This window comes from Parambassis ranga, chromosome 21 (genome assembly GCF_900634625.1).
Source record: "Parambassis ranga chromosome 21, fParRan2.1, whole genome shotgun sequence".
In the NCBI taxonomy this organism is placed as follows: Eukaryota; Metazoa; Chordata; class Actinopteri; family Ambassidae; genus Parambassis; species Parambassis ranga.
In genome coordinates this window covers 9,822,369-9,945,496 of record NC_041041.1, presented here as the reverse complement: position 1 = coordinate 9,945,496, position 123,128 = coordinate 9,822,369, and the positions used below count along the sequence as shown (strand labels likewise).

General features: G+C 41.5%; 9 protein-coding genes across 18 annotated transcripts in view; 6 read left to right on the top strand and 3 right to left on the bottom strand.

The window, feature by feature from the left end:
• Nucleotides 1–6,177: 6,177 nt before the first annotated feature.
• Nucleotides 6,178–17,702, bottom strand: LOC114426192 (zwei Ig domain protein zig-1-like). 2 transcript variants are annotated; one of them, XM_028393435.1, is made up of 6 exons: nucleotides 17,586–17,702; nucleotides 8,945–9,188; nucleotides 8,554–8,871; nucleotides 8,383–8,473; nucleotides 6,801–6,873; nucleotides 6,178–6,706 (listed from the first exon to the last, which is right to left on the bottom strand). In XM_028393435.1, the coding sequence occupies exons 2-6, from the start codon at nucleotides 9,018–9,020 to the stop codon at nucleotides 6,608–6,610; spliced, it is 657 nt and encodes a 218-aa protein (XP_028249236.1). In that variant the 5' UTR covers nucleotides 9,021–9,188; nucleotides 17,586–17,702; the 3' UTR covers nucleotides 6,178–6,607. The 2 variants fall into 2 exon arrangements, with proteins under 2 accessions (XP_028249236.1, XP_028249237.1); XM_028393436.1 differs by having other exon boundaries at nucleotides 8,554–8,849.
• On the top strand, nucleotides 17,654–37,180 carry LOC114426191 (follistatin-related protein 1-like). Its single transcript, XM_028393433.1, has 11 exons — nucleotides 17,654–17,840; nucleotides 17,967–18,023; nucleotides 29,469–29,570; nucleotides 29,663–29,792; nucleotides 31,573–31,605; nucleotides 31,860–31,990; nucleotides 33,038–33,156; nucleotides 33,485–33,597; nucleotides 34,625–34,735; nucleotides 34,855–34,943; nucleotides 35,943–37,180. The coding sequence occupies exons 1-11, from the start codon at nucleotides 17,838–17,840 to the stop codon at nucleotides 35,982–35,984; spliced, it is 930 nt and encodes a 309-aa protein (XP_028249234.1). The 5' UTR covers nucleotides 17,654–17,837; the 3' UTR covers nucleotides 35,985–37,180.
• A 1,086-nt stretch (nucleotides 37,181–38,266) lies between these two features.
• On the top strand, nucleotides 38,267–45,243 carry LOC114426736 (leucine-rich repeat-containing protein 58-like). The gene is made up of 4 exons (XM_028394321.1): nucleotides 38,267–38,960; nucleotides 43,317–43,445; nucleotides 43,534–43,811; nucleotides 43,912–45,243. The coding sequence occupies exons 1-4, from the start codon at nucleotides 38,503–38,505 to the stop codon at nucleotides 44,103–44,105; spliced, it is 1,059 nt and encodes a 352-aa protein (XP_028250122.1). The 5' UTR covers nucleotides 38,267–38,502; the 3' UTR covers nucleotides 44,106–45,243.
• Nucleotides 45,244–50,840: 5,597 nt separating this feature from the next.
• Nucleotides 50,841–60,996, top strand: gpr156 (G protein-coupled receptor 156). 3 transcript variants are annotated; one of them, XM_028394416.1, is made up of 10 exons: nucleotides 50,841–51,043; nucleotides 53,039–53,191; nucleotides 56,527–56,654; nucleotides 56,732–56,861; nucleotides 56,935–57,045; nucleotides 57,188–57,313; nucleotides 57,409–57,504; nucleotides 57,623–57,799; nucleotides 58,259–58,417; nucleotides 59,219–60,996. In XM_028394416.1, the coding sequence occupies exons 2-10, from the start codon at nucleotides 53,075–53,077 to the stop codon at nucleotides 60,491–60,493; spliced, it is 2,319 nt and encodes a 772-aa protein (XP_028250217.1). In that variant the 5' UTR covers nucleotides 50,841–51,043; nucleotides 53,039–53,074; the 3' UTR covers nucleotides 60,494–60,996. The 3 variants fall into 3 exon arrangements, with proteins under 3 accessions (XP_028250217.1, XP_028250216.1, XP_028250218.1); XM_028394415.1 differs by having other exon boundaries at nucleotides 57,623–57,859; XM_028394417.1 differs by lacking the exons at nucleotides 50,841–51,043; nucleotides 53,039–53,191 and adding exons at nucleotides 54,079–54,209; nucleotides 54,618–55,819 and having other exon boundaries at nucleotides 57,623–57,859.
• Nucleotides 60,997–62,779: 1,783 nt separating this feature from the next.
• Nucleotides 62,780–87,635, top strand: gsk3ba (glycogen synthase kinase 3 beta, genome duplicate a). Of its 3 annotated transcripts, none has more exons than XM_028393215.1 (11): nucleotides 62,780–63,653; nucleotides 70,190–70,383; nucleotides 76,167–76,250; nucleotides 81,142–81,252; nucleotides 81,385–81,515; nucleotides 81,696–81,802; nucleotides 81,942–82,039; nucleotides 82,158–82,265; nucleotides 83,440–83,626; nucleotides 83,765–83,863; nucleotides 84,584–87,635. In XM_028393215.1, the coding sequence occupies exons 1-11, from the start codon at nucleotides 63,566–63,568 to the stop codon at nucleotides 84,652–84,654; spliced, it is 1,278 nt and encodes a 425-aa protein (XP_028249016.1). In that variant the 5' UTR covers nucleotides 62,780–63,565; the 3' UTR covers nucleotides 84,655–87,635. The 3 variants fall into 3 exon arrangements, with proteins under 3 accessions (XP_028249016.1, XP_028249017.1, XP_028249018.1); XM_028393216.1 differs by having other exon boundaries at nucleotides 62,781–63,653; nucleotides 82,158–82,253; XM_028393217.1 differs by lacking the exon at nucleotides 62,780–63,653 and adding an exon at nucleotides 64,239–64,375.
• Nucleotides 87,636–88,566: 931 nt separating this feature from the next.
• On the bottom strand, nucleotides 88,567–97,135 carry nr1i2 (nuclear receptor subfamily 1, group I, member 2). Of its 2 annotated transcripts, none has more exons than XM_028393564.1 (9): nucleotides 96,892–97,135; nucleotides 95,856–96,003; nucleotides 94,246–94,376; nucleotides 93,069–93,238; nucleotides 92,700–92,992; nucleotides 92,479–92,624; nucleotides 89,458–89,574; nucleotides 89,237–89,342; nucleotides 88,567–89,161 (listed from the first exon to the last, which is right to left on the bottom strand). In XM_028393564.1, the coding sequence occupies exons 2-9, from the start codon at nucleotides 95,969–95,971 to the stop codon at nucleotides 89,005–89,007; spliced, it is 1,236 nt and encodes a 411-aa protein (XP_028249365.1). In that variant the 5' UTR covers nucleotides 95,972–96,003; nucleotides 96,892–97,135; the 3' UTR covers nucleotides 88,567–89,004. The 2 variants fall into 2 exon arrangements, 1 of the variants encoding a protein (XP_028249365.1); XR_003669349.1 differs by having other exon boundaries at nucleotides 89,023–89,161; nucleotides 89,433–89,574.
• A 351-nt stretch (nucleotides 97,136–97,486) lies between these two features.
• Nucleotides 97,487–103,443, bottom strand: cfap91 (cilia and flagella associated protein 91). 2 transcript variants are annotated; one of them, XM_028393562.1, is made up of 17 exons: nucleotides 103,320–103,443; nucleotides 102,288–102,364; nucleotides 101,235–101,383; nucleotides 101,060–101,131; nucleotides 100,895–100,951; nucleotides 100,634–100,812; nucleotides 100,368–100,545; nucleotides 99,635–99,792; nucleotides 99,377–99,532; nucleotides 99,141–99,274; nucleotides 98,951–99,064; nucleotides 98,794–98,865; nucleotides 98,561–98,707; nucleotides 98,247–98,468; nucleotides 98,017–98,165; nucleotides 97,850–97,941; nucleotides 97,487–97,749 (listed from the first exon to the last, which is right to left on the bottom strand). In XM_028393562.1, exons 1-17 carry the CDS (start codon nucleotides 103,426–103,428, stop codon nucleotides 97,544–97,546), a joined length of 2,271 nt encoding a protein of 756 aa, XP_028249363.1. In that variant the 5' UTR covers nucleotides 103,429–103,443; the 3' UTR covers nucleotides 97,487–97,543. The 2 variants fall into 2 exon arrangements, with proteins under 2 accessions (XP_028249363.1, XP_028249364.1); XM_028393563.1 differs by lacking the exon at nucleotides 103,320–103,443 and adding an exon at nucleotides 102,443–102,572.
• A 1,029-nt stretch (nucleotides 103,444–104,472) lies between these two features.
• Nucleotides 104,473–107,372, top strand: si:ch211-214p13.9 (cell surface glycoprotein CD200 receptor 1-A). 3 transcript variants are annotated; one of them, XM_028393568.1, is made up of 7 exons: nucleotides 104,473–104,713; nucleotides 105,295–105,354; nucleotides 105,713–106,015; nucleotides 106,484–106,756; nucleotides 106,858–106,954; nucleotides 107,052–107,094; nucleotides 107,180–107,372. In XM_028393568.1, exons 1-7 carry the CDS (start codon nucleotides 104,656–104,658, stop codon nucleotides 107,267–107,269), a joined length of 924 nt encoding a protein of 307 aa, XP_028249369.1. In that variant the 5' UTR covers nucleotides 104,473–104,655; the 3' UTR covers nucleotides 107,270–107,372. The 3 variants fall into 3 exon arrangements, with proteins under 3 accessions (XP_028249369.1, XP_028249368.1, XP_028249370.1); XM_028393567.1 differs by having other exon boundaries at nucleotides 106,484–106,780; XM_028393569.1 differs by lacking the exon at nucleotides 105,295–105,354 and having other exon boundaries at nucleotides 106,484–106,780.
• A 6,733-nt stretch (nucleotides 107,373–114,105) lies between these two features.
• ankrd10b (ankyrin repeat domain 10b) overlaps nucleotides 114,106–123,128 on the top strand; it is a 12,956-nt gene continuing 3,933 nt past the window's right edge. Inside the window, exons 1-3 of the mRNA XM_028393565.1 lie at nucleotides 114,106–114,452; nucleotides 115,159–115,311; nucleotides 116,522–116,613. Coding sequence (XP_028249366.1) covers nucleotides 114,255–114,452; nucleotides 115,159–115,311; nucleotides 116,522–116,613 — 443 coding nt within the window. The 5' untranslated portion in view covers nucleotides 114,106–114,254. The remainder of the gene's footprint in view (nucleotides 114,453–115,158; nucleotides 115,312–116,521; nucleotides 116,614–123,128) is intronic.

Below are 123,128 nucleotides of genomic sequence, written 5' to 3'. Positions count from 1 at the left end.
TTCATATTTAGGCTACATGCAGGTAGGTGTTAGACTTTTATAAAAGTATATTAGTCATGCTGTTTCACCTACATGATTCACAAAGAGCCATGGCTGTCATAAGGAGCATTGCTGACATGATTGTGAGGTTAAAAAAACTTATACAGTTCTGCACTTTTGTTTGCAGCTTGATTTACTTAACAAATGTTTCTTGTGTATTATTATTCTGCTAATCATGATCAACTATTTAAAGGCAAAAAAGAATATTAAATATAAATATAAATAAAGGCAAAAAAATATTTTTTTATGATCATGAAACTTCAAAGTAAAAGTATCGGTATCGGTATTGGTATCGGCGATACTGGTCCTGTATTTACTTGGTATCGGATCGATACTGAAATCTTCAGTATCGCCCACCCCTACAGGACACAGGAGTTATGATTGTCTCTGTCCGTGATGAATGCACTTAAAACCACCAACAGTAAACTGGCTGGGTTACAGAGTGATGACTGGACGCTGCCACAACCCTGAGATGTGATCTGCTAGCTGATAGTGCTAATAGGAGGTTACCCACTGACTTTTCCTTTAAGTGCATGTTGTCCACTGTTCTTCAAGTAAAGTCATGTGATCGTCCCATTGAGTCCCTCGACATTCTGTGAACTGTGGTATTTGTCACTTCCACACTCATCCAAGCCTCATCTTAGAGGCGGCCATTTGTGGTTGGGTAGTTCCTGTCATGATCCCTTGATTGGCTGGGTTTGTTTTCATTTTTAAACCTTGGTTTTTAGTTCTATTTCTAGTTAGTATTTCTGTTTTCCTAGGTTTTGGTTCTTGTTTTATTTTGAAAGTCCTGTTCTCCTTGTGTATCCTTTACTTCCTAGGGTTTTCCCTCCTTTTTGATTACCTGCCCCTCCCTGATTGTGTTCACCGGTGTCTTGTTACCCTTGTGTATTTGAGATTTGTGCTCTCCTTTGTCTGTTATGCTGCCCTGTTTTACTTTCTGTGATACTCTGCTGCATTAATCCTGTGTTCACCGTGTCATGCTACCCCTGTGTTTGTTCCTGCTGCTAACCCATGAATTAGTTCCTCATTTCTGGTTGGTCTTTGGTTCTATTTTTGGATGTTTTATTTGAACTTTATTCAGCTCTTCTTGGTGCTCAGGCACTTCTCCACTCTCCTCCGGAGGGGGGAGCTGGAGCTCTGATGTAGTAGTCTGGCAGAGAGGAAAAGAAGCGCTGTTTAGGGTTATTTCACAGCGATAGACGAAGGAGAAGAACTGCTTGTGATTTGTGCAGGAAAAGCGACATGCCACTGTGGCAACACAACTAATTAGTTATTTGGTGTATTGGGAACATTGTGAAGTTGTTTGAGTAGGAGCTGCACCAGAGGTCGGATCTTTCTTGTGTTTGTTTGTTTGTTGCTTCACTCTTCACTGTTTAATTCCCTGCTGATGCTGGAGCTGCTCCTTTTGAGCCCAGTAGTTTTGCTTTGTGACTTTTGATCTTTTTTTTCTGGAGCCTGTGTGGCCAGAATGGCTTTTGATTTAAATTACAAAATAACCGAATAAATTACTTACCCAACCTATTCCATCTGGTTTTGTGTCCCTTTTCCCTTGATGAGATGGGTCATTTTTGTGTGCTCCAGTGCAGCACAAGGTGTGAGGATTTCAGGCCAAATTTAGCTAAACTTTTTTTTTCTAGTGTGCACGTACATTACCTGGCAATGTGTGCTCAACACACATAGACTTTAAAAGGTTATGTTGTCATTCAAATTTAATGGCGCACTCTCAGGACACAGAATGTGATGATGCACAGAACACATCTGTTATTGAGACATTAGGACAAAATTAGTTTTGAGATAAAGCTGCATGTTTGAGTATTTACGTGATAACACCAACACAAGGTGTACAAATAGCCAAAAGATAAAGAGAGATGTAAAAGATAATAAGAAAAGAAAAATGTCTATGTAACGATGACTCCATCTGCTGGAAGGACAGGCAACCTACATGATACGTCAGTTACACCTTATTTTTTCAAAGACATGCTTACATGTCTTTTCATGCTCTATCTTGAAATGTTAAGGTTTAGATGTAAAATAATGTAGGAATTGTCTGTAAGTGTGATGTCATTTTATGTCCTTGGGTTTGTCAGCTGGCTGTGATGGGCTCCACTCGCCCTCTACTGGATAAAGCCTGTATATCTGATGAATACAACGGCACCTTCTCATTAAAAAAATACAAGAGCTACACTGAACATTACACAAACAGTTATTCTCTGGTTATGTGGATTGTTTGTTCACTCAGCTTATAAAAAATATGATATTTATATATATGTAATATTTTTAAAATACAAAATAAGTATAATAAATTAAATTTTTAAATTAAAAGTAACAAAAACAGAAACTATACAAAACAAAAATTATAAAACTAATGACATTCTTACTGTCATCATTTTTTCATGAAGAAGTCATTATTTTTTTCATTTCCTCATTTAGTTTTTTGGCCCAAAATTCTGTCAAATAATCCAAGACTTTAAAAGTACAAACTTGGTGAGACATGTTGGTTTGAAGAAAAACCCTGAAGAATATATCGCCTAACTAAATTCAATTCTTTTGGATTATTTGAATGATGCAATAACCTTATATAATGGTAATAATACAAATCAAATATGAAATATTAAAAAATGTCTTACTTTGTACCATAAGGTAACATTTAATATGATGTATTACAAGGGTATAAAGTTTCATTTTAAAGTTGTTATCTCTGTGTATTGACTAGTCAAATTCAAAATTTTCATTTTTGAAATTTTTCTTCTAGACGTTTGTAGTGTTGATTTCTTCCACCTCCCTTCTCATGTAGCATGTACCCTTCAGACAACGACCTCTTCTCAAAAACAGATGTGACCTCCCTGGAGGAGGTCTATGACAGTGACTTATACAAAGCAGGGACCATGTGTAAATGTAGGAGAGCAGTACGCTCTATTTCTTAAATTGAACTTTTTTATTTTTAAAGTACAAATATATGCTGAAATCAGTCCATATCTTGTCAAAGATAGCCATCACATTGGGCTAATAAATGTTTGAGTTGAATGACTGTGTGCATCACTTCCCTGACTTCACCTTTTTGCATGCTGCATAGCATACATGCTGAAATGAGCCTGTATCTTGTCAAAGTCATATGATGTATGAACCTGTCTATGACAGTAACTTATACAAAGGAAGGACCATGTGTAAATGTAGGTGAGCAGTATGCTATATTTTCTAACTTTAATATTTTTATTTTTAAAGTACAAATGCTGAAATGAGCCTGTATCTTGTCAAAGTCGTATGATGTATGAACCTGTGTCCTCTGTCTGTTTCACCATTACCCTATCGCAGCGCTTCATCGTCATTTCTTCCTAACTGTACTGTACTGTTCTTCCTAACAGGATGCAGGAGTTATGATTGTCTCTGTCCTATGATGAATGCACTTAAAACCACAAGCAGTAAACTGGCTGGGTTACAGAGTGATGACTGGACGCTGCCACAACCCTGAGATGTGAGTTATCTGCTAGCTGATAGTGCTAATAGGAGGTTACCCACTGACTTTTCCTTTAAGTGCATGTTGTCCACTGTTCTTTGAGAAAAGTCATGTGATCGTCCCATTGAGTCCCTCGACATTTTGTGAACTGTGGTATTTGTCACTTCCACACTTATCTAAGCCCAAGTCCATTTGTGGTTGGGTAGTTCCTGTCATGATCCCTTGCTTGGCTGGGTTTGTTTTTTAAACCTTGGTTTTCAGTTGTATTTCTAGTTGTTTTGGGTTATTCTGTTTTCCTGGGTTTTGGTCATTTTGGTTCTTATTTTATTTTGAAAGTCATGTTCTCCTTGTGTATCCTTTTACTTCCTAGGGTTTTCCCTCCTTTGTGATTACCTGCCCCGTCCTGATTGTGTTCACCTGTGTCTTGTGTATTTGAGTTTTACTTTCTGTGATACTCCCCTGCATTAATCCTGGTTTAACCTGTCATGCTACCCTGTGTTTATTCCTGTGCCGCTAACCCATGAATTAGTTCCTCATTTCTGGTTGGTCTTTGGTTCTATTTTTGGATGTTTTGTTTGAATTTTGTTCTTGAAGGTTGTAGAACTTATGGTTGCATCGTTGAGTTGTCGGCTTTTTGTAAGATACAAAAAAGTTACCTTGCTCTCTCCTCACTCGAACACTAGAGGGCACACATAATCATATCTGTGCATTGGTATCTGAAGTCTCTCAGGTTAGTAAACTTTATTACAACAAACCTTGTCAGCAGATTTAATTGTTGAGTGCCAAACAAATTAACATTCAAGACAGCAAGCTGAACTTCACATACATTAGAACACACTGAAACACTAAGAGCACTGTGTATGACAGATTTGTTAATTACAAGGCAGACAGTATCCCTTCAATCACCTGCTTTGAAACCAAAAAATAAAACATACATTATGTTTATCTTATATTAAACTGGTTGTGAGCTCAGAGGTATCCATAGATTAACTTCAGTCCTCTGCTTGTTAGTTGTGCTGCCATCCAGTGGTTGTGGGGTCATCCCCTGTAAGACAGGAAGTCAATGAAAGAAACTCAATAGAAGCAAAATGAAGTGCAGGTGCATTTTCCAAAGAATGTGTCAAACCTCTGCTCCTAAGGGCTGAAAGTGAAACTGGTGCTGGACTGGATCCTGATTTGTCTTCAGTTTTCTGCACAAATAAAAAATATAGATAAAAACTATATCATCACATGTCATTTTGGGTAAACTGACATTTTCCAACAGACAGGATTTGTCAGTTTGGTTGAGCTCTATCTATCAAAGCGACCTGAAAAATGTATTAGTTTTAATCCATGCTAATCTGAAGCTAAAAGCTAACTCACCTGCAGACACAGACAGCTAACATGACACACAGAATACATCCAAATTCAGGCAGGAGTAGAGATGCTGAGTTCCACAGTGAACTTTTCTCTGCTGAAAATCAGATGTGAATTAGATTAAATAGCATCCAACTTGAGCTTTAAGCTTTATTATGTCTTGTCTACTAATGAGTAGCTCTGCTGTACTTACCTCCATGATTCTCAGACACAGTCAAATTCCACTGGACGCTGTGTGGCCCACCTTGATCAGTTACTTCACATATATAAAGGCCTGCATCCTCAGGCTGGACATTAGTAATAATTAACTTTGAAGGTAAGTCGACATCTATTCTCAGTCTAAGAGATGAGAAATTTGAAAAAGTCTGATTCAGTAACCTAGAATGTACAAAAAGAGATCGGCCTCTTGTCCATTTGATTAACACTGTATTTTTCCTGGTCATGTTGGAGGTCAGTGTGACCGACTCTCCTCTGAGCACCACCTCAGTCCTCTGGTCGCCTGTAGAAATCTCTAAAGTTGAAAAGGAAACAATCAGTCAATAACAAATGTGTCTGAAAAAAAGAAACAGAAGTCTGCTCTGTACCTGCAAGGACCTGCCATATCACAAACGGCTGAATGAAAAGCAGAGCTGCTTGATTTAGGCTGAACATGATGAGAGTCACACAGACTGGAGCTTTACTATCAGCTTTTAAATAGTCAGCAGGAGGAGCCAAGAAAAGGAAGTTATCTAAAGAGAAATCAGACAGTTACAGTAAACTTGTCATTTAAAATGAAGCTGAAATATAAAGTGAAACATATTCTTCACTCTGCTGCCACAGTATGTCCAATACTAGGTAATATATGAGGTCCTGAGAACAGCTTGGACACAGGAAAGACACTTTTTACAAACAAGAAAAATAAGGCCTATCTCTCTGCTGGAGACATAAATATGAATCGTACAGTGGCTGAAAATGAACTAAATGCTTGATTAAGAGTTACTCATTCACTGATATTAAACCATGGCATCCTAAAAAGTGGTTTGTAGCTCTAGATGTCTTCTTCTTGGCAAGCCTGACTCTCCTTTACACCAATTTCCTCTGTAAAGGTTGGTTCTAATGAGACTGACTCCCTTTGGAGCATGACTCAAGTGGATATTTGATGAATGGCACTTTTGGCCAGTATACACATCATGTTTTTATCCCTATATGATGCTGTTTGTGGTAGAAGTTAATTCCTCATTTATTTACTGGCAGCTATTCAATAAGAGCTGCACTCATGAAGCACAGAAAAAAGTAAGCATGTTATGCCTTCACTGAACACACCACCTGCACAACAGGAGGTGAGTATTTAGTCAACTTTATTAAAAAAAACACACAAGTGAGTGTGGAACAAATGTGACAACATTCAAGATATTAATATTAAATATTAATATCTTGCACATGCAATAGAACATACTTAAGCATCTTAAATAGTGAAGAACACATTAAATATATAACCATAACATACAAAAAAATGATGTGTTAATGGTAAAGCAGACATATGAGTAACTTTTGAAGGTAATGTTTTACCAATAAAACTGCACTCAGAAAGCACATTTTATAACCCTGTTATGCCCTCTTTGAACACCAGGGGGCAAACATATCACAGTTTAAGTCAGGAAGTCTTGGGTTTGTTCTAAAGCAGATGCATACATCAGTACTCTTCAACCATCTGCTTTAGAACTGAAATACAAAACATCCATCTAGGTTTGTCTCTCTTTTAAACTGGCTGTGAGCTCAGAGGTGTCCATAGATTGAATTCAGCCTCTCCATGTACTGACTCTGCTTGTTATTTGTCCTGTAGTCCGTGGCATTCCGTGGACCCTGGGGGATCCCCTGTAAAAAAAAAAATAAAAACAAAACAAAAGTAAAAATTAAGTGCAACCAAACTGAAACAAAGAACCTTTAAAGATGACAAAGTTCTTCAAACCTCTGCTTCTCCTGACTGTGAATAAAACTGAGGCTGCGCTGCATCTTGATTTGATGGCACCGTCCTGTGTTTCCTGCAAATACAGTGATGACAAAAAAAAGACATCTTAGCTGTTTTCCTCCGTCTACTCTTGCTAATAATGAAAGCATGGTTACAGTAGTTTTAGCCCTACTTGGCTACTATCACATGTGAGTGTGTGTCAGGTCATTTTCTAAATTATAACTAAAACTGACAGACTACATGTTAATCAAAGAGCAAAGTATGTGCATTTTCAAAGTCAGTTTATATATGTATCAGCACATTACTGCTTGTTGAAGTGCAGTTACTGACTCCTCAGATAACCACAATCTATCAGATCCATGAGATCAATGAGCGCATTGCTGCAAAGCCGGGTGACAGTCAGCAACATGTCCATGCAGTCACAAACACTACAAGCTGTCAGTTCGCTGTGCTTTAAGACACTTTGGGTCTGATGAGAAGCTGATTCAGCCTGTCCAGAGACACTCTTCTATTGCTCAGATGGATCCTGAGAGAATTGTTTTTTGCAATTTGTAAATTAAATGTAATGTAAATTAGACTTAAGTCCAGCACTTTCAACAAGAATTGAACTGTAGAAACAGAGAGCTCTTTCCAAGCAAACCGCAATCTGTGATTCAAATAGAGCGCTGCTGCTGGTCTACTACCATCACACAGGCCTGTTACACTGGTGTCTGAGCCCATCATTAATAATCAAGATTCAGTGTGGCTGAACAAGCTGACAAGATGTGTGCACTTTAGACGTTTGTAGTGTTGATTTCTTCCACCTCCCTTTTCATGTTATGTGTAACCTTCAGACAACGACCTCTTCTCAAAAACAGAGAGGCAACTCAGTGGTTGACATTGTGACAATGGTGATGATGCAATCAACCACATTCTGGAGGAGGTCTATGACAGTAACTTATACAAAGGAAGGACCATGTGTAAATGTAGGAGAGCAGTATGCTCTATTTTCTAACTTTAATATTTTTATTTCTAAAGTACACATACATGCTGAAATCAGCCTGTATCTTGTCAAAGTCGTATGATGTATGAACCTTTGTGTCCTCTGTCTGTTTCACCATTACCCTATCACAGCGCTTCATCGCCATTTCCTCCTAATTGTACCATGTAATGTGTACAAAACCACCACAAGAGAGCCGTCACATCGGGCTAATACATGTTTCAGTAGAATGACTGTGCATCACGTCTCTAACTTTAACTTCACCTTTTTTGCATCTCTGCTTATTTTAAACATTAGATGTTATCTTTCAGCAACAGAGGCCAATTTGTGTAACATCGTACTAGAGACAGCAAACAAGGTTAATATATCTTCACATCTTTTGCTACAAATTTTAATGTTGTAAAACTATATTTAGAATTAATGCCTATTATAAAACACAGAGTGAAAACAACATTACATGACAGGTTATTATTATTGGTACTGAAATTCAGACACACACAGTTTTGCAGTTGATCAGTCTTTACAGTCAAAGCGGTCTTATCTACACTGCACCTCAACAGAACACAGCAAAGTGCAAACCTGAAGCTAAAAGGTATCACTCACCTGCAGAGGCAGACAGCTGACATGATGACACACAGAAGAAATGCACTTGCAGATGGGAGAAGGTAAACAAAATACCATGGAAAGCTCTCTTCTGCATAAAATCAGATGTGAATTACATTTAAGTAGCATTCAGTTTGAAATACTGTAATATGCTTTGTGTAGAAACCTTACCTTCAGGGTTCTCAGACACAGTTAAATTCCAGGTGACATTGTGTGTGCCAATTCGGTCCGTTGCTTCACATGAATAAATTCCTGCATCCTCAAGTTGAACATTAGTAATATTCAGTGTTGAAGGGAAGTCAACATCTATTTTCAGTCTGTCAGATGAAAAATTTGAAAAAGTCTGATTGGACAACATGGAATAGGTAAAAAGAGGTCTGCCTCTGGTCCATTTGATAAATGTTACATTTTCCATGGATATGTTGCAGGTGAGTGTGACCGACTCTCCTCTGAACACCGCCTCAGTCCTGTGTTTATTTAAAGTAATCCCTAGTGTTTGAAAGAAAGGAACAGTCAACATAAACATTACTGAAATGTGCACACACAGAATTCTGCTCTGTACCTGCAAAGACGTGCCATGTCACTAACAGTGGGCTGAGAAGCAGAGCTGCTCGGGTAATGCTGAACATGTTCACCATCCAACAGACAGACTGGAACTTCACCTCTTCAGCCTCGCAGTGAGATAGTCATGGAGGCGCAGAGAAAAGGAAGTGGTTAGTTGCTGTTTTGCTAACCTAAGATCACTGTCACACCTTTTGGAACATGAAGTCTCCTCCTGTCATGTCATATGAAGCACTGATAAGCCTCTGTGAAGATAAACAAGAAATAAGAGTATGTGGTAAATCATTTTAACACTTTATTTAGTCATAGATGTCCAGTCATGGAAAAACATCTGCACAACTTTACACTCATGGTGTGCACATGGTTACGGTAACTGTTGAGCAAGACTTCACCACTGCTGCAGCTTCTGCATGATATCTAATGTAACAGTGAGTCTTCACAAGTTTGACCAGACTCTGCCCCTGTGGGTGAAGACGCCATTCAGACTGTGAAAACCCCAGATTTCCTCCCAGACAGGTGTAAAAAAACAACTTTGTTACTAATGCTTCCCTTTCTCTGGTCTCTCAACAGGCTAACATCATTATTGATTATGTAGCTACGCACTGATATTAAACATGCAGGGCTGTGTGGGTTTAAAATGCAGTGCTTCACTGACACATTTCTGACCTTTCTGTTAGCTGTTGTGCACTTTTTACTGTGGTGATGGGAATGTGGGTGTTTTAAGAAGACCTTTAAGAATTGCATCATTGAAATGAATGTGTGTGATTGTATCTAAATCACATGCATGTGCCCAAAACTGTCACACACTCCTTACTCCCTAAAAGAATCACATCAATTTCCAATATTCCCTCCCTCTCTCTCTCTCTCTCCCTCTCTCTCTCTCTCTTCCTCTCCAGCAGTTCTAACCATGTAACAGCAACAACCAGCAACACAATGTAAACATTAACATTAATCATAAAGCTAATGTAAAAGTTGAATAAAGGTTAGAGAGTAAAGGTAGAGAGTTTTTTTTAGAACCGATTTTTGTGTGAAGTTTGTTTTCACTCAGTGTGCATCACTAGCTAATATTAGTACAGGTATACAAGGACCCTTATATAGACACGTGTATCCTGGCATGAACACCCAGTGCTGATCTGGTTGTTAAAATAAGCTTTTAAAATAAGCAGTTTACAGCATGCTATCACAGTGAGGTAACCAAACACCCTGGGCTGATCTGACACTAACCCTTCTATAACTTTCAGATCACTTCCTCAGATGCCAAGGTGCAACACCGAAAGCCAGCTGGCAAAGTTAGCTGAACTGCTTCGATCAGGCATTTTTTGCTTTGAAACATTTAATTCCATGTTTGTCATCATAATAACCAGATAAACAAAATATATAAAGTGTTATGAAGAATGAAGAAAGCCTGGAAGATGGTCCTTATCTTGGAAGGCCACTAATGTCACAATGTTGACAAGGTGCTATAAGGATTCATCAAGTAAGAAATGGAAAATGTTGTTAGCTGACCTAGTTCATAATTCATGTGTCCACATGCACATGACACGCTCACCCACCCACACACACAGGGGCTTCAATTGAAAAGAGAAAACAGAAACAGGAAGTTCACACTTCAGTTCACACACAGAGACAAACGGTCTATCTGATTGACCCTGATTGTCCTTCACATGCTGGAAGCAGCCTCAGAATGCAGTGTGCTGTGAGTTAGCCCAGCAGGTCAGTGCAAACCAGATGTGTGAGTGCATGCAAGTGTGTGAGAGGAGGACAATGATTTTTTGACTCTGTGACAATGCATATGCATGCGTGTGTGTGTGTGTGTGCATTTAGGAGTTTTTGTTTGTCGAAATGAAAGGTTAATGAAAGAGAACTGTGGTCACTGGGCCCCTTCGATCACATTATAAGAAGAGCTAACCAGCAGAGAAAAGAGATGATTGTTTTTCACCAACAATACGTGAATTCTTTTAATATCTTCCTCTCATTTTTCACATTAAAGACGTAAAAGCCTTTAAAAACTTCCCATCTTGACACAGCCATGATTAACCATGATTAGCGGTTTTGATTGCAACCATTATCTGCTCTCTTCAATTTGCAATTAATCTGACAGGAAAGTATTGTGCACATTAAAGTGGCACAGGAGTCATTCGCACATAACATTTTGAGCCTAATATAGGAAGTCTCAAGCCTCAACTCCTAACCACAAAGGTATACACACACACACACACACATGCTATTAGAGTAGAGGCCACATCGTTTCCTGGAACATAAGTCTAACCTAAATGTATAGTGCCTGTCTCTAGGAGTGTTTCTATCAAATAGATATCTAAGAGTCAATCCACTTCCCCATCACTGATAAGAAGGAACTAGAAACAAGCACTGACCATCACTGTGAGTTTTACACAAGGAGCTGCGTCATTGTCAACATGCAATGCCTCATTTCATGGCGGCTGCTTTTGCCCCACCAAGTGGTGGCCCTCCGGGGCTGAGACATGAAGGGGCTCTAGGGGCTGCCAGGTACAAAAAAACAGTTTGGTCTATAGCTGAGGGTGAATCTTTTTTCTCATTTAATTGTATTAGGACTTAAAATTACGCATAATTATTGGTAACAGGCTGGTGCCAAATGACAAGCTGCCTTCTGGAGTGTTTGTGGACTGTGACGCTGCCAACATGGTGACAGTTGGAAGCTCCCACAGAGACTTAAACTAGTTTTTCAGAAACCTACAAGGTGATGTCATGGAAGGTTTGTACACACTGTCGTAGGTCTTGATATAGACCCTACAACGTGGTGCCAGTCTTCTGCTTCCTCACATGCAGACATGTTTCTCACCAGCAACAGGTAAAAAGTGCTAATACATGCTAACACTAATGGAGCTCTTTGGAGCATTAAATATTGTTTCATACACTGATAATAACCTGGATTCTATTGCAACATCTTTTTACTAATTACTCCTTTACATCAGAAAGCTTTTCTGCTTTTTTGCGCACACACACACACACACACACACACACACACACACACCCAGGCTGCTTCTGAATCACACTCACACTTTTTGTCTGCAGGCGTCAGAAAGAGATGATACAAATCCTGTGATTAAAGAGAGCTCCAGCAGCAAAAGAGAAACTAATTGAATGTGCATGCTGCATGTGTGTGTGTGTGTCAGTGTGTGTATTTGTGGAATTCTCTTTGGCGAGTCTCTGACCCTTTCAGGCATTGATGGATGTTTGTGAATATTTGAGATGCCTCTTGGAAAGCCCCTGGCAGAACACAGAGAGACACGAGAGGAGCTAATACCTCTGTTCTCTGTTCTGAACACTGCACACGGTCTCTGTATGTATGTGCATGAATATAAAACAGTGGTAGAAGAACACAGGTTTATACAGTGATTGCACGGAGAGAGAGAGAGAGAGAGAGAGAGCTCCGTTGGACATGAAAGTGGTTTGTGTGCATCTTCACCAAGCTGCCTGCAGAACAAATGTGTGGCCTTTTTTGAGTCAGTGTGTTTAGATTTTCACACAATGGCCTGTGTGTAGGTGATACAGGAAGAACTGGCAACCAGCATTCACATAACCAATCAATCAAGCTGCTCCTGGGGACATTCAGTTTGCATTTATTCTAGTCTTTTATATGTTTTATTGTGTGTTCTATGAGGTAGAAAGGTCTGTACCGTGTGTGTGTGTGTGTTGTCAAAACAACAATGTTGAAAGAGATCGGGGTGCCGTTTTCAGACATTGTGCTTGGCTGTGGCTAATTTCTTCTAAACAGGATTGTGTATTAGCTAATTGTCGTTCACAACCGCAGTGTTTCACACTTTGGTCCGCTTTTCTTCCCCCGTTTATCGTGTTCTGAGAGGATGTAAACAAAATGAGACGAGCCCCCGGCATCGGACCGGGGACTCGTCTCTGTACTCGTTCTACTGGATCTCAGTGCTGCCTTCGACACCGTAGATCATCGCATCCTGCTACACAGATTAGAACACGAGATCAGGATTACAGGAACAGCACTGCGCTGGTTTAAATAATATTTATATGACAGATTTCACTTTGTTCATGCTAACGATGTGTCTTCCACAGGTACAAGGGTTAATCACGGTGTTCCACAGGGTTCTGTGCTCGGACCGATCCTGTTCACCCTCTACATGCTCCCTCTAGGAAACATCATCCAGAAGCACAGCATAAACTTTCATTGTTATGCTGATGATACCCAGCTGTATTTATCCATGAAGCCTGAAGAAACGGAGCCGCTAGTCAGACTACAGGCGTGTCTAAAGGACATAAAGGACTGGATGTCCTCCAACTTTTTACTATTAAACTCGGACAAGACTGAGGTCATTGTTTTTGGACCTAAACATCTCAGAACTAGTTTATCAGATAATACTTTCTCTCTGGATGGAATTACTCTGGCCTCCAGTACGACTGTGAGGAACCTTGGCCTTATCTTTGATCAAGACATGTCGTTTGTCTCTCATATTAAGCAGGTCTCCAAGACCGCTTTCTTTCACCTGCGTAATATTACTAAGATCAGGAGCATCCTCTCTCAGAGTGATGCTGAAAAGCTCATCCATGCTTTTGTCACTTCAAGACTGGACTACTGCAACTCTTTATTGTCAGGATGTCCACATTACTCCATCAACAGTCTGCAGCTGATCCAGAACGCAGCAGCTAGAGTTCTGACAAGAAGCAGCAAAAGGGATCATATCTCTCCTGTTCTAGCGTCTCTTCACTGGCTCCCAGTGGACTCAAGAATACACTTCAAGATCCTTCTTCTAACCTACAAGGCTCTTCATGGACTTGCTCCATTGTATCTGCAGGACCTGATTGTACCATATGTTCCTAATAGGACACTCAGATCTCTGAGTGCAGGTTTACTTGTAGTTCCTAGGATTCATAAAAGTAGAATGGGAGGACGAGCTTTCAGCTATCAGGCACCGCTATTATGGAACCAGTTACCAATCTGGGTCCGAGAGGCAGACACTGCCTCCACCTTTAAGACTAGACTTAAAACTTTTCTGTTTAGTAAGGTGTACAGTTAGACCTTAGGCCTTAGACCTAGTGTGTAGCACAGCTATGCTGCTCTAGGCCTATGCTGTCAGGGGCACAAACATGATCCACTGAGCAGTTTCCCTCTCACCCTCTAACCTCTCCTTTTCTCTCCTTAGTCTGGCTCACACTGGTCTCAAGACCTGCACGCTGACCTGCAGTCCGGCCCGTGAAGTCTCTCTTGCTCTACGTTGTCGGGGGGCACAAACACGATCCTCTGAGCAGTTTCCCCATCACCCTCTGACCTCTCCTCTACTCTCCTTAGTCTGGATCATACTGGGTAATATCGTCTCATAATCTGTGTTTATTGTCTTCCTCTCTCCGCTCTCTCTCTTTGCAGGTCTCAGACCTGCATACTGACCTGCAGTCTGGCCCCTGATCTCTCCTGTGCTCATCGACTTCACTAGCCCCTGCTGCTCATCTTTGCTACCAAATTACTATTCCTACTTATGGACTAACGATATATATAGATATCTATTACAATATAATCACTGTTTCATCTCGCTGTCATGTTTGCTCTGTACTGTATCATGTTTGTATCATGTTTGCTCCTCTCTCTCTCTCTCTCTCTCTCTCCTTCATCCTCTCTCTCTCTCTTTCCTCTCTCTCTCTCCTTCATCCTCTCTCTCTCTCTCTCTCTCTCTCTCCTTCATCCTCTCTCTCTCTCCTTCATCCTCTCTCTCTCTCTCTCTCTCTCTCTCTCTCTCTCCTTCATCCTCTCTGACTAGCGGCAGGACTGGTTCCCCCTTAAGCTGACGGGTCCTGCTCAAGGTTTCTTCCTCTTAAAGGGAGTTTTTCCTTGCCACAGTGCTCTTAGGGGGGTTCCTGTGAAGCGCTTTGAGACAATGTCTGATTGTAATATGCGCTATATAAATAAAACTGAATTGAATTGAATTGAATTAAACAGAAAATGGTAGATTTAGATGTGCCAGAAAATCTTGTACAAAGGTCTGTTTTTTACCCAATCAGAACACAAGTAGAAATCTGCCTTGTAAGACATGTTTATCATTGTCAGGGAGGTTGGTTTAAACCACACAGTGACTGAAAACGAAAGGTACGTGACAAAGAAACAGTACAACACTTTGTGGAAGCATCCTTTGTCCCTTTCAGTTCTAGTTTCAGTTTCCTGGCTACTACAGTAGATTTTAAAAGATCATGTATAGACCCAAAAGGACAGAATAGACTGCCCTGTACTGTCACTACCTGTGTCCCCATTGAGGGGCTGCCTCCTCTGAAGGATGCTGTCTATGGCATGATCCATGAAGAGCGTGCTGGCAGCTGTTAAATGGGAGGTCTAGTGTGTAAGTAAGACTTCCTGTTCACCGTGATGTGCTAGTTCTGTACCCTGGAACCCTGCAAGTTGATATTTATATTTAAAAGTGTACTCTTCAGCTGTTAGGGTTAGAATTAGAATTGGAAAAGCCTTACAGGCACAGAGTACATGCAACCTCCTCACAGAAAGGCCCCAGCCAGATTCAAATAAGGAACTGCCCTGCTAACCACAAAACCACAAATCCCAGAAAAACTGCAAACAAATAAACATTAGGGACAAGTGAAAGCAGTGGGAAGTTAATTTGAGTGTCCACATGTGATGGTAAAATCTACCAGTCAAGCTTGGACACAACAGCAGGTTTGTTGCAGGAGCAGCTTCTTTTACAAGCCATGACGTGTTGCTGATTGTGAACCTCTTCTGTTGTTTATGTGTTTGACATTTTAGTGGGAATTATCAGTGTAGCATTAAAGGCTGTGAGCCATGTTGGCCCAAATAGCAGCAGAGGTTTACAGGCTTCTTTTTAACTTCACACCCCATGTGTACATCGTATTTTTCTTCAGACTCAGGTTTTTCATCACCACCTGCCGTCGACTCAGGTATTCTCTTGAGACACCTTATCAGACGACACACGGCTCCCTGTGAAGCCACAAAGGGCTTTGAACCCCACGCAGCCATCCTCCCCAAGGACCCAAACACACTTTGTCAAACTTGTTTTTTTTTCTGCATAAACACGTTTTAGGAGTCAGAATTGGTCGCTAACAAATTACCACAAAAACTCAACAGTTCAGTCATCCCTCTACAATGCTGCAACCCTGTTGCTTTGTTGCCTTCACACAACTCCCAATGGGAAGCACAAAGAGAAAAAGCCTTTTCACACAGCTTCCTGCACAGCAAAGGTCACAGAATGAGTTAGACAATATAGAAAAATACATCATATCCGTCCATAGTGAAATGCCATCTAAGTCATCTAAGAGGTCTAAATACAGCAAACAAAAACTCATACACAGTCAGAGAACCATAACAACACACACACATTGCTACAGAAACATAATAATCACAGTATCTATGTAAATACTGAAAGGGGATGAGGTATAATTGATGGCTTGCAGTGCGGGGAAAGTCTTTCATCCTCGTCTTTCTGTTCAGAATTCAGTGAGCTGCTGTGTTCGGTGCCTCAGACTGTCCTTCCTAACCACGCTTTAATTACTTCACGGTGGAGCCTGCTCACCAGAGGTGATGTATAATCCTGAAACTATGATATCACAGGAACCTTTGAACATAAATCTGTCACTCCATGAGGTAAAAAGGTCATTCTGTTCATGGGCATCAGGGTCTGAGTGAAGGATGCTGCTGGAGGAGGACATGTCTTTTGCTTGAATGGTCTCTTAGATCAATGATGTGACAGACTATTCACAGCTGAAAGAGAACAACAGACTGATATGATAAGAAATGTGAAGGACCTGCAGCCAAAGACTGAAACCAGAACCATCTGGTCTTCCTGACACTTTGGTTGATAATATTCACATGTTTATATCACATGAATATGTGTTCAGTAACTCCTAAATAGTTTTGTTAAAAGGAGACTAAACGGCATTAAAAAGATTGTTTCTGAGGTGGCTCGTTACAATCCATTGTATTGTTGTTGTTCAGGGACAGTGCCCTCTAGTGGCCAGAGGAACTATGACAGTTTGATATGGAGGGGACCAGGATAAGTTATATTTTTCCATCTGTGACAAATTCTGTCCTCAGAGGTAGACAGTGTGAGGTGCTGCTATCAGTTTTTTTGTAAAGTGCACACTCACTCCACACAGACAAACATATCAGGAACTATAATGCCTTCAGCTGCCACAAGAAAGCAGAATTTAAGTTCACCAAACTGAGGTATTGTCCACAGTGTCCACCCATTTCCACGCTTCCTATTCTTTGTCTATAGCGTTGAGAGACAGGATGTTAGTTTGGAGAGTTATGCATAAATTTCTTGTTATGATTTCTGGAAACTGGTTTGATTTGATTGGACAGACTAATGGAACAAACCATCTAACAGGGTCAGAATCACACTTATTAACCGCCTTTCCATGTCCAGATAGAAACCTGATTCTTTTCATCTCACATGATGGGTTTTTTTCTTCTTACCGTAACTGTCATAATAGCTGATTTACCGTTTAGTAAAATCATCCCAGTAAAAATTTTATTTTCTGAGACATTAAAACACTGAACTACTAGAGCTATGCAGCCAGGCAAACTCTCCGAAGTATTGATAGACAGTCATCAGTAATCAGTACCTTTCTGTTTAAAATGCATTTTATAAAACCATCATATTTACACACAAAACACGCACCGACACACACTTTCTCCGGTTCCTCCCCATCCTGTGCTCCTCTGTAAACGTCCTCGGAGGACTCCAGACGTTTTCATTGGCCGCGGTGCGGAGAGAGGAGGAGGAGAGACTGACGGGCTGGCAGGAATTTCTCAGCGCTCCTCAAATTTCTTGAAATCACGGACCCTCTGCTCGACTGCGTCCCGACAAATATCCGGACCAGCACCCCCTTTTTTCCGGAGCACATTCCCGAACGAAGCCGCTCGTACAAAAATGGTAACGTTGTAGAGTGAAATTCGGCTGTTTATCCACAAGTTTGATGTCTTCAGTGGAAACCGAGCATTCGCGCATTTGTTAATTCTTTCTCCGACTAATCCGTACTTTCTCTTTTTGTCTGTCCAGATGTTGAGGAGTGTCTCTGTGCTCCTGCTGCTGGCCGCGGCTGTCTGTAATGCAGAGGTAAGTTTGACTGTTTTTTAAGTTAACATCATGATATTTGTCGTTGTTGGGCTTCAAATGTTGTCTTCTGTCTGTGCCAAACACTTTATTACCATTACGCACGAAAGTGTCCTTCTGGAGTAACACGCAGCAGCTTTTGTTCGTGAAGCTAAAGCGGCTTGAACACATCTGGAAAATAATCAGTGTGTCATCCGAGACAACCCGGTGCCGAGGTGAAAATGAGCCATGCACAGACCCCCCAGAGTCTGGCATTGTTAGGGGGTTTTTCGATTTTAGATCAACCATCACTTTACAGTTATGCGCAATGAGCTCATTATTGGCACAGGGGAGGGGACATTCTCCTCCTAAACATTACACATATGAGGCACAGGAAAAGTGTGTGTGAACTGAAACCTTCACATTTTCCATCTTGGACCACACACACACAGTGACACTCCTATATTTGTGTGGAGTTGTGAAGTTAACAGCATGGCAAAAGCTCCCATAAGTGGACAAGAGTGACACCAGAGTGACAGACAGCTGTCAAAAGGAGAGGACATCAGGCGTGTGTTTGTGTGTATCCCACAGCCCAATGCTGGGGGTTTGATGGCTCTCTTCATCAATATTGTAAGATGTTGTGGTGCCAAGTGGCAGCTGCTCTAATGGCATACAAACACGGTGTTTGGGTGGTCATTCAGAGAGCATGTGTGTTCGTCAGAGTGTGCTCAGAGGTTGTGAAAATACTCACCTTTTAGGTCTCGCACTGCAGCGCTAAGTAGTCCAGCCTCTGAGTACACATGAGTTAATGTGCTGTTAGATTAGCTGGCCTGATGGCACAAACAGCACGGGGTTAATAAAAGCTCAACACATGCACAGAGTGACCACAGGTGTTTGGTTGTGTTCAATTCATATTCAAATTCAAAAGCTTAGTTTGATTTGTACCACTTTCATGATGCTCCTTTTACACTTGACTGGAATTTGTCTGCAGTGTGTAAGGCCACTAATTGTATCTGTTTCAAGCTCACACACTGTTCATTCAGTCACTGAATTTACTAGAGAAATGCAATTTCCCCATTGTGACCTAATAAAGGTTTCTTAATCTTAATGTTGAACCACTGTACTGGCTTCTATGCAGAAAAGCATGAAGACTTTTGCGATAAAATGCTGCATATACCCACTCATTTCAGTGTTAAATGGGTTGAAAGCCTGTTAGCTTAGGTTAGCATGGATAGAAGAGTGAGCTTGGCTTACTCTTAAAAGCAACAGAATCAGACTAGCAGCTCCTCTGAAGCCCTCAGATGATAGCAGGAGCCCTTGTGTAGGTCTCCACTAAGTTGCCTGGCAACTATAACGTTGTGTCTAATTTCAAGGGCTTTCATTTGCACACCGCCTGGTTGTAGGCCATACACTGCATGCACTCTGGTAGTGCATGAGTGTTGATAAGATTTCCAACCTGATAACATTGTATCGGTTAATCATACTGTAGCCACTGTATGTTACAGTAATAAACCGTTAAAGGTTGCTATATTGACCTAGTAAACAGTATGGTAGAAGGCCACGTGTGGTGGGGCGACATCTTCAGCATTTTCTCTAGCATTCTGTTATGAAGCTAAAATCACTGAAGGCAGGAAGTTTCTATCACGTCACACATTTGGACCATTGTTAGTTGACGATCCAGGTTCTTCTAGGCTATTGCATGCCACTAAATAGCGAGTATGAATATAGAAGAATATAATCTGAGATTAGATATGCTAACCAGCTGCTTGTTGTTGCTGTGATGATCTGTGATGATTTGTGTGCTCAAAGTGTTACTTAGAAACACACACACACACACACACACAGCAGGTGGTACTCCTTAACCTCAGTGGACACAGCTGTTGAACACCTGGCTTTGTGCTGCCTGCTCTGTTGACCTGCACAACAATTACAGGACAAAGAAATAAACAGGGCAATAACTGTAGCCTAAATACAGTCTAGGTCATTCAATAGCTTACAGCTTTCCAAAATGCGAAACACAAGATAACCTAATTGTCTGCTCCCCTGTTCTATCTTTACGGCTAAATGCAGACGGCCATTAGTGCTGAGCAACATTGCTCACAGCCTGACATGTGGGCCTTCCCTGCTGACCCTCCACTGCTGCTCTTATCTCTGCCTGCTGGCTGCAAAAATGTGTCATTGTGCGTGCATCTTTTATTGAATTGCCATTGCCATGATATGTGAGGTATGACGTGGCGGAGACTGAATGCACCCACTGAGTAAATGGGGAGGCATTAGAAAGGCATCTATTCTCCGAAGGTAATTACCCTGATAATATACGGCCTGTTGACTGACCGTGGGAAGGACCTGAGCTGGAAGACCATTATACTGTCTGAAGGAGGTCGAGAAGCTGGAGCAGATGCATGTGATGTGTTCAGGTTATGTTAAATTTACTGTACATGCAAGATGGATGAAAACAGGACGGATGTTTTTAGGCTACTAAAATCTGGACACTAACTCCTGATTTATTATGTAGGAGAAAGCCTGCATGCCTCCTGAGGTGAGAAATTGCTGTGTTTGAAGATAAGCTGCTCAGTGTGGTGGGGTGGCTGAGGTCGAGACCCGAGGAATATTCAGTGTGTGTGTGTGTGTGTCTGCAGGCTGGAAACCAGATATGCATCTTGTGAATAAAACTGTTTTACTCAAACACACCGCGAGCTTGATATGCAAAGGGGGTCGGGTGCATGCGTATAGTGAAAGTCATAAGAGTTTGCAGCCCCCAGGAGACGTGTGTGTGTGTGTGCACACACACCTGCATATAAACAGTGAGAGACAGAGGAGCCTTTCTGTTTTCATGGCATGCACGGTTATTGTATTATCCTGCATTAGCTGTTGTGACGGTGGTGGAATGACACAGTGCTTAATTTAGTTATCTTGTGTTTGGAAAAAACAGATGTCAAAAGGGAAGCCGGACGAGCAGCATGCTGCTTCTCTAGACAAGAGGATAAAAAAAAACAATCAGAAGCTGGCTGATTGTGGCCCTGGATCTGATCGAGCCGCGGCCTCTCAGGCACCCTGCCATGTTGCCATGTTGATGCTTGTTCTTTCTCATTCAAGGTGGGCTAAAAATATCCGCCCAGGTGGAGAGAACATGAGCATGAAGGGACGCTGTGTCCTCTGTCTGTATCAGCCTGCTCTAATTACTGTAGCTCAACATCCAGTCATGGATCCTGCGCAGGGATTGTGGAGGGGCGGTGAGATAGGGTGATGTAAAACAGAGAGGAGATGGAGCCACAGTCATGCAATTATAGCCGGGGAGATTGGGAGTGAGGTAAGGCTTGGCTGTGCATTGAGGGGGTAGAGAGGGGGGAAAAAAAAGAAAGACAGAGGGGGTGTGCTGTGTTTCATGTCCCTGCAGTGTGTTCACTTCACTCTTGGCTTGGCTTAAAAGGAGTCCTCATTTAGCTTACCAGCTGTACTGGTGTCTTATCATTACCGGCACTCTGCACTCAAAGGCACTACACACATAAATTAACACACACACACACACATAAATGACAAAGAGCGGCACTAAAGCCTAGTCAAAGGGTTTGAGACAGAGATAATGAATATGTGACACGCCAACTTACTCAAAGTTAAACGTGTGTGTTAGAGGAATGACACATCATGGAGTAAATCTCACTTTGATCCACGACAAAGGCAGTGAGATCAGAATCATCATTGTGTTGGAGACAGTTTGAATTTCCTAAAAGAAAGATGACAAAAACAACTAAGAGCTTGTTTACTTCCCTTCAGAGATCACCCTCTGTTCAGGGTTCTGTGTAGACAAAATCAGATCCTGCATCTGAAATAGAATCCCTCTAGGATTAGCCACAAACTGGCTGACACTGCTCTTTTTGACGACAGCCTAAAAACTACCAGGGTGTTGTACAAACAGGCCTTTCTTAGGTAGACATGCTCTCATCTTCCTATGATGCTTTAGTATCAGTGATCATTTCTGTTGTCAGACACTGCCGCAGCATAGAAAACATCTAACCACCAACCAGCACATGATCTGCTAAGCTATGCTACCCAGCTTTGCAGGCCTCTAGCTGTTGGTGGTGAGGTAGCCTAGGTCAGCATTGGAGTCCTTGTGAGAGCAGGAGAAAATGGCGACAGCACAACAGGAGCAGTTTTCCTTGTAAAATGTGTTTAATGTTATGAATTGGTTTTAAAATCATCCTTGATCAGCAGTTTTTGTGCCAAATCCAGTCATGATTACAAACAAAACAGCTCACAGTGTCAGGGGGCTCGAACCACAGACTACCCCGTCTGTCTCCAACCTACTTCCTGGCTCTTTACTTCGACTTTTGTGGCTGTAGTGCTCCCATGTTCGGATGACTGTTTTATCCGATGTATGTATTATCAACCAAACCTTTGTGAGGACATGTTGTTGAAATGAGGGCAGACTAGATGCTGCGCAATGTTAGCATACATTGGAGGATAGCCTGCTGCTATTCTGTTGACAATCCTAGTTAAGTATTGAATGTTTTGCACTTTTTTAAACAAGGTTTTATTTGTGTGTGTCTGCAGCTGTGAGCTGTATTTACCCTTTGCCAAGGCTGCTGTTGTTGTCAAATGACAACTATTGTTTCACTTCACCTTCACTGCATTGTGAGGATTTGCTGCTGTCTGCTGCTCCCATGTAGTACTTAGGTGAATATAATGAGGTGTTTGCATTAGGAGACAGTGATGGGAATCATTGTGACATTTTATGGACCAAACAATCAGCAGAGAAACTGCAGATCGAAAGCTAATGAAGGTAATCATTAGGCATTTTTTACTCTAAATGCACTGCCACATGTACAATACTTAAACAAGAAGTCTTGCTTGTTTCATGCTTGGGGAAACATGTGAAACACATTGTGTAGTATAATGAGCTTTAAAGCCAGACATCTAAATCTGAGCTCTGAGGCTTTTCTGCAGTTTGTTGCTGGAAAAAAAAAACCCTGCTGCATTGAAGACTGTGATTGTTCTGCCTAATTTCAGTGTCTGCAGCCCAACAGTTTTTAAATGCTGGCCAGCACTAAACACGTCCTGTAAATGGACCTTTTCCTTTTATAAACATGTTCCAGCCGTTAGCCCCGATACTGGCCCCAGAGAGGGAGCAGAGAGGAGGGCAGAGAATCCACGCATTCCCCCGGCCTGAGCCTGAGCCTCCCTCTCTCCCTCCCTCCTTCTCACCCTCACTTCCCCTCTCTGGCAGTGGAAAACTGCCAAGAACAGAACAAGGGTGAGTCAGAGGGGAGGGAAAGGTGGAGCAGAACGGGAGAAAGTTTTGTGGAAAATAATGAAGTTATCTGGTCAAGAATGAGAACAAGTAAGAGAAGAGAAAAATGTAGTGAGAAAGGGATGAAATGGGTCGATGAGACAAAGACAGGTGGTGAGGACATGGCGACACTGGTGTCACAGCAGAGGGACAACAGTGGAGAGGAGGCCGGGGGGGTTGCATTCATTTTATGTCCTTTGGTGGTGTTTTAACTGCGAACAGATGTAGCTCAGCCCAGACTGTGACTTATTTCCTGCTTTCCTGCTTTCTCTATGTTTTTCTTTTCTTCTCTTTGTCTCTGAGTCTTTCCACTCTGTTATCTTTCCCCCTTTTTATGCTTCTTCTTCTTTAAGGGCGTATTCGCTTCATTCCAGCTCTTGAACGAAGATGGTGTAAAATAAGAGGCAGCAGACTGGGGTGACATCATCCCGGCCGTCCGGGGTGCATTCCATTCACACTGAATAAGAAACAGGGAGGAGATTAACAGGCAGTTTGCTGTAAACTGCTCGTTGCCCAGAGTCCCTTTGTTTCTTCAGGGTTAATCTCAAACCGGGGTCCCCGGAGAGCAGTTTGAGACCACCCGTAGAGCTCTCACTCATATCTTTATAACACTCCGGCCTCATTATTCCAAGGACACATCCTCTCCTTCTCTGCTCTCAGCTGTCAGTCACTTGCTGTGTGATCCACGGAGGAGTCGTTTCAGCTTAAAGGAAGCGTGTCAGTTGTCATTTTGTGGAGCTGAATATGTGTAAGAGACTTGATCCCAAGAGGCTGAGATGTGAAACTGATTTGATATAAATGAATAGATTCAGAGTGTGTGAGAATGGAGGGATGTGAATTATTGAGGGCAAATGCTACAAGCTTTCAAAACCAGAGCCGGTGATAGTCTGTGATGTTCCTCCCCTGTGTGATGGATTTAGCCACGAGCTTTCACAAATTCCTTAAAGGAGGGAACTGGATCAGAGTTAGCTTACAGTGCAAGCTCCCATTCTTCTTTGGCTTTGCTCCACGTCTGTTCTGATAAGAGAAGCAAGAAGGAAGAAACAGGCAGTTGAGCCCATGTCTCGTGATGCTGGAGAACAATCCAGAGCTGGAGAAGCAGGGGCACCTCTATGACCCAGATACTGTTGAGATTTTTGGCTCAAGGCAAACTGTGTCGGACCCCGGCTGAGGCACAGCATAGCTCAGGAATGCAGCCCTCCACCTTGTCATTCTCTTGATTCTGGCTCCTGTGTGTATCCCTCACACTCACATCTTGTTTTAATCTTCTGTATTTTCACCTCATTGTCATTGAAAGCATGTAAAACACAGGGTTTGAGGGTGTTTCAGTTGCCTTGCTGTGCACACATTTGTCCGTCCATCTGTCGCTCCGAGAGTCTCTGTCTGTATCAGTGTTCTGCTTTGAAAAACATGATGTTCCAAACAACTTCAAAAAGGCATCTGTTTAGAACAAGCACTGCGGGAAATACAGTTGTTTTCTTTGTAACTAAGAGGTAGATGAAGTGCCAGAAGCTTAGCCTGGCACACAGACAGAAAACAAAGGGAAGCAGCTAGCTTGGCTCTCTCTGAAGGTAACAACATACATCTAGCTATCTGAAGTGTTTTCCCTTTGCCCAGTGCAGGAAGTCCTGACACAGAATCCAACTAGGCCTGAAGTGTCCCTCCAGAGTCATTATTTCAATCTGAATCTGTCCTTATTCTATTAAAACCGGCTACATTCTGTAGCTTCGTATTTGGTGCACAATTATGAATCTTTGTGCAAAATGCTCTAACCCAAGAAAAAAGCAAATAAATGTTTTTCAAAATGTCAGACTACTCCTGTAAAATGTTTCAGATGGATGTAGTAATTTTGTACTTTAAAAAAAGTTTTAAAGGGTTAAAAAAAGTTTAATACAACACTAAAGAAATAATGTCAGGTATATTATAGTTAATATAATTAATAGTCCTCTAGCTTGTGCTTGATTTTAAAGAGTAGGACTGAATTTTTAATCCTGTATAGTAGCCCCAATGTAGCCTATCCCACAATGCACGTTGAAGAATACTGCACAACAGACGGTTGCTATGGTAGCATTAACGCTACATCCATTGCACTCCTTATTTATTTATCCTGCGGCAATGCAGCACATTTGAATTGTGCAGCATTCTATGATGTGATTAACAGAGCTGAGGAAGCGATGTGAGATGTGTCCATAAGAGTGAGTGGGTGATTTCAGACGCAGCCTAAAGTCTACTTGTTAAGCTGCTGGATTCTCACACACGTTTTGTGAGCTTCAGCCTGAGTGCTCCAAACTACAGTTGTTAGGACTGAATAGCTATGACTAAGAAGTGGCAGAGAGATGCTCAGGCACCTTCGAAGAATTCCGTTCAGTTTTAAATGCTTTTTCAAAAACATTTCCCAAGAATGACTTCCTAGTTTGTTCAGTCAACAAAACATCTGGCACATCAAGATGGGATCTCATTATAGCTTCAAACATGACATGAAGATGAGTTGTCTGGTTTTCTAACCTGTTTTCATCCATGACAAGAGACATTCAGTGACTATGAAACATATCTGAAAAACATGTAAATGAATATTAGTAGGAATTAAATATCACAATATGGATTCACAGAAATTATTATCAGAAAATATTAATTTAGAATCTATGCTCTCTGTATGTGAATAAATGTCATAGCAGTGTGTGATTTAGTGTGCAGGCGAGTTCTGTTTTATTCCATATGTCATATTAGCCAGCTCACTAGCTTCATCTACATATGTTCAATAAATCCACCACAACACCGCTGCAGTGCATCCTAACATTTTACATTCAGTTACTGCTGGTACTGCGTGTGTCATAGAGATGTTGATGCATCTCAAGCTGAGCCACCTTTCACCTTTTTTTTATAATGCAGCACCGGAAAGTACAGCATCTACAGAATCAACACCTCTCTGACACAGCGGAGAGGAAGAAACAGCTCCATGTGCAGAGACATGGTTCTGCAGGTTTGCTCTGTCGGACTGCTGTAATTGCATCATGGAAATGTTACGTTTAATGTTTAAGTTCCATTAAGAGTTTGCTGCTGTAAGCAGATCCACTGCTTTTTTTCATAGTGTGTAAATCAATTATTTCTATGCTAATGAGGAGCAGGGTGCATTGTGGGAATGGATTCATGGTGGCTGTGAAGTGACATTCACAGGAGAGAAGCATTGATTAGCTTGCTAGGATCAATGGAGCATCTCCAACATGTACTCAGGCATGCAAACACAACACATAGGTGAGGAGAGCAAGCATGCATACAGAGAGATCTAATGATATGTGCTGCACATTGTGCTTTGCTGTAGTGGAAAATAATGGAGGCCTTACTTTACTGAAGCATGAATACATTGCCCTTTAACTCAAGTCAGCCTCAGCATGGAGCCATTCAACATGTAGCAGGGGGAGAAATTGACTTCAGCACCTCAACGTCTATCCTCTTGTGTCTTCACCATCTCCGTTTCTTAATATTCACAACTTCTCCTCCACTTCTTCCTCTCGCTGTTCACTTATTACTCCCCCCCCACCCCCACCTCCCACCCCCTTGACTTCTATCTAAAGCTCTGCAAGGCTGGTCTTGGTTCACTGGCATGTGTGTTGCAGCTGTAAAAGGGCAATGGCACTGGGAATAAGAAGGCTAGGCAAGGCAGAGAGAATTACAGAGGAGCAGAAATTAAAGCACACTGAACTGTGAGGCACCATGCAGAGACAGAAAGATGAAAATGATGCATGAGAGTTTTGAGAAAAATCATTTAACTTTTAATCTTAACATAATTTCATCTTTCTGAGTGAAGAAGACTGATGGTAGCAGAAAGAGAGGAAGAGAGGGAAGCTGAGCTGTGAAATGTGTCTGTGTACAGTCAGTTGACGCTTGAGGCAGATTTCTGTATGAGGAATATTTATTCTGTTGTGATTCACCAGGCGCTTAGCACGGCACTGGATTCTGTGATTGGTTTTAAATGGGAGAAAAGGCATCATTTGTTTTTTTTGTTGAAAAATTGATGTCATTTAACTAGGACGCCCACAGTGGGTGTGTAATTTCTTGTGCTGACTTTGTACATTTTTTTTCTAATGTTGGCTCTGCTGGTGATGGGTTAATGAGCGTGTTCATGCATTCTAGATATCTGAATCATCGTCTTCATTACTGTGTGTGTCCAGATTTTTGTCTGGTTATATTACAGCAGATAGCTCCCAGCTTGGATTTTTGTACAGATATTATATGTTTATTAGTGAATTATACAGTGACTGATGGGCTCTTATTCAGACCTCTGCCTCTAGTCTTTCTGATAAGCTAAGCTAACTTTAATAAGCATCATTTTTAGCATATAGATCTGAGGGTATGATAAATCTTTTCATCTAAACATCAGCAGTATGTTTGGTTTTGTTGTTCTCAAACTGCCTTCTTTCCCTTCCTGGTCTAGTGTTAGAAACAAATGGAACAGATGTGAAGGAGTAATGATGATGATGATGAAACCTGATAATTGTTAGAGACACATTTTAGCAAATGAATGTGGTTACAATAAAAATCCAACATTACACCTCAAAACAAAGGTGTGTGTGTGTGTGCGTGCGTGCCCACTCCTGTTCATATGCATAGTGAAGGCTCCAGGCCACATGCTGGCATGATTTATGACCACATAAGGCAGTCCCCCCACTCCACCCCACCCCGGTTGGCTGAAGGTGACATTAACAGTCTTTTTTACCCATTGTTTGCCATAGTCTCTTGTTATATGTCTGTGTGTCATAAAAGTCTGCTCTGCTGTGATCTCATTACGGCTTCCATTTGCCTCACTTGATTGACACGTCTGTCATCTTGCCACAGCACGAGCCTGTATATGTGCTCACTATGGCAACAATCCACTTGAATCAGATAGAAAAAAATAAAGAGGAACCACGTGTCTCTGTATTCATTAGCTAAATGTCAGGGATCCTCTGCTGGATTGGCTCGGAGTGAGAGAGACGGACAGACAGGCGTTCATACAGAGCCCATCCATTATTCATGTTCTCATCAGAGGTTTCTACAGGTTTCAACAGGTCTCCAGCCCATCTGTGTCTAACCAACTGAATTGTTCAACATGCTCAAGGCCACAGAGGTTGCTTTGAAGATTTTCCATGACCTCAAATATAAGTGCATGTGTGTGTGTGTGTCTGAAGTATGCATAGACATGGAGTAAACCCCTACAATCCTCTCACCAGTTGTGTGAGTTGAGTTTACATCTCAGTGATGCTTGCATGTGACTGGTTATGGAGGTTCAGCTAACCTCCTCCTTCATGTTAACCTACATACCAGACTGTGCACTCGTTAACACACACACTGAGACTTGGAGGCCAGGTCACGTGGAGTCTCACCGAGAAGGCCAACTTTCTGTCTGCAGGAAACAGCGACTTAGGGAGGAGGAGGAGAGAAGCATGGGAATGGGCCCAAAAGGAAAACACAGCTTAGACTCCAGATGTGGAAACACCCTGTACACACAAATACACACAGACATATACACACAGAGACAGAGAAAGGAGGAGGTAATGAGGGTCATAAACCGGCTCCACTTGGCAGTTCGTGATTGGCTGGTTTGTCGTTCTGGTCATTTTTTTAGAGTCTGTGCTTGGCAATCCTCTGAAATGATGCAAACAAAAGACACAAATGTTAGTGTCACTGAGAGCAAGTGGGCATGTAATAGAAACATCCTGGATCATTTGAATAAAAGAAAGCAGTTTGGTTGTAGCCATGTTTGTCTTACTCCCAGCGCTTTAACATGCATCACTGCTTAACTGTTTTATTTAGTCTGACTTCTTAATCCAAGTCTGATTGTACTGTAATTCATATGGCAAATACTTCAGTCTCCAGTGACACTAATTAAATAGCAAGAGTAAGGCAACAGACAGGAAGCGTTTATTTAATCAAGCCTAGAAATACTGGGGCTTTTAGTGATGCTCTCTGACTTTGTGGAGAGGCTCAAATGAACTGAAGTTCTTGTCTCAGAGATCAACAACTGTCTCCATATTTGTGTTTGATTGCACATATTTTAATGTGAAAACACTGCATTTGTGTTTTGAGTCACATTATTAAGTGCTTTCAAATGAGCCTGTTGGAGTGCAACAGCGCCGCCCACTGTGTAAAGTCAGCACAGACTCTTTTAAAAGTCCCTGCGCTGTGTTTGTTATCTTGTTTTCCAGGAGCTGCAGAGCAAGAGCAAAGTGTGTGCCAATGTGTTCTGTGGGGCCGGCAGAGAGTGCGCCGTCAACGAGAAGGGGGAGCCCAGCTGTCTGTGCATAGAGGTGAGCGTCCTGCAGCTCAGCAGTGAACAAGAGATATGTAAGGAAGTAAATTAAACAGCTGCTCCTGATGTTTTCATTTCCTTTTTTCCCAGAGCTGCAAGCCCCACAAGAGGTCAGTATGTGGCAGCAATGGGAAGACCTACAGGAACCACTGTGAGCTCCACAGAGATGCCTGTCTGACTGGCTTGAAGATCCAGGTGGCACATGATGGACACTGCCATGGTACCAACAACCACACACATCACCAAATGATAATACACTTACAGCTGCTCCATCCACTACACAGACACTGTGGTTAGGCACATAAAGTGTTATCATTATTAATAATAATGAAATGTTCCTATCAAGAGTTCTGATGTCAGGAGGTTCTCTGCAGAGGTGCTCTATATGAACACTGGTATTTATATAGTTACTGTGCCTTTGGAGGAAAGTAAAGGAATAAATGGAGGTCAGATATACTCTTTAGCCCCTTTTTAGTTATATTTGGCAGCTTGGCTTTGAGCTGGGACCTTCCTGTCTGTCATGTGTATATAAATGTCACACTTCCCTGTTCTTGCCTTGTGATTGTCAGCAGCAGCAAAAACCTCTAGGAACAGGCATCAGTGACAACATATATGCTTTATTTAATCAGAAAGGAAGAACTGAGGAGGAGGTGGAGATCAGAGGAAGTGTAGGCAGACTAAAGCAGTTTACATAAGGTGTCCCAAATGAGATTTTTCCAGCATGATGCATAGAAGGAAATCAGGAAACAGGGCTCTCAATGTACATATACCAGCTTTTATACTGGGATTTTAATACTACACTAAATATATGGACGTTTGAGACTATAACATAACTATAACTAGAGGCTACTAGTCTTTTTTAGGTTATGGTTTTTATTATATTAATTTAAACAACTATCTACCGTATCAAAGTTGGTATGTGTATTTAGGGTCCCTGTAGTGAAAGAAGGTTTAAACTACCATCTGCATTAAGACCTCCCTGCATGTGGAAGGCCTTAGGCAGGAGAGTATCTGCAGAGACCTTTCAAAGACAGAACAGAAGCATCAAATATGACATTGATTAAATCACAACATATGAGGGAGGATCGAGTGGAGGAGAGAGGCCACATCAGTTTACATAAGGCGTCCCGAATGGGAATGAAAGGCCATCTTTATGCCTGAAGTAAAGCTAACATCAGTATGAAGATGTTACTAAAGACTTGTATCTCTTTGGATAAAGATTGTGATTTCTCAGCACAGGTTATTTGTAAATATGAAACATTAACTGCCTCCTTTTTTTATAAAAAAATAAATCACTGCATTAAAACTTAAGTATTAATTATAATGGATGTTTTGTATCTAAGATAAGATGAGGCTAAGGAATGCTGTGGCTCGGAAAACTAATTTGGAGGAATGTCATGGCTGAAGTGATGTGGAAACAATTAATTTTTAATGCTATTGATTAAAATACTGCAGTATCCTGTGTGTGAGATTGGTTCCTCACTGTTCCAGCATGCCTCTAAGCCACAACACAATTATGTTTTGTCAGACTACACTTAGACTGAGAATCTCACTGTGTTAGACGGCCAAAAAGCTCATCTCTGACGGCATTCAACTCACCCGACAAACTGTAAAAGTGCTGATAAATGCACAGTTAATTGAACTGATTAGTATGTGATCTCTGAACGAGCACATTTTTTATGGAGCTGATAATGTGGAGGTGACTGGGTTCACCCAGCCAATCTGCCCTTAACATTAACACCACCAGCCACCGATTAATGCTATTAATAATCAGAGTTATCTTGACTGAACTTTTACTTAACACTTGTCACTGTCAGGCTCGCTGTGTCCCCGTTGGCTTGAACATTGATCTGTGTCAGAAAAGGTGGTCAAAAGGTTTCGTCATGCAGACCTTTGGCCGCGTGTTCAGTGACAGCCAGGTTTATCTGCTATCATCTGAATCAACACAGTTCAGCTGATTTTGTCTTTTTTTCTGTCCTTTTTTTAAAAATCACCTTCAGAGAAGAAAACGGATCAGGCTGCTGCCTCTCCAGGTGAGTGGAGGCCATCTTTGTGTTTACTTTAAGTGTGTGTGGGATTTTTTTGTTCTGTTACTTTTTTGGCTGCTATATGTTTAAATCTCTGGCATAGGTTGTGTTAAACTGTAGTTTATGGTCTAACAGAAAGGGCATAATGACCCCAGAAACTGACGTATGCAGAAGAGGGCATGGGTCACTCATGGGAAAAAAAACTTTTATGGATTTTTTATTGATGCTGTTGACCTTTGGAAATGTTCCCACTCCTGCAGTGGTGTGCTACGCTGCTGACCGCAACGAGCTGAGGAGTCGTGTCATCCACTGGCTGCAGACTGAGGTCGTCCCTGATGGCTGGTTTGTGAAGGGGTCCAACTTCTCTGACATCCTGCTGAAATACTTCAAGGTGGGCCGCCACCCCCACCTCCCCATAACTGTCCTGATCCTTAAAGCTGCCTCAGCCTGTGTCTAATTATTCATGTGACAGACCTTTCATGCATGTCAGCTGATTGTTGTTATAATTCAGTTTAATGAGGATCTCTGTTGTGCAGAGGAGGACCCCTGCCTCTCAATGCGCTGACATGGACGACATTAGAGCAGAGGAGCAGATGGTTGTTTGAAACAACAGTATATATGTGTCACCATAAAAAGGCGGATGTGCATTTCGAGAACAGACTGCTAGCTTCATGTAGCAGCCCATGAATGTTTTAACGTCATCTGTTACACATGATATGATTCATTCTAGGTCTGGCTGTTGTCTGTTTTCTGAAATACAAAATGTACTTTTTAACCCTTCAGTTGTTCTAAGCAGTGCAAGCTAACATGCTCACATGTACACAAAAAGAACATGGCCGCATGTATAAAAGTGTCATTTGGGCACCAGCACAAGGGGTAACATAGTTGCCATAGAAACAGAAATAATATATAAATAACATAATAATGTTTTTATTGCTGATGATGTCCACTCAGACCTATCCAGGGTGGACCCTGCCTCTCACCCGTAGATAGCTGGGATAGGCTCCATCCCCCTGTGACCCTGCACTGCAGGACAGTCTGAAAAAGTCTGAAATTTTGAGATGTGCAGAACTTTTGTCTCCCCCCTCTGGCAGTGAGAGTAATAACGCTAACATTTCAGCTATTTGCTCTGCCTAAATAATGTATTATTGTCTTGAAACTGCATTCATTTCTTTGTATTGTTGTTATGAACAGAGCCCTGGAACTTTACAGAGCTTGTAGTGTTGTGTTTGTCCTCGCCTCTGACATTGACTCAACACTGACATTTTCCTTTATCTGGAGCATCAGAGATGTTTCTGAGAAGCTAACATCCACCACACTCCTCGTTGCTGTAACCTGCTTCCTCTCCATGGATCCCTTTTGTGTTTCGCTTCTAGAATCTCAAAACGTTCTGGACTGTCTCTTTAATTGAGGTTTTGTTGTTTTTATTTCCATGCAGTCATATGACAATGGCGACTCCCAGCTGGACTCCTCTGAACTGCTCAAATTCATCCAGCACAATGAATCGGTGGTGGAGCTGCAGTCCTATGCCGACCAGGAGAGCAACAAGCTGCTCAGGTCAGTGTGTTTGTGGGTCTGCATGCTGGACCTGAGTGGAGACACAGCACTACTGTTTGCATATTTTTCCACAACATGCCTTCAAGCACTGGTTAGTGCTTTCACACACTGAATGTATCTGTGTGCTGCTGTTCTATTTAAAGCCTGTTCCATAAGTCCTTATGGGCCAAAACAAACATAACTGAAGGCCCCCTGTGGGAGCCAGACTGATATAATCACCTGGACTCTGTGGAATAAAAACCTCTTAACTAATTATCACATCTGCAATGCGCTTGTTGTCTCTGTTTGCAGTTAATATTTATTCTGTATGCATGTTTGTGCTTCTCAGGAGTCTGTGTGTCGATGCCCTCATTGAACTCTCTGATGAGAATGATGACTGGAAGCTGAGCTTTGACGAGTTCCTCAACTGCCTGAAGCCTGGCTTCAACCCACCAGAGAAGAGTGAGCTTAAAGTCATGCTACAACATACACATATACATCCATATACATCAGTACATTTATAACATATATGACAACAGAAGCTCAGTAGTGCAGCCCTGGCTCTCAGCTAGCTGTAGAAATGAGCCTGCAGTCGCTGCTCTTTACTCAATTTGTTATAGAAGCCTGTTCATGCATCTGCTGCCAATGTAACTGGGGTAAAGTTCACATGGAGTAGAGGCATTGCTCTGTCAGCCAGTCACTGAACCAGATTTAAGGACACACACACACACACACCACACACACATACACAAATGGATATTTGGCTGTTTGTTTAACTCCGGTTTGTTATATAAATAGGATTCATTGGGCATTGACTTCTTTGGAAATAACTTTTTAGGAAGCAGTCCTCCCACATACATTCTTAAAGGGACAGTCACCCCAAAACCTTTTGTTTATTTCATTGCTCATCCAGCAGCTTAGATCCATTACATGTGGTTACTTTTAGCTAACTCATGAAGAGCCAGCAAAACAAAAAAGATCTAAGCAGGAATTAAAGGGACAGTTCATCACAATATACACAATTCCCTGTGTTCTGTGGTTCTGTTTGTCCACTGAGTTCTTGTCCAGAACATTTTTTGTGAAATAGATGCCACTTAGCTCACACTATAAACCGAAAGCCATCTTGTTATTATACTATTATCTTTAAAAGAAGGCAGAAATCTCCAAATATCTCCAAAACTTTGAGACTCATACAGTCTAGGTGGGTGAATAGCACTACAGAATTTTTGAGTTTGTCCCTTTATTTCTGCTTACCGTAACTTGCCCTTTTCTTAATTGTTAGATAACTGGTAACTCGTTTGATGAATGAGTTAGCTGAAAGTAACCAGATGCGTTCAGTGTTGCTGGATTAGGTTTCAGAATGAATGATGTGGCATTTTAAAACGCTGACAAGACATAGTCATGGAAACTGATATCTGTCTGTTATCACTCTGCTGCACTTCTTTATCAGTGGTTTTGATGAGACTGCTTGTCGTGTGTCTTTCAACAGAATGTGCCTTGGAAGATGAGACATATGAAGATGGAGCAGAGACCCAGGTGGAGTGTAACCGCTGCGTTTGTGCATGCGGCAACTGGGTCTGCACCGCTATGACCTGCACTGGTGAGTGAAGCAACGGAGAATAATCCTCATCCTGTTTATTGCACTGAACTTTTGAATGAATTCAATTATTTTTGGGGGGGTAAATCAGATGTACCTTGACCATGTTGTTATGTTTCCAGACAAACAGACGGATGAGTCTGCAGACCCTGGAGCAGAGATGACTGAGGAGGAGTGGAACCTCCGTGTGGCTGAGCTGAACAAGCACCAGGTCTGAATGAAACAGATGAACCACACCGACAACATAAATCAAAGAGTTTTTGCATTTCACACCACTCGAGTTATTAAAATCAATCATTTGACTTGTTACAAAGTCAATGAAACGCCATCAACATGAGCCAGAAGCTTGGTGTCTGTTGTTGTATTCCTTCAGGTTTTAACCTTGGTTACTTACAATGTGTTTCTGAACAAAGCACATTTGAATCAAACTGCTCAGCCAGCACAATTCAGTTCACAGAGTGGGAATGGGTAGGTGTAAATTTTTATGTGACTGCGTGTACCCACCCAGCGCAGCCTGGAGAGCCACTGTATCAGCGGCTTTATTACTCCTGGCATGAAAAATGAAACAATCAATCAAAAGCTGCGGAATAAAGAAATGTTTTCCAAATTAGATCAATAAAACTGTGTTGTGGATGTGAAATAGAGGGCAGATGGCACATAAAGGAGACAAACGATGACTAACGCTTTATGTGATATTTTCAAAGGGTACTGACGTGCTTCACTACAATTACTCAGAAACTAGCCCTAAAAAATGAGTTTTGTGTGAAGTCACTCAGTGAGCTACATCACTCAACGCAACGCCAACATGGCCGTCACCACCGCACATTTAAATGCAGATTTAGGGAGACACTCCAGCTGTGAGAAGCAGCTGGACTGTCTTACATCCTGCCAGGCCTCAAGCTGTTTCTGAGCAACAGTGGCTCAGACCATTCAGCTTCCTGTGATGAAATAAAGCTAGTTGCATGTGTTTGAGTTTTACATCACAAATTACAAATTGCAGCAGAAATGACTTGTCTTTGTCTCTTGACTGAGATCTGTATTTGGCCTTCAGCTCATTATGACTAATATCTTATTATTAATGTGTTAAACTAAACTGTGAGTCAGGATGGAAGCCTGTATAGGTTCCTACGAGACAAATAGACTGAATTCACTTCATTTTGATTGATAAATTGTTCATTTTGATTGATAAAATGTTTGATTGATTACACAGGAAACAGTTGAGAAGATGAAGAGCAGCACTAAGGAGGCCTAAGTGAGGACACGGTGAAGGAGAGGATGCACGCCATCACCCTTCCTCCATACTTGATTTAACTTGCAGCCGTGTGTTATTATTAGACTTTTTTTTCTCCATGTTCCTCTGCTATGTTAATTATTATACATTTTTTACAGTGTTTAAATGTTTGTGTTGATGTCTGAGGGCAATCAGAGCGTGTACTCAGATTCCCCTCTGTTCAGTACTGTCACGTTGTTTGATTGTATTTCTGCGCTCCGACACTAGCACTGGGGCTATTTTTTACTACAACCTTTATATTTTTTACAGTTATTGTGAAAATCACTGTCTCTGGAGTATGGTGGTTACAGTGTGGGATGGTGGTGAGGTTAGCAGATTGGAGTGAAGGTCAGGATAAGAAGATAACAGTGCGTTTGATTTTATTGCCATTTAGAACTGCCGCAGTCAGACACTACTTGACGGTTGCTCTTCATCCTTTTTTTCTCTTTTAGATTTTAGTTTTCTCACAACTGTATTTGTATCTTGCTAAAAAATTTTGCTGCAAAAAAAGGTTTGCTACTATGTACAGTATGTTATTGGCATTGAGTTGCAACTCATCTTGTCCCCATGCTATGCTCAGGTAAGTTTCTCCTGGACAACCTGCGGCCAGGTGAGACCTAACTTGAACATATCATGGTGAAAACTGAAACCAAAGTCTTGATGAAGTGTTTGAATGATGTACAAACTTCTCCAGGTAAAACATTACTCTGGACCCAGCAACAACACTATACCTGTGCTTTCAAAAAAAAAATCACTCTAACAGAAGGACTAGCCTCACTGTCAGCTGAAGTAGCTTAGACGCATCAATAACTGGGTGCATATTAAACGTGTGTGTGTGTGTGTGTGTGTGATGAGAGTAGTGTGGTTTGTTACGTGTTTTCATTTGTTTTAAATCTGATTTGGAATGTTTGATAATAAAAATCAGTGCCTTAGACCTGCAAACCATACCGGTCTCCACCTTTGCCTGAACACAGGTTCTTATTGCCACGAGGCATCGCGAGAACGAGTGAGCTTTGCTGTTGTTTAGCAGTAAACTAGTGCTTTGTGACTCCATCCCTGATAAAGTCTGTGTGAAAGTTGCATTACTAGGTTCAAGCGAAATCTTTGTATTCCACTAAAAAGTGAAAAGACTGTAAGGATTATGTATGTATGCCCAATAAAGTCCATACACCACAACACAGCTTTGCCACTTTGTGTTTAAAATCTGAAGTATTAAGTGACTGTACAGATCTGGTGGATCTGATTATTTTTTTACATTTAGCATTAGTCAATTCTTTTGTCTTTAAAACTTTTTCACTAACTAAAAATCTTACAGATTGCCCTTTTAACCCTCTTAGCTCAGCAGATCAGAGTTAGTGGGTTGATCCCAGGTCTGGCCATATCATAAGGAACAGCTCATCCACTGTGTTACAGAAGTTCATCTTTGACTTTTAAACCATTTAGTTCTTCCGAGTTTTACATTTACCAGAGTCCTGCTTTTATCTGTGACAGCTGAGCCGCATCTGCTTTTTATGAGTTGTCATATAAATTAACTTGCTGTTCCATATCAGTCACAAGTCCACTCGCACAGCCTATTTAACATGCAAGCAAGATATGCAAGACTCCCTGGAAAGCCATAAGTGGATAGTTCTGTGTATGTGTTTAAATTTCCCTTTAAAATAATGATATTAGAAACTGGCACTTCTGGCAGCTTCCCAGGTTGGCAAATATGTGATTGCTGTGTTTTTTTCATGGCCAGGATTTAAATAATAAGGAATAAAACATAAAAAAGTTTATTTATAATAAACAATATTATAAATAAACTAAGTTTTAATTGTAAAAACTTAATTCATACAGTTAGCCGGCATTTACAATTTACAGTTGAGTCTTCTGGACATATGTGGATTCACTGTGAGGAACACACCTCATTCTCATTCTGTGCACATCAACTTAGCCGTGTATTGCATAATGTAACAGAGGAGGGAGGTTGCATAATGGCAGAGAAGCCGGGCAGCTGCCATGATGGGTCATCGGGCACCATTCACCTGTTGCTGCAAGACTTCCAAACTTAATCGCCGCGGTTTTACAAAACAAGGAGGTAGTCAGCAGCTATATAATGTCAATAAACTGGATAAAAAGCCAAGTACGAGTCCCTGAATTAATGCTTTTGTAATATGAACGATTGGGAGATCAGCCAATCAGCGTTTAGAAGGGCGGGGCTTGGAGGCAAAACCAGCCAATCAGAAACATCGAAGCAGAATCCCCCCTCCCCCTCCCCTCGAATGGCTTCATTGTGGGAAAGCTGGACAGCAGTCAGTGTGGACATATGGAGCTATAGAAGGCTGTTAAGTTATTGTCCGACGTTTCACCGGAGATGCTGTTAAATGTGACCGGCAGCGGTACAGACATCTCTCTGTTTTCTGTGTTGAAAACAGAGCGGACCTGGAGCTAACTTTTCGCGGCAGCAAAAACTTCTGCACGGAGCTCAGACCGAGTTCAAATCCCACTAAAAATCCCCAAAATGGAGAATCAGGAAGGTGCCGCTGCCGTCGGCGACGGTGTGCTCGATTTTTCACGTTTGAGTTTGAGCACCCTGAACGTTGACAGTATCAGCGACGAGAGGAAAAGGGACACCCGACTGCTCCACCTGAACTACAACCGCCTGGCCTCGCTGCCCTCCTCCGTCAGCCTTTTCTTTAACCTCGAGTTTTTGGACATCAGTAACAACGGACTGTCGGCCATCTGTGAGGGCATTACGCGGCTGAGCAAGCTGAAAACTCTCATAGCCAAGAACAACCGCCTGGACGAGTTTTCGCTGCCCAAAGAGTTCGGCTGTCTTCCGCTGGAGGTGTTGAACTTTAGTGGGAACCGCTTTGAGGAGATCCCGCTGCAGTGTGTGAAGCTGCCGCGTCTGCAGTCGCTCTCTATCGGCGGAAACAGACTGAAAAGTATACCTGCAGAGATAGAGAATCTGACCAGGTGGGTCACACCACACATTAGTATATACAGTATATAACTGACTGTCCACTGCACACTGTTTGTACCTAGCTTTTACACCATAATCACAATAATGGACGGGGTGGAGACAAAGTAGGCAGCTAAATTTTTTACGACAACTTTTACTGCATCATTGGGTTATATATCAGTTGTTTATTTTATGTTTATGTTTCAGGCTTCAGTCTGTGGTCCGTAGAATCGAACGTCCGTGTCGTTGCTATGGTTACCTGTTGGATACCTTAAGCACCTACACCCCATGCACACCCTCATACATACACACACTGTTTATACTGGAAGATTTAGCCGACAATACCAACCAACCAGTAAGATCAGATTAGTGCTGAAATAATTCAGTCAGACAATCAGATCAGGGCTCTGATTAAGACAATTAGAACATTTTTCTGTTGTTTTTTTGGTCCACCCATCTGTAAAGTGCTTATCTGAGGCCGGGTTGTGGGGGTCTAAGCAAAGACACCCAGACTTTCCTCTCCCTGGACACTTCTTCCAGCTCTTCCAGGGGGAATCCCAAGGCATTGCCAGGCCAGCTGAAAGCCATAGACTCTCCACCATGCCCTGGGTCTCCTCCAGAGGGTTAGGGATCTCACCCTATCTCTAAGGGAGCGCCTAGGCACCCTACAAAGGAAACTCATTTTGGCCATTTGTATTCACGATCTCATTCTTTTGGTCACTACCCAGAGACCATAGGTGAGGGTAGGAATGTAGATTGACCAGTAAATTGAGAGCTTTGCCTTTCGGCTCAGCATCTTCTTGGCCACAGTGGACCGCATTACTGCAGGAGCGGAACCAATCCGCCTGTCAATCTCCCGTTCCATCCTTCCCTCACTCATGAACAAGACCCAAACTTCTCCACTCTCCTCCCACCCAGAGAAGACAAGCCCTCTTTTTCTGGTCAAGAACCATGGTGTCATGCTGATTTTCACAGCAGCCGCTTCACACTTCATAAAACCAACAGGACAACATCATCTGCAAAAAGCAGAGACCCTAACCCCCAAACATGACCCCTTCTGCCCTCTAGCTGCACCTAGAAATTCTGCAAACTCCAAATTGTCCTCCTTCATGGCCTTTCTTTACTGTGGGTAACTCCAGAATAGAAGAGAGTCCAACTTCTCTCAAGGAGTTGGGTTCCAGAGGCCAAGCTGTCTGTGGAGACAAGCCTGACTATCTCTAGAATCTATAAAAAGTTGTAATCAATGGAAACAGAATGCTAAATCGAGGTTTCAATTATTTTGTTACAGTTTATTTCCCCTAAAAATTATGTTATCTCTAAAGAACAAACTGCTGCATGTTACAGACTGTCTCTTGGGAGACACTTATGATCATTGTGAAACGCTTAAGCCCCTAAATAGGTCAGAGAAATGTTATTCGGGTCAGTATGTTGTATACAGGCATTGTTTTCTTACCTGTGTATCAGGTCCTCGGGGTGATGATAAGGTATGACAGCCCTTACCTATTACAGGGCTGTGTTGAATTCAATAGTTGGGTCTTTGTGACATTCTGCAGTGTGGTACTTGTGACGAACAGAGCAGCACTGTGTATAACACACACACGTTATTGATGGATGCATAGATGATGTATCCTTGATCAGCTTCAGCCCTTATTTAACTGTAATGTGATCTGGTTCTTCCAGGTTTTACATTTACCAGAGTCCACATTTATCAGTGACGGTCATCTGCATGCTACATCTTGTTTCACTCTCTTTTATGAGTTGTGTCATATAAAGTGCGCACACATAAGTTGACCCACCTATTTTACGTGCTACAATGTGTCTAAAACTGTCTGAGGCAGAAGTGTTTCTGAAAATAAATGTAAATGTTTGTGGTTTTAAGCATATTTATAATGTTACTAACTCATCTGTCTACAAGGCTCATGTTCTTTCCCAGTCAGTTTATCAAGTAAACAACATCATGATTCATTGAGTGTGCAGGATAATTGCGTAGTAAATCTGTTCCAGTAACTATCGCAGCGTTGTTTTGGATATACACAGACCCACAGTTGATACTCGAGGCAGGATGTGGTGGGCTGTATCTGAGATGCATTCATTTACAAAGACAAACACCTTAAAAGTGATTAAACACAGATTTAAATTTAGAGACTCAACTGTAGTTGTGGTCACCTAACTGACAACAACAGTCTTTTTACAACATTTGCAGGTTGGTGTTTGTTTTGGTAAAGTGGGGGGAAAGGAAGCCAGCTTTGACACACTTTCTTATCCTGTTCTGGGTACAAGTCACAGTGACCCAGTACCAGGCCAAAGATCCAACCTCTAAATACACTATGAGGGATCACACACTTTGTAACTGTGTAGTGTCCCATTAAGACACAATCTTGTTTTTTGTCTTCAGTATACTGGTTTGCTTTTGTGCATGTAAACACATTCACTAGGTGTACCCTGCCTCAAATGAAGTGTTTTTTCCACTAAATGAACTAGCAGGTTGTTTTAGGGCACTCTGCACCACTTCAGATTCCTGCTGCTGGAACTTGTTGGACTGCTTTCAGGGCTGTTTTCAGTGGGGGGTGGGGGGGGGGCACAAAAAGGAAAAGTGAGGAATGGGCTGATTTTGGCTCATGATAAAGTCCAGAGATGAAAATCTCTGTGGATACCAGTGCAGAATCTGGAATACTTTGGATTCTTCATCGCACACCGCAGACATCGGTAATATACCTGGTTTGTTCTGTTGCAGGTCTGTGTAGGGTCTATGCTTCTTCTCCTTCTGGTTTATTCAGAATTCTGAACCCTCTCAATAGCTGGCCCCACGTCTGTTATCTAACCTTGTAGCTTCTGCAAAGGGTTACTGATGTAGATGTTATTTGTAAATGTACTACCCAGCTACAGCTGTATGTATTTCACTGTCTTCCTCAGATCATATATAAGTAAGTGTTCGTGATTTTCAAATCTTCCAGATACTTTCGCATGTCAGAGAAAGTTTCAGAGTCCTAGTATTGTGTATGCTGCTGCCTCACCGGATAAGGGACACTTGAATGGAGTGCTTTCTACTGTTAGTACTTGTCCCTTTGTTTACATTCCTTACAGCATTCCAGCAGAATATCTGCTGTGTAAAAAGCCTTTTTGTCTGCAAATGTGAAGCATTGGTAGAGAATGTTTTTACTTTGACTCAGGGATGTTTTGTAAGAATGAAAACAAGATTTAAAGATGTGAAACTGCAGATCAGTGTTGCTTTGACAGAACCTAAATTTTGCTTAGTTGTAAAAAATTAACCCTGCTGTATTGTCCTTGATTCAACCCTCAAACCAACTAACCCTTGCCTGTCCACTTCAGTTGATTTGTCTCACTGTGTCGGCGTGTGCAGTGTGGATGTCTCAGTGTTGTCACAGAGCGGGCTTGCTCAGTGCTCAGCCACCAAGGACAGTATAATGGCTTCATGTCTCGCAGTCGCTGTGTCATCAGTTCCTGCAGGCAGATGGCCTGACAGTTTGCTTTTGCTGACCAGCCATCCATGGCTCGCTCGCTGTCTCTCTCTTTGACTCCCACCCACACCCCCCTGCATGTACTCCACACTGCCATTAACCTACCACAGAGTCATTTGTTTTCTGACTCACACACAGCATCACTGCTGCTGTGTAACTAGGCATAACTCTTATAGACACAAACAGTTTATCGCTTAATTAATCCCTTCTCTTATCTTTATGTATTATTTATTATTCTATGTATTACGAGTATTTTCACTTTCTGTCTTTTTCATATTTTCTTTGCAAATCGTCTGTGGCACAATCTAAACCCATACTCATCAACCTTTAAGCATGTACTAACAAAACTTTAGCTCCCCCTTGTGGCATGTTGCACACTATTTTTTTTATTCACTCTCTGTAGATTAAGATTAAGAGAGTTTACATTAATATGTCAGGATTAGGACCACTGGCCTGCGTGTAATAAATTGAGTTTTCCTTATACTATGTGTCAAAGAACATTCTTAGTCATCCAGGTCATTTTCATCAAGAGCTTGAAGCAGGGCAAGTCCTGTTAACCTGCTCCAAGCTTCAAGCCCTTGAGTCCTTATACCGTAAATACTAAGTATTTAGTAAAGTATTAAGTAAAAATAGAAAAGAATCTGTTTATTCTGTGTCATGAAAGTGATATTTTTTTGTCCAAGGACAAACAGGAAGGACAGAAAAACAAACACTGATTATACTTGCTTTTATAATGCAGATAGAGAGATACTTTATTTCCCAATGGGAGATTCAGAAAGTTTTAGCTCTGCCCAGAACTGAGGCTATAAAATAAATCATAGTGAACTATGTCACTCTGCATGACATCCCTATATTCAAACTGGATTCTTGTATTTTTTGTGTGTGTATCAGTTTGGAGATGTTATATCTGGGTGGAAACCTCATCTCAGCCATTCCTCCTGAAGTAGCTAACCTGCCCTACCTCAGCTACCTGGTCCTATGTGACAATCGCATACAAAGTGTGCCACCACAGCTCACCAGGTAATATCCACAGCCTCTGAACAGTTTTACCACTATCCTGGAGTCATGTTTGTAAAATGAACTCTCTCTCGCTCTCTTTTTGTTCTAGACTCCACTCACTGCGATCTTTAAGTCTCCACAACAACCTGCTGACTTACCTGCCCAGAGAGATCCTCAGCTTGGTGCACCTGCAGGAGCTTAGTCTTCGAGGCAATCCGTTGGTGGTGCGTTTTGTCAAGGAGATGACCTACGACCCTCCCTCGTTGCTAGAGCTGGCGGGACGCACAATTAAGAGCCGAAATATTCCCTACTACCCTCAAGACCTGCCTTCAAACCTGCTGCGGTACCTGGATCTGGCCAGCAAGTGTCCCAATCCCAAGTGTGCCGGTGAGACTATTTTAAATGAGTTTTTAATGAATTTGAGGGATTTATTCGAAATCCATTCACCAATATGACCATGTTCTCTGTCCTTCTCCTGTCACTCCAGGTGTGTACTTTGACTCATGTGTGCGCCACATTAAATTTGTGGACTTCTGTGGGAAGTACCGGCTGCCCCTCATGCACTACCTGTGCTCCCCAGAGTGCACCTCTCCCTGCAGCTCCAACCCGCAGAGCGATGCTGAGTCTGAGGACGAGAACAGCGTTCCCACCGACCGCCTCCAGAGGGTGCTGCTGGGGTAGAAGTCAGACCCTAGACATACATACTCCCACACAACCACGCACACATACCCTATTTTTACACCTAATCGCTGTGAGACTTTAGCCCTGAAAGGTCCCTCAGACCTGCTTGTCTCATGGTCAGACAAAGGCAGCATAACTCCTATTTGGGCTCGGAAGAAGAGAGGGCAGCATACTTTATCTCCTTTATGATGCTTAGTTCTTTATAGTAGCTACAGCACATTTTCAGTTTGGACATATATTTTCTCCAGTTTCTGGAAACACCATGAGGAGCAGACGATTTGACACTACAGTAAATGAATATGTGACATCAGCCAGTCTGCTCGTCACCATATTAAAAGAGCAAGGTGCTTATTTATCAGTGTCAGCCCCAGGCTGCACAAGAACTGAGATTGAGAGTTATGTATGTGAAAGAATGCACAGCCAGACTCACACACAGGAAGTGGATGTGGGGCGGACCAGGGAAAAACCATCCCACTGTTAGACCAGGAACAATAGCTATTCAGCACAACACAGTGGTAGCCTTAATGTTTGTGTTCAGAGCTGTACGTTTCTTTTTTTTTCTGGACATAAACATACAGAACGTCTGCAGTCAGACATAACTTCATCATCTCTGCCAGGAAATAATCGTTGAGATCCTGCTACAATTTTCTGCTTGCGTGGAACGCCGGGAGATTTTAAAGCATCATTTGTTTCCATTAGTGAGGAAGACAGTTTCTCCCCTTTGGCTTCGCATTAGAACGTAATGTTTAGAAAATGTTGCTCTATGTTACAGTAGCACTTAGCTCTAATGCACTTGCTTGCTAAAAGCTGTACTAATGGGAACTTTTAACATGAGAGAATATTAACTACACACAACCCTGAAATGTGACAAATTGAATAACATGACAGACTTTTTTAATGGATTTTTATACACATTTTAACCACAGTAAAAAGAGAAAAAATAACCTTTTATAACTTTTATACAAATCTATTTGTCAATATTTCTAATGACCTGCAGAGTAGATGGCACTTGAAAAGAAGATATATTGAAGATACAGTTATATTATTAACTATATGTACTTTTACCCCTTTCAGATAATGTGTAAGTAGACTGTACAGTATATAATAACAATAATAAAGACTGATTGTATTATCTTTAGATTGGCTCTTTTGTTGTGATGTTCGGAGGATTTTTAATCATTTATTTACTTTATTTAATTGATAGATAAACGAATGTATAGAACCCTAAATCTGTGTAGCATGTTATCAATAATGGTACGAAGACACCATATCAAATGTTAAAACTAGTAGATTTAAAACACATTGTTTTTACAGCAGTCAAAATTTGGAAAGGGCATATGAGTACTGACAAAAACAGATTTTACAGTTTAACCATTTATTGTTTGCTTTATGTCTACGAAGCAACGCCAACCCTCGTTCTGCACATATTAAATCAGCACAACATTGTGGTAATAGTCCTGATGCACAATGGGCCTGCCTGCAGTCCAGACCTGTCCCCCATTGAGACCATTTTGCAAAGTAGAATATGCTACCAAGCAATAATGAAACAACAACAGTGACAGTGTTGTTAAAATATGATATACTACAGTGGTAAACATGCAATGTCAAATTTAATAAAGAACAATAACATTTCTTTTTTTGGCAGGTTTGCAGATAAGTGCATTTTGTATATTTACATCTTATTTACCATACTCTCAAGTTTTTAGGTAACAGAAATCCTATAACATATACTATGTGTGTGTGTGTTTTTCTGTGTTTGTGTAAAAGATGCTGAAGTGTTTTTTGTGTTTGCTTACATGAACCACTCCATTTTGTGGCTTCAATGTGTCCAGGTTTCATTTGCATATGAAGGTAAGTTCATTATTGAGTCTGAATGCTGAGAGACTTTTTTCTATAAACCAGAATTAGGGGATGCCAGGCTGAGTGCATTCTGCCTCACACAGTCTGCTAATCCTTTAACGTCACTGGCCAAGAGCCACTAACTAGCTTGTTTCTCTTTTCACGGCGCCTGCTCCTATCTCAGCAACTCGTTCAATTTCTTTTCACCTCACAGTTTCTTTCAGTTTGGTTGGCAAGAATGATGTTTTGAGTTTCACATATTTTGTTTGTTTTGAAAGGTTTTTGACCAAGTCACAGCTGGGTTCCTGTGTTTTTCACAGTGTGTCTTTTCTCACTTATTTTTTCTCTCAACGAATACAAACTCTGCCACCAACAGCAGGCACCCAAGAAACACTGTGGAGTGATGTTACATCCGTGGTTTGTGTGCTCAGCATACACACACACAAACACATTTGGAATACTTTGTGCGTTAAACAGGAGTGTGCTGTCACAAATGTAACCTGAGCTGTGAGCCATGATGAGCTGCAGCGAGCTGTGACTGACAGATGAGCAGAGCTGTCACCAGCACAGAGTCAAACCAGCTTCTGCTGAGGCTTCAAATAAGTCTTAAACACTGGACCCTGTGTCAAATTATGATCAAAACAAATGTACCAAAATATCGGTAATCTGTTAAACTTCTTCAGAAATGTCATGAGAGCTTTGAATTTGAGAAATAACAGTTTTTACAACAAAAATAAGACTTAAACTATAAAAAAAGACTTTTTACAATGGAGAAAATACAAATAAATGAAATGACTTTACAAAAAAATGTGATTAGTTGCGACTAAAAATGGCAAATTAGGAATCTTTTTTAAGTTTTAGGTTCAAAGACTTTTCTTCCATTTCTATGTTAAAAAGATTAACCAAAAATCATGTATTTTTATGTTTTAGGGCATACTAATGTATGCTCTGTACAGTAGTGCAGGTGATCAGATCAGCTCAAACAGCAGAGTTAGATACTGTAATCCTCTTATCGCCCTCAGTCACAGGCATACCAGCCCACAGTATACAGCCAGTGTGCATGAACATGCATGCCAGACCTCACACGGGACTTGTTTCACATTTACCACGAACTGAGCCTTTACATGCGCCCTGCACACACTGCAGATGCCGTGCCAACAATACAGTCTTGTCTTCAAAGTAACAAGGCTAATCCTAGAAGGAGAAAGTGTGGCAGGAGCCCAGAGCAGGGAGGAGGTGGTGGAGGTGTAGTGGCAACCATCCACTGCTCAGTCACAATATTTAACTTCCTCTTTTCCATTTTTTCCATTTATGCTGTCAGATCACATAATTCCCCAGCTTGTTCTTTGAGGCACTGAGGACACATCAAACAGCTGATGTGAAATATCTCTAACCAATGAGAACAGATTCAGTTAAACTATGGAAAACCAACACCTCCTCACATAAACAGAAAACAGCCGGTGAATCAGTGTGTTGCCAGTCCTACTGCAGATCATTGCTTTACCTCACACTGCTGTCATGGTTTGGTTTGGTTTGGTTTGGTTTAGGCGGTTAAATGACTTGTTAGATCTGGATTTGGGTAGAAACTGTCTGATGCACAATATGAACCTCCCATCTGGAGGCCAGTGAGCATCATTACAGTCCACTTGGACACCTATACTGTCATTATCATTGTCTTATTGAGCTCAGTCTGAAAAAAATAGAGAATGGACACAGCAACTCTGAATTAATGCTAAGCTATAAAAGTTACTATAATGCTTTGAACTGGACAATACAGCATATAAAACTGGACATATTAAACTGTCTGTATGAGAGGCACCATGGCTGGTACTCTTCTTGGGAAGTTTGCTAATCCAGGACTATAGAAACGCTGCAGGAGGAGTGTCCCACACAAGGGTTTTGTCTCTGGTTATGTTAGTGGGCAAACCTGGGCATGTCACAGGGGAGCATCCAGGCGAGGACAAGCACAGAGCTGGAATAACTTTGGGATGCTTCACACACACACACACACACACACAGAACAATGCATTTCCACCCACACTGTTTAGATCCACCGCAGCATGGTGGGACTCACTGTGTGGTCAGATGTTGAATCACAGCTGTCAGGAAACGGTGCTCTAGCCTGTCAGGTGTGGTTCAACAGGAAACTCAACTCAACTCAACTCAACTTTATTTATAGAGCACTTTAAAATCAACCAAGTTGGCCAAAGTGCTGTCCACAAATACAAAAGCATATAAAACACATGAAGATAAAAAGAACAATAAAAACATAGTAAAAACATAAAACAGTAAAAGTCAACATCTCAGACTGAGTTAAAAGCCAAAGAGAAAAGGTATGTTTTCAAAGAGGATTTAAAAGCTACAAGAGAGTCAGTCTGCCTAATGTGCAGGGGCAGATTGTTCCATAGTTTGGGGGCAGTGACTGCGAAAGCACGATCCCCTCTAGATTTCCTCTTTGTTTGTGGGACTATTAAAAGAGACTGATCTGCCGACCTAAGAGAGCGTGAGGGAGTGTATGGCTGAAGCAGGTCAGACAGATACTGTGGGGCGAGGCCATTAAGACATTTAAAAACAAATAAAAGAATTTTAAAATCAATCCTAAAATGCACTGGGAGCCAATGAATGGAAGCTAAAACTGGAGTGATGTGCTCAAATTTTTTGGTACCTGTTAAAAGACGGGCTGCAGCATTTTGAATTAATTGCAGACGAGACAGCAGCGTCTGGCTGAGCCCAACATAAAGTGCATTACAGTAGTCAAGTCTACATGAGATAAAAGCATGGATTAAAATCTCAAAGTGATGTCTTGATAAAAATGGCTTGACTTTGGCTAGTTGTCGTAAATGATAAAAACTGGACTTGACAACTGATTTGATCTGCACATCAAATTTCAGACCACTGTCCATTTTTACCCCTAGATTTGTGGCTGTTTGTGTCACATGTTGACTCAGAGGACCCAGATCCACATGAATTCTGGAAGCATCACAAGGGCCGAACAACATGACTTCAGTTTTTTCGTCATTCAGGCTGAGAAAGTTTAATGACATCCATGCCTTAATCTCTGCAATACACTCTAAAAGTTTCTCTAAACAAGAAGCCTCTCCCTGTTTTAGTGGCAGATAAATTTGACAGTCATCAGCATAACAATGAAATGTGACACCATGCTTTCTGAAAATAGATCCAAGAGGAAGTATATACAGGGAGAAAAGAATAGGGCCAAGTATAGAGCCTTGAGGAACGCCACATGTGAGAGGTGCTGCACGTGACTCCGCTGTTCCAAGTTGTACACAAAAGGTTCTCCCTGTTAGGTAGGACCTGAACCAGTCTAAAGCACCACCTTGGATGCCCACCCAGAAACGGCATGTCACTTGCTTTGCTTGTTTTTTGTTTTGTTTGGTGGACTTCCAGCTGTTACATGTGCAAAACATGGATGCCCAGAAAGAGATAGAGACTGTTACTGACACCTGCATCAGGTAATTATAACATCTTTATGTTAGAACTGATCCCCGGTAACCTCAGTAGAACAACATGTGTCAGGTTTCATCCAGTTCAGCCTCCCAGCCAGCATCTCCTCTTTGACTCCTGCTTTCTGAGCAATAACAGCATCGTGTCCCCAGATTAAATATTCAAGCTGCTGGTAATCTGAGTATCAGTGCAGTCCACCTGCTGCTACCACGGTCTATTTGAACCTGATCTTGGAGGAAACCTGAGAGTGATAGCCACGCTTTGTGTGTAACAGAGCTGGCTGCAGTGTGTCAGTCCTTCAATGGGGCTTGTGGTGAGTTCACTGTCACATATTCTGGTGGAATTAAGTGTTTCTGTGAGTCATGTAGAGACAGAGGCTTGTTTAATGTTGGTTCGAGATCATGAGCAATGGTTAAAGGCAGAACTTGTCTTCCTGACATACCTGTTGTTGAATTTTGAATTCATTTTTTCATACACCCACAGGACCAAAATAGACTATGTCCATGTCAGTTTGAGGCTCAGCTGGTGATGTGACGCATGCTGATCTGTTTTATTTACACAGCAAAATCTGTTCTACAGTTTCCAAATTTGATATATGATGTATGAATGTATACATCAAACCCTGTACTGGGATTATATTCCTTATATATACAGAAGTAGATGGGATAAGGGGTTCACTTGCCTGCAGCTACATGTGCAAAGTGCACAGTACAACAATGAATCTGAATTTACCTTTTAGCGAATATGAGTCAGTCCTAAATGACAGGACTGGGTTTTTGAATATAGACCAGCTTAAACTGAAAAACAATGATGCAGCCTGGTATCGTGTGTGACTGAATGGTGGGTTTATGAATGAATAGCTTCATATTCTTGTGTATCTCTTTCCTCTCTGACTGTCAGAAGTGGTGGCACTCCCTCATCAGGAATGACCCTGTCTGTAAGGCTCACACTGTAAATCTCTGTGACGTCTTAATAACACCTTTATGCTTCTCATAGCTGACAGAACAAATGCTGAAATACTCCTGCTGCTGGCTCAGAGGAGCTTTGCTTTTTGTGTTTTAGATTCATCAGGCTGCGGTGCTTCTTTTTTTTCTGCTATCAGCCACACAAATGTGTGCTCAGTAAAAACAAAGAAGAGCTGATGTGTGTTTCTCTTTCCATTAAAACAAGTGCTGTTTTCAGTGTATTTATTTGCACTGAGAACACCTCCCTCCCTCTCTCCCGTGGGGCCCCTGCAACATGTTGCATACCCACCCTGTCACCACAACCCAGAAAGAAAGAGAGAGAGAGAGAGAGAGAGAGGGAGCAACACCTCCTATCCCTGACACACACACACACACACACACACACACTCAGACACACACGCCTCCTTTTCCTTTACCGTCAAATGGGATCTCCTGCAGTGTGCTCAACTTTTTCTCTGAGTGACAGGATATTCCCGGGCTGACAGTTTGACGGCAGAATTAAATCGTGGGATTTATTCCAAGTGTCCAGTCGCTATAATGATGTAGCAATGTCAGAGAACGTGTCATCTTTTTGTCTGTTTTCGGGTTTTATTGTGACGTTTCTGAGTTTTACGCGATGGAGCCTGACGCGGGACGCGGGGATGGGATCCTCCACGCGATTTGAAAACCGAGGTTTGCACTTATTTCTTCTTTCTCCTCCTCCCCCTGTTTCTGACTTTCAAACAGGTTTTTATTGATCAATTAACTGTTTAATGTGCAACTTAACGGCTGTGAGCGGGCGAGCATCTATCAGGGACTAACCGGTTAAATTCAGAATTATTCACAATATGAGCATTGTGTGTGTGTGTGTGTGTGTGTGTGTGTGTGTGTGTGTGTGTGCAAATAAGTCATTTCTATCCACGGTGAGGCGAGATCCAAACTCAAAATAATCCCATGATTTCATACATCACCTGTGCATTATCTTTAATCTACACCAAATATAAGCCTTGGTGTGTATTTATTTGGTGTCTATTTATGTAGGCCTACATTTAAATATTCATTGAACCAGGCTGCAAGGTGCACCATGTGCCCAGAAATGTCGTGCGCCAGGCCTTATGTGGGGCTTTAGTGCCACTATAATTGCATTCTAACTCAGCTTAAAGAATAAATTTATAAACCGATTACTGACTCAGAAAGAATGTTTCAATATTGGCCCCTGAACTGGGGCTTTACATCTTGCTGTTACAATGGCCTATAATCTTGAAAGATAAAGTGTAAAGAGTGATTGACAGGACAATGAACGGGCTTTAGTCCATTTTCATTAAGGGTTTTGAGGCCGTTTTCTTTCTCTCTGGTCTCAGTGTTCTGTTAGAAATTGTATCTAGGCCAATAAATGAAAGGAAAAAAAAACCCAAAGTGAAAGCCGCAAAAATTTTCAGCCCATCCCACATTAGGTTAAGACATCCGAGGCTACAGGTAGCTCAGGTATTACTTGCGGTTTAGCCTTCAGGACTTGAAAAGACACTCCTCGCCATGACTATTCTGAACTGTTAAAACATGTCCATAAAACCTCGCTCTGCTTTGAGCCTCCTATCCTTCGTCCACTTTGGCTACACGCTGACCCCCACAGCTGGATGTTGGTCGACCTTTGTTGACCTCTGCGGGGTGGTGGGTCTCTCCTGAGCTGAAAGCTATGGAGGCAGGACTTTGAAAAACTGGCGGAAATGCCTCTCTCTGCCGGCCTTTCCTGCTGCAAGAAGCAGCGCTGTGATCTAAACTCGGAAAGTGACGAAAGGACATGGACAGGAACTCCAGACATTTCCCAGATAATGTTGCCTGGAGGGCCTCATTGTTCTGTTAACATCATTAATATTTGGAAGTGGGTCACTGTGGGCTTCAATTAGTAATTTACATGTATTCAAACACAGCGTTTTGTCACATTGATGGGGGTTACTGAATGTAGTTCAGCAGATTTCCCCTCATTTCTTTCTCATTTCTTGGGAGTGATCCCAATCAGAGGTTTTTCTTCGCGACTCTACAGACAGTGACGAGACCTGCTGCTCCAAATAACACACTACTCACCTGTCTGCTAGGTCGTATCGATACAAGTGGTCTCAGCAGCATGTAGCTGAGTCACTGCAGCAGTTACTCTCAGCCAGTACACCTCAGAGTATCAGCTTATTCCGTGCCACACAATCAAAGGTGCAACATGTCGGTGCAGCCCGCGGTAGCCTCATAAAAATGCCTGTGGCAGAGTGACAAACGGTTGTTTGGTGATAAAGTTTACCTCCTCAGTCCTGTGTGCCTTAAATAAACAGACTGATTGCAGATTACGTGGCTCTTAGTGAAACTGTAAATGACAGCTTTAGTGTGTTGCAGCATTTTCTTCTCCTTTCGCAGACTGTGATCCAGTGTCTAGCTGAGGAGAAGCGGTAACACACAGGCCTCCTGTCACATTTTATTGTTATTTTAGTTTTTTGTGGTGCTAATTTGAAACCTTTACTCTGCTGCTCTGGTGTCAGTGCACTTCAAACATCAGTTCCATCTCCTCTGAGAGGTCTCTGTCAGAGCACCACACTGTGGTGGCTCCAAGTCTTACAACTATTTATTGAATAATAAAGCTGGAAGCACATTTTAAACCTGTTATCCTGGTCTGTGATCATCTTTTATCATTTGGTTGCCTCACAGGATGTGTGTGTGATAGTGGACGGACTGGGGCCAATCATGGAGCCTGAGCTGAACTGCAGCTCTCAGTGTGATTCCCCGCTGTGCTTCATCCAGGCAGGAGTCAACAGGCAGGAGGGCCTCGACGTTCTGCAGAGGCTATGCAGTCTCAGCGCGGTAAACTCTCTTTAACTGCTTTTCTGTAGCACATACATAAATACTTATGATGATGACAAAGGCCTGGCTGACTGTGCCAGTTGAACATGCACCGGTCTGGCTGACAAACATGATGAATGTCACCAGTGCTCAGACTGTGCTGATACTTGCCTGCCGTCTCCAACTGTGTGACTCATAACATCCCTAAATAAATTACCCAGGGGAAGATGTGATGCTCACCTGTTTCACTTCTCCCCTGTCTGCTTTTATCTGTGAGCCGCTTATAACAGTAACTTTAAAATCTGAAAGCTTAAAATGAGAACAGAGTCACACACAACAGAGCTCCACAAGTCAAATCCTAATCAACTTTCACAGCATTTCACAGCCTGCTGAATGACTGTACATGGAGGTGTTGTGATTCTTTGCGTGTGTGACACACTAGAAGAGATTCTCACCCAGGTCAAGTGCTACAACAAAGGAAACAGGACATAGGTGTAATTCTAAAAAAAAAAATAACAGATTTATTTTCTCCTTTTAAATGTATTTGTTTATTTGAGAAGGGCAATGCACTAATTTAGAGTTACATAAATATGAATATAACCCGAGTCCAGCAGCGAATTATATGTAAAATATTAAAAATAATAAATACAATATGTGCAATTATTTACAACGTATATAATATACAGAAAATACATTCTGTTAAATATAGCATATAAAGTTAACTTCAAAGCAACAAGTATTTATAAAGTAAAGCGTTCCCAAGGGAACATATCAGAAATGTGGTACTGTTCCACTCAGAAGCCAGTTGCTGGGTGAAAGGTAATGGGGATGGCCCTCTGAGGCTATGTTTAGATGTTTAGTACCATCTCAGTCTCTTGTGCCTTTAAGAGAAGAGTCAGTGGGGCTCAGCACAGAGGGTCGGGCTCAGAAACGTGTAATGCGACTTCCCAAATAGAAACTAAAGCAGCAGAGTTGCTGTGTTGAGGAACACAAACACCTCTCCCTCTCTTTTCTACGTGCTACGCTACGCCAAAACAAGGTGAGTTATCTTTTTGATTCCTGTCATGCTTTATCATGTTAATTTATGTGCGTAGTCATCTCAGAGTGTGAATAGCATCATCACCCTAGGGGAAGGGAACGGAGAGCTGCGCTGTGTTTGCTTTGTTATGGTAATGTTTTATGTGACTAGATAGTATTTTACTGCTCTGTCACTTTATTTGAGCGTCCTTATATTCACTGTGTAGTGTTGTCTGTTGAACTGTACACTGTGCAGCTTAAAGGAAACACCCTTTGATGAAATGTAACACCAAGCATTTGTTGCTATTTGTGGATGCAGTCACAAGTGTTTCTAAGCCTAATAGTACAGCAGAAAGACAAAAATACAAGAAGCTGAGCCAACTTATTCCATAAAATCCCACCTGTTTTTTGTCTCTGGATCTGTTCCCAGATATGGCCGCCGCCGCTGCTGCTGCTGCTGGTGGCGGCAGTGTGCTGTCAAAGGAGCAGCTTCTCTGCCCCATCTGTCTGGATTTGTTCAACCAGCCAGTCACCACTCCTTGTGGGCACAACTTCTGCAGGGAGTGCATACAAACATACTGGCGGAGCGTTAATCTGCCGCAGTGTCCCATGTGTAAGCACAAGCTGTACACACGGCCTGACCTCAAAGTTAACACCTTCATATCGGAGGTGGCTTCTCAGTTCAAGAAACGTGAAAGTGAAATGAGTATTTTGGATCAGTCGGCAGGCCACAGAGGGGAAGTCTCCTGTGACGTGTGCGTCGGAAAAAGAGTCAAGGCCTTTAAATCTTGTCTGGACTGCTTGGCTTCTTTCTGTGGGACTCATCTGGAGCCGCATCATGTTCTGAGCACCTTCAAGAAACACCGCCTCATCTGCCCCATGATGAACATGCAGGACAGGGTATGCAAGAAGCACGAGAGGCTCCTGGAGGTGTTCTGCAGCACCGATCAGATGTATGTGTGTCAGATCTGCGTTCGGAAAGAACACAAGGCTCACTGCACGGTCGGTGTAGAGGATGAGAGTAGAGACAGGAGGGCTCGGATCGAAAGCATACACGCAGAGGTGGAAGAAATGATCCGCTGCCGGCTGCAGAAAATCTGTGAAATCAATCAAACTGTTCAGCTCAGCAGAAGAAACACAGAAAGAGAGATGGAAGAGAGTTTGCAAGTCTTCAAGAAGCTGCTTCAGTTTGTCCAGAGAGGCCAGGCTGAGACGGTCGAGGTGATTGGTGCAAAACATCGACAAGTGGAAAGCAGGGCCAGCGAGATAATCACAGAGCTGGAGCAGGAGATCGATCAGCTGAGGCACAGGAGCACAGACCTGGAGCAGCTCTCACACACTGACGATGACCTCTACCTTCTTCAGAGCTTTCCTTCTCTCTGCACAGTGCCAGCCGTGAACGGCCGGTCTGACGTCTGTGTAGAAAATGCTGAATATGTGGGTACGGTGAGGAGAGCGGTCAGGAGGGTCGCATGTCTGCTGGAGGAGGCGGTAAAGGTGGAGGTGAAGAGGCTTTGTGAGACTGAATTTCAGAGGGCTCAGCAGTGTGCTGTGGATGTGACTTTAGATCCTGACACAGCTCATCCCAAACTGGTGCTGTCTGAAAACAAGAAACAGGTCCATCATAGTGATGTGGCCCTGACACTTCCTGACAGCCCACAGAGATTTTATCCGGGCGTTAGCGTTTTAGGAAAGGAGGGTTTTTCCTCTGGCAGGTTCTACTATGAGGTGGAGGTGAAAGGGAAGACCGAGTGGGACATCGGAGTTGGGCTTGAATCAGTCAACAGAAAAGGAGGAATTATGCTCACTCCCGAAAACGGCTACTGGACCCTGGGGAAGAGGAAGGACGAGAGCTACTGGGCGCTCAGCAGCCCTCCTGTCTGTGTGCCACTGGTGGAGAAACCCCAGAGAGTCGGGGTGTATGTGGATCTGGGGTGGGGGCAGGTTTCTTTTTACAATGCGGTCACACAATCTCATATCTACACCTTTACTGGATACTCCTTCAGTGAAAGACTTTTTCCTTACTTTAACCCTCACAGGAACCATGGTGGAGCCAACTCAGCCCCTCTCATCATCTCGCCTGTTACCTCCTGAAAGATTTAGTCTGTCGTTGAGATATGTTTTATGTATCATTTTATTTTTCAGATATGATTGTAAACTTATCTCCACCTTTTTTTATAGTATGGGCAGTGCTTGTGTGATATTTGTTACTCTATTTGACTTAATAAAATTCTGTCTGAGATAAATCCTGTTTTTTTTCTCTTTGTTAGTCTGTGTGTAAGAACTGCATGTGAAAAACTTCAGATGTGATTTTAATGAGTTTGCATGTCTGTCTGCAGGTGGCAGTGGAGCTCCCACGCCGTTCTCTCTCCCCGGTGCTGAGCGCTGTGGTGTGGACGCTGCTCTCCTCTGGCATCCTGTTAGCGTTCTGCTTCCTCCTCTTCACTCTGCGCTTCAAAAACAACAGGTAGAGTGAAACGTGGAGCTCTTATGAAGCGCGGAGAAGCCTGCTGATGTTAACAGAGTGTCTGCATGTGTTGTCAGGATAGTGAAGATGTCCAGTCCCAACCTGAACATCCTGACTCTCTTTGGGAGTGTCCTCACCTACAGCAGTGGATTCCTGTTTGCTGTGGAGGAGCGAGTGCACCCTCATGGTGGAGCATCTGTAGTACAAGTAAGTATCCATCGGCATAAATACTTCAAGCAGTGTTGTTAGAGAAGTGTTTATATGGTGCACTCTCTTATAGGCTCGCATGTGGATGCTTTGTGTCGGGAGCACGCTGGTGTTCGGCCCAATATTGGGGAAGACATGGAGACTTTACAGAGTGTTCACCCAGAGAGTGCCTGACAAGAGAGTGGTAGGCTCATCATTCCATGTTTACTTTAAACACTTTATATTTTTGATTTTCTTTCTTGTGACTAATATGCTGGATTATCTCTGTATGTGGGGAACATTGATTTAATTTGATTTGTGGCTTTCATTCTTATTTTCTGTCTCAGATCATCCGAGACATCCAGCTGATGGTTTTGGTGGCTCTGTTGATCCTGGTGGACCTGCTGGTTCTCACCGCCTGGAGCTTCACAGACCCTATCAGGTGTTCACGATCTGTCGGAGCTCTTGTCAAGGTACAGCCTCAGTTTATTAGTAAATTCAAGAAGCAGAACAGTATGAATGTAATTTTCAGATGAATCCGCTCACTGTATCGTTTCCCTTGCTGTAGGTGATGAACAGAGACATTTCTTATTCTTTGTCTCAGCTGGACTCTTGTTCTTCTGTGTATTCAAATCTGTGGATTATCATTATTGCTGTCCAGAAAGTAAGTCATTGTGATTTATTTTTTTGTTGTGACATAATTTATCTAGGTTTATTCCTTACTAAAAGCTACCAGGTCACAACTTAAACACTGACGACTTTTTGATCATCTCTTTTTCTAGGGTTGTCTTCTCCTGTATGGCACTTATCTGGCTGGACTGACCAGCAATGTTAGCCATCCTCCAGTCAATCAGTCTCCAACCATCATAACAGCCGTCACTTTGGTCACCGTCTCCTCAGCTGTGGCCGTCCCTGTGTCTGTCTTCCTGCAGGCCTGGCCCAACGTGGTCTACAGCACGGTGGCTGGAGGCATCTTCATCTGCACGCTGGCTACTAACTGCATGCTGTTTGTGCCTCAGGTTAGCAACCGGCCAGACAGACAGTGTAGACATACAGACTGACAGACAGTGTAGAAATACAGACAGACAGACAAATGACAGCTACATGTGTGACTTTTGGTTTCTGATTGTGAAGTTTCCATGTCTGTCAGTGGAGCATGACTCACACTGGTGTTTGAGTCAAAACTACGTAGGCTGTTGCGAATAGGTTTATGACTCTTTAATACACTGGCAGAGGGTTTATGTTAGAATAAAGGAATGCACTCCAGTGGAAAGGAAGGAAATACCTGAGCAATGAGCAGTCTGTTCAAACACACCTGGCCACAGTGCCATGTCAAACAGTAGTAACATTCATGTATTGTTACAATTAAAAATGAACCCGGCCTGTCTGCATGTTTCTTGCTTTGTTTCACCCTGCAGCTCACCCAGTGGCGGCAGTTTGAAGAGGATCAGAACAACCCGAGTCAGATGGCCAAATATTTCAGCAGCCCCAGTAAGAGCCAGCCATCTGTGTACAGCCAAGACGAGATCTACTACCTGCTGGGGGAAAACAGCTCCATGAAGAAACTCATTAATGAGGTAATGCAGTGTTTTCCTTTTCAGTAAGTTTGGTGTGAAGTAGATAATCATCAGTGTGATTCCTGGTGGTGATAATAAAGAGTCTTTGCTTATACTTTTGGATTCATCAAGAAATTTTTTGCTCATAAACATTGATACATTCTGAGCCTTTTCACTTCCTAAAACTCTTATGTTAAAAAGAGATCATCAAATTTTATATATTAGATTCTGTGTGTTGCTAAATGTAAAATATCTGTTTAATATTTCAAAATGCAAAATTGTGAGGTAATTTCATGGATCCAAACTTTTTATGACCGTGGAACTGTGAGACTTTGACAAAACACTTTGAGGAATATCTGCTTATATTGTGGTGCAATATGTGGATTTTTAGTCAGATTACAAATCCTGATCTGCAAAAAAAGCAGCAGTGATTTTTGTTTTCAGCTAGAAAGTACCGAAAACTGAAGTCGGGGAGAAATGGGCCAGAAGATACACATATAAGGGCATATTAATGAAGATATGTGCTATCTTAAATTAAATATAATTATGAATGAAAAATTATGAATATACACATGTATTTAAAATAGGTTTAAAATGCAGACAAAGCTGAGCTAAAACATTTATAATACAAGAGAGATTTACATGAATTTGGTTTAGTTCCACGTCTAAATGACTCCATCTGTTCGACAGCGTGTTGGCATCTTTCTGTCCCTGCTTGACTGCTGTGTTTGTACACTGAAAACTGATATGTGCAAACATTTCTCACAGACGGAACATGTCTTTGTATGTCTCACAGCTTCTGTTTGTCACTACACTTTTCAGAAGAATGCTATGATTGACAGCCTTCAGGAGCAGGTGAACAATGCTAAAGATAAGCTGCTGCGACTCATGTCAACCAGCCAGGCCTCTGATGACCAGGACATGGACTCCTCTGCCACTAACCTCAACTCATCCTCCACACAGACCACCGAGCTTCAGTCTGATGGCCTCTCTCCATCTTCTCTGTCTCAGAGAGACACTAAATGCAGACTGTCAACCCCTCTTCTCACTGCTGCTGCTCCTGCTATGAAGCCATCCTCTCTTCCCAACTCGGCACCTATTTCTGTGACCTCCTCTCACCCCGATGATGCTCACCAGAGTCAAACGCAGAGAGACGTCTCTGCTGCCAGCTCTACAGCCAGAGACACAGCAGGGGAGGATAGCGATCCCATGTCTGTCCCATATTCTGGCTTAGCCAGGACAGCAGAGGAGACGGTCCACTTTGTCACATCTCTGCAGTCCCGTCGAGGGCTGAACCCCTCTCAGATTGAAACATTTGGCAGCCATGGTGGCTTGACGTTTATTAGCAGTGAACAGCTGCAGGAGATCCTCCAGGAGCTGAGCGTGGACACAGTTACTGAATCCACACTGCGATCTCCCGGGCAGACATTGTCTCAGCCTAAATCCATCAAGGCCTCCTCCACGCTCTCCCCTCTCTCCCTGCGGACACCCTGCTCCCCTCAGCCACCACCTCTTCTCTTCCGCTACCCCAGCATCTCCCCCTACACAATGAGGAAACGTCGGCCACCCTTTCACTCATCCAGGAGAGGTTTGTCCCCTTCCTGCTTCTACATGGGTTCAGAGATTCCCACATGTAGGAAGTCAGGAGACATTTGCAGACACCAAAATCCAGGAAAGCGATCTGAGGGTGTGGATGACACTCGTCCCCCGGTTTACAGCAGCGACGTTGAAGTAGAAAAGGAGGAGGAGGATAGAGAAAGGCAAGTAGTAAGAAGGTGTGTATCAGGGTGCCAAAGGTGCTCGACCTTGAATTGTGCAGAACAGAATCACACGGCAGCATGTGGCCCCGAAGTGGGTGGAGATAATAAGCAGCACATTAGAGACTCTTGTGGGTACTGTGACTCGGACTCGAGCAGCTCAACAGATTACTGCTACTACCACCGCCCTTACTGCGACGCCTGCCTGCAGCGAGGCTCACTCCTGAGCTCAGACAGCTCCTCAGACTCCTCCGACAGCGAGTACGACAGCTACGCTGGCCTCTACCGCTCCCCACGCCCCGTGGTATTCAAAGAAGACCTCAAACCCACCTTTGTATGAACACACGTATTCTGCACTTTAATTATTCATCTATTTCTACCACTTGAATTCGTAAGAAATGTCGTACAAATGTTCATGAAAACATTTATGAATGAGAAGCACAGTGCTGATTATTGTTAATATTACTTATGGCATTATTTGTGCATTTCTACTGTTGTTTGAAAACATATATTTTGGAGAAGAAATGATAAACTAGAGATGTAATTGGAGGCATACACTATTAACTTCTGTGCAGATGCTTTTGTATTTATTTTGATATATTTATTTGTTGAATTATTTCTGGGTTCCTTTTTAATGAGCGACGTTGTTGTGCACATCCCTTTCTTGCACAGTGTGTGTCTCTCTGGAGTAGCAAATATGGACCAACATTGTTGTCACATGTTTATAAGACGCCATGTTCACATTGTCAGAGCATGACATGCCAGTGGTTTGCCTGTAAAATGATGTTGTCACTCCATGTCCTCAGTATTATTGTCCTACATTAATAAGAGTATTTATCTTAAGTGTGTGAGTCTATGCGTGTGCATGTGTTTGTCATCATCAGACCAATCATAGATCAATCTATATTGAATATTAAGACAAGCAAATGTGCAAAGAGAATGATCAGCACCAGCTGTAAGATAATCCACTGTACTTGTGAAGAGTAGCTTTAAGGTAGTATAAACTGTCTACATCTATGGCATCCTCAGCAGGTAGATTTACCTTTAAGTTCTGCCTGAAGTGTTTTTATATGTCAGGTCTTAATATATTTTACACATAAGCCAGTCTAACACTGACAACAAGTCCTTTGTGGATTTCTTTTCTTTTAATGTGTAGCATTCAATGAAAAATGTAACGTCCATCCCAGCAGTTACATCTGTGACATGTCATGAAAATGCTCAGTCGGCCTTCAGTTTCTTCTCACAGGTTCAGGAGTTTTCATAGTATCCTTCTGCCCTGCATTTGTCCTTCACTTTCACTCCCTTTTTCCACTATCTCTTCTCTGCTTCTGCATTTTGTCCCCCCCTCCACTTATGGGAAACTGTGCGTTTGCCGGGGGAGGTGTTGCTATGAAGGGAAAACAGAGTCTTGCATTACTTCTGCTCAGCTGCCTGTTTTTGTGTTGCTGCTGCAGCTTTCTGTTCTGTGTATGAGCCCTTGAAGGCCTGGAAGAAATTCCCTTTGATATGGAGCACGACGGAATATAAATACACAAAAGAGAGGCTGCCAGCCCACCTATTGCTATGAAGGCGGAAAGAATTTCCTGCCAAGATAAGTATAGTATACAGGAATAAAAATCCTCAATTAATACAATAATGGTTTCTCAGTTTAAATGGAGTTTATGGGTTTAGAAACCAAAGAAATAGACAGTTATTTCCATAACTTTGCTCTTTGTTAAAGGTTTATGATTCATTACAGATGCATTATTAATGGTTAAGGTTGTATGTATCAATTATAACCTGCGGAAAATATGAATATCTGGGTTTTAGACAGTAGGAAATCTATTTTCTATTTTACTATTACAAAATAGTAAGAAGGAACCACTCTGAGTTATTTGCATATTGACACCTTTCAGGTCAGATAGGTGACTGCATTTTATCAAATTTGATGAAAACATTCACTCAAGAATTATTTTAATTTGACTCTAACCAATAAAGGATAGCATTTTATATCCTGAAAGGTCAGTGGTCAGCTTCACTGTGACGTCATGAGACTGTAACTCCATTATTAATTGATTAATTAAATGATTAAACTGAACCATAAGGCCTGCAAAGGTTCAAGGTTCTGCTTTGTCTTATGCAATACAGTCGTGCATAATGAAATGTAATATTTTTTATCTATATTTCATGTCTACTGAAAAAGTAAAAGTGTCGAGGAGAGAGGAAGGATTGGCTATTATAACTAACATAGCAACAGTGCTGCATGACCACCGGTGCTCTGTGACAGCTGGGTCCATTTGAACTGACAGTCTGGTTTCGCAGCTCCATTGGCCCGTAGACTCATCCATCCACGAGCGGACCCGCCCAGTGTCCCTGTCGCGGCATGGAGGGGGGGAAGCCTTTGAAGCGACGAGGGCGGTGCCGAGCAAATTATGCCATGTGGTGTTCAAGAGCGACGCTCCCATTGGATGGTTGGAAACCGGGTAACGCCCTTTTCTGGAGGATACGTCCTGTGATTGGCCAAATCGGCCACCCCAGATTCATCGCGTGCGCGTCCACAGTTTTCCTATTCTGCCTCGCGTGTTACGTCAGCAGCGTAAACCTGTTTCTGTAATGGCGGAGCGATCCCTGTAACCCTTTACGGAAACTTCGCAGCTACATGCGCAGCGACAAAGACTGCGAGCCCGAAACCTATGGGGAAGGAATAGAAAAAAAAAGAAATCCAGTATCGTCGCACTCTGTGACTAAAGAACATCATTTTCTGAGGTGCTCGCCGCCCCGGAGCCTCCTTGAAGGCGTCGCCATTTAACGGCCAGGTTTTGACTCAGCGTACGGCCAGTTAATTCGTAGAAGAAGACTGTGGCCACTGGCTGGTTTTGCGTTGGACGGTCTGTAGGCTAGGGTATAGCGAGGGAGCCGCCATGGCAGTCGGATCATTGAGCCTCCACATCGGGATATGAAGAGGAACTGCATGTGTCCCGAATCGTCAAGAAAACGCGACATTTATCTGTGATCCCCGCCGGATCAACATCTGAGCCCACCATTCTTCATCTTTGTGAAACTGATTCTGCATCCAGAAAGAAATCGCAGTTGTTTTTTTTAAACCGGGGGGCCACAGGGAGAGGCCAAATTCATGACTATTTTAGTCGGAGACGTGTCTTCAAAGGCCCGCTGAAAGAAATCCGGGAATATAAGGAGGAAATGATGCTCTGATTGACCGTCGGTGGGAAAGAAAGGGCAGTTTATTAGGTCTGAAGCAGTGTGAAGGCTCGTGGGATAAAGGGATCTCTTTCTTGCCAGTCCTCCCTGTGAATTCTAGTGATATTAATTTACTGTCATCATTTTTGGATGAGAAGGTTCGGTGAATCAACCAGCCCTGCCGTTTAGCAAGTCACAGTCTCCCGAGTCGAGAGAGAATCAAAGGAATTGGATCATGTCGGGTCGGCCCAGGACCACATCCTTCGCGGAGAGCTGCAAACCAGTGCCGCAGCCCTCTGCTTTCGGCAGCATGAAAGTCAGCAGTAAGTACACCCCTGTAATTCTAGAGTACCTTCTCTGCATGCACCAGGCCCAGTGTGGGCTACATATGTCTCAGCCTAAAAAAAATGTGTCAAGCTAGCATAGCGTTAGCTCCAGATAGCTTAGCTGCTGTCATATATCTGTGTCAGGGACAGACAGAGACTGGACGGTGCTGAGCGGCACCCAGCGCGGTGTGCCCCCGCTGTGAGAGCGCACACCGCTGCGTTCTGACGCGCCGCCCCGGGGCCGGTCAGCCTGACCAGGGTTAGCAGGCCGCGCCGGGCAGGGCTGGGCCTGTCCAGAGGAAGGTAGTGCTGGCACCAGCCCAGGTCAGAAACCAAGCCCTCTCTCCTTTTTTTTAACCGCAGATCCGGCGCGATTATTGTCCACTTGAATGTAGATTAGATCTCATAGAGGAATTACTACACAGCACCAATCATGCGCTTTATGGAGTTAAAGCGATAGGGCCGGTCGATTACGCAACTGTCAAAGCGGAAGGTGCGCCCATAGTTGACTCGGGCGAAGCTGACGCGATCCTGGAAAGGGCTGGTTTACTGCTCCTATTTCCATGTCGAAATTAGATGTCGCGACGACGGGACGGTGACAGAGAGTATCCCGTTCATGAAGCCACGGCGGCACCGAGCCGAGGGCTGGTTATAGGCAGGCTGCAGAGATGGAGCCATGCGACTGTCAAGGCCTACCAGCAAGGGAGCAGAGGAGGCCGGTAATACTGGCCTTAATATATGGCAATTCTATCTGATTTATACAATATATCATCTTTGCTACTATTTCAGAGCAGGTCACACTCACCCCCCTTTCCAATGATATATTTATTTTATGTGCATAGATTGCATTTAGTACTACTACAGTGCTGATCTGTTTCTGACTTAAAGTGGCACAACTGAAATGAATGCGTTACCCATTGATACTCTTTATTAACAGCTCCATGACCCACATTTTTGATGTTTCACATTATTGAATTGTTATCAATGCTTTGATTACCTAACGTCCCAGACAGTGACATCTACAGTACTTGGATACACCCAAGTCTTATCTTTCACACGTGTGTGATGGAAAAAATGTGCCTGTTGAGGAATGTTGATAATGCGTCAGGGCTGTGATCATGATGTGTGTTAGTGGGGTGACGCCTGAGGCTGAGGCTCTCCTCTGGGCCTTGGCACTGGAAACCACTTAGACTGTGGCACACACACACACACAAGCAGAGATGCACTTCAGTCCCAAACCTAATACTTGCCTTGCCCCAGATACATGTAGGGATGTTGGAGCGTGTCTGGCAGTGTGTTCAAAATGGAAAATACATTTCAGTACATAAAAATCATTTAACACATTTGAGAACCTGAACATTGTGTCTGTGTTATTAGACATAAGCTACCAGGTAATCAGAAAATGTGACTCTCACCTCGTTGTCTTAACAGTACTTAGTTTCACATCATTTTTCGAGACTCATCTGGTAAGTCAATACATCATTATCAGCTATTAACCTAGAGTTGGCCAATTAAATGGGTGTTAAAAAACCCAGTTTCTACAAACAGGTGGTGTTGAGTTCCACAGTGAAAAGCAAAGACGTTGATTGCTCACATCTCTCCTGTGATTAAATGTCAGTACACAAAGCATGCCAGGCTATTATTTTACAAAGTTCAGACTTTTTAAAGTAGAGGAATTTTTGCCAGAGTTGAAGGTAAATGGTGCTAAAATTATCAGAAATGAGAATGTATTACAATATTACAGATGAATTGTTGGACTTTCTGCAGACCAATCATACTTAATGTTGTATGAAGTTACACTAGAACCGCCCATTTTCTGATTCAGGAAAACATTTAAATTATGTACATAACATGCAAAAAATGTGATTATGTTGGATGGAGACTTTGTTATTCCTCTTTTTAACAATTAAGATGATAAATTCCTTATCAACATTTGCTTTCTATATAGGTCACCATATATTAAATTAGATGTTACCTGACATTTTTATGCTAATCAATAATTTGGCATATCAGAGGGGAAAAAGTGTGCATCAAAACTCTGTAAGGCATAGGTGATTGAGTACATTTGGCCCTTGGCCTTGGCCCTGCTTGGATAAATTGTTTAAGAAATAATCCGTTATCAAAGTGCGTATTTTTATTGGCGATTAGATCGTTTTCTAGACTCTTTCAGGCCTTGTCACATACAGAGTAAAGCTTGTGGATCCTTCACTAACTCTCAGCTACAGAAACCCCCTTTCTACTTCTGGTGTTCCTTTTTATAACATCTAAAATCAGATTTGTCATCCCGAGGTACCTGCATGAGGTGTCAGCTGCATCGTGATTGTGCTTTGAAGTGACCAAATTTACGTAACACCATGTCACCTTATTGGAATCTACCTAGACTTGTTTTTTTTTTTCTTCCTCTCTGGTATGTCATCTACCATCGCCCGGACCTCCACTGTCCCAGTGCAGACACTTGGCCGCACTTAAAGCTCCTGTGTGTGAATAACTTTGGCAGATGATCCTAAGCAGCTGTAGTGTGTATGATCCTGGAGAGAATGCTCTCTTATCCTCTCTACACAGGCAGACGGAAACACACACATACACATACGTACACTCACACACCCACATGAGCACTCTTAGGTTTTGTTTTTTGGGGGTGAGGCAGCTGGCCAAGAACAATGAGCGGCTTGTTTAGCATTTCAAAGCTGCAGCTCTCTCTCTCTCCCTCTTTCCCCTCTTTTCTCCTTTTCCTGTCTGTCCCTTTCTCACATTTTGCAAGTGATGATGGGAACAAAATGAACTAATTATACTCTTTGATTCCAACTGAAACAGCAGGGCTTTGCAGACGAGACAAGAACCACCAGAATCACCCAGGATGTAACGGAGAGAGCTTAGTTTAGAGGGAAAGGGAAATGAGAGGAGAATCAATCTGTGCTTGGTTTTTATTATGTGTAATCAGTGTGGTCTCAGCACTGGGCAGCCATGGCTCTGCAGGCTATACACCACTTTGATATCTAAAATCTATGCACCCTCATCATGTCTCTTCAAAAAAACTGTCTGCATCTCCGTGCTGCAGCTTGGATAAGCTTGCTCTGTCAGTAGTGACATTCCTGTGACTGGATGTTCCAGTGATATAGTGAATTATCTCATCAGCGGCACTTTGTGTACATGCCTGTAGCGCAGTCTAGCAATGTAACACCAAGAAACGCTTCCTGCTGCCTCATTAACACCACTGCCTTTGAGCAAGGGTGGTTGATCTGACCAGAAGATCATATCTTGTGGAGTAGAGGCAGCCGGCCCACCTCACAAAGATATTACTAAGCAGCTAGTTCCAGGGACTAGACTGTTTTTTAACCTGCAGGCTGACCAGACAAAAGTTGTGGTGGTCCCTTTGCACGGACTACATCTAGGACTACAGCAGGGTAAGCTGGATTTACACCAGAAGGGTAACGTAAGCGACAGCCGCTGTGAAATGTTTCTATTCTATAGTCAACGAGAGTATTTACACCAGACACGTAGCGGAGAGTTTTAGCAGCGTCCCAGAAGCGTAGCTACACGCTGCTCCGTAAATGATATGCCTCGGTTCTATTTTGGCGCCGTGTCACGCCAAAGCCGTGCCAATTTGCACCAACCTCATCAAGCAGACAGGAAGTCAGGCACCAGAACACCAGAGAGAATCCGGTAGATTTTCAAAATAAAACACTGTCAGACTGAACTCTCGCTGATTTAACATCGCAACCAGCAGAGAAACACAGCAATGAATGAGGAGAGATTCGTTTTGGATGGTGAGAAACAGCATTTTATATGACATAACTTTCTTATTCTAACATCAGAAGGGGAAAGGCAGGGAGAGAAGCAACTGTTTTCAGAGTGGAAGGTGAGAAGCTGCCCTGTACGTGTGTTGATGGAGTAAACAAAGGTTTCAGTAAGGTGCTCTGTAACCCTGATACATAGAGCATGCACATTACTACTTGGATTTTGTGAATCTCGCGGGAGCTTGTAACATACGCATTGATACACTACACTTCAGAAACGGTTCAGAAATGCATCTGGTGGCGATGCAATAAAAATGCGCCGCTTATGTTCTGCAGTTGTTTCGTGGCTGGTGTAAATCCGGGGTTACTGTAGTCTCCAAGAGGCACACCAGCCAAAACCTGGTGGAGCTGGTGGAGAACTGACTCATGTGCGCTCAACCTCACAGAGGCTGCATAGCAGAACACATTTTTAATGACATGATTGTTATGATTTTTCTACTGATCACGTAACACTGTAAGATAGTTGACGTTCTAACATTGTCAGTTCGGAGTGGTAAGCAGGTCATGCTGCAGCTGTACTGGTCACCTTGTTAGTGTTTCTCTGTGCATCTGTGTGTAACTGTGCATCAGGGCGTTCCTCTAAAAGAGGCAGGCTCTGAACAAAGAAAGGTTTGAAAAAGTCCATAAAATAACTTTGATTTCCTGTCCACAGAGCTGCCGCACATTGAAACAATTTCATCTACATTTTGTATTTTCCCTATCTTTTAATGTGTTGTTAATAACCTGAGTAAATATGCCTTTGACCTATTAAAACGGTTTTGTGTATTAATCACTCTCAGTGAGTGTGGATGGCCGTGTGTAAGCAGGTGATTATATGTACAATATTTGCCAACGTTCAAGAGTAATACACACATGGATAGTTTGGCAGAATCATGTTATGTGACATTTACTTGTACTGATACAGTGACATGGTGTGAAACCTGTCCTTCAGCCTTCAGTTAATACGTGACTCATTTTAGTCTTATTACTTGATCACTGCTGAACATTTTTTTAAAAAAAGTGTCTTTATTTCAAATACAGACATATTACTTGATTAAACATAAAAAACAATTTGTTATACAATTATCATCGCAAAAACTGCTTTGATAACTGTAATAAAATAAACTTGTCACAGTGCCCAGTGACCTGGCTGCCTCCTGTAACCGCTCACTGCTCAGCGGTGTTGTTGTTTTGCCCCCATTGTATGCATGTGTTAGCCACATTCAGTTGTGACCCGAATCGACTATCGATGCCTCTGGCTAAAAGTTGCAACAGCTGTCTGTTCTGTTGTCACTTTGTAGCTGAGTAATACAGCTGTATGGAGTGATGCTCTGTGATTCTTTGCGCTGGTGTTAGGTGGTAGGCTGATTGACATCCTAACCAATGTTTTGTGTTTTCTGTTTGTGCATTTAACATTTTGTATAATCCAAAGAAGGTGCTTTTAACATAAAACCTTGAAGGTGGTCCTTTTAATTGTTGGAGATGAGTGGGATAATTTCCTGCTGCTGTACACTCAAAATCTAAAAAGAAGGCTTTTTTAAAAGCAGTCTGATTGCTTGGTCATTCCTCGCACCAGTGTGAGCTCTCACTGTGAGCAGTATGTGTGTGTGACTGTGCACAGACTTTTCTCACGGTTTGAGGAAGTGCAGAGGCGTCAAAGAAATGGCCCTGCTGGAATATGTAGGCAGTCATATTCTTTGTTTCTTTCTCACATACACTCTATTTCTGTAGTTACAGGATACATCTTCAGATTTTCTTCTTACACTCTGTTCACTTGTTTTTTCCTCATTTTTGATTGTATTAACTGGACTCCTCACTTGTCACACAGCAGCTAAATATGCATATATGAACAGGAAAACGGGGTTGCACCCTGAATCTGTATCGCTGCTGTGAGGGTGTTTGTCCAGACAGGCACCATTTGTGTCAGAATCAATAACTCTGCTGGAAAATAAGCCCAGCCTGCCAGTGTGTATGAAAAAGGATAAGATCCGTAAACCGCTCGCAGTCAAAATGTTTTTGTTTTTTTTATTAAAAGCTGGTAGTTTGTGAGAAGTCAGCGTGACACGTCCACCCATTATGATCAGACCTGCCAGTGTCCTGTCCTCTATGTGGAACAGCTACCACGGCATGCTGCATGAGTTTTCTGCTTAATAACGCTGTGATCTGGAACAGCCAAGGTTATCAAGCAGCTCTAATCCGTGCGTCAACACGATACTGGGCACACTGTGAGCAAATGTGGACTATCTCAGAAACTCACCTAAATTTATAGTGAGAGTATTTTTGATTTGTTCTGGCTCTCATGCTTAAGGTTGTGGAACAGTGATAGGACTTGTAGTTGGATTAATGTTGAAGCGTTATAGAAGTATTTGTGTCATGTGACATGCTCCTGCCTGGCTGTCCTTTTAACTGCTAGATAATGTGGACTTTACCCTCTTGACGCCTTTACAGAGAGAAGGAGGCAGAGCAAAAGAACACTTTAACTTACTTTGAAGGTCCCTTTTTCACTTGAATCATTCAAATCAGAAGAGGAATTCTGTTACACTTTGTCCGTTTTATTGACCAAAGATGGCCTCTAGTTTGTCTGGTTTGTACACAGACCAGACAGTCAAAATGAGAATGCAGCTAGCCATGTTTAAATATGTGTTAGTTTCAAGATTGTGGCCTGATTACTGTGCAATATATAACTTTTAGACAGAAGAAGTTATAAAATGTGCCTATTTTTTTAAAATATGAATTGATTTCTCTCTCTCTCTCTAGGGGATAAAGATGGCAGCAAGGTAACAACAGTAGTGGCCACCCCAGGCCAAGGCCCTGACCGGCCACAGGAGGTGAGCTACACAGACACTAAAGTCATCGGAAACGGCTCTTTTGGTGTCGTCTACCAAGCGAAGCTCTGCGACTCTGGAGAGCTGGTGGCCATCAAAAAGGTCCTGCAAGACAAGAGGTTTAAGGTAAAACCCCATACCATGCACACCTGCTCACGAACACAGTGTGTCTCAGATTTTTTGGTTCTTATCGTCAAAAAGCAAGAAAGTAAAGGCAAAATATATAAATGATGAATCAAACACACATCTCTTTATACCCTTTGTTCCTCGCATTTCTTTTTTAAGACCAAAGTAGAGGTTTGTTGCATCAATGAGTGTAACTGTGAAAGAGACGTGAATGGAGTGATCTTTCACACGAACAGGGAGATCAGAGGAGCTGCAAAACAAGAGAACACAAAGGAGAAGCTTCTTAGTGGTCTTTCCTGACATGAACAAACCTGAAACCATTAATATTCAGTCACTCATCAGGTTATGTTTTGTTGCCACCTTAGAAATATTTCTTTCAGAGTAAAGCTCCACTGGAATCCTACCCCTGTCCTTTCAATAGATTTGACTGATGGATTGTTGTTCTTCACCGGGGCAACATGTTCTCTGCTTGTCGGCCTCTGTGAGTGTGTTTTCTATACTGGAATATGACGGTTACACGGAACACATAAAAATCTGGTATCACTGTACTCATGTTAAACACCAGCATCCCAGCTCCTGACATGATGTTGATATTGACTGTGGCTAGTGACCTGCTTCTTCTGGACGTGTTGAATGTGGCATCTTGCCACCACTATTTAAATAGGTCAAAGTTTTTTAAACTATGTTTGACCTCTTTAATACACACAACACTAAAGTCAGTTGTGTCTATGTCACACAGATCAGCTGCTGTGCTCAGTAAGGATGATGCAACACAATGTGGAAGTGTAGTGTTTTCCACATGACTGCTGAACAACAACTTTACACCATGACTGTATTCTATCCAGACATTCGTTTTCAATAGACATTGTGCATTTGTGATGGCAGGCAGTAGTGTCTGTCTGTCTTAAGTATTTGTAGCAGAGACTGATTCAGCAAATCTAAAAGTTACAGGGATACAGACGTGTAGGAGAAAAACCTGACTTTATGCTTCTGAATACACAGAGGAGACTGTTTTCAAAGCATGTTACTTAGAAGAGTGATCGGTATGTTACAGGTGTTCCAGTAAACCATGACAGTGATAGAAACGAGCACAAATTCCTCCAGAACCCGGATACTGAAGCATCTTCGTCACGCCACAATCCACTTCGTCACTTCAGATTCTCTATTGTGAAAAAAAGGCCTACAAACTGACATTTCTTTTTTTATATACATAAAATGACGTAATGATGTAGAACGTGTGACTCAGAAAGTTTTGGTTTCTTTAGACTGGTTATGGTTTCAGGTGGATTACATACATTTTTTTTGCTGTTTATGCTGATCACATTCATATCATGTGACCACTGTTGGTCATACTTTGACCATACTGTTAGATTACATCAGATAACTCCACTGATCCCAAAACCCACTCATCCCCTTTGTCTCTGGACAGTTAGTTGTGTGTACATTTGCTGTTGCAAAATTAGACTAAAAGTGTTGCGGGGCCATTTTGTGTAAAAATATGAACTAAATAATTAAATCAGTCCTCTAATGTGAACTGCTTGTCTCTTGAGCTATTCCCTTCCCACTCAGGAGAGTCTGGGTGTGTTAGCAAGTGAGGACGAGAAGAGTGGCTGCAGGACAAGCTTAGGCGTTCACTGCTGCTCCCAGACTCCCAAACCTGCAGCTTCATTTCCCTTGAGAGCTGCATCACAATTCAGTCAGATCGGTTTGCTTGTAGCTGTAGTTTTCACCCACCTGGTTCAGCGAAATGCTTGAGAAGCTCTGTGCCCCTAGTTTAACCTTTTAGAGGCTCCTTCACAGGTTTCCAGCATGTGCTAGCCCTTTGCTATCCGAAACCAGGCAAGATAAATGATGTCACGTCATGGTGTGGGGCTCGACCATCTGCCACTAAATGCACAGAGATTGTTAGGAACACACACACACACACACACACACACACACTCTCTCTCTCTCTCTTCCTCTTTGTGACTCTGCACACTATCCACGGTGAAGTCATATCCTGCTCTTCCTGTCAGCCTGTGGTTAGCTTGACACGCTAACAGGTTGTGTGTCTTTGATAGTTGTTTTATTGTTCAGTTTGATCTTTGAAGCAGAGCCTCTTATACTCTCCGTCTCCTTTTTGGTGCCTCCACTTGTGAGCAGCTTGTTAGGAAAAAAAATAAAGCAAATGAGTGCTAAGACTCTTCACATGACTGTCAAACACGCGCCATTAGCTGTGTGTACCCCGTTACACTCAAACACACACCAAACACCTGTGTTCTATTTTCTTCTCGTCCCTTCTCCACCTCCTCAAAAGCAGTCTTTCTCTCTCATTTAGTACTCATCTGTGAAGTGAGCCTGGCTCAACTTAGCTGTGCTTGTCCAACATGTGCGAATGCTTCAAACGCCCTCCAGTCATACAGGATAATCATGTGAATAGGCTCTGAGTTTAGCGCGTAGCTGTTGAATGTGTGAGACAATCTTGGTGGGCTTACAGTCGGCTTGTGGTGCATTATGGGATAGGTCCTTCTCCATTCCCTTGTGAGGGATCACATATCAACCTTTTGGAAAATGGATGCTCGCAACAGATCTACTGCTCCGCTCGGTGTGAGCATGTCTGATGGCAGTCACTAATATGCAACATCGTTAAACAATAAGCCAAGGAGCACACTATTTTTCTTGCTGTTAAGAGCAAAGAAAATTGATCTCAAGTATTGTCTGTGCAGCTGAAACCTGATCTGTTTCATCCCCTGCTGCCACAGACCTCCACTGTTGTCAAAAACACTATGAAAAGCACTTCACAGAACCTCACTGTTAAAAAGGGTGATTGTACAGTGAGATGGGCATACCCACATATGCTTAAGACACCCGTTTTTTTCATCTGCTGCCTTAGATTGAGAAAAGTCATGTAACGGATTAAGAAAATCCCATGTAAAGAGTTTGTGTTTTATATCTTTTTAAATAAGCAATCATTTGACTCTTTTTTCATTTGCGCCTAAGGTGACTTGACTGATGTTCTACACATCTTAATTTCTTCTTTTTGAGCAAATCTTAGTGCATCAGTAGGTTTATTAAACTTGCTGAAAGGTCCACTTCCTGCCCAACTTTAAGACAGATGGTCAGAATCTTCATGCAAGCTTGATGTCATGCAGAAGTCGCACCTAAATTAGTGACTACAGCAGGGCATCCCCACAAACAGGCTTTATAGCTGCTGAATTTCTTTTTTGTTATCCAGCCTATATATTTACTGGTAAACTATAGGTTTTTGTTGAACAGCTTAGGTTTGTGCAGTCTCTTTTTGATTGTATAAATGTGCTCTTTAGCTGCAACCTTTGCAGGGTTAACTCCAGATCTTGTAATAAAAGGTTGATGTGGTTATTTTTACAGTAAATGGTCAGTCTTTAGGTTCAGTTTGTTTCTCAATCACATTAATTTGTTGGTTCCTTTTCAAAGAGGTCTATATGGATGTTAGAAAATCCAGAATAAATGTCTTGAAATTAAGTAAAGCAAGATAGTGGGTCAATTTGCAGGTTATAACACATCTCTCTCTTAATTCTCTCGTGTTAATGTTAATTATCTTCCATTTTAAGTGGAACAGTGAAACAGGCTGTGTATGTCTGCGGCAGTGGCATGCTGTTGCTCTGTGCTCTTTGTGCAGACTGGATGTGGTTTTATCTGGCAGAGTGCATCAGCAGAGTGATGTGCTCAGGTGTAGCGTTTCTAGCAGCCTGCAATCAAGGCTTTTTTCCTCCTCGTTTTTTTTCCTCGTCTGTCTCTTTGCCGACTGAGCTGCTGACACACTGGAGGATGGCAGGTCAGCACGAAGGACTGCAGTATATCTGGAGCTGGACAGGGATTTAGTCAACAGGCTGTCTGCTCCTCCTCCATATGGTACCATCTCTCTCTCTCACACACACAGACACACCCTCAAGTGTGCAATATGACGAGGGCGTTGCCTGCAGTGCATCGTGGTTCGATGGCTGGTCTGTGTGACCCATGTGCAATGATGTCAATTTATCATGTGGGGGTTGTGTGTGTGGCAAAGGGTAAAAAGGTGTTGGGAGGGGGACTGTGGGAACCATTTACATCTGCCTATAATTGAATTAGGCAGGGGGATTGTCTGTATAGGCTGTTGAGCTACAAGAGGCTCTGCTGTGCTGCTGCTGCTGCTGCTGCTGCTGCTGGGATGATGAGGTCTTGTGTAGTGGACAGACTGCTCTCTCTGCTCTGTTAAAAAATGAATGACAGAGTTTTGTTCCTCATAAAGTGGTAAAGGACAGCAGATGATCTTTTTCCAGTGTGGATCAGTTTCGGTCTGACCCACATAATGGGGGATCTCACCCATTACGCCAACATCAGTGTTCTTCCACTATTTTGTCAGCCATTTTCAGACAGTCGGTTAGTTGGTTTGTCAGCTGGTTAATCAGTCTGTTGGTCGGAAAAAGCAGCCCCACTTTCGAGGAAAATTTGAGATATTCTTTGTTCCAGTCGATTATGATTAATTGCATTACTAATTAGTTCACTATTGAACTTGTGTTTTCTGTCTGATATGCTGGATACATAATGCTGGTATTATGCATTCGTCTCTTGTACGCCTAGAAAATACAAAAATAGCACCTGAAGCTGCACAGGATCCCACACGTTCCTATTTGAATCACTACCTGTTCACTCTTTTTCACCAAACCTAAAGCATGTCTGTACACAAGATCCAACTGTGCTTCGGGTCACTGCCTGCACAGTGGTAGCCAACTAATTGCTCATCCCATTCTCTCGTCAACCTTTTCCTCCCGGAAACCTGCAGCATGTACTAAGTGGTTGACGGTTGCTCTTCCAGCTTAATAGTTGCTTTAAGAATCATTTACTGCAGTTTTCTTTGTGCTAAATCATTTTGTCCACAAATTACCTTAGTGTTCAGTTTGTTAACTGGGGAATTAGCCTGCAAGCTAATCTTTGTCAATGGAAATATACAGTATACCTGATTTCTTAAATATATTGGTAATTTATGCTCCATTCTGCACATGACTTTTAAAACAAAATTCAGATTAATATTCAGTTACTGCGGTATCTCTCTCTCTATCAGGCTTCTTTGTTTTTTTGTGCTATGAATGCTCTGACCACTCCAATGGTAGACTTTAGCTCAAGTCATCACAGTGCTGTGATAAAGAGCAGGAGAGGAGTGAAGGAAAAAGGAGGGGGGGAAATATGAACTATAATTGAGCTGTTAGAGCTTTATGTAATGCTTGAATTCCTGCCCACCCTTGAGAAAGCCCATATGCACAACCATTTTCTGCATGGACACACTGTATATGAATATAAATGGAGTGCTCGAACAGAGTTCCCTGCTTACTTTTTGTTATAGTGGCCCTGTAAAGGTCTGCAGCTCATTGCACTGGAGAAGATTACATTGTACACATTTATATCTGTCTGTTTCTGTGTTGCTGCTACATCCAATTTTCTCAAATGCTGATTCCTGATGACCTGGCACATTGGCTTGTGACAGTGGTGTGGTCATCAATAAGGGGATTGTTAAGCACCATGACTAAAGGCATGTGTGCAATCTGTCACAAGACACTATGATATAAAGTTTTTCATGAGCACAGTTTGGTGCAACCATAGTGCAGCCATCCATGTTCAGATCTCCTAAACCTTTATGCAACTTTTCCTTCTTCTTTTTAGGCAAATAGCGCTGAGAATAAATTGTCCCTCAGCGTGCTGCCAATAACCTGAATGTCCACAGACTTGGTCTTAATAAAACATGTCTGCAGCTTAATTGTAATGCGTCTTTCATGTTTTGTTTTGTCTAGAACCGTGAGCTGCAAATCATGAGGAAGTTGGACCACTGCAACATTGTTCGCCTGCGCTACTTCTTCTATTCCAGTGGAGACAAGGTGAGTTTTGCTGAGCATGGTTCGTCCTGTTTTTCATGTTCTTCTGAAAGGGTGTAGAACTGAATCGTGTTCCTCCACATACTGTGAACATGATATGAGTTTCGACCCTCATCACACTTCTGTTGATCGCTCTCTGGGAAACTCTACACTTGAATATTCATTTCAAAGTTTCCAAAGGTAACAATTAAAAAGGTAACTGCTATAACATAGTCACTGCCCCCATGCTGCTTTCTTAGAGATGTTTTTTTTTTGTAAATGACCAGCCACTTTAGTCAGAATAGCAAAATTATTGGCTTTTTTTCCGAGTCATAGTTCTTTCTCTCTTCTTTTTTTCCCCAACATTAGTTCGCTCTTTCCTTTATCTGTAAGCCATCTCACCCCTTATCATGTTTGGCCTTAATAAAATGGTACATACAGTACACCTTGACAGGGAAGTCCCCCTCTCAGCTCTGCTGTCTGTCTCTGTCAACCATTGGAGGTCCCCTGGAGACTACACGGCTGGACTATGTCATTCAACTAGCTAACAGGCAAAGGTCTGTGTGTCAAATATAGCTACACGTGGACTTGGCACTCTGCTGTTGGGACTATACTCATGGCACCACAGTTAGGAATGCCTTCCCGTTACACACTTGCTGAAGCCAAGGAGAGCTTGGGGATTACGGGGAGTGGTGATGGTGGGGATATGTGGGAGGAGAGAAGACTGCACGATGGTTCGGGGACATCTATTTGGCAGACTGGAGGGTGTCAGTTAATTATAGGTTCAGTTGAGCCGTCCCCTCCGTGCTATAAGCTCCACCCTGTTCCTATCCCTCACCTCTTGCCATGTGCAAGCTGACCTCTGAGAACCCCTGCTAATTCTCAGTATATTGACACACTAGCATATGTGACTAGTTCAAGGAATGACTGCACAGCTTTTTGTTACATAGATCATCCAGAGGTTTCATTTGTGTGTCCTATAGTGTAACCTTTACACCTTTTTAAATCCCCCTCACTGTGTCCCCTTTCATGTAGCTATCCCTCTTCTCCCCCTTCCTCTCCCCCTCACCATATCACTCGGCTAATTATGGAGACTGGCACCATGTTGTTGGTATGGGGATTTACCACCCATAGAGCCTCAAGTGAGAATAGATGGGAGGGGGCACTGAGCAGGATAAGTAGGCAAAAGGTGATGTCAGAGTTCGATGGTTGGATGGAGAGTTTTTAGACAAGTTGATCGATAGATGGCAGCGAGTGTGGGAGTGAGACGACAAGGTGAGGTCAGGTGTGTGTAGGTCCCAAAGTTAAGGTTCACGCTGGGTGCAGCTGTGAGACAGGCGAGTGCTGTTGCTACTGTAGCAGTCAGCATGTGCACAGGTAGTCTTATGTAACTGCTGGCATGTTGTGTGCCTGACGCACACACTGTGCTTTTTGCTTTTACCCTTTAACCACTTGTATAATACAGTGTTTAAACAGAAGGCCACTGGTCCAAACAGCGTAGGCAGGTGAGCAAAGAGTTGCTTGATATTTTACCTGAAGTCACAAGAGTGCTCATAAGACATTCAGCTGACACAGAGTTGCCCTCCGCTGTTGTTGCTGCTTTAAAATCACATATGTTTAAACACAAATGCACAGGACTTCTTCCAAACTAACATAATGACAAACTTTGTTTGCAATAGTTTAAAGGTTTATCTGGTCTTCTAACATGTCTAACAAGATGAAAAATAAAATGAAGAGTGCCACATGTACATAATGGTAAAATGGTAAATAGTCTGTGTGTGTGTGTGTGTGTGTGTGTATATATATATATATATATATATATATATAGCACTTTTCTACCTACTCAGACTCAGACTTTCAAAGCGCTTCACACTACTTCACATTTAACCTTTCGCACACACAAAAACACACATCAATCTAACCACCAACCTTACAGATAGTGGGCAACCACTCTGCCACCTGAACCACAGCCACCCTCACCTTCCAATCCATCTGAATTTTAGAGTCTTAGTAGAAGACGACTAAGATTTACCATCTAACTCTTGCTTAAACCTTATTGCGAACCTCATACACCCCATCATGACATAGGGCAGGTGTGGGTATAGTTGGGTCTGATTGGGTTTGTTCGGGGTTTTTTTTTAATAACACTCAGTAAATCTGAAGCTTTGGTACCCCTGAAGCCTCACTTGCCCACATATATGGTTAAGAAGTTAGCTGAATTGCAGAGGCACTACCTTTTGCCAGCTTTTCAGCACAGCTGACACAGTTTGAATTACCATCTGGCCAGCAGCAGCAAAAAAATATTCACAAGAGTGAAATAATCAGGACATTTATGGACATTTATCTGCTTCATTCACACATTTGCAGTCGGACACTTATGAGCTGAACAGATAAAGGCCAGTAGAAGTCTTTTTACAACTGAATCTGATGCTTGCGTACACCTCTGCCTGTATCGGTAGCAAACTGATGCACAGAGAACCTGAAGTGTCTTACTAGAATAACTTTAGGATTACCAGGTAAAGCTCAGAGAGAGCAGACCACCTCAGTGTAGCTTTCGGGTGCCCTTTAGAGTTAATCCTGTGTATGTGGGAAATGTATTCCAGACACCCTTGCATATGTTAAAGCAGTTAAACAGCATTGCTTGTGGTAATGACTCAGTGAGTGAAACCGTGAGAGTTGGCACTGTGTAACATGTAATTGGCTGCGTCTCCTGCACATATTTACTGACTTATTCTTAGATGCATAGTGCCACGTTGCAAACGTCTTAATTTGTGTGTGTCAACATAAAAATTCACTCACCTCTTTCTGCCATGATTTTATCCCACCTTTATATAGATTTATATATTCGTTGTGAGTGTTGCTTCATGTAATGTGTGGCACATGACCAGGAAACGAACACATTTTTTATACAAGTAACACATGTGGACCCTGACAGGCATACTGACAGGTTCCTTTCAGTCTTTTGCACAGTGGACCTCAGTGAATCTTCTTGATTGATAGCCTGGGCAGTTGTTCAGGTGCAGGCATTTTTCTCACCAAATTAGAGGCTGAATTATTTAGCGGGGAGTGAGCAAGGAGCCAATCAAATCCCTGCCTCGCTAACCTTCTGGGAACAAGCCAAGGAAGTGGCTTTGTAGTGAGGCAGGAAGTGAGTCATCGCTGTTGCTAGGCTAAATATAGCTTTGGCGCTAGCAGGAGGCGGAACAGGCTCTCCACCCGTCACAAATGTTATCAATGGCTGGTGAAGGAGGAATGACTCCACACACATGGCTACGAGACAGAGAGAGAGAGAGAGAGAGAGAGAGATGGCTGGAAACAAAGCCTGTGTAATGAAGCTGTCTCTGCTTTAGAGAAACGCTGTTCATCGTCAGCCCTTTTGACTCCGTTTCACTCACCATATGTGTGTCTAATCATCTTGAGTGTGAGCAGGAGAGAGCAGTCAGTGCAAAGCAGGACAGTGAGCTGACAGAAGTGAAGCACACAGTCTGTTTGGGGGCTTTGCGCAGGCCCAGCTCTCTCATAGTACTCTGTAGGCAGCCAGCACCTAAGCTGCACGTCAGGTGGGCTGGAACTGCTGTTAACACAGAGTGGCCCCTCAGAAATTAGAGGAGGATAGAAAAAGTGGTGAGAGACTCAAAAGTTAGATGTCAAATGTGGACAAACAGGTTGACACTCCTGGTTAACTTGGGTAAAAACTTGGGCAACATTGAATTCATCCCTGTAACAAGCCTTTCCTGTGTCGTCTGAGACATCACGTTATCGCTCGGCTCCGTATGTCTCAGTTGACGTCTATTTAAAACACATCCCTGAGCCACACTGTTGAACTGGCAGACATGTTACTTCACTCGCATCAGCGTGGCCAGTGTAAGTTTATTCTAGGCTGATTTCACGTCACACTTTTGGTGCTTTAAACACTGACTAAAGCACTAAAATATTTATCAATCTCCCAGTGTAAAATTTCCTCAAAGATACAGTTTTTACTTCAGTTTGAGTAAGGTAAGGGGAAATTAGTGAGGTGCAAAGCATTTTTTAAGGTAAACCTTAGATGCACAGAATGCAGTTAGAGACTGTTGAAATATCACAGTATCACACGCTTGTAAATCCAAGATGCAAAGGTTTATATATTCTGGTGATCTTAGTCCAAAAAAAACTGCTGATCAAAGATTCTGTCTTTCACTGATAGCAGATTTTGTTCATCTCACCACCCAACCCTTGTTTTTAGCGCAGAGCGCTTTGCTTTTCCCTCCTAACAAGTCATCGGGGATGAACAGGCTTGCTCTGAATGCATGAATGAGTTTCTGAGTTATTTCCTTTGTGGGATCTATTAAGGTGCTGAGTATCTAAAAATAGGTTTTAATTTTTGAATGCGAGCACAATATGTGTCAGTCTGAGTTTTTGTTTTTAGTTGTGGTTGATGGTCTCAAACAACATTTTCAAAAGAAGCTCTAAAGAAGCTTTCAACCAGACTTAAAGGAAAACGGAAGTCCTAGAATAATTGGGTGGAGAACCCTTTGGATACAGCATCCTTTCAGGGTCAGTGTGCTGCAACCCCACCCTCCATCGCTGGCCTTGTCCTACCAGGAAACGAGGAAATGATATCATTGTCTGCGGCCACTGTTGGAGCGCAGACCGTTATGACGCATGATTGTGTGCTTCCTGGCCTCACGGGGAGATACAATGGATTCCCAGTTAGACTGTGAAAAAACATGGGTTACATCAGCTAGAAAATGAGCGCCTTTCTCCAGGAAAAGATGCATCGCAGCAAGACAGCTGACATGTGCATGATGTCTGCATATGCAGAATGCAGATAATCACTGTGTTTTTATTCTCAGAGGATTCTCACACAGTATTTATGTTGTTATCCTGATGTGAATGTGTCAGTTTTTTTACCTTTTTTGTTGCTTCTCTCCAACAGAAAGATGAAGTGTATCTGAATTTGGTTCTGGACTATGTTCCTGAGACGGTCTACAGAGTGGCCAGACACTACAGCCGAGCCAAACAGACTCTGCCTATGGTTTATGTCAAGGTATATAATTGCAAGTGTGCCTCAGTTTAATTTAAAAAAAAGGGATGTCGTTGAATACATATATAGTAATAGTTTGGAATTAGAGGTTTATGTTTTTGGTTTTTCACCATGTGTGTGTGTTTCTTTTTACAGTTGTACATGTACCAGTTGTTCCGGAGTCTGGCTTATATCCATTCGTTTGGTATCTGCCATCGGGACATCAAACCCCAGAACCTGCTGCTGGATCCAGAGACAGCTGTGCTCAAACTGTGCGATTTTGGCAGGTGAGACACAGCGTCCACAAAGTGGTCTGTTTTTACTCTCTTAATCGAGTAACAACAGATAGTTAGTGCTTCTGTATTGGATTTTAACCATAGAACTTATCAGTAGATGTTCCTGCTTTCCCTCCATTTAGAATTTGGAGATGGTGTTAAAAATGACTGTATTTGTGATTTTGTGTGCAGTGCTAAGCAGCTGGTCCGTGGAGAGCCTAATGTGTCCTACATTTGCTCTCGCTACTATCGAGCCCCGGAGCTCATCTTTGGTGCCACTGACTACACTTCCAGCATAGGTATGAAAAGCAGCAACTTACGCCTCGTCTGTGTTGTACTTTTGTAGCATAACACAGGTAGACTGTGGTTATGTCTGCTCCTTTTCTCTGCTTAAATGTGACTTCTTCTCCCTTTTGGTGACCTGCCTTTTCCCTTTAGATGTGTGGTCAGCAGGCTGCGTGCTAGCAGAGCTGTTGCTAGGACAACCAATCTTCCCTGGTGACAGTGGAGTCGATCAGCTGGTTGAAATTATTAAGGTAATGACTGTGCAGACCCATTTTGGCGTGAAGTGTTCATGTTCAATACTCACATTTGTAAACAGCACTTAAAGTTTGAGACACAAACTCATCAGTTCCGTCTTGCTGTGTCTTGCAGGTTCTCGGCACCCCAACCCGAGAGCAGATCCGTGAGATGAACCCCAACTACACTGAGTTCAAATTCCCCCAGATTAAGGCACATCCTTGGACTAAGGTGAGTCAACAGGTACAGGAGCTCTTTTACCTTTTTAAAAATCTATTGCTACATGTTTTACAATCTGTTCTACCATCTAACCTCATCATCTTAATCCAACAGAGAACCATGTGGACTCTGATCCAAAGAAGAGAGCCAGATTCCAGACAGTATTTGAATCTGTTGATATTGTGTATGACATGTTAGCCAGACAGTGTATCTGCTTACAAGTCCTGTCAGGAGGCTTTTTGCCCCCTGTTTTAATGTCCTTGGTAATGTAAATGTAGCACATATCACATTTACTGTGAATTGCTAATGCTCCAGCCGCACCGACATGCAGTCAGGGTGGGAGATTGAACCGCCAGTCTTATGGCTAGTGGTTCTACCACCTTAGCCACAGCTGCCTTATTCATGCTTTCTGTAAGCTGTGCACTTGATTTTTTGGACATCTATTTTAACAAAAGCATGTGTTGCAAACTAGTTAGTTAGCCGACTTTGAGTTTTACTGAAAAAATGTTTATTAAGTTAGACCTGAGGGTATTCCACGAAGCCAGGCTTTATTTAAGTGAGCCATCTCGACAAAGCCGAAGCCTTGATCTGGTATTACAAACGTTATAAACTGTCTTTATCAATCCCCACTTTCTACCTCAGCATCTGTCCATGTTTAGTTTAAAGTGGGCCTTTGATGCAAGTTAAATGCGGTGTTGTGACCTTGGTACTCAGCACCTTTATGGTTACATTTCAGAGGAGAAATGGAGTCAGGAACACTGTTACATTTGTGTTATTGCAGATTATTGTTAAACCCGTGCCATTTTAGAAATAGCAGAGTCTTGACAAAGGTCAAACAAATTTGTTGTAAAGACACTCTCTCTTCCTGAGCTCCCTCATTGGGAAAACAACTTCATCCAATCAGCAGGCAGCTGCAGGCCCTCCTGTTCACCTCAGAGGCGCCCTGCTGTGGTCACTCTGTGCAACTACATTCAGTTTACTTCTGTTCACGGCCACTGAAATGCATGTATTGGTTTACTTATAACCTCCCTGGAAAAAATGCATATGAATGAGTACATTAGTTTTTATTAGATCAGAGTTTCATCTGACGTGTGCTCTGATGTCTATTAAAAGCACTGCTTTCTTTTGTTTGACATCGCTCTGGATGAGCCCTGATGCGATCACCTCTGACACGTCTTTGTCTCTGATTGACATTCAGGTGTTCCGGCCACGTACGCCTCCAGAGGCCATCGCCTTGTGCTCTCGCCTGCTGGAGTACACACCCACGGCACGCCTCACCCCTCTAGAGGCCTGTGCACACTCCTTCTTTGACGAGCTGCGCGACCCCAACGTCAAACTGCCCAACGGGAGAGAGAAGCCCTCGCTGTTCAACTTCACCACCCAGGGTACACACACATAAACACCCAATTTATTTGAAACTCCATAGATGTGATGATCCATGTCTCTGTCACTGACAGGCATCCCTTTCTGCCAGCTTTGTAACAACGTAACCCGTTAACATCTTTTGCTCTTTCTCTTTTCAGAGCTATCTAGTAATCCCTCTTTGGCCTCCATACTCATCCCTGCCCACGCCCGCAGCCAGGCTGCCGCCTCCACCCCAACCAACGCCTCTGCCACCACAGGTTAGAGCCACGCTTCCCCCATCAGACTCTTGATTTATGTGTCCAGCAGTTTTACATTTCTGACTTTGAAATGCTGGCTGTGGCTTCCATCACTGCTAAAGTATGAATGTATAAAGTAGGTTTGGACCTTTTAGATCGGGTGTATTCATGTTTCTAGTTATTGCTTTGACCGGAGAGTCGACTGCTAATATCCTGACTGGGAGTCACATATTTACATGGGGGAGCTGTCCAGAAATCTGTAACTATAAGCACTTATTCATACACCCCAGTGGTGGAGAAAGGATGCTGAAAGGGTGGCTTAAAACACACACATACTGTGACTTGTTGCTTTCACTGTGTCCCTGTCATTTGACCAAATGGTCCAACTGTCAAATAAGTCATCTTTTCTGGTCCAACTCTGTCACTTACTTCTGCAACTCATCGTCATCACAGCCACCAGTTCACTCTGTGTTGAACATTCAGTGTTTGGTTTTACACATTCATTACCCATCTGTTGCCAGTGGGAGGAGGAGCCCCTCTTTCTTAGGTTACTCTCTATAAATTTTCAGACAGCATGTCCAGTGCTGTCGCTGCCCTCATGCGACTCATTGTTCTGCATGAATGCCACGTTGTGAATGGGCAAAGCGGGCACAGAGAGCGTGACCTCATGGCTGGCAGTACAGTGGGATCAGAGTGTGAAAGAGGTTCATGTTTCACTGCATCTCCTCTCTCTGTTGATAGATGGCAGCAGCACAGAGCGAGGTCCCAGCACCACCACCGCCTCTGCCGCAGCCTCCAACTCCACCTCCTGAGCCCACAGACCGCCCTGCCCCAGTCTCAGCCCCAGCCCAGCAGCCTCTCCATTGCCCTGGCCAGGGGGTGAGCTCTGCTCAGCTCTGCTCTGCCCTGCTGTCCTTCCCGGCAGCAGCCGAGCGATGCCGAAGCAGTTCGGGTTCAACAGCTAACTGACAGCCCCATGCCTCGACCACAAAAAAACCTAGCATCCCTTACCTGGCTCTTTTATTCCCCACTCCAACTGTCCTCCTCACACAGCTGTTTGAACTCTTCTCCATCCTCTGTCAAAGACATCTCTCCGTGCCCTTTTATAACGGGGAAGCAATGCGCAGGGCCAGAGGTGTTGTCGACTGTACTGTTGATAAAGTACACTGTACATGTATACACAATGCTAGCCTGCTAATGTTTGTAAGAGGACAATCTGTAGAAAAGTCCTAAGCTGTTCTCTCCTTGGCCTTCCCCCGTTCTCTTCCTCCTCCTGCATTATTCCATTTTTCTGCATCTTCATCCTGGCCGACCCCCCCCCCCCCCCCCCTCCTTTTTCTACCCCCCCCCCCCCTCCCCCTTCTCTTTCTGGTTCCTTCTATAGTGCATGGCCTGAGTATGGTAGGATCACCTGAGAGGGTCGCCACACCCTCTCACCTCCACTTCTGCAGACAAGGCATGAGGCTCACGCACGTGTACACACACACACACACACACTCACACACACACTAACAGACACACACACACAAATGGATGCATGATGATGTATGTGGAAGGAAGCAGTCCATGTAGAGGGAAGGGGGAGTTTTTGTTCCTTTGCCTGGGGTTATATTTTAAATGGTTAGTAAGCTGTTTTACTCAACCTCGTTTTTATTTTTTATGTTTTTTTTTGTACTCCTGGGCAGATGTTTATTTGGGTTTGACATGTGCGATGGATGTGACATGTATCTGGTCCTGTGTGCTTGTATAATATATACATACAGTTACAAAACAAACATGCATACATACACAGTTTATATATTACTTTTCCTTATGTATAAAAAGTATATATAGATATATGTATATTAACTACAATGGTTCAGAAATCATTTATGGTGAGTTCATATCTGGCAGAGCAGTGGCAATATTTGCTGCTGCCTAAAGACAATAGATTTAGTTAAAGGTGGTGTTTTGTTTTGTTTTTTGGCTGGAGTGTGGTTAGATTCCAGCAGCTACCTTCCCGTTCTCCTGTGTTGTCTGTATTACTGAGGTTGTAGATGGATTTAGGGCACTGCTCTATTCCCCGTCTTTGTACCAGCTCTGTCTGTAACAGTGTCTCTGTGACAGTGCGGCGTCTAGACGAACATGTTCTCCTCTCTTCCTGTCTTTCTGTGAAGAATTTACATACTTTCCTTTCCACTCTGAGAAGTACTGGCTGTGAACTCTTGCACATTGCCGACTGTCTCGTGTGTGTGTGTGTTTGTATGCATGTGTGCGTGTGTGTGTGTTATGACCACTGAACTCAAGTGTTAGCCTATAGCGTTCTTTCTCCTCCACCTGCAGCACATAGAGCCACTCGGTACAGTCTGTCAAATCGTCTTATTTACAGAGAATACTCACTACGTTTAAAAAAAAAAATAAAAGAAAAAACTGAATTTGTATATACAGTATAAATGCTCCTCACCAAAATTCTGTATGACTTGTATGTTGTTTTTTATGTTATGTTGATTTTTTTTTTTTTTCCCATGTTGTGTTCAAGGTATGTATATATGCAGACCCATGTACTGTTTATGAGCAAAAACAAAGATAACAAAGGGTGGGGGGGTAGAAGAAATGAAAAAGATTAAAAAAAAAACGAATCAGGGCAGAAATAATGTTGTTTATGGATATTGTAGATGATGACGATGATCAGCTTTATCCAGCCATATGTTCAATCTTACCTGTACAGTACAGTAGATGACAGCTGTATTATTGTAACAAGAACTAGTCATGTATAGTGTAACTATAGTTTGGAGTGCCTTTGCTTTCATACACCTTCGCCTTGTTTCCACACCCACCCCCACCCCATCCCTCATCACCTGCCATATTGTGACTCTCCCTTTGGTGCTGTTGAATGTCCCGCTGTCCACTCACACTCTTCCACTTGCACATCTTTCCCCCTTTTTCCATTGCACACTTAAATGTAATATACAGACGTTAATTGTAAGGATATTTTCCTTAATTGCAGATACAGTAGACAAGTGTTTATTTTAATAGATGTTTTATCTTGGACACACACACATGAATACAACAGTCTGGGGTATGAAGTGGATGGGGGGGGTCTCATTTACTGTCATTCATATAATACAGTACAGATTCTGTTCCACTCACAGTGTTGGTTCTGTTACCAAAGCCAAACTATAATGTAGTTGTGATGAGCCATCCTCAGAGGCAATAAGTCATTCTTCTCTTCTCTCTCTGGATATTTTGTTGTATCTCTCTGTCCTCTCGCTTGGTTTTCTCCTCCCAGTTTGCATATTCAGGGGGGGATTCAGTAGCACCTAAAGGGGTCGAGTCATGTAGCCTTTTCTCCTGCTTGCTGTAATTTTGCATTCATGAACGTGTTGCTATACTCTCCACCAGAAGGTTTGACCACTTCACCCTACCCCTGACTCCAGTTCAATAAAAACACCATGCTTACGGTTACCAAAAAAGAAGACAAGCAAGTATATATACTAGTATTGTATACTGTGCTAGAATATATACTGGCTGAATATGCTGACTGGGTTTCACTGGGGTCAAAGAAAAAAAAATCTAAGAAAATACTACAGAAACATCCTGTATAACAGTACTACTACTACTTGAATGCCTCTGTTTGTGACTGAAATTTTTATTTTGTTTGTTTCTTTTGTTCCTTTATTTTTTCTTTCGTTCTGTGAAGGTATGCTAAATGTGCGCCTCTGTAAATATTCCCTCTGCGTGCTCCGAGGAATAGTTCCCTGGTACTGTAATTTGCATTAAATAAAGAGTAGGATAGCCTGGAAATGATCAAGAACATCGTCTGTTTGGTCTTCCTTAAAAAGTGTTTTTGCATTTGTCAAATGCAATCACAATGAAAATACTCCTGAAAATAACGTTAAAAAGCCTAAGAAAATACTGCAGCAGCCTGAAGATTTGCATGTTTACTTTGTTGGCGGCTTTCAGACAATAGTTCATGTGAATGAATGTGTTGAAATTTATTTATCTGATTTTTTTTTTTTGCATTGTACCACACCATACTTTATACATTACATTCTTTGGTTATACATTTTTATTTTGATTGGTTCTTGTATTTATATATTTACATTTTATTTGAAAGTTTTTTGTTTTTTTTTCTTTCTAAAATTTGATTTTAAACTTTTAACTTTTGTTTTCCCCTTTCAAAACGTTCTTCATTTGATTTTTATTTCATATTTTTCCCCTTTTTTGCATTGTACTGCACCATACTTTACACGTTACATTTTTTTTTTATAATTTTTTATTTTGATAGCTTTTTTAATATTATTTTATCATTATATTTATTTATTTATATATTTACATTTTATTTTAAATTTTTATTTTTTTTTCTTTCCAAAATTCATTTGATTTTAAACTTTTAACTCTTGTTTCCCTTTCATGACTTTTTTCTTCTTCTTAAAAACTTTTTTATTAGATTTTTTTAAAGATTTTGTTTTAATTTTTTTATATCATTTTATTTCATTCAAACTCCCATCACTTAGAAAGGTCATTTAGACCATTGTATGATTTTTGTATTTAATTAGCAACCGGAAGTTCCATAAATATTGAATTAGTGACTAAAATATTAGACAAGTTCCTGAAGTCAAAGACAAGTCGGTGGTGAGATTTAGCTCCAAACCTCATTAGCAGATGTTTCCCATGTGTTACTAGTCATTGTGTCAGTATGACCACCATGTGGCAGTGTTGACACAATAGATACAATGATACACTTCAGTCTCCAGCTCTTTTTATTTACACTTAGTGTAGCGTTTCCTTTTTTATATATCTAGTATGTCATCAAAACACAAAAAATAGTACAACCTGAGGTAACAACCGTGACGCACAAAGATTGTCTTTGCAACCACACCCTCTACCATTGTCTAAGAATACACATACTTTACAGTCTGACAATTCTGCAGGCAGCATGTACACAAATAAACATCAATCTCCACAATATGTGCTGACTGTAAGCAAAACCACATGACGATTAAATCACCCCTCAGTTTAACAAAATCAGAAGTGACACTCACTGCTGTCAATCTAGTAGGTTCTTGCATATAGTGTGCAGAGACGTGATTATTGTCCGTAGACTGTGACATCGACAGACTCCTCTACTCAGCAGGATACTTTCCTTTCATAGTGTTTGAGCCGTCCACGTGCAGTAAAACTCAGAAGTCACTACAGGGGCTTTTACTGACAACTTCCATTATGAGAGGAGAGATGGTGTCCGGCTGGATGTCCTGGATCTGCAGGATCTGTTTGCTGTATTCCTCGGTCATTGTTCTCATCTCTGTAAAGCAGGCGATCACTTTGGGGAACAGAAGGCTAAAAAAAAAACAGACACAAAAGTAGGTAAGTATATAAAGCTTTTACATTGAAAGGACTGAGAGCAGCACTCACTGTTTTTCTGGGCCTGTTCTCTTGCAGTCGATCCAGGTTTTCAGTGTCAGTGCCAAGTATTCATGAACTTTGTCAATCAGGCTGTGGTTCTGCACTCCTGGACGATCTGGTGGATCAAAAAAGGACAAATGTCTTATACAAAGAAAATTGTGCCTAAATCGTTTGAATATTTTACAGGCTATTAGTTTATGATGACCTGATGAAGATCTGCGTGCTGCTACCTGGAGAGAACAGGGACATGGCTTGTATGAGGACGTACTCTTCCTCCAGCAGGTCCAGTTTACGTAGCGTGTGGTGAAGTTTGAACAGAGGTTCGAGGAGAAGTGGCTGAAAACCCGCTATAAAAAACACACACACACAGGGGAAAGGTTAATGACAAGACAGAGATAGAAGAGCAGCTAATGCTGCCTCTGAACGGCCCATTTGGGTTCCTTTCTGTCTCCATACTTTTATTCTGCAGGTAATTTGAATGTAATTATCCAGGACTGGAAAGGCTTTCAGCATCAGTGAGCAACATTAAACTTTAGGAAATATCCATTCTGTTAATTTAAAAATGATTTCTCAGTCTTAGTGTCCTTCTGTAGTAGACCAGCCTGTTGTAACTGCAGTAAGTGTTTTGTTAGGAGGTATCTGTTACTTCCTGTTCCTGTCATCACTTATGCAACTCTATGAAAACAGCACAATTGTGTCTAAAACAGACAGAATGATAAATGATGACTTCTATCTCATATTTATCTCTTTACATTTCAGATGTTGCTGATTGTTTTGTCATTACTGCTGGTCATTGGGAGTCAGAAGGAAGGACCAAAAACTGCAGTTCCTCAAATAACCACTGGTCCCAAAAAAGTGAGTCAAATACACCTGGTGGGCTTCAATTATATTCAGACTTTACAGCATTATGAAGGAAATGGCTTCTGTGTGGGTGAAGGTTGGTAATGTTTTAGCAGCCATATTTGGATAAACTGAGACTTAGGTTCAAACGTCAGCTTTATTTACAGCCTCAACGGGAAACTATTAAAACATGTTCACACTACTTGATAACATCAGTATTGTGTTACTTCTGTTAGTATCAAAAGTTCATGAACTATGAATAAATAGAACTAGAATAGTCCTTTCAGACCCTGTTGTTGGCTGCATCTCTGTCATGTTTACTGTTCTCTTGAAAGAAGCCTGCCTGTTATCTCTTTGCAGCTTTGTTATCTCCACTGCAGTGTTCATATGGATTCAAGGATGTGCATGATATATGTTTGGAGTTTACAGGAAAAGTTCAAGAACAAAAGCAGAGTTCCAGCCTGTGTGAAAGGAAGCAGGAAAAACAGTGAATACATGTGAGCTTCATTCAGTTTGATCTTGTAACAGACTGTTCCAGTTTGACAACATTCTGCCGAGTGTTCCTTCTGGAGTCACGTTTCACGTCTGAGAACATGTGGCAAGAGGAAGCGTGCAGAACATTACATTATGTGTGGTTTAAACAAATTAATGGTAAAGGTCCTGGCTGAAGTGTCAGCGTGCAGGTGTTTGTGACATGGCTGCGTCTGTTTAGACCTCTGTGTGTTCTTTGCAGGCAGAACACTCTGTGCTTCACAGTGAAGATGATGAACTCCAGCTGATTGTTCAGCTGCTCGTTCAGCTTAAAAAAGCGTAAAAATAATCAGCCCACAGCTCTCATTGAGTTTATGTGAAGAGCAGGTAGCTGTTACACAGAAAGGATCCACACAACCGGTCCAACAACAAACTGCAGACACAAGTTAGATAATCACCATCCACAACAGCACAGCTAGTGGTTTGCAGACTGTGTGTGTGTCTGGGCCTGGGCCTGGGCCTGGGCCTGACTTATGGTATGGACCTGTTATTATCTGTGTTTGCTGTTGTGATTGTTCAGGTCTGTTTTAGGATTTTATCAATGACTGTAAAAAGAATGTGTGTGCATGTGTGATCCTGGTGAACATGTATACAATCTGAGCACTTCTGCAGGTTTTTATAATACAGTGAGAGGAAATCTTATGTGACCCAGTCAGGTACTGATACTTAATTCACTTGTCAGATATTTGTGTGGTATCACCACCCATCCAGCTATTGATACATATTCAAAATGTTCAGTAAATGTGTGTTAATGCAATTTCAACACCATAACCACAATGATGTAGTACATTATTAACTGCTAGGCCCACAAATCAATGCCATCCTCTTTACATTAACAAAGGTTCCAGTGATCCAATCCAGTGAAACATGTTATTAGACTCAGAAATGCTGCTAGATCACCCTGGACAGGTCGTCAGTCTCTCACGGGGCTAACAAAGAGAGACAACCACTTACACCTACGGCAGAGTTAGAGTCTTCAATTAACCTGACATGCAGGTCTTTGGTATGTTAGAGAAAGCTGAAGAAAACCCACGCAGGCGTGAAAACTCCACACAGAAAGGCCAGATTCATACCAGAATCCTACATGTTAACCACCATGACGGCCCGCTTAATCATCATCAAAAACCTTATGTTGTTATTATGACTCCAAAATGGAGATTGCACTTTGACCTTTTGATTGACACCTAATAGGAAACATCCATACTTTGTACAAGGCCTACAAGAGATTGTCCCCCCTTCTCCTTTCTTTGCTAACTATGTCTACAGCTAATGACAAAAACTCTCTAAAAGTGAGTCAATTACCAAAGAGAACTGTGTTAAAATAACCAATGTTAGAGCAGAAATAGATGCATATACATTACAGCCTGGTATGAAACTTGTTTTTTTGGTCTCTAGTTTTTCCATTATATATTACTACCCTTTTTAAATTATCTCTAAACTTTATCTACAGCATGATTAATAATGGCCACTGTGTAGGCGACAGGTGTGATTTAGTAGATTGTGACCTTCCTGTCTCAGCAGCTATCTGAGCTAACGCTGCCAGAATGGCGATATCTGCAGTTTTAAACTGCTCTTCAGAAACCTATAACTGATGTGATGGAAGTGTCGTCCATCTTTATTTAAAACCTCTGGAGTGACTATGGTTAGCTCAGCTTAGCATAGCCGATGGAGTTTAGTCTATCTTCTTGGGTGGACACGGAGTGCTGGTCCACAAGAAACTGTATGTTAACATGTTCCCAATGTCGTCATTGTTGTGTTATTGCTGTCCTCAAGTGTCTGGTTGTGAGCAGATTATGAATAATGAGACTGAGTACACAGTAATATTTTTAAGCACAGTAAACCTCAGACCTCAGAGCGTTGTGTTTGTTGGATGTCCTCACCTCGTACGGCGTCATCGATGCAGTATGTAATATGGCCACACTCCCAGTTGCTTGTTTCAGAGTTGAAAACCATGTTGAAGCGGATTTGCATGATTTCAAACGTGGCCCCCTTCAGCAGAGAGATTTGGTCTCCTATGGTTAAAGACCTGAAACAGACCAGCTTAATGTGTCAAACAACAACAAAAATCATTTGAAGATGCACTGATGCACGGAGTATTTACCTGAACTCCTGAAGACTTTTGGAAAAACTGATGACATCCTTGATCATATATGTTGTGAGGTCGGTGACGTGTGGCAGAGCAGAGAAAACACAGTTTTTAACCTCGTCTTCTTCGTGATGGAAGGAGCAGGAGGAGGAGGAGGAGGAGGAGAAGCCAGCGTATGAGGCTGCTGTGAGGTCACTTCCATGTTTACTGGCTGAGGTGCAGGTGTTTTCAGGGCAGGTTGGTTCGTTAAAGGGCTCGCTTGCAGACTGGCTGTATTCACTGACAGGACTGACGCTTCTGTCCATAGGCTGAAAAAAAACTGTTTTACAGTTAAAGAAGAAAAACAAGAATACCAAAGATGAACCGCTGTAGCCGCTCACACACCCGGAATCCACTGAAGCGTGAAAACACCGGGTCAAACGTGCTGTGATGGGCGCTGAGCAGCTCCTCGATGGTTTGTTCCTGCTGGGATGAAAGCTGTGTGGATGCTATATACATCTTCTTTTGCTTGATTCGAGTCCTCCTCTTCATCACCTCTTCTTCAGACATGACCACTAAACAGATACAAATCAAAAAGTGACGCTAGCATGTAAGGCCAGAAAAACTGATTTAAAAACATCGTACAATCTTTTTTAGAAAAAAAACCTCAAAATTGTATTTCTTTCAGTGGTTCTGATCCCCCAAAGTAATTAAAACATCAGTAGTTCACTAACTTTAATGTCAAATAAATAAAATAAAGTATGTTCCTTTAAAGGTAGGGTAGGAGATTTGATTCTGATGCACTTTTTGTTAAATTAGTGTAACTTCTCTTTATAATCCGATAGCATTCAATTGGTTCGGCAGTTTCGCTTTAAAACGAAGAATATTAATCATCTGTGGAAGCTATAAAACGCTAAAAACATCAGCCAATCCTCCGGGTGGACCCTGCACGGAGTATTGGTTGTCACTCTCTTCCTGCTCTGCGCGCACCAGAGAGGTACGTGCATGATGGCCGAAGTCACCGACCGCAGGTCGTCTTCAGGTAATGTGCGTCCATGTGTTTGGGAGGTGTGGCTTCGGGGTAAGCTCCGAGAGGTAGGGCCGTGTGTTTACTTTCTAAATCTGGCTGACTCTCACTGAGTTTTCAAAATCTCCTACCCTACCTTTTAAAAAAAATAAAAGGACCAGTGTGTGATATTTAAGGCCAATTCCTGCTTGATAGTCAGCAAGAGGTCACCGATTGTATCATTTGTCTAAGCATGGTGACCTCTGTGGACATCAGTGTGTACTACAGATGATGAGACTGTGTAACAGCCCAAAGATCCAAAGACGGCATTGTTGCAGTGATAAGCATGTGAGCCTTGTTACTGTATCTATGATTTGGACTGTCTGCTTTGTGCAAACCTCTATAGAGGCAAACACGGGCTCTGAAGAAGGCCTTTTGTGTAGGTTCTCCTATAGATGTGAAAAAAGTTATTTAGCTGGTTGTAATCTGCAGCCTTGTCACTAGATGGTGCTAAATCCTACACACTGGTCCTTTAAACAATAAGGCATCACGAGTCGCGTCAGAAAAAGTACTTACTGTCCTTGCGCATGCCGATGTCCTGGCACTTACGAAAGCGGCAGGCTTGACATGAGCGGCGGTTGTTTTTGGTTATGATGCATTTTTTCATGTAGGGACATCGGAGCTGTGTCGACCTCTTTATGGCACGTCTGTTAATATTTAAAAACCCACTTAGTAACAGCTTACTACAGTCAGAAGTGAGACATCACAAGGATGAAAATACACTCTGTATTACAGTATTACTGCTCGCCATGTACAGTACAGTATGTGAAATAAACTGTGTCTAAATAATTAAAAATGGCACACAGTATATTAGTAATGGCCCATAGTTCCTTGTGTGTCTTTGTTTTACTTTCTCTTGTGTTCCTCCGTGTTTGTTACCCGCCCTGTCCTGATTGCCGTCACCTGTGTCTTGTTAACCCTTCTCCTGCTAAAGTTGTAGTAAAGTAGTAGTGTAGTTTTTTTAGGGTTTTTCTGCTTTATGTTAATAAAGCTTGTTTTTTGTTGGACACTTTGGCATTTAGTTTGTCTGCATTTGGCTCTTCTTGAACTCTAAAACATAACAGTGACAGTTTACCAAACAACATCCAGAATATGCAGAGATTATTTTGGAATGAATACAGGAGCAGTAATTATATACTGAAAGATAAAATAATCATGATTTTCTGTCACCATGCTCTGAAGAAAACCAATCAGTTCTCTAATAAATAGTTTTGACGACTCTAAATAGGGAGAAAACAAATTTAAAGGGCATTGACTCTAAGTTATAATAGAAACAATGTCTTTCAATCACTTTTTACTGATTAAGAAATGCCTTAAAATGATCTTTCTACTTTGATTGTAAGAAGCTCATGATTTTATGAGCCTTCCTGCTAAAATGATTCGCAGGCTGCAACTTATTCAGAGGAGAGCTGCAGGAGCTCAGACTGGGACAATATATCAGAAAGAGTTATTGCTCCCAGCCTTCTGAACCCTGCACTGGCCACCCACAGCTCCGAGAACACAATTTAAAACATTTTCTTCTTGGGTATAAAAGGGCCTGAATGGCCTGACTCCACGGTACATGTCTCATGAGCTGATTTCTCAGGTGCATTTAAAGTCAGATTGGATGTCATTAAATATTCATGCACCTTAAGAGTAATACATTTGGCTCGCTGATCCCAGATCTAATTTGACTCTGATGTTTTTTTCCAGTAAAGCGTTTTTCTTTGAATGTATTTTGTATGTAAAGACTCTCTCACACATGTCATAAAGCTGTTATTCGCATGTACAGTATGTGCGTACTGAACTGTTCATGGAATGTGTTAATATATGTGCATTTCAGGCCTTGTTCACACCAGGCATCCATATTGTGATTGCAGCTAAGCTCTGTATGCAAACAAAACAGTCAGATGGGGATAAGGACGGTAGATACGATTTAAAAAAATTAAAATAAAGTTATAAATTTACAAGAAAAAAACATTTAAAAATTAAGACGTCACAGAATTTACTTTATGTTGCAGCTCCAGCTTACAGTGAGGAAGATGGCTCCTGAATGAGGTCTTCCATAACAGGCCTCATTACGTTGTTATCATACAGCCTTTTAATGCTTTGTAAGAAAAGTGAGAAGAAAGAGTGAGCGACCCTACCTGAAGAAGCCCTTGCAGCCTTCACATGTCAAAGCATTGAAGTGGTAACCTTTGGCCTGATCCCCACACACTGCGCAGGCTCTGGGCTCCTCATCTTCATCCTCTTCATATGGCATGGTGATTATGTCACAGATGATCTGCACTCCACCTGAGGGATGATCAAATAGTAACAACATCACTAGCAGCATTATTTTAAGTGCAGCAGAGCGAGGTCGGCTTCCTTGATGTTTTGTGTTCAGCTCAAGATTGTGTTCACCACACCGTCCTCAGAAGAGATAAGGCCAGTCGGAGAGATATCATAAGCAAGCTTTGTTGGCGGTTTAACTGCTGTATGTAGATGGGAGAGCTCCGGGAACAGCTCCTCTGTTCCTGGAGCTGACTCCGTCACCAACATCAAGATCAAGTGTGTCAGTCATTTTAAACCCTGTCACATTTCATTAAAAACAGTTAATCTGCAGCACCGCAGTTGAATCAAATTCTTCTATTATATCTTTGACTGAAGAAGTGTTGAGGCATAACTACATATGACTAAAGGCTCGCTGTGAACTGTGGGATAGCTTTATTTCTCATCTATTCACTGTAACTGAATGGTTACCATGGGGAACCAGCTCAACACAGGATGTGCAGTGAACGGTGCAGATATTCCTAATTACACTCGATTATTAGTCATTTTCAGTCACAGGGTTTATCAGACAGACGTCAGGTGTGGGATGTGTCACCTGAATCAAATCTTTACTATAAAAAAACAAACTGGTTCATCATTTAAGCCCATCACCTTCAATAAGTCAAAGACTACTCTGCAGCCGTGATGTAATTTAGGTGTGATGCACCTTTAAACTGGCACAACGACCACAGAGTTCAGCTGAATCTGTATCTATTTACTTTACTGTGACAGCGTGTGAACGCTGGTTAAATCTTTTCTGTTCTTTTTCTCCTTTTTATTAACAGACACACAGGCACTGACAAAGATGGTTTAACACTTGTAATAAAATATAACACTCTGTAATAACAGCCTTACTTCCCGTTCCTATTGTACCTGGTTAAAGGTCTTCCATTGATCAAACAGATCATTCCGCGCACTCAGCTGGTGTCAGATGTCCGGACACTGCGCGCAGTCCACGCTGCGTCCTCCTCCTCGCTGGGTGGATTTCAGATGTACTGAGCGCTCAACAGGTGAGAACAGAGATCGCGCCCGTCGTTCCTGCTGAAGGTGTTGTTTAAGGTTTTACACACCAGGCTGGCTGCTACATGTATTCCAGGCTACACAAAGGCGGGGTCAGACGTCCAGCACCGCCTACGTAGATTAGACTCTGTTACCTTGGCACCGTGGCTCATGATGTGTTTAATGAGCTGACAAAGTAAGACGAGGTCTGCAGAGTTCGAACAAATCTCTCAATTTTATTCAACCAACAACTGCAAACAGTAGGATTTTTTTAAGTAAACTGCACTTTCCCGTTGATTTGGAGTCTTTCTGCCATCTAGTGGTCACAAGAGATCATAACAGACACTTTCTGCACACTTGTACAGCTGTGAAAGTTGAAACATGTGGTCCATGGACTGAAAGCCTTTAAAGCATACTTGAACAAATATCTGATCTAATAAAAACATCTAATAAACCAGAACACTAAGAATTAAGTTTATGATACTTTAATGATTTGATTATGATTTGACAACAAACTTATAACACTCTAGTTCTCTGTTTCCTCAGTGTCGGTGTGTTGCTGCTCGGCTTCATTCCCCGGTTCCACCTGGCTGAACATCTCCTCCGGGGCTTCTTTAGAGGGACTGATCTTCTGTGAGGCTCCCTCAGTGCTAGAAGGGATCTCAGCAGACTCTGTAGTTCCCTGAATGACGCTCCGGGCTGCCAGCAAGTGTCTTTGCTGCTTCTGATGCACTGCAAGTGTGTCACAAAGAGAAAGTAGGTTATTTACTAACAGCTCTTCCTTCCTACTTCCTCTTCATTATGTTTTAATGATTGCTACAAATATTCAAACCTGTTTGCCTGACACGCATCTTCTCAACCTCTGGGATAAGGAAGCTGTAGACCATCTCTGATACAATCTCTTCTGACTGAAGACTGTCCCGGCTAATGACACACACAGATTTCTACTTTTTCTTGCTACTTAGAATTGTGAATTTCTTCTTTCAAAGCATTCTTTACCTCTTGTCCATGGCATAGGCAATGTCATTGACCTCCTTTGTCTTCTTGTGGATTTCCTCTCTGGCCTGATCGTCAGCAATCTGTTCCACAGTTCCCAAGATGATGTCCTCTAAATACAAATCCACACTTTCCTGGTGTACCTGCACCACCTGTGACACAACGTTAGCGACACACACACAAGCTCAGCATTATGTGCGTTATTTTTCAGTCGCATTTGAAATGACACGCACTTGTTTAAAGATCTCATCTTCTTCCTTGCGTCTGCGCTCTTCCACTTGTCTCCTTCCACTCTCCTCGGCCTCCCGGAGACGACGTTCTCTCTCAGCCAATAGCGTGAAAGCATGAATCCTGCGCTCCTCCTGGAGACGAATCAGCTCCTTAGACAAGGTGTCAAACAGTTGTTCAAGCTCCGAACCAACCACTTCAGCACGAGATGCCTCCTCTTCAGAGATCTAGGAAGCAGGAAGAGAAAAGGCCATGCGTGGTGTTGTAGAGTGTGATATATTTGTGCCTGTGGACGTGTGTGTGTGTGTGTGTGTTTCACCTTGTGTCTCTGTTGGTCTCTCTGTTTTTTCAGTGTGGTTATGAGTTCTTTGTCAGCTTCCTGTAGCGCCTGCTCTTCACTCTGCAGGGCATGGACAGTCCTCAGCTCCTGTATGAGGTCCAGATATTTTTCCTTCCCCTCAAACAACTGCAGAACAACACAGACAGAAGAGAAGAGAGGTGAAGAGAGGTGAAGCATATTTGTCTTTGGTAATTTTCTGCACATGTCCACACCTCATATTGGATACTTCTTCCTCTTATTAGTTTCTGCAAGTGAATTACTGCAAGCTCTGTCTCCTCATCCCCCTAAAGACAGACATAAATGAAATACAGTGACTATAATACATACAGGATTAACAGGTGTTGATTACACTGTGAGGATTTAGCTGACCTCTGCCGGATTCTCCACTCTGGGAGTGACAGGACGAGGAACAGGCTTCTTCTTTTTGCTGAGAAACCTCAAAGACTTCTTTCTCAACAGGTTTTCTTCTTCCTCCCTCAGTGTCTGTGGAGACAAACTCGGGGATCTGTACCAAAAACTTCAATCATATAACAATTACTAATACATTTTCCTGCCTTACCTTGTATTTCTTCATCAGCCTAAGAGCTCTAGTCACAGGGGCCTTGAATGCATCATTGGTGTCTCTACCCTTGGATCTTTTAACCCCTGGTTTAGATGGCGAGGAACAGAGTCCTGCCTCAAGCTCTTCCAAGCCTGTGGTAAACAAAGAGTCATAAATTCCCATAAAAAGGGATACTGCTGAATCCTATTTTAGGTGCCACTTTGAAAATGTTTGCTCATATGTGACCTTCAGACCTTCATATGTGTCTAAATAGTTGTTTTTTAACACGTTGTTCCTGGTAAACGCGGCCCCAACAATCCGAGGGACATACATCTGAGCATCTACAACGATGCCATGGCGCTTAAGTTTTCCCTCCACATTCTTCCTCTTGGCTTCCAGTTTTCTCAACGCTGCAGATAAACAATGAGACAGATGAATGTGAAGGAGGCAAAAGAAAGCCATGACTAACACAGGATATTTTGTTGGAGCATGTCAAGATGCGGCTGTCATACATCTCAGGTAGTCATTGTGGATTTTGTGTTGTGCTGCCTTCTTGTTATTTTGGAACTTAGAATATATCTGGTTCAGTCTTTCATTGGTGACATGTTCCTGAGCTTCATCCCTCTGCATTAGCAGGTCTTTCAGCACAGCAAGACGGGCATCTTGTAACCTGGAGCAGACATTAAAAAAAGGGACGTTTTGTATTGTAAAAGCCAAAGACAATCACCATAATACAACATGAATGGCGGTCAATGGTGAGAGACAATTTATAAATCTCATATAAATGTCATGAGGTCCTGAAATCAGATGAGAATTTCACATCTGTATAAGAGAATAAGGTTTACAACAGAAACCAAAAGAAGTTTAGGATTCTGACATTTGCTTTACATCTTACATTTTAAAATTTAAAATCTAAATTCTACCAAAAACACATGTGATTTTTACAGTGACCCTAATCGCCCTCTGTACCCGAGCAGTATGTAGCTGTAGTGTGTATGAGTCAGCATATGCTCACTCTCATATCCAGCTCACATTTTAGTCTACTTGGGGGCAGCAGACACATTCAATCAACACAATTTTTTTGTAAGTAAAATGGTCTTGAAGAGTGAGATTGAACAGATATAATGAGAGTGTAAACATATTACTTCATGCCCGATATATTTGTGCTGACAGTTGGCTTAAATAAAAACATATATATATATTTATTTAGATATGTATTAGATCACTTCCAGTTGTGGCACTTACTTCTGGATTTCCCCTTCTCTGAAAGCCCACTCTTTAGCCTCCATCTCCTCCATCATACGCCTCCGCTTGTCAAGCTGGCTCATGTCATTCGGTGGAGGTAGGGTGGCCTCCCAAGCTCGTTTGGCACGTGCCCGCTCTATCATTTCCACTTCTGCGAGGCCTGCAGGCAGACCATGACCTAAGGAGAATTTCCAAATGAAACTATTCAAGGAACTTATTGATTATACATTATAACTGGTGATGATTGATCTGGTTTGATATTGTACCCCAGGTCAGAGCTGCTAGTTGGAGGAGCTCTGAGGGTGTTGTGCCGGGCCGCAGCACATACGCAGGGCTGTATGGGTCTGTCTGTGTTTCGTTTTCTCTGTAATCTGTCTGTACACCAACGGTGACGTGGGTGGGCTCTCGCTCAGCATTCTTTCGAATGGTGGTAACAAAGTCCTCTCTGCAGTGACACAATAAGCAGATATGCCTATACTGCAGGAAAAATAACAGTCGAATGACTCTAATGTAACTGTGGAACTTACTTTTGAAATGCAACGATCACATTCGGTGGAACCTGCTGTGGAAAGGGAATCAGAGGGCTATAGAAAACAGAGAAACTAAATCAATATTTACAGTGGAAACCTTGGAAGCACTACAGCTATCCTTTGTTGTTGTGTCTGGCAAAGATAACAGATAGATAATCAAACCATTTAAAATATTTCCAGTAATCAGCTCCAGTCACATGACCCTTCTTTGTTTCCCCAGTATTTGGAGTAATACTGTGAAGAAGATAAGCAAGAATCAGACCTACAAATTGATAAACATGCGAAGGATTTGGTTTGTGGTGAACCTCATCTCAACAAAACTATGAACATTTGTTACCCAGCCAACTGCTGCAGCGCCTCCCTGCGCTGTTCTGACTGGCCTGACCACTGATGATTAGTAAATGCAGGTACTGGTTGTGAAGGGTCCACTTTAATAGTGTAGCGTGGGGGGGTGCTAAACAAAGATGTAAACTCAGGCACCTTTCTCTGAGGAAGCAGAGGGAAACAGTGTTAGTGGGTTTATCTCACATTGAAGTCAAAATAAATAAATTATTAAAATGACCCCCCCCCCCTCCACACATGCACACACAAAAGACTTTTTGTGCAAATTTGCTTAGCACAAGGACTACTATGAGTGAATTTCTGGAGGTGTGCAAAATAATGGCAAATTTGTTAGGTAGCCGTGCATGAGTCGAGTCTGTGTAACCTGATACAGAAATCAAGTCACTTCTTTGGCACATTGCACAGATTGCTGATGGGCTAAAAATTCAACTTCCGAAGTAACTGTTTTTTGTTTTTTGTTTTTTTTAGATGTAAACGAACAAACAAAATTCCCCAGTGTGATTAATTTAGTCTCACTATGAGTAAGAGCATGGGTGGAGAATCAGTCAGCACCCACTAACACAGGCTGGGTACAGGCCTTGAGAATTAGAGGTGATAATATAATAATTAGGTTACAGCTGAACTCTATGAGAGCAAAGGGTTAACTCATATCAACTCTTCTGAAAAGTCATGTTTTAATATATCAGTGTGCTTTGTAATAAAAACAAAAGTATCTTTAAATCCAATAATATTTACTTTAATTGTGCGTTGGTAGGGTTTAGGGGTTAGCATCTTGCTATCAGATTTTTTTTTTTTTATTTTAGATACTGTATTAATCCCAGAGGGAAATTCTTTACGGCTGCTGCCAAGCAGTGTCATACAATGACTAGCAAGGCGCGCCACAGGCTAGGGTGAAGTGCCTTGCCCAAGAACACACAACAGTGACAAGGAGGAGTTGGGATCGAACCACCAACCTTCCGGCTACTAGACAACCCTGCTATACCACTGCGCCACTGCACATAGTTTTTGTTTTTTTTTTCTCTCTGGAAAACATATGGGTGCAACTTACTATTCGACACTTAGAAGCATAGGCCCTGGCAATAACCCTTCTGTAGTCCGCCTCTGATGACACTGTGTAACCTGGATCTGTAGCGAACAGTTATAGGCAGCAGGGTTAGCTGATAGCACGTTAATAACTGTTAGCTTTGAGTTTAGTTGACTCACCGTACAAACAGTCATAACAGCGTTCCCGCCTAAAAGCTGTGCTGCCGTCATTTTTCTTAATGACCGTGCGCGTGACAGATGTACTCATTTTGTTTATATAATTAAAAACAACGACCAATTTCTCAAAAGCAGCCGCAATGTAACGGAAGAGAGCATGAATGTTAGTAGGTAACCATGGAGACGCACAACCGTTCGACCGGAAGTGGGAGGGGTTTTTACCCCAAGCGCCTGTTGACTTCCGGGATACGTAACAGAAAAAAGTTGTGTGTTCAGGAATCCGTTGTTTTTCCCCCTCGTTCCCCAAAAAAGTACATTTAATTTTATTTTATTTGTAATAATTAATTAAGAGATGCCATGTTGCAATGAGGGTGTCAAGAAATGTAAATAATAAAATTATGACAGATAAAAATATGTGATCAATTTTGAAATAAGAAAGTCATCTTGGTGAAAATTAAAACTATACCAGAAACATTTTTAATAAATGAGTTTTTAGTAAATAAAGCTGTATCATTATTAAAAGTGCACACACATGCTGATTGCATCTATTTCTGCAGAACAATAATTAAAATGTTAATACGGGCAGAGGTATGAGGGTGATAAGGAGGTTGCATCTTTGCATTATGCACAACATTTAATGTTCCTCTTATTATCTCAGCAATTAGTATTATAATAATCTGATAATAAATGGGAATACAGATAGAGACAAAAGTGAAACTTTATGAAAAAAGGTACTTCATCCTCACCCAAACAATTATGTTTGCTGGTGTTTATGTTATGGCTTAGACCTGTGACCAGAAAAAAAGGTAGAGAGAAGTTAAATTAAAACAAATTGAATGTGCAAAAATAAAAGAAGAAAAAAAAGTGTGGCAGTTTTGACCTGGGCTGTGTTGGTTGTTCCACTGTAGGCTCTTTGTTGTTGTTGTTGTTGTTTTCCTTTGTGCTTCATGAGCATATTTTTGGGTGACTAAAAAGGTTGATTTTGACATCAACAGGAAGTCTGTGTAATCAAAGGGAAACAGTGCAAAAACGCACACGCAAACAGACACGCTGAGCGCACACTGCTCCTTCTTCAAGTCCCTCTTTCAGCTCATATCTCGTCGTCTTACCTAATTTGTATTTGAAATATTTAAATACAACAGCTGACCAAAGCAACATTACTTCCCCATAGAAGGTTTTGCAATTATGTGAAGAGCTGGCTAGTTCCTCTAATAGTCTGAATGGGAGCCAGCTCACAGTCAGCTGAAATCCTGATGCCTATATATGCAATATAAACATTCTAATATTAGTTTCCAGAGAAAAAAAAAAAACGAGAACTGCTGTTTATAACCTACTGTCACTCCCTCAAGCCTAGTTTGTGTGACTGTTGAACTGAAAAGATGAATACTTGTTGTGCGTCTTATTTCAATATGGGACAAGTATTCTGACTGCAAGATGTGTAGGAACCACAGACTCCACATACAGCTTGCAGATTATAACCACACATCAGTGAAAAGCGTGTTGGCAGTTATCTCCAATCTGCACAATGGTGATGGAGTCAGTAATAAGTTAATGCCTGCACCCACATTCACAGTGCACGTAGGCTGCACTGCACAATGTGTCTTTCTCCATCTATAAAACCACAATCACACAATGTGACACCTACTCAGCAGAAATAATGTTCATCTGAGTGTGCTGACCAAAACCAAAACTACTGAAATCTAACATCAATACCTGAGACTAACCTTTTTTCATGTATATAAAGAGGATATCAAAACAGAAACACTTCAACACTTCAGTTCAGTCACCAAACGTTAAACAAAAACTGAACATTATACAGAAAAAACTAGAGTTTTTTAATTTAGTGCTCACACCTGCCTTGTGCTGTTCCTTTGAAAGGGTGTGATCATGTGACTGGCAAGAAAGGAAACTCAGCATGTCAGACGTCACCCTGTAAGTGAGAAAAAAGAAGGCAGATGTCTGAGCGGAATGTGGTTTGGAGATAGGGAGGAAGAAGAAGAAGAGGGAGGGATTTGTTTGTCAGAAGTCGTATATGTGACTTTATCAGAAGGATGAGAGCAGTTTGAGTTTGCTGAGATGAGGCGGAAGAGCTGCCAACCCAGATCTTGAAATCGCAGTGTGACAGTCGGGATGGTACTTTGAGACAGCGTTCAGGACTGTCTGTTTAATTCTGAAGACAGTAGCAAGGTCACAGAGGAGCCTGAAGGCCAGCAGAGATGATGTGGATTTATGTTATGATCATGTTCCTGTCTGAAGCATGGACTCAAAAATCAGGTTCGAACATTTTTTTAACACATTTTAAACGCAGAGAAGATGCAGCTCTTTTTACGAAACCTCCACAATGAAGTCATCATTGTATCTTATACATGTGTGTTTTTATTTTGAAACTTTTAACCACAACATTAACAGTGAAATGTAATCTGTGACAAACATTGGCACACTGTAAGTGGTTCGCCACCCTGAGATTTCTGATAACTCTGTAGTGATATGACTCAGTCTGTGGGGGGAAAAACATATGCAGGGTCTTTGTAACTGCCACCCTTGTAATCACTGGAAATCATAGCTTCACATCTTACATAACACCATGATGCAACTTTTCTCCACTGTGGGGTCTCAGGCAGGTTAAGAGGAACTTCTCTCTGAGAGATGTGGTTTTACTATCCCACCACCTGTGTATACTCATCATAACAGCCCACATATAGTGACAAAATATAGTAAACATCAGAATGGCTGAATTTTTCCTGTTTGTGTGACACTAACACATACGCTTTCCTCTGACAATCATACGCTCTATAATGAATGACACACACTGTGCTACTAACCATCCATCTAACATCCACCTCCGTCTCTCTCAGGAACTAATGAAAGCACCACTGTAAACCCCAGCACTTCTACTAGCTCTGTTAAAGTTTACGGTAAATTCATTTTCCCCCTTTTTCCAGCTGCTTTGCATGTTGACTAAACTATGCTCACTTATTAATTCTCTGATTTGAGCCACGTTTTTCAGCTGAAGTAACTATGGACGTAGGAGAATAAAAATAATAAATAAAAATAAAAATATGCTTTTTATTTTGTTAAAGCTTAGCTTTACAAACTACAGTTAATATTTTGAGTTGAAATCGCATCATTATCAAGCATAAAGACAGTTTTATGATTTATTCTACCAGTGTCACATAGTATTGATAGTTTCCTTGCTTTGCTTTGCTCGTCTTTTGGTTTGTCAGCTCATCTGTTATTTGTTTAAATGGTTTTTTCCTCTGTCTTTCTCCACAGTTCTCAGAAATGAAACATTTAAGCTTGGCAGTGATGTTAACTTAACCTGTAGCAGTAAAACTTGGAACGAGACACTGTTTGTCATCTGGACTCTAAAACTGAAATCCAAAGAGTGTAAGATATCGTTCAGTGATGGTCGAAGTCAAGACCACTGCATGGACGGAAAGTCTCTCCGGAACACGTCCAATGCTCAGTCCTACCTGCACATCAAAAACTTCTCCACGGATGATGTTGGGCTCTATGAGTGTGAGTCAGTTTACAGGGGAGGAAACGAGAATCATAAGATCACCGTGGCAATCACAGGTAATCGTTTAATTCTCTTCTTTACAGGGAAAGATAAGCTTATAATTTACACTCACAGGGATTGATTGGTCGACTTGTTTCCTTGCTGCAGTGCTGAGTCTGTTTCTAAAGGCTTCCATTTGGTGCCTGCTGTACACTGTGTACTTATGTGTAGTGGTAAATTTGTTGGACACATCAAGGAAATGACTCAGTAACCTTTAACTCGATGAGTTAATGCTTGATAAACAGTTTTTTTGGTGATGTGGAAAACACCACGGTCAGAAAATTGATCATAATTGTATTTGCTAATGGAAACATCGCCATCAAATAAGACCATGTTGAAGTAACCCAGGATTTTTTCTAATATGTCACTAACTTTAAGTAATCTAATGGCATAAAACGTCATGTGATCTGAAACATGCTTATCTTAAAAGTTGTCCTCCCAGCAGCGCTAATAATACACTGCGTTTCTTCTGTTTTGTGGTTTAGTTCCTCCTTATATATATGCCTGGGTGGAGTGTAAGGAAAACAAGATGGTGGCAGTGTGCAAAGCTGAAAAAGGAAATCCTGCCGCCAACATCAGCTGGAGTCATACAGGAAGCTCGATGCTTCCAGACACACGACAACTGGCCTCAGAGGGATTTTATACTGTGGAAAGTCGTCTGGAGCTCTCAAAGGACACAGACACAAAAAACCTGAGCTGTGCTATCAGGCACCCATACTGGAATGAGGAAAGGATTCTGTCACCTCAATGTAGTGCGGGTCAGATTTCTACAGACTATAATGGTATTTTATATCGTAGTGGTTTTTGTAAATTTGTCATGTCACTTAATGACAAACCTCTCCTTTCTCTCTCTCTGCAGCTTATCTTCACTGGCTGCACACTTCTGTTGCTGTGGTAATCATCATGTTTTTGGCAGCCATCTCATTTTTTGCACAAAAGAAACTAAGACTGTTGAGGTAAGAAGCTTGATTTTTAATATAAAGATGACATCTATGAAGTATTTGGGTTTTTGTGATGAGCAAAAGTCACAGTTTTGTGTAACTTTTTTTATAGGAAATGCCAACAGCAAGACATCTCACCCTCCAAATCTCCACAGGTTGGTCTTTTTGTTTTTCTAAACACAAATTAATCCTTTTGTCGAACTGTATTGTGTTGAGATTTTAATGCTTGTGTTTTTTCAGACAGAGGATGTGGAGGATGTGGAGCCCTATGCTAGCTATGTTCAACGTGTGAACTCTATCTACAACACATCTTCAGATATGTTCACATAGCACAAAAAGTGTTGTGCACATGCATCACAGAGACATGCAAGCCTCTGTAAGAAAGAGATGTGAAACTAAAAAAAAAAAAAAAACGAGAGCAAGATTAAAGACTTCTGATAACCGAGGGAAGCCTTTCAGTTTAAATTCATGGAACAGGGGATTTACCGCATGTCACCCACATGCCCACTATGGAAAACATCATTATTACTATGGTGGGATGAACTGCACTGCAGCATGCAAAGACTACACAACTACAGACTTTCAATCTAACTGATGAAATGTGGCAGATGGAATATGCAGTTAGGTTTGATCAAAGGTATTTATAGGTTAAAATTTCAAGAGACATTTCAGCATGCAGGGGTCGGCTCGATGTATTATCGATGATGTATTATATTTGTTTGAATGTGTAATTGTGTGTGTCAAAATATATTTAAAAGAACACTAGGAAGGATAACAGGCACAGGATGTGACCACATTGAAACACCCTTTAAAAGTTGATTTTCACTTTGATTTATGTGTCAAGCACATGTGCACATGTGCACAGTCATAACAGTATGTAGCAGAGAACATTATTATGTTCTCAAAGTAGCGTTTCCTGAAACAGGAACAGAACTTAACCAGACTAACATCAGGGCTCTCCAGAACACCATTCATAACGAGGATGCTACAACATGTGGTGAGACACATCGCTGAGTAAAAGGACTCTCCTGCCCTCTACTGGTAGATATCAGACATGACTGAGTCAATTGATTATCAATGATCATATCTATTTTAGGATTACTGTCTTTATACTACTAAACAGGAAGCAACCTCTGCTACCAATGTAAATGATACATCTGTACAAAGATATATCACAGACTTGATGTTCGTCTGATTAGATTAAACCAGATAAGGCTTCACACTAGTTTCAGTTCAGCTTGTTAGCAGTAGATAACTTCTATGAATGTTGAAACAGACTTGAAAAGTGTAAACTGTGTATGTTACCTCCACATTACCAACGGCCCTAAAATAAGTAAATAAAGATGTTGTACATTGTTGTGACATGCTGTTACTTAAATATATATTAAATAATGCTGGTTTTAAAACATATTAGATTTGTCAGAAGATCATTTACAGTTTAAAAGTCAGTTTAAACTGTAGATGTTGCAGTAATATATTACTTTCTCTTCTTCACACTGGTGTGCCTACAGGAAAAGGAAACGTATTTCTTGTGTGTATGTCTTCATAAGATGGCTGATTAAATCTGATAAATATACTAGTGTAGTTTCCTCTCTATAGTAGCAGCAAACAACTTCAACTGAACTGAAGAACAGAATACTGAACTAAAGTGGCACCCTTTAAACTTTTAATCAATAAAAACATACCAGTGTAACAATGCCAAATTACACCACGATCCCGCATATAAAAAAATCCATTAAATACATTAGCTACAGAGTACACACATTAAAAACATTGTAAGGCCTCTATAGTACAGACTTTTTTTAAGGAAGTGAAAACGGTTCTTAGAAGCTCGGAAATGCAAATGTGAAATGCAAATGAAGAAATGCATTGTTGACCTTCTACTGAATTATGCATAATTTCATGAAAATGAATTTTGACTTGAAGCCTACATGCAAACAGCAGAACTGACCTCGTTAGTGAAGGCTGTCAGAAGCAGTTCGGCATAGGTTTCGGTTGTGAAACCTTTGGTTTAAGGTTGAGCAAACCTTTGACTCATCACCATACCACAGATAAAGATAAACCCCTTATCTGCTGTAGGAAATCGTACATTCACTGCGCTTCCACGTACACACAAAATAACACACTAAAAAGTCTCTATACCAACAAAAAACATGTGCTTGAACAATAATTTAAACGTGTAGTGGCCTCAATCCTTAATAATATTGATTTAAAAAAATGCTAAAGTATAAAAATGTGGAAAAACAGCTTCGATATTAAATTGTAAAATGCGGTGAAGTTATCAACTGATTTTAGCATGCTAATCAGCTAGCTGTGCACCTGTACAATCATGTATTACCACCAGATGGACCAGTGAGTCAGCATCGTTTTTAACTGCCTTCAGTCAACTGTAGAGGCAAGAAGAAGTAGCTGTTCTAGAAATGTCAGGGAATTCATCAAACAAGCAACTGGAACAATGATCTACTGGTGCAGCTTTCACCGCTTGCTGCTGGTTCTCAGGCCTCCAGTCCTGGACTGTCCTGGTCTGGAAACATTTTGAGGGAAGTGCACCAGGAGACCAGGAGTTATTACTGCTCACCAAGATCTGCTCCCTGGACAATATGACTCCACAGACATCATTGCATCATTGTAGAGAGGGCTGCATCTTTCACAGAGTGCAGCTCTGTGGAGGCTGAGTTTGTGTCAACTGGGTGGTAGTTTCTAGTCATTTGTCATTGCTGGTGGAGTACTGTCTGTTCGGTATAAGTAACATTACGTTGTAAAAAGGTTACAACACCGGCTGTACTTTACAGAGATTGTCTCCAAGCACAAATTCTGGCACAAATCATGGGGTGCAGTAATTCTCAGGAAGCAGTAGCATTTCAGAACCTACAGGATTTTCAAGACATTGATGTGTTTGGTGATATCAAGTGTTTGCATGGCTTCATGATCAAGTCTTCTTTGACTTCCTTCTTCCTGGATAGTTTTATGTATGAATCATATTCACATTCTCAAAAGTTTCTTCTGTGAGGTGATTAAAAGTAGTTCAAGTTTTTCTGCTTGTGGAAAGAACCCCTGGGAGTAGATCTAGTTTAAGGTTACCGCAAAAGTGGAAGGAAACACCCCAGAGCTACACGTTTCCACCACCAGCTGCTGATGGTTTGTACCCCCCTCCCTCCTCCGCACCAGAGTTTTTCAGTGATAACCAAGACTGGATCTTGAATTCATTTGAGAGTTCAGCTGCAACATGTTGTGATATTATCCTTCAATATCCCAGAAGAGCATATTTTCCCCTGCCTCCTTTTATCCCATCAGTACATAATCGTCTGCACAATCTTCTTTAGACGAGGACTCGGATACAGTTTCAAGTTGGAGATCTGCTGGGATGTTAACTGTGGCATAGTCACAGTTATCATCAGTGATGGCTCTGGTTCTTCTCGATCCTTGGGTGCTGTGGTTAATCGAAGCATATGTAACGTCCTCGTTAGGCTGTCAAGAAGCAATGCACAGAATGAGACTTTTTATTTACTCAACATTTGCTGCAAACATGATGTGTTCAAAGGTTTTTATAGATCTTTGTAACCAGGTTATTTTGGGATGTGGTAGCTATGACTTCCTGTGGATAGAATAAACAGTGGCTTCACACTGATGTTCCTCCAGTATGCAAATCTAAGGTCTGACGAGGCTATCATGAAGGCGCAGTAACACACCCATGTGCCATGAAAAACTGGACCTGATAACTATGGAGATTTATGGTGAACAGAAATAGACTAAACACTGATGTGGGAATGTCTACCTTGTTGTTTGTGTCGTTATCACCTGCTGCAGAATCCCCTGAAAGAGAAAATGTCAATATATTATGACATAGTGTGCACGTTTCATGTATTATATATATATTAATATCTTCATTTTAATAAAGTTTACCTTTCTTTTTCTTCTTTAGCCTATAGCAATAAAGAATAAAGAACATGGAAATAATAAGACCAATATAATATGACTTTACAATAAAAGAGATTTAATTCTAACTCTAAATTTAAAAAAAAACAAACACTGTTACTGCTGTTCAGTGGTGTCGGTTTTGCCTCACGGCAATGTTTCCTTGACTGCTTAACAGATGAGAATGTGTGCCGCAACAGGAAATACTCTACACAGACCCACAACTGACATCGATCTGTCACCTAACTGTCTACATGAGGGTCTAACTGCAAAGGGTGTGGAGCTTGGCAGCTTTCTCCATCTTAAGTTGTGCTACAATCATGTACATGTTGAGGCAATGTTTATATTTGACTCACTTAAAGTTAGGCAATAAAATTATCTGCTATTTCCCTGTGAGGGAAAATGCAGAAGCTGCTGGTCACAAGGCTGCAATATAACATCGTTTTATCATTTTATTTAAACAACTGCTTTTAGCGAGATTGTCTTGTGATCTTGTTTTTTACTTTAGAAAAAAAAACCTCGTCTGTCTTCTGTAAAGCAGAAGCAAGTGGCACACACAAATATAAACAGGCCTATCTCATGACAAAATACAAAATGACTTTGGTGACTCAGTTGATTACTCACCCAGAAGCACAGTTTCCCATGATGATCCAACAGAGTGATTGATGGCTGGAGAACAACCCAAAGCCTGACAGTAGAGTAGACACTGATCTCTATGACACTGTGTCAAACTGCACACAGGCCACAGTGATGACAGGGGGAGGGAGGGAGAGAGAGAGAGAGAGAGAGAGACAGGGGCCTGATTGTGTGCTATTTTGATTTCCTGTACACCACACACACACAAACAAACAGCCTCACACACAGACAGAAATGCGTGCAGACAGACCCTGAGTTGCGTTGTTCTGACTTTTTGTTGATTCTTTTTTGTTGTTATTTTTTTCTTATACCCTGGGATTGATAAAGTATTTCTGATTCTGACTCAAGGAAAACACCTTGCTACACACATCTGCATGCTCATATAACTGCATGTGGGCTGACCTCTTACTGACAGCTTGTATTTGTTGTGTTTTAACTTTATTTGCATGATTGTGCAAATTTTCTTGATGAGCAAACCCCCCTCCCACACACACACACAGTGGAAAGTCCAGTTTTTCAAACAAGCAGCAACTATGTGAAGAGAAAGACGAGACCTCTATTGAGGCTGTATTGAGATGTTCTAGTAAAATATTTGTAACATGCATGCTTCTGGTCAACCAGTTTCTTTCATTTGCATAAAGTAGAATCATTAGCTCATTTTCTGCAGCAGATGGCGCTGTTGGAAAAGTTGACTTGTGCCAGTGAGAAAAAACACCCACAATCTGCAACAGTTACACCACCAGCTGTTGACTCAATAAGTAACAGTCATTTCTATTTTGCTTTAGTTAACGTAATGCATGTGTGTTAAATACAGGTCACTGAGCCATGTGTGGCTATACTTACTCCTGAGCTACAGGGGACAGTGCACAACAACGGTAACCATGGAGATGCTTCCTGAACTGAGCTAATGATGTGTGTGGTCTGTTTTTATACAGATGCACAGTGGAAACTTCATGTTGTTGCATACTGAAATATTTTTGTGTGATTGTGGTGTGCGCAGGATGGTCTGAGAAAGTGTGTGGCAGGTCAGGAAGTGGCATGAGAGAAACAAGGCCCTGCAGCAGTTAGAGCAGAATATTTTAAGTTTGAGGAAATGATAATGATGACCACCATGGACGGACTGAACTCCCTGTTCGTATTATTTGGCTGCTTTATGTGTGTCTGTGCTGATGGAAGATATAAAGGTAAACGATTACATTTATACATTATATTTTTATGTAGTATATAGTATGTAACCATGACCATGAAAAAAGAAACAAAGCCATGACATGTAGAGTGAATATATTTAAATACATATCTGTCAAATCAATGATAATTATAACAAAAAAAAATACAAAAAAATCAATTTCGTGGTTTCACTACTCACATGCATTTTTTTATTAAATGTTCTTTTTAGTTTGTATTTAGGTTTTTCAATATGTTTATTTAGTGTCTAAAATTTACTTTCTTGGTAATTTAGACCCAAATAGGCTTAATGACAATTTGACATTAAAAAAAAAACAAAAAAAAAACCGAAACAAACAAACAAACCCTTCACTAATTACCAGCCAGCATGTTTGATTATTTGTATTTTTTAAAATGTTCTCAATAAAAAGAAAAATAATGCAAAAATACAATGATGATGGGATGGAATATGTAAAAAAAGTGTAGAAACTAAATTAATGGAGATACTGTACTACATGATGTACTATGGTATATGATATTTTTGCTCTACATGTGGGACCCCCTAATGCGTGTCCTACAGAGGCAGACATGCTTTAAAAGTGAAAAGTTTAACAAGGTAAACTTGGACAATGGGTAACATGATGCTTTTTTTCAGATGTATCTACATGTGAAATTGAGCTTCTGGTCTGGAGAAATACGGTGCTGAGAGCTGCCCTCGGCAGTCAAACACTGTGGACAATCACTCAGTGTCCCCTGGTGTAAACTCCTGAACACAATCAACTGTGAACGGATTCATGAGACTAAAAATACAGAAATAATACAGAAGAATGTGCAGGATTTTTTTCTGTCTGTAGTAGTTTACCGGTTGTTGTTTTTTTAAACGTTTGTTGTCAAATTGTAGTGCGTTTCTTTAAAATGATGAGATGAAACAATGAAACAAACGCAAAACTAATACTTGCAGTAAAGTCTGTGGTATTATCTGCAGCAGGGGGCGCTGTTGGGAGACTCAGAGAGTGACTGATAAACTGCGGAAAATCTATTCAGTCACGCCCACTCCCACACACAGGAGCCATCAGCCCCGGAGGTTTCCAATTGATAAAACCCCAAACACATATTTATATAACGCACATTTTCAATAATAACATCCGTCCCACCCTGTCCCAACATTTGGTGAATTAAAGATTTTGTCACTGCGCAGGCTTCACGAACTTCGTTTCTGTCTTGCTAAGGTAGTTTTACGATAATTACTCACATAGTTTTAAGATAGCTATGCTATTATAAGTTTTATTTTTGGTTTAAACAGTCATTGTTTAGACAAACAGTTCCATAAAATAAATAAAATAGAATGTGTGGCCGAAGGAACCACAGGAAGTCGGTGTGAGTCCAGTCCGGAGTTTCCGGTTCGCTCGGCGTCTCTCGGGTTTCCGTCGGGCGCGTGCCCCTCGGCGCGCGCTTTGTTGTCAGGCAGAAAGACGCATCAGTCAGGGTGGCGCGTGTCCTGATGCACAGGCACTCCGTCAGCGCCCAAAATTAAACAATAGCAGCTCATTTTTAGCGTCCCTACAGTCGTAGTTAGCTTATCATCCATCGTTTTGCCACCATGTCTGTGGGAGTGGAGTCTGGATTTTCGAGCGAGGAAGTGTTAAACAGCCGCTTTCCTCTCCACCGGGCTTGCAGGGATGGAGATGTCGGTGCCTTGTGCTCCCTCCTTCAGTGCACCTCAAACCCGGCTGACCTCACGGTGGAGGACACTTTCTACGGCTGGACGCCCATACATTGGGCCGCTCATTTTGGAAAGGTAACACTCTAAAAAGGCTTTTGACGGAGTAGGTTTGTCTTCGTGATTATTTTCGATGAGGGAGTTTCCAGAATGAGCGCCAGCGCTTTCCGACAAGAGCTTCGTCTCGGCCATTTCCTGATGTTTGCCGTAACTGTTAGCTGATGAGCCTCAAAAAGCAGCCATCGTAACTGTTGGCAGACAATGGACCATTAACGTAAACTCACACTGTCGTCTAGCGAACAGATTTTCCATGAATTGTACTGGTATACACTACGTTTGTATTACGATTTTAACATATCGTGAGTTTAAACAGGAAGAAAAACATTAAAATAATATTCTTTGGCTAAGAAATTGTGTCGTTAGGAGAAACATTAGTGTGTTAGCTTAACAAACGTCACTTCGTGTATACACAACTTTGACGGTATTATTAAACTCTTAAACGCTGCTGTTATCTAACACCGGGTCACGTCTGACCACAAAACAGTGTTAAAGTTGTATTCTCAACAACGCGGGGCTCCAATTCAGCTCCCAGTCCTGATGACTAATCCTGAAAGAAGTTTGTTGATATGAAACATATTTCTGCGGTGCTACAGTTTGCAGAGCACTAAAGATAAACTAGTGCACTCACTTGTGTTGCATTTTGAAAGTGTACCACGCTTACTCGTACCTGCCGTGTTGCAGTGTTTATGAAAATATAATCTGCAAACTCCTTGTCTCCCCACAGCTGGAGTGTGTAATGCGTCTGGTTCAAGTGGGCAGTGGTGTCAACGCTATGACCTCCAGATTTGCACAGACGCCTACTCACATTGCTGCATTTGGTGGCCACCCTGACTGTTTGTTATGGCTAATTCAAGCTGGTGCAGACATTAACAGACAGGTACGACAACATTAGATGCACACTCAACACATGCCTGCACACTCTGCACATGGTTCAATTTGTTTGAGGACTTTTTTTTGTTAACATTTACTGGAGAGGCATGTATAAGCTATATGTAAAAACTTTGACAGTGTATGGACTGTTTAGAAAACATCAATTTATACTGCTTTCAAATAAACAAATGTAAACGTATTATTACCAAAAACAGGCATGAAAAGAGCAGAGCACGACAAGACGTTGAGCTCAGATGATCTAATCAAGGAGGATCAATTCAACTTGAGGTCACAGTCCTCCAGTACTTACTCCTCCACCTGACCTATATTCTGATTATATGTGTTCAGAACTTTTAATGACAGAGGAGTTGCTTGCTGTCAGACTGCTCTGTTATACTCATCACATCTTTTCATAGATTTTCAAGCACAGACTCATGTACTGGGGCTGTATTTTATGCTCCACTGCACTACTAAGAGAAATCAGATTAGTAGGTCATGATGACATAACATGTTGTTGTCATCATGAAGCACATTGCTAACATTTTCCTATGAATTTGCTCAGAATATGTTGAAGTTAAACCCTGGGGAAATTGCAGGATTTTAGACATTGCTTTTTTTGGGTTCAAAATATACAGACCTGGATGGTGTTTACAGTAGCACAGTGTAGTATTTGGGCATTGTCTAGATTGCATAGTGGTGAGACAGCCAGCCTTTGCTTTTTACCCCTCCCCTCTTTTATCTGCACTCTTACTAATGTGTAACTGTAAATGTGTGTGGGCGGTGGTAAAGTCTGGGCGAAGAGTTCAGGCTCTGCCCTGCAATAATACACGCTTTTATAGTGTCTGTTCTAAGAAAAATAAAAGGAGAAAAAATGGGTCTTGAGAAGAAAATAGGCAGAACACAGGCATGATGAAATAAAAATAAGCAAAAAGAAAATGGGCTGGTTCATAAAGCACTAATATCATCACAGTCTGCTTGTGTTTGCAAAATTTGGTAGGTAATTTTCAGTGGAGTTTTAGCTTGCCAAGTTAAAACATGGCTGATTCACACACAAATAAGATCACAGATAAACTCTGCAGTTACTAGAAATTAGTTGAGCTCCCCATGCAAAACGAATTCTGTGTAAAAACTGCTTTAGCTTTATTTAGTTTCTAGTAGTTGTGTTCTTGTCAGTACATACAGTCAGTATGTAACTGCAGTCTTTTGTCATTACTCAGGACTATGTGGGTGAGACGCCCATCCACAAGGCTGCTCGTGCGGGCAGTCTGGAGTGTATCAACGCTCTCTTGATTCAGGGAGCGAAAGCTGAGTAAGTCCTCAGATCAGTCTGTGTCCTCATTTCTTTTCCTCTGAATTATCCAACATCTCAGTTACACCTTTACAAGGGATCACCACCAAACTAAAACAAGAGCAGCAAGAGAATGTGCTTGATGTATTAAAAAAAAATACAGAATTTGGAACATTACGTTTGCTGACATGGGTATGGCTGACACATGCCCAGCCAAACATAAGCTGCTCTACTAATAGCTTAATCAGTTTAGCTGTACTCTATTTATATCACAGTGACCACCATGAATCGTATTTTTAAAATGTGAACGCATTGTGTCAGTATAGCTCGCTTTTGTCCTTTTAGGTTCTGATACCACTTTGTCCTGTCTTCATTCGGGTGGTAACATTTATACCAGACAACTCTGTAAACATTACATCTCCCAGAAAATTAAAAGAGCTGATGGAGATACAGTGTAATGAATAGAAGGAGCAGCCAGGTATGTTATGTACAGTGTTTGTTTTTCACCGCAACATAAAATATAGTTACAAAAGCAATTCAAATTTTTTAAAACTGTTTTAATCATGAGATGCGGTGTGAAATATTAATAGAATTGGTGGTGCTCCCTTGAAAATGTGACACATTTTGTTAATCCCTGAAATTGTTGTTTATCGTTGCAACAATTCGCATTAAGTTGCCCTCTGTGTAATATTCATAGTTGTAATACATTGGATTCATAGAGACTAATTCATTACATAGTTTTTGTTTCATTTACTTAAAGCAAACCCTTCTAAATTGTCTTTGTAATTTGAGTGAGAGCTACGTGACAGTAAAGGTAGATAATTAACTCTGTGCCACTCCTTTCCTTTTAACATCCGTGTAAATCTAGCAGGATTATTACACAAACAGGAGGACAACTTAATGCAAAAGTTGATAAACTGTTTTTTACTGAGTAGGCCATATTGCATGATCTTTGTTAAATCTAGAGTGTGGTTTTCTTTGTTAACATTTGTTTTGGTTACTGTCCATGATGACCAAATGCACATTGACACTCTTTCTGAAGATGTTTTGACTCTAATTTAAAAAAAGGCTACAGGTTGTTTGTTGCATAGAATGAAAACACATGTGCAGAATTAGTACATGTGAAACTGCAAAATCAGATTTCTGAGATTTCTTTTGATTTATCAATCAACTTAAAAATGTTGATACTGGTAAATACATAAAGGTAATAATGCATTCTTAATGGTAGTCTAGAATGTGGATGCATCTCCTCTGTTGTAATGTTCAGCCACATCCTTAGTTGGCAGTTGTTTTATGCTGTGGCCAAATTCTTAAATTTATAACAACATTTCGTTATTGTCACAGCACCTGAAGGATGAACAGAGAAACAACAGACACAGCTAATGCTTCCTGTTTGTTAAAAAAATGTACATGTCTGACCTGCAGCAAGGTGAGAAATAATTACAGAGAGTGGGTCATAGTTATTATTTCCTAAAGGTCACATAAGTGGGCTCAGTAAACTAAGCCTCTACGTGATTTACCAACTGCATAAATCCTGTGTTATGCAAGAGTGAAGAGAATGCTTTTAGGCTCATTGTTAGTCAGACTCAGTTTTAGTATAATTAATCAGTCCCTGTATGGTTTTAAATAATTAAGCATTTGAATGCAGAAACACACTTTTAATGGTCAAAATGGTAGATTATAACACTTTCCTTGCTCATATATATTTTCTCATTTCATTCTCAGCAACAAACTTAGTGCCTTTTCTTTGTGAAACTTTAAAAAACATGAACACCAAACCACCAGGGAGTTCACATATTCTTTTCTGTTTTAATATTGTATAACCTTTTATTGTCTAATGAATCACTTCATGAAATACTGTTTGTGATAGGACAGACCAACTAAGCTGTAGTATTGCCTGTATCTGATAATACTAAATATAGCTTGGCACCACTAGTGTTGATTTAGGGTTTTGTCCTCTTTCGGTATGAAATGCCAACAATGGCAAACCCTTTAAAAGGTTGTGAAAGCACCAACTGATAATCTCTTCCTCATAGTTTCACAAGCTGCATGCTCCACTTACTATAAATAGAAGGAACAGCCAAAAATGAATAAATATATTCTATGTATATAATTATATTGACAAAGTTTGACCCTGCCATCTAATTATTATAACACTGACTCTTGGCTGATTTGTTTAATTTTCCATAGCATATGAAATCCCTGGTTGATTTGGTTGTTTCAGCAGTTCAAATCTGCAGTTTACTCTTTCTTCCTTCTTAACTGTCTTGTTGAGGTCATACATGTGCATTTGGTTATCAGCTGATGAGTATTATTTATTCTGAAATGATATGTAATTTTTTTTCCCCTGCAGATTACAGATATTTAGTTTAGTTTATTATCAAGTTTGTTTCTTTTTTAATTTTTTAACTATAGTGGGCACAACTGGGAGGGAAATTCAGGCACACTAGGTGGGAATGAGGCTCATGACAAAATAAAAGACCTTCTTAATGCTTAATTTATAGTATAAATCAAAAATTAAAAGCTCTAACTGAAACATTGTTTTAAATATTTAATGTTAAAAATACACCAACTTTAACTGATAACTTAACATAAAAGTCTTTACCAAACCTTGAGGATCTACTGATTCTATGGTCTTTCTTAAATAAGTAAGTTTTAATGATGCGTTTGTATTAATTTACTTTGCTTAACCTAGTCATCTAAAAATTAAAATTAAACTAAACAATAATAATAAATATCATACTCCCATAAGTGAAACAATACCCTTAGCGCTGCCTACAGTCCAGTGACACATGCTGCAGCCTACCTACAAGCATCTTGCTTTAAGGCATAAGGTAAGCTATTTGGCTAGTACTTGATCATTACAATAACATAGAAAGGTAAATTTTACAAAAAGCGGATCACAAATCTTATTATACTATTATAATCACTCCAACACGAACCTTAATGTGTAGCTGCATCATTATTCCAGGCTGAGTCTTTCTTTCGGTATGTTGGAATTTCCATTTTGAAGGTAACTTGACCTTTTCACCATTTCCTTCAAGATCTCTGGAGTCTTTTGTCCAGCTCTTATGTGCTACCAAACAAATAATAACCTCCCCGCCCTCACTGGGACATGCTGAAACAAACTTTTTATTGGGAGTTAAAAGATAAAAAAATTACTTTTTATTAAATGAGACTAGCAGAGCCACCTATAAGATGGCCACAAGTTATTGCCCAAGTAACAGTACATGTTGTGGCTATAATTTTTGAATGTGTGGCCTTATCATAAAAACCTATTTTTTGCTGGACTTCCTCTTGAAGCTTCTTCAAAGAAGGTTTTTTTTTGGGTGTCTTGTCTTCACTTTGCATCACCTTGCATTTTTCTTGAACACATTTCTGCCACTCACCACCTGGCTTGCATCTTCATGTGAACAAATAAGCTGTTATGACTTCTTGCTGGCGGAGAATAAAGAAGAGACAGAGGTGAAGAGGAAGACGAAAATGCACTAAATGGATCCTTACTTGACTCATTAGGACGACCTGCACTCTCCCTTTTATTCAGCACTTAGCTCGCCACAAAAAGCACAGGGTGCAGATGATCAATACTGGCATTAAACTAAATGATGGTTGTTTAGCCTCTGTATAGAATCTTAATATGTTTATGAAATATTTAGATATTGTAAAATAAAAAGGAAAACCCTGGAAATCCTTCAATGAATTACGCATCTCCATTTCCTTATAAACAAGTTTGTTTCTTCAAGCGCTTCTACTGTTTAGCATAATTCCCTATGAACCTGCCAAAAATATTAATTCTACAAAAACAAATTCGTTTAAAAACAAATCTACAAAAATGATATATCTATGTATAAAATTCATAAAATGCTTCTTTAGTGCCCACCACTAAACTGAAATATTCTTAGAATTACAGTCAAACAATAAACTATTTGTCCTGAGCCTCAAGAGTGTTAAGGTGGTCCAGTAACAAGCTAGCAGCAGGCAGGATAATGCTTAGAGGCTGCCAGTGAGGAGAGCACAGTGCAGACATGCTAATAGCAGCAGATGAGATGGGTTAGATTTGCACAGCATCATGTACTGAACTATTGAATGCTAACATCATCCTGTTGCAATGGTTATTCACTGTCATTTCACTGTATCAGATATTTTACTTTTATACACAGGAATGTTTTATTTTGTATGTCACAGTATTAACCCTATACAATATTATAGTCTGTTTTGACATCTAATCTTTGTCACCTTTTCCTTTATGAAAGTGACAATAAGTTCACAAAAACAAGTTTTCTGTACTGTTAACAGAACCAGAACCGTACGTCTTAATGTTTTGCAGCCATTGAATTGGAAATGACTTGGTTTTTTCAAGTAATCCTAGAAAGGGGGAGAATAGACACTGCTGAGTCTGCCCCGTTCCCTGGGATAGCCGCACTGTTGTGGCATTGAGTGTTCTCACTATCGCTTCCTATCTACACACTGGCAAACTGTTGAGGTATTTCTTGCGGTGATTGGTTTTAATGCTAGGTTTTTTATGAATCAAAACTAAAGTTTTAGACCTGCATGCTTTGCTTATTATCCATGATTGTTCCTGTATTTTAGCCTTTTTGTTTTTATTTTATGATTTATTTATTTTTTTTTTTATTTTGTGAACTAACCATAGGAGTCCGTTATATGGACAGGTTTAATCACGTGAGTCCCATGTCAACATGTAGCATGATAATAGGCTGCCTCTGGAAGGTTAGACAATAGTTAGAGAAGATTCATATTGTGTGCTTAGGACCGAAAAGCAAAGCATACCAGGCATTTACAAAAAATTAACGCTTCCATTTCAAATTTCGGAACCAAACCTGGTTATTTGTGTTATACATTTTTTGGACTCTGATAACTGTAGATGTCCGGTCTCACTAAAGGAATACCAGCTGAATATTTAGGGTAATACAAAGATACATTCTCAGTCATTTACGAAATATTTCTTTCTTCCTAAAGAAAGAAGGTTTGAGAACAGATTAATTTTAAGTAGGTGACTAGGCTTTGAGACTATTTAAACATAATTTTAAATGTTGTCAGACACTCATTAGCTCTTGTTTTAGTCTGATCATTGAACTGTTTTTTAATCCAGAAAGTTCCTCAGCATTTGGTTGTTTTAACATATGATACTCCTTTCCAAAACTTCTGTCTATGTAGATTCTGTTATTGGTAATATACCACTAAATATTTAAAATGGGGAGTTTGAGCGCTGTCTTTCTGAGGTTTTAGTGTGATTTTAGCTGCGCCTGCTCTTACTTAACAACTGGATTTCTCTAGACAACTATACTGCAAGAGGCTGCCATAAAATACTCCAGTGAACTTCTCTGGTCGACTGCTTCTGTTCAGAGTCAGTTTTTTAGGATAGTGAAATAATGAACTAAAGGTTAAAGACAGCAGCTAATCACATTTTTTATTCCTTGGAGTGAGACCAATCTATCTACATTTTCACCAAATCATTTTTGGTATTAACACCCTCTCTTGGAGTTATCCTTGGAAGCGTTAATTTTGAAGGGGACGGGTAATGTGCAACAAGTTATTGTGTGATTTTTACTCTTTTTGTTTTTAAATCTTCAATTCTTTACAAAATGTTTTTTCATGTGCACTAGTTCTTGAAATGTTTTGTTTAGCATAACTGTTTAGATAAAAAATGCAAAGAGTGAGCAACGTCTAAACCACATGGATGATCAAACAGTATCTGTGCACTTCAAATTCTGCCTTATTGTGTGGAGGACAATCTCACATATCAGTAAATGGTTAAATACAAGTATGGTCTTTCAAATAGGTTAAATTCTATTACTATACCCATATTGTCCTTTGTTTAGATGGAGACATTTTCTTTTTTTTCTGTCATATTTTAATAGAAACCACAGGGTTGAATGTAAGCCAGCAGCACCAGTTCTTTTACAAAGACTCAGCTGTTTGCTCAGAGAACTAATTTTGCAGTATGATGACATTCAGGCTGGGAACAAGTACAGTATTGTTTTATATTTGGCCAATGGAGAAGAGAGACATTCCCATCATTAAGCTGAAAGATCTTCATTGGTCAGTGGGATATTTTCTGCCTCCTCCTCATGTGTTCCTGCACAATAACTTCAGAGCAGCCTTGAGATTTTATTTGTATATCTGGCAGTTTTTATTAAATAACTGCAGCTGTATTTATTATTTAGTAGTAGTTTTCTGTGACATTGCTTCCACACAAGTCTAAAATTGAGGAAACGAACAAATGTGACACAGCACTGTTTGCACATTCAGTATAGCACACAGAAAGTCAGTTTTTATCTGCTGCAAATGGACATGATTAACAGCTTTACATGGTGCACAGACTCTTTATTTACATCATAAAGGTTTTACAAAAAAAGGTGTACACACAGACACTTCTTACATCTCTCAGATTCTTCATCCTTCTGTTCATCTTCCTTAACACCAGATGAAGACAAAGTTCATAACTTCACTTTCCCAAGAAGAGGCGTCTTGATTTCTGACGCTTGAAGGCCACAGTTTGACCTTGTTCCTCCGAT

Coding starts and splice junctions, on each gene's coding strand:
- LOC114426192 (XM_028393435.1), bottom strand. CDS start 9,020: ATGGTGAACATGTTCAGCATTACCCGAGCAGCTCTGCTTCTCAGCCCA. Junction 8,872..8,944: donor GACATGGCACGTCTTTGCAG/GTACAGAGCAGA, acceptor TTCAAACACTAG/GGATTACTTTAAATAAACAC. Junction 8,474..8,553: donor TGTGTCTGAGAACCCTGAAG/GTAAGGTTTCTA, acceptor GATTTTATGCAG/AAGAGAGCTTTCCATGGTAT.
- LOC114426191 (XM_028393433.1), top strand. Junction 31,991..33,037: donor TCCTGCTGAAATACTTCAAG/GTGGGCCGCCAC, acceptor ATTTCCATGCAG/TCATATGACAATGGCGACTC. Junction 33,598..34,624: donor CTTCAACCCACCAGAGAAGA/GTGAGCTTAAAG, acceptor GTCTTTCAACAG/AATGTGCCTTGGAAGATGAG.
- LOC114426736 (XM_028394321.1), top strand. CDS start 38,503: ATGGAGAATCAGGAAGGTGCCGCTGCCGTCGGCGACGGTGTGCTCGAT. Junction 43,446..43,533: donor GTGCCACCACAGCTCACCAG/GTAATATCCACA, acceptor TTTTTGTTCTAG/ACTCCACTCACTGCGATCTT. Junction 43,812..43,911: donor TCCCAATCCCAAGTGTGCCG/GTGAGACTATTT, acceptor CTGTCACTCCAG/GTGTGTACTTTGACTCATGT.
- gpr156 (XM_028394417.1), top strand. CDS start 54,620: ATGGCCGCCGCCGCTGCTGCTGCTGCTGGTGGCGGCAGTGTGCTGTCA. Junction 56,655..56,731: donor CTGCGCTTCAAAAACAACAG/GTAGAGTGAAAC, acceptor ATGTGTTGTCAG/GATAGTGAAGATGTCCAGTC. Junction 56,862..56,934: donor GTGGAGCATCTGTAGTACAA/GTAAGTATCCAT, acceptor ACTCTCTTATAG/GCTCGCATGTGGATGCTTTG.
- gsk3ba (XM_028393215.1), top strand. CDS start 63,566: ATGTCGGGTCGGCCCAGGACCACATCCTTCGCGGAGAGCTGCAAACCA. Junction 81,516..81,695: donor AAACTGTGCGATTTTGGCAG/GTGAGACACAGC, acceptor TTTTGTGTGCAG/TGCTAAGCAGCTGGTCCGTG. Junction 82,266..83,439: donor GGACTAAGGTGAGTCAACAG/GTACAGGAGCTC, acceptor ATTGACATTCAG/GTGTTCCGGCCACGTACGCC.
- nr1i2 (XM_028393564.1), bottom strand. CDS start 95,971: ATGCCATATGAAGAGGATGAAGATGAGGAGCCCAGAGCCTGCGCAGTG. Junction 89,575..92,478: donor CATCGATGACGCCGTACGAG/GTGAGGACATCC, acceptor TGTTTTTTATAG/CGGGTTTTCAGCCACTTCTC. Junction 89,343..89,457: donor CATGTCCCTGTTCTCTCCAG/GTAGCAGCACGC, acceptor TTGATCCACCAG/ATCGTCCAGGAGTGCAGAAC.
- cfap91 (XM_028393562.1), bottom strand. CDS start 103,428: ATGTCAAAATCAACCTTTTTAGTCACCCAAAAATATGCTCATGAAGCA. Junction 98,866..98,950: donor GAGTGGAGAATCCGGCAGAG/GTCAGCTAAATC, acceptor GTCTGTCTTTAG/GGGGATGAGGAGACAGAGCT. Junction 98,469..98,560: donor GAGACCAACAGAGACACAAG/GTGAAACACACA, acceptor CCTGCTTCCTAG/ATCTCTGAAGAGGAGGCATC.
- si:ch211-214p13.9 (XM_028393567.1), top strand. CDS start 104,656: ATGATGTGGATTTATGTTATGATCATGTTCCTGTCTGAAGCATGGACT. Junction 104,714..105,294: donor AGCATGGACTCAAAAATCAG/GTTCGAACATTT, acceptor CGTCTCTCTCAG/GAACTAATGAAAGCACCACT. Junction 106,016..106,483: donor GATCACCGTGGCAATCACAG/GTAATCGTTTAA, acceptor TTTGTGGTTTAG/TTCCTCCTTATATATATGCC.